The sequence below is a fragment of the Rhipicephalus microplus genome, unplaced genomic scaffold, assembly GCF_043290135.1.
Source record: "Rhipicephalus microplus isolate Deutch F79 unplaced genomic scaffold, USDA_Rmic scaffold_28, whole genome shotgun sequence".
NCBI lineage: Eukaryota > Metazoa > Arthropoda > Arachnida > Ixodida > Ixodidae > Rhipicephalus > Rhipicephalus microplus.
In genome coordinates, this window is record NW_027464601.1 from 3,116,486 (window position 1) to 3,260,664 (window position 144,179).

The window sequence follows — 144,179 nt, forward strand, 5'->3', positions numbered from 1 at the left end:
GCGGTGAGGAGAGTACACTTAGTGGGCGGGAAACTTCCGGTTTGGGAGCTGTTCATCCACCTAGGCGGCAATTAGCTCAGAGCCTCCACGAGGCATTATCCAACTGCACTTAGGAGGAGGAGGAAACACGCTTCTGTATATTGTACTGTGCCATCGCGACTCCCGCTCCGAACCGTGTTTCTTGGGTTATCACTAACCTCTTCAAGGAGATTCCACGGGTGTAAGTGAGACAGTGAATCTAAGAGAACTCTCAGCCGACAAAAGTAGGATGGGAGTGGTACGTTGCTGGGATACAAATGAGAACAAATGTCTCTTTCGGGAAAGCAGTAGAGCGGGATATACTTAATTGGTTCGGTGGGAGCAAGAACATTCCTGCGGTGGTGGCGGTGGCTGTGCACACGTCAAGCATATTTCTCGATCAGATTCCCGTGCGCTGATCTTTCCACAATGCCTTGAGACAAGCTTTCTTTAATGAAGAGTACACAAAAAATAGGGTTTGGTCAAGCGTCTCAGTGTTGAACTATTTCCTCATGTAACAATATTACTTCAGTATTGTGACTACTACTATATATAGTAGACAAAGTGAGACCATCAGCGATGTATTCCGTAGTCGGAAATAAAAGCCTGAAAAGAGGAGGATGCAGTTGGAACCCCTTGCAGAAGCGCGACTTTTTCGGAACTGGCTCTCCGAAGGCATACTTCGAAAAGAAGAACAGCAAGAAGTAAAAGAGCTACTGTGCTTCGTTTCCGTGACACTCTCAACTGTAAGATTTACTTTTCTTTTTCAAATACTGTTGTTCCCACAGAGGTTTGCAAAGTGTGTTTCCTTTTTTCTATAGGTAACAATACAGATTAATAACGAATGAGATTTATTATGTAAGTACGATCTATGTTCGTTATTTTCGAAAAGCTATGTACTACCACGTCTGAATTTTAAACGTCTAGCGGCAGGTAAAACAATAGGCACGTGATGAAACACTCATTCATAGCCACGGCAGTAATTATTGATCATGGTGTTCGACGTCAGACCCGGTAGTCGCGGGAGCGAATCCCGACACTGGCGGCTGCGTTTTCGATAGAGGACAAAATACTCGAAGCCCGTGCGCTCAAGTTTAGGCGTACGTTAAGGAACCCCAGGTGTCTAGTACCCCGAGCCCTCCGCCACTGCATCTCTTATAATGAGATCGTGGTTTTTGGACGCCACATTATCACGCCATTACATGACATTTTACCCTGGTGAGTGGTGGGCCAATTACGGGGGCACTGCAAAACTAAATGCAGTGTTTGCGATATTGGAAGCAGTGCTATAGCTGGTTAGGTGGAGAAAGCTTGCGGAAAGGAGTGAGATAGGAGGAATACATCGACTGAGAAAAAAAAATGAATAGTTCCTTGCAGTTGTTTTAAACGAGTGCATCAAGGACCACGTAAGTTTTTTTTTACGTTTACGCCACTTGGTGCTTATTTAGAATATAAAAAAATGTACGCGTTTGTGTGAGGCACACTCCATGAGGGACACTGTGAGGGACACTAGCCTTTGTGTGAGGGACACTCCGGCCCCAAAACGATTTTTACCTGACGAAGGGACGCAGTCGACAAATATCGGCGTACCGGTTGGGGGGGGGGGGGGAAGGATCCATGTTTGCGTAGCACCTCGGCTCATACATCTGTTTGTAAAGCCACTTCCTTACCTCAATCAATCGTTCTATGAACACTTCGACCTTCCCTTGTCCTGGGAGGAGAGACTATGACCAGAGTGATGTTTGTGGTTCGCCGCGGGGAGCAAGAAGAATCAACATGGGTGGGCGCAGAGACAGCAATAGATTGCTGCAACAATGTGACAGCCACATTTGTTAGCTAGGATTCAGAAAGTTTAATATGAGAAACAGTTGCTTCAAGTGCCAGGTGCTATATGTATTGATAAGACGGTGTTAGCCATAGGCGAACACTGTGAGAACTTTCTACGAGAGATAATGAACATAGATATGCCAACACAAAACTAGATTACAGCAATGGCTATGGAAAAGTTTATATATATATATATATATATATATATATATATATATATATATATATATATATATATATATATATATATATATATATATATATATATATATATATATATATATATATATATATATATACGGAAGCGAAAAAGCACGACTAACGAGGAAACACTTTTATTAATCACATACGTTTCGGCTGGTGGGCCAGCCTTCGTCAGTGTGACCAATATATATATATATATATATATATATTGTAGAGAAGCCGCCGAACACTGAAATGGGTCGAACTCTCAAGTGCTTTCTAGTGGGTCTGCCCAAAAAGAACGCCGCTCGCGGGGAGATTCCGTGCTTGGCTGTTACTGTCGCCATTGTGTAGACTCGCTGTGTGCCGCCTATAAACGCCATAACGAATTGGTGGAGAGTGCTACGATTCCCTTCGATGCCCTTGGAACTACGCTCACGTACCCTGCAATCTACCATGTCCCACGACGCCTTGCAGCAAACGCCTTCTCTCATGCCACCCCCTTGTCCCGGTGTTCCCAGGATCCGCGATCCACTCATCTTCACGGGCGCCGATGGCACTGACGTGGAGGACTGGCTCGCCATTTACGAGCGCGTGAGCGTCCCCAACAAATAGGACGAGGACGGCAAGTTGACAAACTTGGTATTCTACCTTGCGGGCATTGCAAGTTTGTGGTACACCAACCACGCGTCCGAGTTCGCAACCTGGTCCGATTTCAAGACAGCTATCACCAACGTTTTTGGCCGCCCTGCCGTTCGCAAGCTGCAAGCCGGGCAGCGCTTACGCGAACGCGCTCAGCAGGCCGGTGAATCATTCACCAGTTACATTGAAGATGTCCTGGACCTGTGCAAGAAATCCAACGACAGCATGTCCGAATCAGACAAGATCCGGAACGTCATAAAGGGCATTGACGATGATGCCTTCACGATGCTGCTAGCCAAAAACCCAGGCACAGTAGCTGAGGTCATCACGCTGTGCCAGAGCTACGAGAAGCTCCGCCGGCAGCGTTCGATGACCCGTCGCTCTACACCACGAGAAGCAGGGCTTGCTGGCTTGGAGGCGAGATGTGATCAGGTGGCGCTGCTGGCAGACTTAAAGTCCTTCATCCGTGAGGAAATCGCGCACCAGTTCTCTCTCCTTCCCTTGGCCCACCCACCGGCTGTTCAACAGTCGGCAACTACTATTCTTCCACTCATCCGCCGAGCGATTGAGCAGGAAATAGCGGAGGTCATGCCTTTGTACCACCCACAACTACTTCCGGCCCCTGCGCCCCCAAGTTACGCCCAAGTGGTCGCAAAGCCCCCTCCTGTCGTTCAAGCGCCTGCACCACTGACTTACGCCGAAGCTGCCGCACGACCTCCGTCCTTTGCAGCGGGTATGCCGGCTGCGTATGTTGGCGCAACCCGTCAGCCTCATTTTCAGCCCACCATGCAGCCTTTCCAGCCACCGTTCCGGGCGAGACCCACCCCGGCACACCGATGGCGCACACCCGACAACCGGCCCATCTACTTTGCTTGCGGTTACGCCGGTCACGTAGCCCGTTATTGCTCTCGACTACAGCCGGCTCCCATTTCTTCTCCTGTTGCTGGCCACCTTAGCCGTTCGTATAACGACGAACTGCCGTCTGTGCCACTGTCGTTTCGCCCAGGTCCGTCTGCTCGAAGGTAGCCGTCTCCACGACGTCGGTCTCTGTGCCCCATGCGGCCAAGTTCTTCTGCTCATGAGCGGTAAAACTAGTCGTCGCAGTCCCAGAGGCAAGGACTGCGACGCTATCCCATTGTGAAAGCCTTCAGAGCCGCCCATCTAATGTCATTGACGTGCTTATGGACGGTGTTCATGCATCTGCTCTTATTGACACTGGAGCTGCGGTATCAGTTATGAGCAAAAACCTTTCCCGCTTGCTTCGAAAAGTGACCACGCCGATTTCTGTACTGTCCCTTCGTACCGCTAGCTCACATCGTATTAATCCTACAGCAGGCTGCACAGCTCGCGTTGTCGTTCAGGACGTTCTGTATGTCGCCCAATTCATCATCATTCCTGCATGCTCTCATGACGTCATCCTGGGATGGAATTTTTTCTCCCGCAACGACGCCGTCATTCATTGTGCCGCCGCCGAAATTGAACTCTCGCCCTTCTCGCATTTGACGCCAGAAGACGGTCCCTCGACACTGAGCAAGATTCTTGTGAAAGACGATACTATAGTGCCTCCAAGCTTGACGATGGGCCTATCGGTATACTGCACCGGTCTCTCCGACATAGTTGCACTCGTTTCGCCATCCTACCGTGCTTCCAGAAGGAAAGGGTTGCTAGTACCTTTCGCGACCGTGCAAATCACCCAGGGCAACGCCGCTATTTTCGTGACCAACCCATTCCCGTACACTGTTACCTTGGTTCGAGGGGAATGTCTCGGCAGAGTGGAACCAGTCGACGACGCACAAGTCCTGGACGTACCCGAAGACTCGCGTTGTCCCGATTCGCGTACCATCAGTGCTGTTTGTACTTCTGACCCATCATCTCCTGATGTATTTGGCACATACATTGATGACGACCTAACGTCAGTACAGCGTTCCCAGCTTCTAGATCTGTTGCAAGAATACCGTTCTTCTTTCGATGTCGGGCGAGGTTCTCTCGGTCGCGCGTCCACTGTTACGCATCGTATCGACACTGGTGCCCACCCAACAATAAGGCAACGTCCATACCGCGTGTCGCCTGCTGAACGCCGGGAAATTAACGAGCAGGTTGACGATATGCTCCGACGCGACGTCATTCGGCCCTCGGAGTCCATGGGCGTCTCCTGTTGTTCTTGTTGCGAAGAAAGATGGTTGTGTGCGGTTCTGTGTGGACTACGGACGGCTCAATAAGATCACTCGCAAGAGTGTTTACCGACTGCCGCGCATCGACGACGCAATTGACAGCCTTGACGGAGCCCAAATTTTTTCTTTTCTCGATCTGCGCTCGGGTTACTGGCAAGTACCCCTGGCTGATGACGCTCGACCGAAAACTGCCTTCATCACACACGACGGCTTGTACGAAATCAACGTCATGCCGTTTGGTCTGTGTAATGCACCTGCTACATTTGAGCGCATGATGGACACCGTTCTGCGCAACTTGAAATGGCACACGTGCTTGTGTGATCTCGATGACGTTGTTGTCTTCGCTCCAGATTTCTTCACCCATCTACAACGTCTAAAAGAAGTTTTCGCACGTGTGAGCAATGCTGGCTTGCAACTAAATCTGAAGAAGTGCCGCTTTGCAGCACGCCAACTCACCATCCTAGGGTACGTCGTGTCCAAGGACGGCATTCTTCCTGACCCAGCCAAGCTTCGGGCCGTGGCCGAATTCCCAAAACCTGCGTCCGTCAAAGAACTGCGTAGTTTCGTGGGCCTGTGCTCATACTTCCGACGCTTCATACGAAACTTCGCCATGTTTATATCACCGCTGACGAAGCTCCTTGGAAGTAACGGGCCCCTCAATTCGTGGTCATCAGAGCGCGACAACGCGTTCTTGAAGCTCCGCCATTGGTTGACGTCTCCTTCCAGTCTCCGCCACTACGACCCTACGGCCCCAACAGAGGTGCACATGGACGCCAGTGGTGTAGGCCTCGGCGCTGTCCTGGCGCAGCGCAAACCCGGATTCTCTGATTATGTTGTGGCATATGCAAGCCGTTCGCTCACGAGAGCCGAGATAAACTACACCGTCACGGTAAAAGAGTGCCTGGCGATCGTCTGGGCTCTTACAAAGTTTCGACCTTACTTGTATGGTCGCCCATTCGATGTCGTCACCGACCATCATGCACTATGCTGGCTGTCATCATTGAAGCATCCCTCAGGCCGCCTCGCCCGTTGGGCTCTTCGCTTACAAGACTACGACATCCGCGTGCTCTACCGCAACGGACGCCAGCATGCTGACGCCGACGCCCTCTCGCGCTCCCCTCGGCCTGAAGCTAGCGTGCTCTGCTCAGTATCCTCGGTTGCTGTTTCTGCCATTGATGTTGACATCATCGCTACCGAACAGCGAAAGAATAATTGGATCGCCCAACTGATCGACTTGCTCTCTGATCCGTCCGCAACGCCATCCACGCGTGCCTTGCGTCATCGAGCTCACCATTTCGCCATTCGTGACTGCCTCCTACACCGACGCAATTACGACGCCGATGGCCGGCAGTGGCTACTCGTGATACCCCGCAGTCTGCGGTCGGAGATATGTGAATCCTTCCATTCTGATCCACAGTGCGCGCACTCTGGGGTATTCAAAACCTACCATCGCATTAGACAATGCTACTTCTGGCACGGGATGTACCGCTACGTCCAGCAGTTCGTTCGCTCCTGTCTCGCTTGCCAACGCCGCAAACCGTCCGCACACATGTCACCAGCCGGTCTGCAACCGTTACCGTGCCCTGACCGTCCGTTTGGGCGCATAGGTATCGATTTGTATAGACCACTCTCTCTGACGTCCACTGGCAACCGCTGGGTCATCGTCGCCGTAGATCATTTAACGCGATACGCCAAAACCGCCGCTCTCCCTGCGGCTACTGCGCGTGATGTTGCGTCCTTCCTACTACATCGATTCATACTGCACCACGGTCCACCCCCGGGACTTCTCGGTGATCGAGGCCGTGTCTTCTTGTCAGAAGTCGTCGATGCCATTCTCACTGAGTGCCATTCTGTCCACCGCAAAACTACTGCTTACCACCCGCATACGAATGACCTGACCGAACGCTTTAACCGCACGCTCGGCGGCATGCTGTCGATGTACTTCGCCGCCCACCACACGAATTGGGATACCATACTGCCCTTCGTCAACTACGCCTACAACACCGCCCCTCAGAGCACGACTGGTTTTTCACCATTCTTTTTGCTGTACGGAAGGCATCCGTCACACACCATCGACAAGATACTCCCGTACACGCCGGATCCATCCGAGTGTACACCTATTTCCGAGACCGCCAGGCTTGTGAAGGGTGTCGCGAGCTTGCGAAGACTTTTACGACGCATGAGCAAGAGCGGCAGAAGAGTATTTGTGATGGCTGTGATGGCTCCGCCACTTCTGAGCCCACGTTCCTTCCTGATTCCCTTGTATGGCTCTCAATCCCGACCTCTGTAGCTGGCCTTTCTTCCAAACTACTCCCGAAATATGCAGGTCCCTACCGTGTGATCGAGCGCACATATCCGGTCAACTATCTTATCGAGCCAATTGAACAATCTTCGGACATGCGCCGCCGCGGGCGCGACGTAGTCAACGTGGAGCGCCTGAAGGCTTACTATGACCCGCTCGTAGTGACAAGCTGTTAGGTCGCCAGGCGGCTCCCTCTTCGACCCCGGGGTAATTGTAGAGAAGCCGCCGAACACTGAAATGGGTCGAACTCTCAAGTGCTTTCTAGTGGGTCTGCCCAAAAAGAACGATGCTCGCGGGGAGACTCCATGCTTGGCTGTTACTGTCGCCATTGTGTAGACTAGCTGCGTGCCGGCTAATAAACGCCATAACAATATATATATATATATATATATATATATATATATATATATATATATATATATATATATATATATATATATATATAATACGAATCTTGGTAGTCTTGATTGCGACAGTGTATATTTGAGGAAAGACCTCACAAACCGACCGGCCAGAGCCAGTACACCAATGACGATGACGATGATGATGCCACAGAGTGGCTATGAGGACAAAAAGACAAGCGGATGACTGTGATTATAAGCATACGGGGATGAGAACGATGTAACAAACGCCCCTGGTATATATATATGACGAAGGGCACGTATGCCCTGACGAAGGCCGGTCTCCGGCCGTAACGTTGGCAATAAAGCATCGTTTTTCGTTTGCTCCTTCGCTTCATCTGGTGACCTATATATATATTGCTACGATACTGAGGATGCGCGTGGAAGAAGAGGAGAACGAGGTTGGCACGAGCAGTGATCGGCCAGATCCCTGGACTCTCGCATTGATCATCTCCTGTAAATAAAGGCATCCATCGCATCGTAACAAGATTGGTGGAGGTGCTGGGTATTTGCCAATAACCAGATCTCAAATCCACGGATGAGAAGTACGATGCCGAATGTAAACAATCGATGACATCATCAATCCTGGGAAGCGGGTAGACATCCTTTTTAGTAACAGAGTTGAGCCGTCTGTAATCCACGCAGAATCGCCATGTACCATCCTTCTTTCGGACAAGAATCACAGGGGCAGCCCAAGGGCTACACGACTCTTGAATAACCCTTTTCTTTAACATCTCTTCTACCTGTTGAGTAATGACCTTGCGCTCCGCAGATGAGACACGGTATGGTTTCTGCCGGATAGGGTGAGCGGATCCTGTGTCAATCCCATGGCGAGTACGCCACTCGGGTACACTTACTTGCTCTTCTTTCTGCGCAAAGTCAAATATAGTAGCGTGCTTCGCAAGGACTTTGACCAAAGCTTGACGTTTTTCTGATGTTAGTGACTTGTTTACCATACTCAGAAAGTTGGCTTCTGTATGGTACGTTGCACAAATAGGATCTACTCTCTCGTCACTTAAAGATGCAATGAAACTAGTCACATTTTGTTCGAAGCGGGCGAGTCGCATTCCGCCGGGTAGCATAACAGGTTCATTTGAATAGTTCGACACCCATAAGGCCGATCGCCCATCACTGATCGACAGAACACAATGTGGAATGAGCACATTTTTTTTTGGCGCAATTAAGAGGAATGGGCTCCACAAGAACATCAAACTTTCCGGCGTCCGAGGCAGAGGCGTCAACGCGTACGGTCTTCATCGAGTTGGGCGGCAAGACAACATCCTCAATGACGGCGATAGATCCTTGACAACACCTAGGATCGTCAGTAAATGCCGATAGCATAATCTCGTCAGCACCGCAATCTACAGTAGCCCCGCACTCGCGTAGAAAATCGATGCCCAAGATGATGTCATGGGTGGAGCTGGTCAGGACGGCGAATTCAGCCTCGAAGACCTTGTCACCCAAAGTGACACTAACAACACACACACCGATCGGGCACAATGTCTCCCCGCTCACTGCACGAAATGATGCACAACTGTCCCAGCGAAACATCACTTTATGTCCTAGCCGATGAGGAAATTGTAGACATCCTCAGCAACCCCTTTGAGAAGATGCCCTACCTTGTCGTCTTCTTTCATGCGTGGGTCTACAGACTTGCACAATTTTAGGATCTCTTCAATGTACGTTGTGCATGTTTCACCGGGGACTTGAGCACGCTGCATCAAAGTTTGCTCAGCGCGCTTCTTCTTCATCAACACGACTTCAGAACACGACTTTGAAGTCTGCTACAAGAGCGGTCGTCGTCATGCCGACGCTGATTGCCTTTCACGACTTCCCCTTCCGACAACCGAGTGTGACGCTGACAACTTTGATGAATATTTGGCTGTAGTGGATACTCCGTTCCCCGACCTAACAACTTTTCGAGCAGAGCAACGCAATGACAACAGTCTCGCTTCTTTCTTTATTTCCGGAACGAACGGTCAACGTGGTTTCGTCGTAAAGGATGGCGTTCTCTACAAAAAGAATTATTCCGGCGTAGGCCCTCGCCTACTTCTAGTTGTGCCTACAAGTCTTCGACAACACGTACTTCGAGCAATGCACGACGACCCAACATCTGGCCATATGGGTTTTTCTAGGACATTTTATCGCACGCAAGAACGCTTCTTCTGGCCTAAGATGCGTAAAAGTGTGACTGCATACGTTGCGAGCTGTGAGCAATGTCAACGCCACAAGCGTCCTACAACTCCGCCAGCCGGACTACTTCATCCCATAGCACCCCCGAGTTCACCATTTGACGTCGTAGGTGTCGACCTGCTCGGCCCTTTTCCGCGATCAACGAACGGCAACCGATGGATTATTGTGGGCGTTGACCACCTCACACGTTACGCCGAAACTGCGGCGATTCCTGCGGCAACGGCCACTCAAGTTTCACAGTTCATGCTGTCACACGTTATATTACGCCATGGATCCCCCCGTGTCATCATCAGTGATCGCGGGCGGCAATTTGTTGCCGATGTAGTTGAAGACCTCCTTCGTCTTGCTTCGTGCCATTTTCGTCACACTACCCCGTATCACCCGCAGGCTAATGGTTTGACGGAACGAACAAATAGGACTCTCGTCAACATGATTTCCATGTATGTTGATTCTGGACACAAAACATGGGACGCGATTTTGCCATTTATAACTTTCGCCTACAACACTGCACAGCACGAAACAACGAGATACAGTCCATTTTATCTGCTTTACGCACGCCAACCCCGCACAGCTCTTGACACTATTCTTCCTTTTTCCGAGACTGATCAACCTACTCTCGCCGAAACCATTTGCCGCGCAGAAGAGGCCCGGCGCATCGCCTGTCTTCGAACTTTCGTCTCACAGAAACGCTCCAAAAACCGTTACGACAGAAGTCACCGGCACGTATGGTTTGAGAAAGGGGATTTGGTGTGGCTTTGGACGCCGCTTCGCAAGCGCGGCCTCTGCCAAAAGTTTCTGGCCAACTACACCGGTCCGTTTGTTGTCTTGGAACGTCTAAGCGATGTCACGTACGTGATATCTCAGCTGTTGTCAACTGGCCGCCGCTCAAGCAAGACCAACGTCGTTCATGTTGCCCGTTTAAAACGCTATCATCATCGCAACGAAGCCTAACTCGCCCGGTGGGCATCGTCTGCAAAGGGGGAATTGCTACGATACTGAGGATGCGCGTGGAAGAAGAGGAGAACGAGGTTGGCACGAGCAGTGATCGGCCAGATCCCTGGACTCTCGCATTGATCATCTCCTGTAAATAAAGGCATCCATCGCATCGTAACAAGATATATATATATATATATATATATATATATAAATATATATATATGGTGGCGCTGACTGACACTCCCCCGTTTAAATTCACACATATACCCAATAATGTGGCTGGGGGCAGCTCAGAAGTGGAACATCGAACGCGTTATTCAAAGATCGCAGGTTCGGTTCTTTCCTACGGCAAGTTATATTTTCACCCACTTTTCTTTCTTCACATTTACAATACAATTCGGTAGAATAACTTCCCTTAAACTTGTCTTGGCATTATTCTCTGTTAGATTTCATTACCTATGTGTCCAAAACGCAGAAAAACGAGCCTTTAAGTACACTTAAACTCAAATTGAATTTGTAGCTCTCCCAACAATCTGTTCTATTGAATAAAGCGCTACAGATATTTCGTTCAATCAGCTTTAAAAAATGTAGCAGGTTGGTCTCAAGGAATCGATAAAACAATACTTTTTGCGTTGTCATCGTGTCTTGTTTTTTTTTCGTTTAGTTTAAAAAAAGCAAAACGGCCTATACAGCCATCACCAGGCAATCAAATTGTTCATCTTGAAACATTCATAATTCAGGACAGTTACAGCCAAGAGCCCAGGGGATCTGCAAAGTACAATTTTAGAAAAACTAATAAATACGTCTTTATAGAACACGCATTCGGCTGATGGAGAGTGCACTACATCCTTCTATAATAATAAATACCACGCCAATAAAGAGAAAGGAAGATAGATTAAACAAAAAAATAAAGAATGAAAAAGAGGCCAATTCAGGATCGTGGACAGCTCAAGGGAAATAAAATAACTTTTGGTTTTCAAGTTCTTTCTAGGTGAGGTAAAGCAAAGACAGGCAGCTTGGGCGCAGTATTGGAAAAATGTATGGTTCTACTCATGAACTTGGGACACGCGTGTCTCACGCGTGTCCCAAGAGACGCACATCACACATGAGACACGCATTCTTTCCAATATGCCAGCGTAAATGAGCTTATATATATATATATATATATATATATATATATATATATATATATATATATATATATATATATAATCTTTAAATTCATAGAGACCGGCAAATGTAATAAACACTGTTTTTCCTTGGTCCCGTTCATCTACTTCAACAATCTGCCAATATCCGCTATGAAGATCCATGGGCGAGAAGTAACGGGCGTGTCGCAGAAGATCTAAGAAGTCGTCAATGCGAGGAAGAGGGTATACGTCTTTTTTTGTTATCTTGTTCAGTTTGCGGTGGTCGACGCAGAATCGTAGTGAACAATCTTTTGTAGTTAACCATCTTAAGTATACACTTGTTTCCCTTATTTCATTTAACGAGGGTCTCGTACTGGCAGACTTGGTGCCTCTAGGTTGCATACGGGGGACTATTGGTCAGCTGCCATTTAGTAATAAGTTCACGTGCTACGTGACGCCAAACAGGCTCATAAAGACTATGACAAACTCGCCGCCTTGGCTACTAGTGGCGCTAACTGACACTCCCACGTTTAAATCGACATAGATGCCCAATAAAGTGGCTGGGGCGATAGCTGTCGTGGTAGCTCAGTGGTAGAGCATCAAACGCGTTATTCGAAGGTTGGATCCTGCCCACGGCAAGTTATTTTTTCACCCACTTTTCTTTCTTCCTATTTACATTACAATTGGCCTAATAACTTCCCCTATACCTTCCTTCGCATTATTGTCTGTTAGATCTCATTAATATTGTGTAAAACACGAAAAACGAGCCCTTAAGTACACACTTGTTTCCCATATATATATATATAGCACCTGGCACTGAAAGAAACTTTTTCTGATATTAAGCTTTCTGAATGCCAGCTAACAAATGCGGCTGCCACTCCGTGGCAGCAATCCATTGCTGTCTCTCTGCGCCCACCCCCATTGAATCTGCTAGCTCCCCGCGACGACCCCCAAACACGAATCTGCTCAACTTCTATATATATATATATATATATATATATATATATATATATATATATATATATATATATATATATATATATATATATATATATATATATATATATAAAAATATATATATATATATATATATATATATATATATATATATATATATATATATATATATATATATATATATATATATATATCATTTTAAGCAACGAAAATAGGCTGGAAATTCCGATGAGGAAGTTGCTCGTCGGTTTGCAAAGCGTCCGATTTGAGAGTTTTGAGCTGTATATCAGATAAATTTTAATGGTTTCTTGCTAACTGCAAATGCATGACAATCCCGCTCGCGTGCCAGTGCGCACGATGAGTCTAGTGCTGCCTAACATTCTGTATACGAACACTCATAGCATTGCCTGATTGTGCTCTCCCGGCAGGGCCGCAACGATGGTGGTGGCTTTGCGACGAACACATCTCGCTATCGACTACAAAATTGATAACCGCTGTGGCTGCTTCCCAATCTAAAGAACCAGTGCGAAGGAAGCGTATCGTTCATACGCGGAACGTTATGGACCACCAGAATCACGGTGGACATAGGCGTGCCAGTAGATTTTTCACGTGGTATTATTTTGTATTTCGCGGGCATTTGTAGTTGGCAGGAATACACTAATATATAACAAATATAAAGTTCAAAACTGTCGAATTGGACGTTCTGCAAAGCGATCTACAACTTTCTAATGGAAAAAAAAGGACTGGAAGCTTTCCAAAATAATATCGCTACTAAAGAAACAGGGAATCGAATTTACTCTGGATAACATAGGGCCTACTTCATTATCGTCTGACCTGCTTGAACTTGTAGAGAGAATCTTGAATGCCCGTTTAATGAACTATATCAATCAACAAACAGTATTAAACCCCAGTCAAATTGGCTTTCGATCAAAATACTCCATTTGGGGTGCACATGTGGATTTGGAAAGTTGCATACAGCTAGCTCGGCATCGGCGCCAAGGCTGTGCACTAGTGAATCTTGACATTTGAGGACTGGTTGGTCGACTTCGAGCACGTGGCTGCCTTGAACGAATGGAACGACACGGCCAAACTACGACGTGTGTACTTCTACTTGAAGTGTGGAGCACCTGCCTAGTACCTGAATCATGACGAACAGACGATGTCGTGGCCTGAATTCTGCGGCCGGCTGCTGTATACTTACACAAGTGCTGATCACCACGAACGAGCAAAACAAGCGATCTAGGCCCGTATCCAGATGCCCAATGAAACTGTCATGACCTTTGTCAAAGATATGACGCGCCTGTTCCAACGGGATAATCCGAGAATGACAGAAGAAAAGAAGTTGCATCAGCTGATGCAGAAAGTTAAGGAGCAACTTATCGATGGCCTTATATGGAGCCCCCCGAAAACGGTCGCCGACTTTTTGTTCGTGGCCTTCACGATGGAAAAGATGCTTCAGCATCGATCCACCCTGTATGAGCGGCAAGTGAACAACACGTCTGCTGCTCAAGTTGTCATGGCTATAGGGAGCGACACCGAGTGTCTGCGCAACCTTATCCGCTGTATAGTACGCGAGGAGCTGCAAAAGGCTGCCACATCACCACTGCCTGCGGTGAGTTTCGTTGCAAGCATAGTCAAAAAAGAGCTGCACCAGGCCCTTCGTGATTCTCTGAGCCTGGATAACACCACAACACCGTACGACCTACGCGGAAGCCTTTAAGCGCCCTGCGTCCTCTTCCCCCGCTGTTCGTTCAGGTACCTCCTACGGTTTCACTTAAGTCGGCGAAGCCGCTCTGGTACTACCAGAACACACGCACGCCGCCACCTTTTGTTTACGCCTATCCTGCACGTCTTGCCGGGCAACCAGCACATTATCTTGACGACGGACGCGCTTCGTCTCGGAAATCTGATGTTTAGCGCACTCCTCATAGCCGACCTCTATTTTTCCACTGTGGTCAAGCGGACCATTTGTACCTCCAGTGCCCACGCCAGCGCCTCGGGCTGCGAGGCTTTTCTGTATATACAGCGCCACCTCGTTATAGCGAGCGACTTCAGGACATTGAGGACTTCCTGGCTTAGCAGCGCATGCCACCACCTTCTGCACGGCAGTCGCACTCACCGTCGCCGAGGCGCTTTTCATCTCCGACCCAGCGACACGCTGGCGCGTGGTCCCCCTGTCCACGCCGGGAAAACTAACGAAAGCGACCTTTGGAGGCGAGGTCGCTGGCAGTCGACGTGCTGAAGACCTCCGATTGAAGCTAACAGGCAAGGGTGTAGATTCGACTGAACGGTGTGCGCGGCTTTCTCTGCATATACCAGTGCTGATCAACGGCTATGCAGTTAGTACTTTAGTGGACACTGGAGCTGACTATTCAATGCTAAGCGGGAAATTGACCACGCGGCTAGAAAAGGTAATCATGCCCTGAAATGGCTCTTTGATTCGATTAACTGGTGGCCACACCGTCTCTCTCCGCTTGGAACTTGCAGGAGTAGAGTTCGGGTCTGCGGTTTTACTTTCGTATAAAATTTCCTTGTCTTCCGTGAATGTTCACACGACCGCCATTCTTGGTGTTGACTTCCTGCAGGAGTATGGAGATGTCATTGATCTTCAAGAGCATCGCATCACCTTCTCCGCCGACCGAGCAATCGACAAACAGGAGGACCAGCAGCGTGATCACATTCTTCGTGTTTCTGCTGTAAGCATAACGCTCCCTCCAAGAGCCAGTGTTATAGTCGAAGTCACATGCTGTGGATTGCGAAATGGTGAAGCGATTGCGAAAAGTAGTTTTGAACACTTTGTGACTCAAGGTGTTTGCGTGGCTAGGAGTATCATAAACCTCCGTGATAGCCGATCGCAACTGCTGGTTACAAATTTCAGTAACGAACAACGACACCTTATTCGTGGCACTTTGTTAGCGTTTGCAGATGAATTAGGAACCGTTCTCAACTGTTTTACGTCGCTCGCAGTGGAGGCCGTCGATACGTCTTTAAAAATAGCGACATTAATTCTGACCTCTCACCAGAAAACCAAACAGCACTGCAAAAACTCTTGCTTGAATTCAAGTCTTGCTTCGCTACTTCCTCTAAGGTGCAACAGACTTCGATCACCAGGCGCAGAGCAATCACTCACAACGACGTCCGCCCAGTACACCCGCAGCATTACGGCGTGTCAACGAAGGAACGAGAAGCCATCCGTACACAAGTTCGAGAAATGCTTGACGATGGGATCATCAAGCCTTCCAACAGCACGTGGTCCTCTTCGGTTTTCCTAGTCAAAGCGAAAGACGGAACGCTACGCTTTTGCTTTGATTACTGGAAGCTGAACAGCGTGACTAAAAAGAACGTGTACCCGCTGCCACGCATCGACGACTCGTTAGACAGATTATGCCGCGCCCACTATTTTAAAGACGACAGTCTTTCTTGGGGACCTATGGCGCAAACGTTTTGGTCTGTCTGTCTGTCTGTCTGTCTGTCTGCCTGTCTGTCTGTTCGTTTGTCTGTTTGTCTACTCCTAAAAGCATAGCGTATTTGAAACGACTGACCTCATCCGCAGCGCCCACCTATGTTGCTTAAGATTCAGAGTTAATACTCGTGCAATTGTCGATTAAAAAGCAATCATGACGGGTGTCTTGGGCACCATAACAACACGCATATATTTTGCATGTGCGCCTTTTACTAGAAAAGGCATGCATAAGTAATATTAGGGACCGTAGCGCTTATGACGCTGTGCTGACCATCCAACGCTTGCACGGAAAGGCGAATGTTTCCAACGCTTTGCTAAAACGACACGGTGGTGGCACCTACCCTTCGCCTTGCGTTTTGCACCTTACCACCTCTGAGGCGGGCGCGCACACCCGTGTCAGAGCCACGCACTTTGTTTTTTGAAAAAAAAACTGCCATATGGCCCCCATGTATCACGTGTGAAGGGAGTTTATGCGCTCGTTTGCCTCCGCTGCACGCTCAAGGCACTCTAACGCAGCGCCTTCAGAATACCATTCACGGATTTTTTTGAGCAGAACATAAAATAAATGTTTCGTTGACTCTCTTCACACGCAATACTATCGTCTTTCGACGACATTTGCATAATAAATGCAGATACGGGGCCAATGTTTTTTTCTCTTTAGACTTAAAAAGCGGTTACTGGCAGATTGGGGTTGATGAGCGAGACCGCGAGAAAACGGCCTTTGTTACTCCCGACGGCCACAATGAATTTCGAATTCTACCTTTTGGTTTGTGTTGAGAGCCAGACATTTTTCAGCGAATGATAGACACTGTGCTTACTGATCTGAAGTGGCAGACTTCTCTCGTATACCATGATGATGTGGTCGTTTTTTCTGAAACATTTCAGCAACGTCTTCATCACCTCACGAGTGTGTTAGAGGCTACTCTATCAGCAGACCTTGCACTCAAACCGAAGAAGTGTCACTTTGGTTATAAAGAGCTTAAGTTCTTTGGCCATGTAGTGAACACGGAAGGAGTCCGACCTGATCTCGACAAACTTGCCACTGTATCCGCGTTTCCGCCTCCTACAGACAAAAAGACTCATTGGCGCTTCCTGAGCTTTTGTGCCTATACTATCGACGATTTATTGGAGGGTTTTCGAAAATAGCGGAACTCTTTACCAGCCTTACACGAAGCGACACACCGTTTGCAGGGTCTACCGAACAACAGGCTGCTTTTGCCGAACTACGACAGCGGGTGCAGTCAGCCCCCGTACTTGCGCATTTTGACAATGATGCTGACACAGAGGTGCACACTGACGCCAGTAACACCGGCCACGGCGCAGTGCTCGTCCAGCATCAACACGGCAAAGAACGAATCATAGCCTACGCCAGCAGCTCACTGTCCCATTCCGAGGTGAAGTACACGACCACAGAGAAACAGTGTCTCGCAGTAGTATTGGCGATCACCAAGTTTCGCCCGTACCTATATGGTCATCCATTCAAAGTGGTGACGGACCACCATGCCCTTTGGTTCATATGGGATCCCTCAGGACGACTGGCCCGATGGAGCTTGCTTCTACAGGAATTTGATGGGAAATCGTCTATAAGTCGGGACGGAAGCACGAAGACGCTGATACACTGCCGCATGCACGCATACATTCAGTCAATCAGGAAGAAGTGGTCAATGATGGTTTTCCGCGAACTCTTAGCTCACCGGACTTGAGCAGGCGACAGCGACAGGATGAAGAGATTCGACCGCTCATCGGCTGTTCGACCGCTCATCGACGAAAATAGGTACAAAATGTTTTGAGAAGGTGGCTTTTGCGCTCTTTTCTTTCACTTCCCTTTCAACCCAAAAGCGCTGTGCCGTGTTCCTTCATAAATTACATTATTGAGAGTTCATAATTTTCCCCTCCATCCTCTCTGATCACAAAAGTGACCAGTGCTGAAATACCATTATCTTACCTGGTATATTACTTTTCACTTGTTCGGATATTTGACCAGCGATAAGTCTCGACGTTGTTTCGAAGGAAATCTAGACATGCAACGAGCTAATTGTTTGCGGCCAAGTCGACTGCCTTTGTCGGGACACGTTTTTTTGCTAATTTGGTGGAAATCATTACATGCAGCAAGGCAAGAGACCTTGGACAGATAGAGAAAAACCTAACAGAGTAATTAGTTCGTGTCTTCTCTCTCGCTACCTGTCATGTTGCGCACTTCAGGGTAATGCCGCTGTCAATGGTTAAAAAGTACTATAGCAGCTGATCGAGTTCTGCTAAGAGGGTCCCCGATTGTCTAAAGCGGAACATAACAATGGCAAATTGATTTGCGTCATAGAGAGATACTCTGCTTTTGGTTACTAAAATGAATTTTTAAACCAAAGTCTATTTTTTTATTAACAAGACTTCCAGTACAGATGGAAGGTGCATGAACAAAATTCGTGTATTCAGCTTGACTAGATTTGTGACCTTAACAGTAATTGCCAACCTGTATAACAATATGCTTAAATATTGAACACGTATACAGCCACGGGTGATATCTTGTTTATTCAGATTAAAATAATATGTTGAAAACGACATATTCGACCAACGCAATGTGTAAAAGATATGCCATGTAGAGTAGCTATGCTCTAAACTAAGCTCGCCGGTTGCTTTCATTTTACGCAATTTCTTGCTCATGACTGTACGTTGGCAAATGAAACAACTTCTTCGAACGCACATATTTTGTGTAAGGTTACGTTTATTTTTATGCAGTAAAAAACAAATTGAAATGTATAATGGCTCAGAAGAAAAAGAACTAGAAACAAGTTCAGCCAAATCACTTCTCCATCAATGATAAACGAAGTCTCATTTAAAACATACATACATACATACATACATACGTACATACATACATACATACATACATGTAGTGTTCCTACTTAAAATAACGGAACAGCATTAAAGCTTCAGTATGGAACTGGCGTCCATCTTAATCTGCTTTATTTTTCACTTCATCCTCCTCTTCTTTCCTGCCCCGGCCCTCGCGCTTCTTCATCTTCTGTCCAAAGGCTCATACCGCTTCACCCTTCCCGCTTTCTTTTAATTACCCCTCCTGGGGTAATACTTGAAGACATTCCCAATTGAAGCACATTCAACAGATCCACGTTCACCAGTGTACCAGACAGTCTTCAAAATTCCGTTCTGGGTGGCTGTCTTGGTCACAAAGTAAGGCCCATAAAATTTGGCACTGGAATCTCTTATTCCTTTTCTCACTAGTACGAGGTCGGTGACTTGAATGTCTGGCATGTCTGCTCGATGCCTCTTGTCGAAATTCTTTTTCATTCGTTTTCGGTACCTCTCCTCCTGTGATTTTTGTTGCCTCTCCTCGACAATCTTGAGGTTTTCCAAGAGTCCCAACTCACGGTCTGCCTGCAGAATAGGGGTCTCTCCTGTAGAAGCGTACTGTGGACTGCACCCCAAGCCACTGGTGTAGGATCGGTTATGATGTTTTACGGCTGCTTCTAAAGAACATTTCCATCCCCCAGGAAAACTATCGTACATCTTGATGTATTGTTTCACGTCCCGTATGGCACGTTCTGCAAGCCCATTCGCCGCAGGATGGTATGGCGCACAGAACTTGATCGATACATTGTGATCTCGAGCCCATCTTACTAGCTTTTCACTCTTGAACGCGGGGCCGTTATCGCATACGATTGTCCGCGTAGTTCTAAACATGTCCCTTTCGAGAAGGGTTATGACGCTATTTGCATCTTCTTTTCCTGCTCGTGCCGCGACCATCCTGGTGCATTCATCTATGGCCAGCAGAAAAGCTTGCGTTTTTCTGACTCCTTCCCGTTTCTTGTTAAGTTCGGCGAAATCCAGGTGAACTACTTCAAAAGGCACGTTCGAGTGGCAAGGTAGTATCATGGTGTCCGTAGGCTGTTTATACTTGACTTTGTGTACTTGACACACATGGCATGAACGAACGTACTGACTAACGTCTTTCTTCATGTGAGGCCACGTAAACCTCTTGACCAACTTGTTGTAGGTACGCCAAAAGCCGTCGTGTCCTCCAGATTCTGGGCTATCGTGGTACAAGTAAAGCACTTTGGAAACAAGAGTTGGTGGGACTTGATACCGACCTTCCGTAAAAACCAGTTGTTCTGAGCCTTCCCACAGCTTCACTTCATTGATTTCTTCAGATTTTTCTGTGTTGTTTTGTACCATCAATCTTGATAGAGCATCTGCATCGGTTAAAAGCGGTCCTGGTCGGTGCGAGATGGTAAAGTCAAATTGCTGCAAGTAATTCACCCATCTGGCGATACGCCCTTTAGTTTGGGTCATATTCAAGAGATGAGTGAGTGCCTGGTGATCGGTGAACAAAGTGAACTTCGTACCTTCCAGGTACGTGCGGAAGTAGTCAACGGCCTTCAGAACCGCCAGTGCTTCTTTTTCCGTAGTAGTGTAGTTTGTTTCAGACGGCTTGAAAGTGTAACTGTAGTAACCGACTACGTGTCGCTTTTCTCGGCCAGATGCTTCAATACATTTTTGATACAACACTGCACCAGTCCCATAATGTGAGGCGTCAGTGTTCAATTCAAAGGGTAAAGTGAAATCTGGTATACGCAGAACGGGGTCAGAAGAAATTCTGTGCACCAAGTCACGGTAGACTCTCTCACATTCGTCACTCCATTCAAAGGGAACTTCTTTCTGCGTTAAGCGCGTGAGGCATCTAGTTTTGACAGCAAAGTCCTTTATGAAAGATCGGAAATGTCCTGCCAATCCCAAAAACACACGCAGTGAATGGACGTCATATGGTTTCTTCAACTGGGAGATCTTCTCGACGGACTCTTGTTTTGTGCTTTTGGTGTTCCCATCGAAGACTCTTCCAAGAAACACCACTTTTTGTTGAAAGAATACACTCTTCTTAAAATTAACCTTGAGATGTGCCAAGCTCAAGGCGTTTAACACCTGAGACAGATGGTCCTGATGCTCAGCCTCTGTTTTGGAGAAGACTATAATGTCGTCTATGTACACATTACAAAAAACACCAAGGAATGGCTTTAGGACGTCGTTCATGATCTTCTGGAACTACGCTGGCGAGTTTTTCCAACCGAAAGGGAGCCGGTTGTATTCGTAGAGATCGAATGGCGTGATAAAAGCGGTGTACATTTTTGTTTCTTCGGTTAGTGGGATCTGCCAGAAACCTTTGCATAAATCGATGCGGGAAAAATGTCGGCAACCCCCGGTCTCATCTATAATTGTGTCGATCTTCGGCATAGGAAATGGTATGAGTTCTGTCTGACGATTGAGAACCCTGTAGTCGGTGCATAATCTGAAGGTTCCGTCTTCTTTCGGTGCGATCGTTATGGGAGAAGCGAAGGGTGATACCGAAGGTCGTATGATATCAGCATCTAGCATCTCCTGCAACTCTTTCTTGAGCCACATCTTTCGCTCCCTTGACATATTGTAAGGTGCTTTCCGGATGACGGTCTTGTCAGCGAGTTCGAAAGGAACCTTGTGGGACTTCATCGCCTGAGGATAGCTTCCTATGCATACAAGTTCAGGGTAGGTCGTTGCGATATCCGCCGCGCACTTGACAACTCGTAGATTATCTTGTCTACCTTGATTTGTCTCGTTCCTTGCTACTCCTTCTACTAGAACCACATCGTCCCAGTACACGTTGATCTTTAGTTTCTTTATATCTGGTCTTGATAGCAAAAAGTCGTACGTTACCCCCTCTATCACCAACACTTCGCTCTCTATTTGCTGACCCTGGAACTCGATGTTTACCAAGGCCCACTGATCATGCAACGTTACTTTTCCATCATAGCCTTGTACTCGTAGAATTCTTCCACTATGCAAGCGATTTGCATCCACCAGCTTGGCATTTATAATGGACACAGAAGCACCGCTGTCTACCAGAGCCATCATATGTTTGTTTCCTACTTTGACGGGAATGTGAAGTAGGCTAGAGCAACTTAAATAAACAGTCTCATTTGGAGTCATCGGGTGGGACTGATCACCCTCGTTTATTAGTTTTTTTCTGTCGAATACTCCTGAGCTTCAGTGTCGATATTATTCACTCGACCTCTTGGAACACGCCAGGGCAAGTTATCTGTGCGAGTTGCGAGGTGGCTCGGTTCTCGCTGAGCGCGGCTTGACCAGTCCGATTTACTCCGACTGAAACAGCTGCTTGACTCGGCGGTTATGCTTGTTTCCGAAGCTGATGGTATGTTCTGAAGACACGCGAGGAGGTCATCTAGAGTCTTTGGTGACAGTATTTGCACTTGCTTCAACACGTTAGTGTGCAATCCATGCATTATTAAGGCAACTACGGCCGTAGATGGAAGCAAAGGCTCCGCCAGCTTTAAAAGACGGCGTTTCTCAAAGAAGTACTCGACAAGGCAGCTTTGCTCAGACTTGAAATTAAGCGCCGTGTTCCATCTTTCTACTGGATTGCTTCGGAATGCAGTCAAAAACTTTTTCCTCCACTGGCTCCAAGAGTCGTCACTGTCTTCCAGAATGCATGTTTCATACCACTTTCGCGCAACACCTCTCAAGTAAACGCGCATGTTGGTGATTTTAGCCTCATCAGAGAGCCACTTGTTTTTTCCAGCGGCATATTCGTAGAAATCAAGCCAACTTTCTGGATTTGAAGACACACCGTCGAAAGCATCAGGTTCTACGAAATTAGGTGTCGGTCTCTCAGCATTCAGAGAGCTTATAAGAGATGTCATTATTTGGTTTTGTTGAAGCATCTGTTCCTGTTGCAGCTGAAAAGCTTTCAAAACGAGGCTCACCTCTTCCGTCGAAGATCGTGATCCTGAGTGTTTTCGACGCGCTGGTTCAAGAACTAGGTCGTTGAAGGTCGCCACACGCAAGTTCACTTTCACAGCACCTTTCCGTCGTAGTTCAGTAGTGTCTACGGCTGCCTTTTCCACAACCAGGTTTACGAGTTCTTCCGAGCTGAGCTCACGAGGTAGGTCTACCGCTGCTTCGTCTTGAACTTGGTACTTCGAAAAGATGATCTCCTCGGAGGTCTCGTCTATGAAGAACGTCACCCACATGATGGCTTCGATGGCCGGCTGCGCCAAAATAATGTAGTGTTCCTACTTAAAATAACGGAACAGCATTAAAGCTTCAGTATGGAACTGGCGTCCATCTTAATCTGCTTTATTTTTCACTTCATCCTCCTCTTCTTTCCTGCCCCGGCCCTCGCGCTTCTTCATCTTCTGTCCAAAGGCTCATACCGCTTCAATACATACATACATACATACATACATACATACATACATACATACATACATACATACATACATACATACATACATACATACATACATACATACATACATACATACATACGTACGTACGTACGTACGTACGTACGTACATACATACATACATACATACATACATACATACATACATACATACATACATACATACATACATACATACATACATACATACATACGTACGTACGTACATACATACATACATACATACATACATACATACATACATACATACATACATACATACATACATACATACACTGAGATGTAAATATTAAGATGAATGGCTATAAAAACACTTTTAATACACCCAGTTTGAATATACAGAAAGTAACTTACGATCGAAATCCAGCAGCGCTGTTATGTCTGAACTCGGTGTTTTTCGAACCATCTTGGAAAAGCTTGATGCATAGTTTCTGCTGCTGCCTAGTGACAAGCAGTTTTTATAAGAAACACAAGAATAAAGCCCTTGACATTGTCATGCTAAAGGAAAAGGCTGTGCATCAATATTTCGTACATGTCTGCAATTTTACTGTGTTTATTTACATAGCTTGGCTCATTCACAACACACTAACAACGCATGTTTGGACACTTGGGCTGAAAGTCGGCACAGCGCAAAGAGATTCTAGACAATGTATAAATAATACAATTCTAAGCTACTAAGCTTCTCGGTGCAAATAGTGTTTATGGTTACAGCTATAAAGACCATTTCGTTTCCCAAAAACAATCCTCAAGATGACTTCAAAGTTTGCACATCAACACAGTTCCCATAGAGCTGACTGTTAGTGAGCTTGAAAAAAATTCAGTAAACTGGTAGGCAAAAGCTGTACACTAATTATGTGAGGTGATGCTTCAGTGCACTGTATGTATGTATTGCTGCTGGCCTAAACTGCGATGTTGCTCAGCACATAGGTGTAAAATCACAACTAATACTAGGCCACTGCAAAGTAATTATGTGTCATTTGTATGAAACAGGGACCACAATAAAAGAACATAAAAACATTTACCTTCCCGCAGTTCAAAAAATGTAAATATATTTTCATAGAAGTTTCAACGCTCATCTGAGAGAAGTATTAATGGTTCTAAACGCATTGTTACTTTCGCTAACAAACTATTTTAAGTTGCCAGCTTCAATATTAGAGTATACCAGCACCTTTTTAGGGCTAAACAATTGTACAGGCGCCTAGAAAAAGATAAGTAAGTGCATGCTATAGGTACCCACAAATTAAAATAAATACTTTTATTTCTAGTCTGAGTAAAGCTGCGTAGATTATAAGTAACTTGCACAGTACCCAATTATATTATGAACAAACCTATCCGAGCAAAGTATACTTAAAAAAGTAACACTTACCAGAAGAAACATAGAAGTAGACTGTCGAAGGACGGACAGGCAGTGGGGTAACAATACCTAAGCACTGAAATTTGCTGTTAGATATACTAGGAGTAGTGATGATCCTCTTCCTTCCAAACAAAATAATCCACATAGATTCACTTCCCAGAGCTTATGCACACATGACATCATTGGGGCTATACAAATCAGTGTATACTGAAGGATTATATCGACTGAGTACAAGATTACCGCACTCATGGCTTTACTTCTTGTACTACAATGAACGCAAACACAGTTACTATTGCCGACCATGGATGCTGTGATTTATGACAGTGAAAAGCAGAGACAACCAGGCACTTTGAATAACGTGCATGCTAAAAACTTCAGCTCAAGATTAGTTGCCCGCTAACATTACATCAGCCTTCAAATTAGTGTCATCGTTTAGTATTTTCTATGCAAAATTTAAATATTCGGAATGCATGTAAAGGAACTGCTGAATAATGCACTGTAAGAAGTTAAACGGCAGGTGCACAGAATGTTACTACGTATACCATTCAAAGTGCTCCTGACATCACAATGTGATCTCTCTACTGTCATATACTTTGAGCAGGAAAACAGTCACTTGCGGTCCCTTTCTACTTGTTGGTCTTCTGTGTTCTGTTCTTGATACACTGTACATGACAGCTGGAACTTAGAAAAATACAGATCAATGTTACAACCACGCTACATGCAAAAGTGTACAGTTGTTAAATATGTGCTAATATTTACAGATGTCGTATCTTTAGAAGCCGATTACAACCCTAGACGCAAACTGTGAAGACTGAAAACATACTTTATCTTGACACAAGAGCAAAACTACAATGTTATAGATGAAGGCATGAAAGGTCTGTCACATGAAGTAAGCCAATAAAGTTTCTTTTATTTAGACTTTACACTAGGTGTGAGAAGCAGACCACAAATAAGTTCACTAAGACAAACAAGCTAGACTGCATTACAACACAACAGCTAATGTTCATAACTTAAGGCTGTCTAACATAGCCAGCTCAACATACCGCGTATAAGAGCTAATGGGCAGTCTAGAAGACACAAAGCACTTGAATTTTATGAGTGTGCTTGTTGCTGACATCTATTATTATAAAAAAGACAACCTTTCAAAAACACTCTTGATCAGGGGAAATAATCATACGCAACAAACACAACGGGCTGCTACAGGTGCCACCAACACTCACCATTATTGCTTATATCAGTGTCTTGCCGGATGGATATGTTGTGTCCTGCACAGAACACCAAAGGAGCACTCCATGACTTGGCTTGCATGTGTGCTGGCAGCATCGCACTGCTGCTGTAGTAGGCTAGCCACGGACAGAGGGATGAGAAGCCATGGCTTTGAAACACACTGAACGTCACCGTCAGATATCAGCAACGCACACTCACGTCAGGTACAATTTGTAGAAAAAAATATATCACTACGTAATCGAGGTGAACAAGTTCGGCTGAAACACAACATGCCACAGCACTGAGCCAGAAAAAGCTATATCAAGTAAAAGATGCAGCTACTGGCGCAATGTCGCTTGAGGCTTGTTCAATAGGTCTTTCTCCTTGCAAGTTGTGAACAGCCAGGCAATTTACAGCCACTTGCTATTTCCTTGCAGAACACTTGATCCATAGAGCGAGTCACAAGCTCGAGAGCTCAATAAGAAATCAAAGTATTCGTGCTCGTTCAAAAGCACGAGCTTTTGAGCCTCAGATGATGGGAGTTTCATTTATAATCTGCAGGCTTTCAACTTTAAACATTTTCAATTATCTCGCAATTTAGTTCTTTTAATGTTCATTAAGATTACGTGTGGGAATAATACAGGTATCTACTCTAAGCAACCATGCTTGGGTTTTCAATTTGTGCACAGTAAGTGGTGTTCACTTAATCGTTTGTATTCAAGAAAAACTAACCTTGAAGCCAGACGTTAGGCAGTTTTGTGCCCTCGAAGCTCGCAAGCAGATCGCAGTTCTTCCAGATGAGGCTGCCATGCATGCTTCCAGGCCACATCCATGTCCGCTGAATGATAATAGTCCCAGCAGTGACATAGACTTGCACAGTTAGGGAGCACATGTCCTTCCTCTTTTTGTACAGGTGCTCCAAGTCATGATGAGGCTTGCTGAACCTCTCTTAGGATTTTCTCTCAGCCACGCTGTTTTTACGCAAAATCTTGCTTCGTGAATCCACTTACGAGCACTTTTCGGTGACGTGAGCAAATGTAGCAACTGCATCACCATCGCTGACATGTTCCCGGGTAGTCACAGCGCGCTTTCTTGCAGCGGTCGAATTGACAACAATGGTTTCTTACGAAGTTTGTTTCGTTTCGTAAATCGACTTACGCAACAAAGTTTCTCTTGCGCAAAAATGTTTGCGTAAGTGAGTTTTGCGAATCCGGCCCCTGTTACTGTGGTCAGAATGCAATGCTAGCGACGCCATAGTTCACAAGTGACACATCCTCTTCTTCTTTTTGGAGAAGACACGTCTGAGTCGATTTCTGAGAACGAGGCAGTATTTACACTCATACAGTGCAAGGCTACCGTTACCCTGATTCATCAAATATTAGTATAGTTTTTTTTCTTTTGGAGAAATTGCTTGCCACCAGCACAGAAGAAATATCATCTGATTCTATTGGTAGAGGGTGCTTTATGAACTGCAATTCGTTCCCAATACCTGCAGGTCGGGAGGCCTATACGCACTTCGATCATGCCATGCGGAGGCGCATGCGCCTTACGACGCATGAAACAAAAGCGCACACGCCCATCACACGCCCGTCGTGCCGTCTCGCTACTGATAAGTAAAGCACGCTAATGTTCCTGAGCTCTGAGGATTGATTGATTGATTGATATGTGGAGTTTAACGTACAAAAACCACCATATGATTACGAGAGACGCCTTAGTGGAGGGCTCCGGAAATTTCGACCACCTGGGGTTCTTTAACGTGCACCCAAATCTGAGTACACGGGCCTACAACATTTCCGCCTCCAACAGAAATGAAGCCGCCGCAGCCGAGATTCGAACCCGCGACGTGCGGGACAGCAGCCGAGTACCTTAGCCACTAGACCACCGCGGCGGGGTGAGCTCTGAGGACAGCTGGCTCTTCATGGTTTGTATAAATGGCTCGTCGTTAACATGTTCGACAAGGGTCGTCTTGTGGCTAAGTGGATAGGCACTCATTTTTATAATGTTAATATTTAATTTACAACGTCATTTTGATACAAAAATAGGTCGTAGGAGAGGGGGTGAACCACGGCAAAAGCACTTCTTGCTTTAAAAAAATAGAAAAGCCGCCATGTAGGACAATATAAGCGTAGGTTGAGTGTATTCTGTGCCGTAAAAATGGTTCACAGAATAACAATCTCCTTATATAAAAGTTCCTCAGCTGCAATGCTCGTTAGATATTATATATAGAAAGACAAAAAAGAAGAGAAAAAACGATGCGCAAAATCACACAAGCGCCTGTTTTTTCCACGAGGTGCATGTGTGCTCATGTCAGTTGACGCCAAAACTCGTTAACGTTCCTCTTTTTTTATGTTTACTCACGCAAGGACCACAGGACGAAATGAGTGCACTTTGTTTTCTGAAAAGCATTAGCACTGAGAAACATCCCCACGAATCTTCCTCGTTTTACGCGGTCACATATCTAAGCGTGTGCACGTTCACTCTTCTGGCCCTATCAAAAAGCTGCACGGTGCGGAACTTTTCGCTCAACAAAAAAACAGTTTCACTCAATAAATAGAATATAACACAGTCAGCTTGCGAGCCTATGATTCGCATAAGATTGATTCCCTGAGTACGTTGGATCAGCCGAATCTTTTACAGCAAAAACTGTTATGAGATGACAACTCGGGTTTCGTGCAGCGCCATAGTTGTCCACCACCACTGCCACACCGGTGTCCATAACCACATCATGTGAAATCAGAAAAAAACCCTAGTACCATGGACACAGTGGGGCTTGAGCCCAGGTCTGCTGCACGCTAGCCCAGTATTCTACAATGAGCGACGCCGGTTCTTTGAACTTGCTGGCAAACTTGCCTTAGGCAGGCTTGATGTCCAAAAAGTAATGGCAATAATACGGCCTATAAGGTGTATAAAACAGCGAAAGAACAAACTGTCATCACACAATGCGAATAGCGTTACAAGTGGGTCGTTCAATGCTCGAACTTAATAAAAAAGCTTGGTTTTGCTCAGCTGTTGACTGTAATGCATACCCACGTCAAGCATTATTCCTTATCATCGTCAGCCACTGCATGAACAATAGGCACGAAATTCCTCGCAATAGTTTAGCGGATACCACGCTTCTCAGAAGAATGACCAAAAATAGCGCAACGAATGCCAACCGACGACCCTAAAATCTTTATTATTACTACTGTAGTGGGTATTAATGTCGTAGGGGTACTTGCAGCAGTTACCCAATTAGTTTTTAGAAAATGCTCTGAAAGACCGCTCTTCCAGCTTTCGCTGTCACTGAGCTGCGCCTTCCGCGCAGGCCTAGCATGTCTTACAGACAGCGTCTTCATTTGTAGTATTGGGAAGGTGTCTTAACTATATAGTTGTTGACAGTGATTTCAAGTTATAGGTTTCTTTTCAACGAATTCCCAAAATACGCTCACTGTATATACTACAGTTCTGAATAGATGAACATTACTGTTTATTTCCTATAGTAACTTTTGCCATTAACTACTAGTAGATAGAGTATAACTCTGCTCAAACAGCCCTTGAATGACCCGCAGTCCGTGTTTTAGGTGACATTTTTGAACGCTATTTACACGTTTTAACATCACGTCAATCACTAGCGTGAGGTAATTAGGCGAAACAGATAGTGGTGAAACATTATCTTGCTTATGTTATCATAGCTGCGCAATGAAATCCGGTAGAGAATTTCACCGAGAGTGCATCATGCAGCCAATACGAGAAAAAAAATCACCACAGAAAATTATTCTTGTAGAAGGAAATACAAGGCTGAAGTACATAAAGAAAGGCAAAATCTCAATGTAGAAGAAGATAGAAAGCAAAAAAAGGTGACCTGGATGCCTGGTATCATGAATGAAACGATCGTTCTCAGTTTTCGACTTTACATTTATTGGCTGTGCCGATTTAGTCGAGGAACTAAGCTCAAAGAATGACAAGAAGGCGGGGCCGCTTCGAACAAAGGTGATGAGGCCAAACATAATTCTTAACAAAGGGCTCCCTCGGAGGGGAGCGGCCTGCGTCCCATTGTCTGCCGCGGCTATTCGGAACGTTTGAACACGTTTCGAACTATTCAGAGCCATGGTGACAACCCTTCCCAAAGTTTTATCATCACCCTCTCCCTCTTCGGTGGGCGAAGCTTCAGCACTTGTGGGGGCTTCAATCGTGTTTTTTTTTCTCAATACGTGGATTGGAGCAACTCCTCACGGAGTAACAGCCTGCACGCCGGTCTTCCGCTATAATAAGCACGTGTGCACCATGTGTGCTGACGTCATCTCGGTGCGTTTACCTACGTTTACCGACACCGGGTAGTCGCTCTTTAAAACCTTCCCGTTTATCCGATCACGATCAGGCACCCGGGATTTCCTTCCTAAGTTCTTTTAACAACGAAGCTGTTCTAGCTCAGTGGAAATTTTTTGCCGCGAACGAAACCTAGCATCCTCTTAGTCTCTCTTCATCCTCTTAGTCTTCTTCAGCAGTCCCAGAACTCTCAGGCAATAGTTATTCTCGCAGCTAGTCGAATAAACTTGATGAGCTGATTATCATAAAAATTTTTCCCGGAATAATACAGTTTACTTCACTTTCCACATAATGTCTTCTCTGCCTTGAAAAGCAGCCTTCTTTTCACTCCTCGTGAGGGAAGGACGGTCGGTCGTTTGGAGGGAGCACATAAACGGTAACGACCAAAGAAAGCGGAGACGCCCTTTGAAGCGTGTATCCGAGATCTTCAAAAGGAATTGATTCATGCATCACTTTGGGGTGGATGCGGCTACTACGGCACAGACATAAGCCTAAAGGCAAACAAGCCGTCACCAGCCGTCCCGTCTGCATGCTTCGTTGGTCACGATCATCAAACATCGTTTACGTATACTTCTTGGAGCATAGAAAAGAAGGGCGGCGCTAAAACTTGCACTCTTTTTATTTTTTGGCTGTGTATTGCGGAAACACTTATTCGCTAAGGCGTACTCTCAGAGCGTATGTGCAGATGTAATGATTGGTGCCACATCACTGGTGGTGGAACTCTTGCTAACAGACTTGGGAACAAAAAAAGAAACACAAAACCTAATATTCCCTATTTGAAAAGCTATCAGCCGGTACTTCCCCTCATTTTTTTTTATCTAAGAACGAATAACGAATATATTTGTTGAAGGGCTCAATTTTTTGTTATGCATAACCGAACGAATCCCACAGACAATTAGGCAAAGAAATTCGTAAGCTGTATTATTTATTACTTCTTGCAGAGGAGTGCTGTCACATAATTGTGGTTTGTCGTTTTTTTTTTTGTAATATATATCTAACGGGTGCGAAGTTGGTTTGCTTGAGGGCGATGGTTGATTTTGTGGTGGTGCTTTTAGTGCACGCATCTTTATTTTTAGCGTGTAGCGCCCTCGTTCGGGCGGCGCGCAAACCGGAGAGCGCGCGATGGCGACAGAAGAAAATAAAGGAGGCGCTAGGCCGTGGCACGTGAAGCCACGGCTCACGTTCCGGGGCTGGCATCGGTTATCGTTCTGGCGTGTCTCTCTTTCGCTCCTGTGGCATAAGCCTACAAGTGGTGACCCGGACGAAGAGAATGCCTGACTCGAATGCACCCTCAACCGGACAAGCCTCACGTCCGCAGGACCTCTCGGCCGTGCAACTGCGTCTCCCATCTTTCTGGCCACAGGACCCGCAAGTTTTGTTTCATCAGGTCGAGGCGCAATTCTCCCTGTACCACATCACCTCGGAAACGACACGCTACTACCACGTAGCCTCCGTCCTTCCTCCTGACGTTGCCAGCGAGCTCTCCGACGTCCTCTCCAACCCCTCGGACACTACGCCATATCAGCACCTTAAAACCAAGGTGCTGGAACGATTCATGCCTTCGGAACGCGTCCGCCTACAGCAGCTCCTTGCAGAGGGGGACCTTGGCGACAGGCGCCCCTCCCAACTACTGCGCCGAATGTGACAGCTTCTTGGGAAACACGACGTCTCTGCCCACTCAGCGTTGCTTCGCGAGCTCTTCCTCCAACGCCTTTCTCAGCCAATCCGCCTCGTCCTCGCGGCGGCCGGCGACGTCAATCTCGACCGCCTGGCGGAGCTTGCCGATCAGGTTCTTGAAGCGACCTCCCCATCTGTCAACGCTGTCTTACCACCAGCAGACACAGCGATTCCGCGCCTTGAGGCCCGCATCGACGAACTCGCCGCCTCCATTGCCGCACTCCGGAGCCCCCTGCAGGAGACTAGTTCGCCTCGTTCCGGTCGTCGAGCTCTTCCACGCACACGAGATGCTCGGAGTCCCAGCCCTCCACCCCTCTGCTGGTACCACCGGCGTTTCCGACACCGAGCCACGAAGTGTACACCCCCATGTTCGTGGCAGGGAAACGCCTGCCGGGATCACTGACGGCGGCGTGTGATCTCCCTTCACGTCCCAGCCGCCTTTTCATGGTCACGGACCAGCTATCGGGCGCCAGGTTCCTTATAGATACGGGCGCGGAAATTAGCGTTGTGCCCCCGACTAAGGCTGATCGTTCAAAGTCACAGGGGCAAGTGCTTCGTGCTGCCAACGCCTCGTCTATAGCAACGTATGGGCTCCGATCTCTCACCCTCGACTTCGGCCTTCGCTGCATTTTCCGGTGGGTTTTCGTCATCGCAGACGTGGTTCAACCGATCATCGGCTCGGACTTCCTATCATACTTCGATTTGGACGTCAGCGTGCGGCGGCGCCGCCTCATAGATGGTAATACTCGTCTCTCCATCTCGGGAGTCCTGTCCGACATCGCTCCGATGGCCATCCGCATGCTGATACCTTCCTCACCGTTCGAAAAAATCTTGGCGAGTTTCCCGGAGTTAACTAAACCGTGCAACTTCACTCAGCCGCCTAAACATACGGTGACACACCACATCGTCACCCGGGGTCCACCGGCAGCCGCTTGACGACGCCGCCTGTTCGGAGACCGCCTAGCTATTGCTAAACGGGAGTTTGACCACATGCTGCAGCTCGGCATTATCCGCCCGTTGTCAAGCGCTTGGGCTTCCCCGCTGCATTTGGCGCCAAAGCGTGATCCTGGTGACTGGCGTCCTTGTGGGGACTATCGAGCGTTGAACGCCAAGACTGTCCACGACAGCTATCCTCTACCTCACATCCATGATTTTACATCGCGCCTCGACGGCTGCACATTTTTCAGCAAAGTGGACCTTGTTAAGGCATACCACCAGATTCCTGTCGAGCCCGCCGACATACCTAAGACCGCCATCACGACGCCCTTTGGGTTGTTTGAATACGTGCGGATGCCTTTTGGACTCCGCAATACGGCTCAAACTTTCCAGCGGTTCATTTCTGAGGTCACACGGGGTCTTCCTACTGTGTTTGCGTACCTTGACGATGTCCTCATCGCCAGCCGCACACCTGAAGATCATGAGCACCATCTACGCGCTCTGTTCCAACGTCTTCAGCAGTACGGCCTCGTTGTGAACGCCTCTAAGTGTACTTTCGGCGCATCTGAGCTCGAGTTCTTGGGCCATCACATATCATCCAAAGGAATACGCCCTCTCGGGTCCCAAGTTAAAGCAATTCAGGATTATCCTCAGCCTACAACCCTGCGCCAATTACGCCAATGCCTGGGGCTTGTGAATTTTTCCAGGCGCTTCATACCACACTGTGCCGAACTGCTACGACCACTCACCGACCTCCTTCGGTCGACCGCCGGCCCGTCCTCCGCCATTCCTTGGTCGTCAGAGGCCCAGGCCGCCTTTGCTGCTGCTAAGCAAGCGGTCGCTAACGCCGTTCTTCTCATTCATCCACGCAGCAACGCCCCCACTCGGTTGATGGTGGACGCATCCAGCGTGGCCGTCGGAGCCGTCTTACAGCAGTGCATTAACTCCGAGTGGAGACCCTTGTCGTTTTACTCTCGGAAGCTACTTCCTGCTGAGACCCACTACAGCGTCTTTGGCCGGGAATTACTAGCCATCTACGCTGCAATACAGCACTTTCGGCATTTCCTGGAAGGATGCTCGTTTTACGTGCTGACTGACCATAAGCCACTGTCGTATGTTGTCCGCGCTAACTCATCCAAGTACGTGCCCCGTGAACTCCGCCATCTGGCTTATATATCGGAGTTCACGACTGACATCCGCCACGTGAAAGGAGCTGACAACACCGCCGCAGATGCCCTTTCTCGTATAGCTGCGGTTGACTCTCCACCGCCAACCATCGACTGGGCCTCATTCTCCTCGGCACAGCAGGATGATAGAGAGCTTGCCGCTTTTCGGGAGAACCCCCGTTCTCTCCGACTACGCCTGGTGCCTCATCCATTATCATCTGAGCGCTTGTGGTGCGATGTCTCAGCTGACCTTCCCCGCCCTTTCGTTCCCGCTTCATTACGACGCACCGTTTTCCACTCCTTACACGACATCTGTCACCCTGGCATTCGGGCTACTCAACGTCTTCTCACCCAGCGCTATGTCTGGCCCGGAATCAACGGTGATGTGCGCGCTTGGACGCGCATGTGCCTGCCCTGCCAGATGACAAATGTCTCCCGTCATACTAAGACGCCGCCCCAACCTTTCCTTCCACCCGGCCGTCGTTTCGACCAGGTTCATCTAGACATTGTGGGCCTTCTACCAGTGTCTCAGGGGTACCGTTATATATTGACCATGGTCGATCGCTTCACACGCTGGCCAGAGGCTGTTCCAATTCAAGATATCACAGCCGAGACAGTTGCCCGCGTTTTCATTTCTACGTGGGTATCCCGTTTTGGCTGTCCTGGCACCGTGACAACAGACCGTGGACGTCAGTTTGAATCCTCGCTGTTTACTTGCCTTAATCGCATCCTCGGAGCCAGACATTGCCGTACCCCGGCTTATCATCCCTGCGCCAACGGCATGGTGGAACGCCTTCACCGACAACTGAAGACCGCCTTGACTACCCGCCTCAATAGAGCCACCTGGGTTGATGCCTTACCACTGGTGCACTTAGGTTTACGAGCTGTCATCCGGGCAGACCGGCAGTGCTCAACAGCAGAGCTGGTGTATGGCACTTCTCTACGGCTTCCGGGAGACTTCTTCACGTCAACGAAGCTACCAGACCAGCCACAGCAATTCCTACAACGCCTCCTCGACTGCGTTCAAGACCTCCGGCCCACTCCACCCAGACCTTCCGAACACAAGACCATATTCGCCCACCCTGATCTGGCCACTGCAGCACATGTTTTCGTGCGCCACGACGCGGTCAGACCACCTTTGACACCAGCCTACGACGAACCATTCCGCGTCCTTCACCGCACCCCCAAAACTGCCACTCTACTTCAGAACGGCCGTGAAGAGACAGTCAGCTTGGAACGACTCAAGCCGGCGTACCTGGAGACCTCCCTAGAAAGCCTCTCATCTACGACTGATCTTCCGTTGGAATACCACAAACGGCATGTCACATTCCGACTTCCAGTCTACACGGGGGGCCCTGTAGCACCCTCGTTCGGGCAGCGCGCAAACCGGAGAGCGCGCGATGGTGACAGGAGAAAATAAAGGAGACGCTAGGCCATGGCACGTGAAGCCACGGCTCACGTTCCGGGGCTGGCATCGGTTATCGTTCAGGCGTGTCTCTCTTTCGCTCCTGTGGCATAAGCCTACAAGCGTAACAAAGACGCACGACATAAGATATGTGATTGTTCTTCTTGTGTTTCCCTTTAAGCACCTGAGTCAAGACGTTACACACTCCCAACTAACTCGCCCAGCAACAAGTTCTTACAGCACCCAATCACATTTTCTGCTTGAGAGACCACTGATTGAGGCGAAACTCAGAGTAGTGGTTTTCGCGGGAGCCCAGCTGGCCATGTGACACTTGCACTGCCAAGGCAAGGACATCATGCTTTGCATTTCCTTGTAAGTCTGCCCCTCTTTCCATTGAAAATATCTGCCAGGAGAGATCATTCGCAAGGAACGGCCGCCAAAAAAAAAACGCCAGGCCTGCGCGGAACGCCCCGCGTTCACAGCGTAAGCGTGAAGAAGAGCGGCCTTTCAGAGCCTTTCAGAGCACACTGCTGGGTACCCATTACACCATAAGCAGTAATGATATTTGTGCAGTAGGCCAGCGTTCACTACGCTATCCTTCGTCATCATTTGGAGAAGCGTGGTATTCGCTGTTCCCTTGTTAGCAATTTAGTGAAATTTTCATGCAGTGGCTGACGACGATAAAAAATTAAGCCGAAAGGGAGTATTTGCCACAATTTATAGGTGATAAAGAACAAGTTTTGTAATGAAGCTTTGGAGGACTCACTTGTTACGTAATTCGCATTGTGCGACACCTGGCTGTTCCTTTGACGTTATAAAACACTTCATTATTCATAATAACGCGGTTCCTTTCCCGACATCAAGCGTACCTAAGGCCAGTTTAGAAACGAGCTCCACGCGCTGGCGTGCAACATGGTTCAGTGGTAGAATACTTAGCTGGCACGCAGGGGACTCAGGCTCGAATGTCATTGTGTCATAAGTGTTTTTATTTAATGCGCTATATTTTTTGGGGGGGCAGGTTACGGACCCCGGCGGTGGTGACGGTGGTGGCGGACAGCTATGGCGCCACGCGTGACCCGTGTTCTGATCTCATAAGTTTTCGCTGTAAACCTCGTGACGAAGGGAGCAGTTGGTTTTTCGCATGAAAACCAAAAACACATTTCCCGTGCACGGGTGTGACATGCCCTTTAAACAATGATTTTAAATATGTTATAGGTCGTATTATCTGTTATCATATTATTATGTTTAAAATATTATATTATTACTCATGTACGCATTGGCATTCCGTATGCGATTCTTGTGTGCCTGCAAGCAGCTATCCCACCAGTCATCTCCCCTTCAAAACTTTTCTCAGTACTCCTTTGACATTAACCAACACTCACTGATAATAGCCAATTTAAAAAAAGAACTTTTCCATACGTGGGTTGTGACCTTTACGATGAAATAATTCATGCTTGAGTAGCTGATGATAGCTATACTTTATGGTGCTCCTTTAGCGGTTTAATAAAGAGCCGAAACCTTAGTACCGGATTGGCGGACACCTTCCTTCCCGTGTTCCCAGTATTGACCTGCGAATCCAAGTAGCATCTCCTTGACTAACGTGACTGATAGACCCGTTATTGTCGAGCACTTGTTTAAGTCAGTAATAGCCACGTAACATTTCTTACCAGTCAGTAATTATTTGTCACCTTAACTAAATTGCAATGAAACATACAGAGTTCTTCCACACTCTACTACTTATTTTAGTAGTAGATGTTTCAGGGTCGAGCCTCTCGTGCGCACGCTGTCTCATGTCCCAAAGTCACTTAATATGAGGAATATTACGTGCCAAAACAACAATTTGACTGAGAGCACGCCGCAGTAGTTCATTGGCTGGCTTTCTAATTTGTTATGCTCACACTACAACGTTCGCTTCAGAAGTTTCTACGATATGGTGTGGTTTAACACGCGCTGATATCGCTCAGTACACACGGCTGTAACATTTTACTTCGATCGAATACACAACCGTCATGACCAGAACAAAAACCGTGACCTTAAGTTTAGCAGGCTAGCGCGGTAAGCGCTGCTGTCCCTCCGAGGAGGACGTGTGCTATAGTACCACCACCTATAGGTACAGGTCTAACACTTGGCTAGCAATGCTCAAATTCAAAGTAAAATAAACAGGGTCTGAAATTGTATCATAGACAGGAATGACCAATACAAAAGCACAATTTATCTAAAACGTAAAAAAAAACTCTGCGGAATAATGCGACAGACATTTACATTCTGCAATGTAGGGCACTCGTGCTTCAGCTGCTGCACGGTCATCGAGGCTGTGACAAACGCCGAGAAAATAGCTGGGTAACCTGTGTCACTTGCTTAGCATCCAGCATCAAAAGGCATGTAAACGACTATCTGCTGCCATGTTCCTTGACGTAAAAGGAGCATACGACAACGTTCTTCATGACGCCATCCTCGAAGCCATTGAGTCAGTAGGCCAAGGCGGACAACTGTATTGTTGGACACGCAGTTATGTACAAGGGCGGACCTTATTTGTGAACACTGCTGATGGTCCAACCTCCCAACACCCAACGCATCGTGGAGTTCCGCAAGGTGGCGTCTTGAGTCCAACCCTCTTCAACCTCGTTATCATTGGCCTTGTAGAACGACTACCAAGTGTGGTCAAGTTATCTATGTACGCTGACGCCTTCTGCGTCTGGGCATCTGGCGTGACAAGACCTCAGGTACGCGCAAGACTTCAGAAAGCTGTGACGTTGGTATCAGTGTACCTCAAGGAACAGGGTCTGAAAATTTTGCCAGCGAAATGCGCATTGATTGCTTTTAGTCGAAAGCCAATGAGACCTTACGCTATATCTATTGACGGCCAAGTCATACCATATGTGAGGACTCACAGATTTCTAGGCGTATTCATTGATAAAGACCTCTGCTGGGGCCCACATGTGGCCCACTTGAAGAAGAGGCTGACAGAAATTGCTAACTTATTCAAGTATCTTGGAGGAAAAACCTGGGGGACTTCAGTGGATGCATTTATTCAGTTGTAGAAGACGCTTTTTCTTGGCTATTTGCGCTACAGTTTGCCTGTGTTGACCAATACTTGTAGATCCACCATTCGGACTCTCGAAAGCATTCAGACTATGGCTCTGCGAGTTTGTCTGGGGCTACCGCAATGTTCATCAACAGCTGAGACAATAGAGATCGCTAACGACTACCCGCTCAAGACGCATATTATAATGGAAGTGCTCAGAGCACACGTCAGGTATCTTACTCGCGCCCCTGCCCATCATCTAGCTTCACTGCCAGAAGACCGACCTCGTGCCTCATTTTGCCAGACAGACTTGTCATATCACATACGCATTACTACGGGATATACAACTCCATCCAGAATTTCAACTCCCCCATGGAGTATGACCTATGCACATTTGAACTCACGATTCCAGGCATAGGGTCAAAAGCCCAGCTCTCGTCTCCAGCGCTAAAACGGCTTTCTCTTCTCTTGTTATATGAGAAGTACAGTGACCATACTCATCTACATACTGACGCTTCAACTAAAGTAGATAAGTCTGCAGGGTCGGTGATCTTTCCTGCAAAAGCGACAACGGTGAAGTTTCGGTTATCGCACCAGATATCATCAACAGCTGCGGAACGTGCTGCTCTACGTAGCACAGTTAAAGTCATTAAACACCAAGAATCCAAGAAATGGAGCGTGTTCACTGACTCTAAGGCAGCACTACAGTGTTTGATATTCGCCTTGCGCCGGGGACCTCATGAACAACTAGTGCTGGAAATTAGAGAGCTGTTCCACCACCTGTTCGACGAAGGACATAGAATCACGTTTCGGTGGCTTCCAAGTCACTGCGGCATATTGGGCAACGAGCATGTCGATGCAGCTGCTCGATCAGCACACGAAGATGGTGAAGAAGAATCTATACCATTTTCAAGGACTGATGCTGCATTGACAATACAAAAAATCGCTAATGCAGAGTTAAAATAGCTGTGGAACGCCGAGTGCTTACGGCACATCGACTGCATAGACTGGACACGTCTCGTCGACTCTGGCCTCCATCTGGACTCTCTCGACTCGAGAAAACGGTGCTTTGCCGACTATGGCTTGGTGTCACCATCACCAAAGCTTTCGCCTCCCGAATCGGCATGGAAGACAGTGCTGCTTGCGGTCATTGCGGCAGCGATGAAACTATAGAACACGTTCTCTGTCACTGCCCTCGTTACAGCGTGCAAAGACGGCAACTAGCTGCTGCGTTAGCTCGCCTTGACGATAGACCTTTGTCTGAACAATCATTGCTTGAAAGGCGACATGATTTGTGTACTCACAGAAAATCAGTGAAGCCCTTACTGAACTTTTTTGTGGCAGTGGCCTATTGTACAGACTATAGCAACCCAGCCCCCCTCCCCTTTTTTGCGCGCGTTTATTTCCCTCTTCGCTTTCTTTCCTATCTTTCTTCCCCATTGCCCCTTCCACTAGTGCAGAGTAGCAAACCGGGTGCTCCATTTTCTGGTTAACCTCCCTGCCTTTCCCTCATTTTATTCTCTCTCTCTTAGCTGCTACATATATGTAAGGATCTGTCTAGTTGAAACATAAAAATCTTTGTTCACTGCAATGGTATTATCGTCTAGTTGTCTGCGTACTGTTAATAAACGCCCGAAATGCTCACTAGTGATTTTCCACAAGACCAAACTAAGCAGAACACTAAACAGATCGAGCACAAAGAAGCACCACTAAACAGTGCGAGCGCAACAAGACCCTCAAGACATCCTGATCCAACACCTCAGGACTAAATTGATTAACTGGGCCCCTTGCTGAGGTGAGTTTGAGGCATTGCTGTGCAGCGGTGAATGCCACAAATGATGCGAGATATTTAGTCTTCGCAAACACTTCGGGCATACATGCCTCTATTGCGCGTCCACAAGCTTCCGGTTCAGATAAACAAAATTATGATTCGTGAGCTGGACCCCATCATTGGTTGTAACCGCAAGTAACATTTTTCTTTGATTCTTGTCATACGGGCCCCAACAAAACAGAACTACACAAATGTAAAACTCCATAAAAACGTTCAATGTCAATGATGTTGAACCTTGTCAAACGGGACGTATTCATGCTTTGAGACATGGGAAACAAGAAGTCGATCGGGAGCTGCAGTTTGTACTGCAAAGTCATCAACTTTTTATATTGCTAGTATTTAATGAGAACTCAGTGATAAACATGAGAGTCCGGCTATTGCGTAAGAGGGATCGCTGTGAAGCTATAAATTAGTGAAATAATTTTCTCCGGCAGTGATGGGTTTCGAGCGTGAGCCCGAATGTTCAAAAGACGAATGCCTGAAGCATTGGAACAAACGCCCATGCATTCTGATGGTGACTATATTTGAAACATCACAATGCGTAATAGTACCCTTAGAAAATAAATACAACAGTATGGCCCTTTCAAGATGGGTTTGTTCAAATATTTGGTGATGGCGTATTGAAGGCCCTTTCTATGGCTTTATGGTGCCCCAGTGGCACCATGAGTTCTTTGTGCAATGCATCTTAACATACATCCACCTTGACGTATTGCCGCCACGTGGGGCTTTTAAAGAAATACAGAGAAAGTAAAAGCGTGACAACTAGTGAAATCTACCCACCATAGTTTTCTTCTATCCTACTTGGACGCTTTTATGCAGCTTGAACGAAATCCTCTGTTCAGCCCATGCATCGCCAAGGTCGTCATTTTTTACCTTCATATTTTTTATATTCCCTATGCTCCACTTGCCAAAACACGAACTCTCTAGTTGCTCGATCTTTGTGCTTCGAAAACACAAAACAATAGGAACAGACACTAGTTTGCTTGGCAGTTCGCAGGAATTTAAAAACTATTTACCAATAGGGAGAGAATTTGTCTCACTTGAAAAGCAACATCGCATGACGAGGCTGCCGTCCCCATCGTACCGCTCCCAAGTTTCCACGAGCCGGCAGCATATCGCTTTCACGTGATCCACGAGCCGGTGCAGCCTGTGCGAAAGGCGGAAATTGATCAGGAGTTAGCCTTCTTGTTAAGACGAAAGGTAGGTGTCCTTTCCATTATTCCCGCAGGACGAAAGGCTTTATGCCCACTTACAGGCCATTTATCTGCTTTCTGGATGCGATAAGTTCTTTCCTGTCAGTACCCTGAAAGAATTTTATTAGTGGCTCAAGGGTCCCCACAAGGTACAACGCCTGAGGCTCCGCTGTTGAACGCACTAACCTGGCTACCACTTCATTTATGGCCTCCGATTAGCCGCAATGGTCGCAACGGGGTCCGTTCGTTTTCCTTATCTTCCACAATGCTGCCGACCCCAACTACGCGGTGTCTTAATGTGCCCAAAGTATAGTGGAAGGTTGTTCCTTTTCCCCTACATCTGTCTGTTGCCTACATCTGTTTTCTTTTTTTCTTACAGAGTCGATTGTGGCCCTTGGTGCAATATTCTACAGCGCAGCTAAACATACCAGAAATGTCTTTGTAATCAAAGGGATGGCATAATGTGGATAGCGATGTTCTCCAGAAAGCGAAGGAAATAGAAATATCACAATGGCCGCTGATACTTACAGCATCTTGCAACCTTAAAGGTGAGCTCAGTGAGTGTCATAATTGTTATGCCCGCAACTGGTCAATTGACTGGAGACGTCAAGATAGTTGAATGTTTGTATAAAAACATCTAGTCACAGTTTCGATTTTCGTTTCAGCAAACTTGTACCAACATTGTTATGAGAAGCCACTGAATGCGTAGAAGTATAAAGCAGGCTAGATTACAGACAGTTTTACGTTGACCTGTGCAAATCATTCATGTGTGTAGGTATCTGTGAAACTCGGATTAGTCGAATAATCTCTAATTTTTGCATGCATCGTTATACGCAAGAGCAAAATGTAGGTATAACAACAATACTGTTTTTTTAAATACAAAATACTTTAAGCATGATTGCTTAACGCACAACTTTGTTTTCAGGTTAACAATGTGAACTTGCTTTTTGAATGCAAGGTAGTTGTGCCATAAGCATATGACATGGGCCATGATATCAAAATTTAATGGGCTATTTTTCAAGAGGTTGAATATACGAGATTTGCTTGTCGTAAAAAAAGATATCCATTTTGTATCCCAAACTTAATTCTGGGACCCCTAGTCACCCTGCTGTGCATAATAAGGTTACCGAACAGACAGGGGTGGCCTGTTGCTACCTTACTAAAATGTTGCCCCTTAAAGTGTGACGTGGTCTGGGTGGTTCTGTAGTAGAGTGCGTGGTTTTGATAAAGGGTGCTACTAAAATGGGGTAATTTCCGGAATCTAAATGTAGGTAAGACAACAACTCTGTTTCTTAAAATACAAAATACCATAAGCATAATTGCGGAACGCACAATTTTGTTTTCATGTTAACAATGCCATCTTGATATCTGAATATAGTATTATTAGGCAAATTCTAAACATCAATTTCAAACGTGTTTGAAATCACTGCAATATCAGTTCAAGATATATACTAATCTGTATGATCGGAACGGCAAAAAGGAATTATTGCACCTTTTGGGTTTTTAACGTTTGCTTTATTCTTCTTTGTTAGGATTACGTATCACCTGAAAGACCTTATATTTCATATCCTCAATTCTCAGTCAATCCCACTGATTGGGCGATAGCCATACTGCATGATGGTTCAGCGAACTGGGAGCGCGGGGATAAAGACAGGCACAAAGCAAAGAGGCACACAGTACGAGTGCTCAACTAACTAACTGCAGTTGTTAGTTGAGCGCTCGTGCTGTGAGCATTCTCTTCGCTTTGTGTCTGTGTTTTCCCTCGCGCTCCCAGTTCGCTGAACCATCAAGAATTACCAACTAGCCCACCTTTCCATCCTATTGAAAAGCCATACTGCAGGAATAATCACCATCATCATTCATTCGTAGAATTCGCTTCATATTACTATATTAACTGATATACAAACAGAAATTTTGAGGCCCATTAACTTGGTTGTATGAACATAACTGCAAACTGCATCAAAGGCATTCCTGTGGCTGTAGTCCAGAACCGAAGCACCAAAGGAGAGTATATTCTCAATGGTGAAGGTCAACACAAGTTTAGCGAATGGGATGGCAAGGAGACGTTTTCCTAACAGTCTGTAATGGCGACATGACAAAACGTAATGCTCTGATGATTTACATTTCTGAACAAAAGCTGCATAGGGGAGAAATTCCCAGACTAGCCTTGTGTGAATACAGATTTAAAGGGGGCACGCGGTAAAGTAGTCTTGTTAGCATGACCTCCAGTTTTCTAGTATGACACCAGTAGGTTTTACATCGATATTTCAAACGTTTAAATTCAGTTCATGGTGGTACTTTCTCTATGGCATCAGCCCCGAGTGAAAATTTCCGATATCTTATCGCAGTTATACTGGCCAGTACTGGAAGGACTGAAACTAATGGCCTATTCGATACCGCTCAAGCTAACGAGTGGCGATTGCCACTCTTCGTAATTGTCGTTTTTGTTTACGTTGACCCTATAAAGGGAGTTTTATTTATTGATTGAAAATATAATATAGCCTGTGGTGATCTCTCACCAGCTTCAGTCATGCTCCAATGATATATGATGCACAACACTTTTTGTCTTTGAATTCCCCCGTTTCAGTTTGAATAAGTTTGGGGTTTACGCATTAAGGATGTCGTGCAGCTTTCAGAGAACAATTTCACGGCAGGCAGCTCAGAGTGCCGCGTCTTGATAATGCGTTAATTGCAGTGGCAATCTTCGCGGCGCTCTACTCTAAGAGATACAGGGTGAGTAGATGCATCGATACCGAGAGGACCGAATACATAAGGAGGGATCGGTCGAATGGTATTATTATCAAAATTTTGTAATATGGTAAAGAAAAATTTCCAAGATTCTGTGTACTTTCCTAATCGATGTTATTGTATCACTGCGATGACAGACACGCGAAAAAAATGTTATATTTTTGCTAAATATTACTCGCACTGTGCTCTGTTTTAGCGCAAATGTTAGCACTTTCTTCGTCTGAGCCACAGTGATTGCATTGGGCTCTAGCTTGAGCATCTTGTCAGCCACGTACGAGTTGAAGCATCGCCGTGAAATGGAGCTTCAGCATGTCAGAATTGGCGCCCAGACTTCAGTCATTGTGGAAATCAGTATATGGGGTATGGGAAAGGCGTTCTTTAGGACTGAAAGCGATAAGTGACAACACACTTTTCCTAGAATAAATTTCTTGACTGCGCCCCACTGTCACAGAACGAGCCCTAAAAATGGGCGCGCCGCCAAATTCTTGCGATAACGCGTGGAAGAGACGCCGCGAGGTCAAAAGAAAAAAAAAGAAAACAAACATCCAAGGCTCCCCGGGCGCGCGCTCTCCTCTCGGAAGCGTGGCTTCGCCGACGAACCTCCTCACCCCACATCGGCGGCCGAGCAAGCACTCGAAATTTCTAGAAGGAAAGGGGCGTGGTCATGCCGAGTTGAGTCATCCGACGCGGAGGGCATTCGAACCGTCTCGCCCTCTTCCCAGCCTTCGCTGCGTATCGCGCCGACGAAATGACGAGAACCTTCTGGAATCTCGCGCAGAAGGTATTTAATCGAGCGGCCGAGACGAGAGAGCAGGAGAAGACGGAAGTTAGCGCCAGAGCGCGTAGGGATTCCGCCGTGTAGTCGGTGAAGGTATTGTCCGTATGGACAAAGCAGGAGAAGACGGAAGTTAGCGCCAGAGCGCGTAGGGATTCCGCCGTGTAGTCAGCGAAGGTTTTGTCTGTAGAGACAAAGCAGGAGAAGAAGATGATTTCCACCTGAGGAGTGGCGACTCGAGCTACAGGCAAGAGTGTGTGTTTAACGACGCAACGCCGTACGATGGCCCATTCAAAGTTTTGGGACGTACTAACGAAACCATCGCAATCGACGTGCGGGGGAAACGAGAAGTCGTCGCCGTTGACCGCGCCAAGCCTGCTCATATTGAGGTTTCCATTCAAGCAGCCTCTCACGTACGATTTCAGTGCTAACCATTGGACTGTGACCTTTCACTATTCAGCCCGTAACTGCTGTCCTTCTTTAAAAGCTCCGCAATCTAGGGGGGGAGCCTTTGTAGCGGAAGCTGCTCAGCACAACCGCATTCTTTTCTATCCCGTCTGCAGCCGGCCGTCGACAGCGCGCCTACTCGCAGCGCCAGCGCCTCCTCCTCCGTGTTCGGGGAACAACGTGTTGTCGGGGCCGGCTCCGGGGATTAGCACCGGCGGCATGCTACGTCTGCTGGCTCGGGGGCCCCCTTTTCCTCTTTCTTGTAGAAGAACGCGGGGGTGCCTCCTTCTCTCCCTCGTCGAGGGGTACTCTCGTCACTCGCACGGAGTGGAAATAAACAGTCTTGCCCTAGAACTCCAAACCAGCTTCACGTCTCCTTTCTCGCTGCCTCCGGCAGCCGACATTCCGGGCCGCTACAACCGCTATCGATCGAAGACGCGTGGCAACAGCTGCGTGTGTGAAGCCGACGTGTTTCCGGCGAAGAAGTTTGAAGCTTGGAGAGTGGCCAATTGAAGACGCGAGGTTTCCTGGAAGAGAAATTTCGGCGGGTTTTCCTGGAAGAGAAACTTCGAGGGCAGCGGAACGACAACAACGCTGGACTTTGAGTGAGTGATTCTCGGAAGAGTATCATCCAGACTCTTGTTCCAAGAACTTTGGACTGAATAGGTTTCCTGTCTCTTAAGTCTTTAAGTGTCTTGGTTGTTCAATGCATGCGGCTGCATTGTAGTGCGTATTGTTGTCTGTGTCCGTTGTTTCGAGTGTGTCTGATTGTACTGTGTAGTACGTTGTTTGTCTGGTGATATAGTGTACTCAACTACTGTGGAGAGTGCATACTTGTGTGTTGTTTTGATCTGCAATTATTGAGAACATAATTTCGTTTGTTTATCAACTCTCAGCTCTGACTTGTTCTTTGGGCCACAGCCGGCGTCCGCTGGCGCGCCAAATAGGACCACTTCTAAATTGTCCACGCTTTCGTGGTGCGGTTCGGGGGCCGATACCTCGGCCCTTAGAATTAGCCCGGCGATCGCCTCCCTAATTAACGGGACCTGTGTGACAATTAATCTGGCATCCGCGACACAGGACCTTTTGGTGCACAGTGTGTCCAAAGTAGAGAGAAAGAGCCTCGAGTTGTTGATAGTGCTATCAGAACAATTTTGTGTGTTGCTCTGTGTTCTCGTTAACAAGTGCAGTGGAGTGTTCCGATAGACTGATTTAGGCAGATACTTTTTGCACGCGGCAAGGTCTTATTTGCGAGATACAATGGATCTCGAAAAGTTAGTCGCTCTTGGTGAAAAGATGGGTCTTTCTGGCGTCGAACTACGGAAGTGGGTCACCCAGAAAGAAAAAGAAGAAAAAGAGAGGGCCAAAGAAGAAAAGGTAGCTGAGCTGGAAAAAGAAAAATTGGCGGTCGAAAGAGCTAAAGCGGAAAAAGAAGCTGAGTTGGAGAGAGAGAAGTAGGCAGCTGAGAGAGCCAAGGAAGAAAAAGCAGCTGAGTTGGAACGAGAGAGGTTGGCAGCTGAAAGGGCGAGAGAAGAAAGAGAAGCAAAGGAGCGACAGCTGAGAGAAGAAAGAGAAGCAAAGGAGCGACAGCTGAAAGAGGAAAAAGAGGCAAAGGAGCGACAGCTGAAGGAAGAAAGAGAGCAGCAATTGAAGTTGGAGCTGGAGAGAGAGAAGTTGGCAGCCGAAAGGGCGAGAGAAGAAAGAGAAGCGGAGATGGCTGAAAGGGAACGGCCGCGGCAGCACGAGATGGAACTCGAGCGGCTCCGTTTGCAACAGCGAAGTGAAACTCCCGTCCAAGCTAGAGTTGAAAGCAGCGAACGGGAAGATCATGGCTTCCGCCTAAACCCAAGCAAGCTGCTCGTCGCGTTTGATGAAAGGAAGGACGGCCTTGACGCGTACCTTCACAGATTTGAGACGATTGCAAGGTGCCAGAATTGGTCGGAACATCAATGGGCAACTGCTTTGAGCACCTGCTTGAGTGGTGAAGTGCTCAGTGTGTACAGTAGACTGACGCCGACCGATGCAGCCAACTACGCAAAGGTGAAAGCTGCTTTGCTGAAGCGATTTAGATTTACTGTGGAAGGATTCCGGGACAGATTTCAGACAGGAAAGCCAGCTGATGGTGAGACGGCTACGCAGTACGCCGCCCGACTTAGCCATTATTTCGACAGATGGATTGAACTTTCAGGGACAGCGCAGGAGTACGATGAGCATAGAGAGCTCCTAATTAGAGAACAATTTCTTACTAGTTGCCACCCAAGCCTGTCGCTGTTCTTGAAAGAGAGGAAGGCTGACTCACTTGAAGACATGCTTCAATTGGCTGATCAATTCTTGGAAGCGCAAGGTGGCACTAATTTGGCCAAGGTCAAGAAAGATTGTCCCGAGGAGTCGAAGAAATTGGCTCCCGAAGAAAAGAAGCGTGCACCAGAGAGCATTCCGGGATATTTTCTGTGTAACCGACTGGGTCATCGCGCGAAAAACTGTCGAACGATCTTTACGAGCCCTACGGTTGTAAAATGTTTCAAGTGTGGTCAGACTGGGCACAAAGCAGACGCGTGTCGAAACGGAGCGAGTCAAACTCACCAGGTGTCCTGTGTGCTAGCAGCACCGACATCCGATGATAAGGCCGTCACAGATGGATTCGTAGAGTTGAAAAATGGGGAGAAAATTCCTATTGTGGGTGCTGTAATGGCACAACAGCCAACCGGTGTTACAAAGGGAATGCCAACGCTGCCTGGAAAAGTTGCGGGCAAAAAGGTTACGGTGTGTCGCGAGGCTAGTCAACCCACAAGCTCTCGTGTAGGTTCTTGTGTATACAAACCGATGAGAAAACCCACATCGGTAAGGAGAACACGAGACCGTTTATGCACACAAGAAAAACAACTAAATATATTTTCAATAAACTAGATAAAGAGAAAGGAATAAGAGGAAAAAGAAACAAAGCACACAAATTCGAGGAGAAATTAACCTAATGACCGCGAAATGCTAAGGATGGGTAAGTTCCACAATAGCAAAAGCGACTGTCACCGTTCGGTCGCGGCACTCTTGAAGACGACGAGGGTTGATGCGATGGGGTGCAGACAAGGTAGATCAGAGGTCCAAGCGTTGCTCGGGTTGAAGGTAGCTCCGGGCGCACCAAGGTCAGTGACCTCTCAGCGTTCGTCCTCCGACGCTGGGACGTAGCCCTGGAAACGAGACGAGCCTGGCCAAAGCCAGACGACGAGCAGCCTGGCCAACGCCAGACGACGAGTGGCCTGGCCAACGCCAGACGATAGATGATGCTCGGGTGCCCGACCAGGTGGGAGCCCGCAGCAGCCTTGCCTCAGGAACTCGGCCGCCACCCCCGCGCCCTGGTAGCCTGCTTGCCTCCGTCGCGTCCCGGCCACGTCTGCCCCGTTCTTCGTTCGGGCTTCTTCCCAACCAGCGTGGGGGCCTCTCATTGGTCCGAACTTCACGCGCCTCGTCTGCCCATCATCTTCCTCACCGAATACATCGCGAAAGCGCGCGTCCACGCCATCGGTCGTCGTCGTCTTCTTTCCTATGCCGGTGCACTCGCGCACATTTTAAACCGAACACTGGTTGCACTCGCGCACTTCACGAAACGCGCACTTCACTTATCACACGGTGTTAAGAGATACCGGTAGCTCCACTGTTATCGTGCGGAGAAATTTGGTACGGGAAAGTGAGTTAACAGGCAAAACAAAACCGGTTCGCCTAATTGACCGTACGTTTCGGATGCTTCCCGAAGCAGAAATTGAGGTTGAAACCCTGTACTTCAGCGGGAAGGTTACTGCTTTATGCATGACGACCCCCCTGTACGACCCTGTCATCGGAAACATTGACGGGGCACGAGGACCGAATGATCCGGAGTGTTTGGGAGAAGACCCTAAGATAGAGCCCTCGCCAACCCAGCGACCGCGAGATACCGTAGAGGAGCATCCCGTGACGGATCTCACTAGAGCCCAAGGTGAAGCCGCGGCGCAAGAGACAGTGAATGAGAAGATGATCGAGTTGAATGAGTTCACGTGCTGGGCAGCTGGACGTACGTCGGCACGACCCCAACCGACCGACAGTGTGAAGGTGACGGAGTCGGCCAGCCAGGCCCGATGCCGTGGCATGAACAAGCTGGTAAATAAACAGACAGGACCCAGTGAACGTTATGACCCGTTAGCAGTGTCGGAAGTGACAACGATGGCTGAGACGCCACCTCAGATACCGTCGTTGGAAAGGGTTCGCCGAGAAGGAACGAGGAAAAACAAGAAGAGATCGAGCGAGCACCGCAAGAAAGGACGCAAGCGCAGCTCTAAATACACAGGATAGGTGCTGAGGTGGAATCGGAATGTGTTTGGCAGGGCTGAGTGACATATGTTGTGTTAATGTTCTTGTTATCCTGTGTCACAAGTGTATGTCGAGCGAGTAAAAGTGTTCTGTGCGATGATGTGATGTATAGTGTTGTATAATTGTTGTAAAGACAGAACTTTGTACGTTTGTATTGTTTGGATTGTGTGATGAAGTGTTGTAGTCATCTACCTGTGGCTATATTTCATGTGTTGTGAAATTGAACTACATTGTACGATTGTAGTGAGCAATCTATTGTGAATGTGAAGTGTCATGAGTGACGGTTTGTGTTACAGTCTTTCAGAGTGTGTGGTGACTGCTCGCGCTCGTTTGTGTGGTTCTGAATATTATGAGATGATATTGTTAAAGTGGGGGGCAGTGTCACAGAATGAGCGATAAAAATGGGTGCGCCGCCAAATTCTTGCGATAACGCGCGGAAGAGACGCCGCGAGGTCAAAAGAAAAAAAAGAAAACGAACATCCAAGGCTCCCAGGCGCACGCTCTCCTTTCGGAAGCGTGGCTTCGCGGACGAACCTCCTCACCCCACATCGGCGGCCGAGCAAGCACTCGAAATTTCTAGAAGGAAAGTGGCGTGGTCATGCCGAGTTGAGTCATCCGACGCGGAGGGCATTCGAACCGTCTCGCCCTCTTCCCAGCCTTCACTGCGTATCGCGCCGACGAAATGACGAGAACCTTCTGGAATCTCGCACAGAAGGTATTTAATCGAGCGGCCGAGACGAGCGAGCAGGAGAAGACGGAAGTTAGCGCCAGAGCGCGTAGGGATTCCTCCGTGTAGTCGGCGAAGGTTTTGTCCGTAGGGACAAAGCAGGAGAAGACGGAAGTTAGCGCCAGAGCGCGTAGGGATTCCGCCGTGTAGTCGGCGAAGGTTTTGTCCGTAGAGACAAAGCAGGAGAAGAAGATGATTTCCACCTGAGGAGTGACGACTCGAGCTACAGGCAAGAGTGTGTGTTTACCGCTATTGAGCAAAGACGCGTGGCAACAGCTGCGTGTGTGAAGCCGACGTGTTTCCGGCGAAGAAGTTTGAAGCTTGGAGAGTGGCCATTTGAAGACGCGAGGTTTCCTGGAAGAGAAACTTCGGCGGGTTTTCCTAGAAGAGAAACTTCGAGGGCAGCGGAACGACAACAACGCTGGACTTTGAGTGAGTGATTCTCGGAAGAGTATCATCCAGACTCTTGTTCCAAGAACTTTGGACTGAATAGGTTTCCTGTCTCTTAAGTCTTTAAGTGTCTTGGTTGTTCAATGCATGTGACTGCATTGTATTGCGTATTGTTGTCTGTGTCCGTTGTTTCGAGTGTGGCTGATTGTACTGTGTAGTACGTTGTTTGTCTGGTGATATATTGTACTCAACTATCGTGGAGAGTGCATACTTGTGTGTTGTTTTGATCTGCAATTATTGAGAATATAATTTCGTTTGTTTATCAACTCTCGGCTCTGACTTGTTCTTTGGGCCACAGCCGGCGTTCGCTGGCGCGCCAAATAGGACCACTTCTAAATTGTCCACGCTTTCGTGGTGCGGTTCGGGGGGCCGATACCTCGGCCCTTGGAATTAGCCCGGCGATCACCTCCCTAATTAGCGGGACCTGTGTGACAACCACTAGCTAACGTTAGTTTGAAAACCGCTGTTCTATGGCACTGTCACTTGTATTCATTTGATGTTTTGAACAATTAGTTTAAAATTCGGCTAAGTAACTACTCTAGAGAATAAATCATTTGGCGAAAATAGAGATCCGTGACCTTAAGTGACCTAATTCGTAAACGCGAAGGTTAGAGGAGCTGAGAGAGAGAGCCTCAGCGATGAAGTGATGTTTAACCACCTGTGCTACCATAACTGCACATTGTGTTTTCCGACTCCCGACTCCGCCGCAACACCGGTACCGCTGTTCCTTTCCCCTCCTCCACATCTCCCTTTGACCACCTGTCCGTTTGCAGTCTTCAAGTCATCCGTCCTTCCCCATTCACCCGCGATAAACTAGTTCATACGTGCCTTTCCTTATTACCTCATTTTTACTTCGCCTTCACACCGCTTCCTGTAGTGTAGGCAGTCACCATGCATAGCGAACACTTTCGCCGTCACTTTCACCCTCATCGCCAGGCGTTTGATTTGTCCACCGCTTAACCTATGTCGCGCTAAAAAGCAATAAAAAAATTACGGCATATTCACGGGGTGAATGATGATGAATGGGCAAAGCTCCGGAGGGATTCATCGGTAAACTGTGAATCTTCCGTGTAATTCGCCCAATCGATCATCATGTAAAGACGTGAGAAACGCTTTGTGTGTATATACACAAATCAACTTTTATTTGTTCTTAGACGATGGATGGCTTGCGATGTCCCTTGCCTCGCGCGCTCGCACATCGGGATTCTGTCTGCGAGCGCGCGCTGCTGCCGCCTTGCGCTCTCTCCGCTGTGCAGCCTTATCCATCCGGCGACTCCGAGCGCGCGCCAACAGCGAACGGATTTTATTACAACGCTCCCCCTAGCATACGTCGCCGCACTAAATCGAACGATTGCCTTCAACCAATGACACGCGCCATATGTGACATCATTCCTATTTTATAAGATCTCGCGTCTTTCATCAACTACAAGTACCGCTTTCTAGTTTATGACATCTTGCATCTTTTCATCATCAGCTACAAGTACCACCATCTAGTAAACACTACAAGAACTAAACGAGAGATGGCTACATACAGGAGACGGTACCGCCATCTAGTGAACACTGCAAGAACTAAACTAGAGGTGGCTACATACAGGGGACGGTACCGCCATCTAGTGAACACTGGAAGAACTAAACTAGAGGTGGCTACATACAGGCTACAGGGGACGCACAGCCCACGCCCTAAGGAGCTTCGCCCCTAAAAAACTACCCAAACACAGGACGAGGGTGACACGAGTGCGGGTGCTGACTGCCAACTCTAAATTTATTGATGATACCAAGAATATACAGATACACAATAAAACTGGAAAAGAGAAGGTTCGAATGTAATTTTTGAACATGACGTCAAAGAGCGCATTTTTCTTCGAACAGACCGAGCAACGAAACACCTATTAAACGTTCACCTCTTCAGTAAATAGCAATAGCCTCGAATATTGCCGGTGCGTGCCATTGTGATAGTGGGAGGCATCCCAATGCTTTTGCAATCTAGCAAAAACGCAAGGATTGTATAAGCGTTCTGTCACTTGATCAGATTGAAACATAAGTCCGCTGTTCGACCTCACTTTCACCCTTATAAGTAGTAGTAGTTTATAATAGTACTATAATTGCTGAAATGATGCTTAATTCTGCAGCCCCGTAGGGAGCAAACAGCCGCGTCAAGGAAAGGAGAGGAACGAATTGGGAGCAGAACTAAAGCGTATGAGAGCGTACTTCCGACGACGCAAAATGCAACTAGGAAGCGACACAGGTGATGTGCGCATTTTATTGAATCAATCTTTGAACTATGGTCGGCAGACGTCATTGTGTTCCGGCTACTGTCGCATTGGGAATCTTTTCAAAGTTGAATCCCTAGCTGGATAAGCAGTTTGATCGTTTTAGAGGGTAACGTTTTATAAAACGACCATTTTTTGCAGTGCAGTGCAACGTCCTCGGTGTGGTCTCGCCAACATTTAGGCGGCCCGGTTTTATGAAAGAAGTAGCGGAAGGTTGCCCACGACGCGCTCCTCTGGCCGCTCACTTACAAACCCAAACGGTCCTAAATACTTTAGCCCAGATTTGCCGCGAAAAAACATACGACTCCATGGTTGTAGGAAGTGATTCCCACGAAATCTGGAACTATCAAAGACGCACTATGAATGTGGTGACGAATACTGAGCTGTTTGCAGCACAAAGCCCTAATTTTCTTCCGGCTTCATATGACCAAAGGGGCCTGATTATTTATCCCTTCGTGGTCACTGTTTGCCGCAAAAATGTATTTATGAACCTCAGCTCCTTCATTGCGGAGTCCACCCACCCTGCTACCCCTCTATCTTCCTACAAGGCGTAAAACCTAGGCTATGTATGAAACAGGCGACCGTAGCAAGCTCTCCGAACGGATGGTTAAAAGGCAAACTGGAAACGTGCGCCAGAGGTGGTTGCAGATGAGGCGGTGATGCTGAACTGCCGCTCGAGAATGTCTCGCCGATACCAGGTGTAGGCACCGGAGAGCACACTGATGCCGTCCCCACGCTTACGCTGCACTGCCTGCAACACCACTTCCTCGGTTCACCGTTGTCGCTTGCATTCAACTAGGAACATTGACGAATCTTCGGTGCACAGTTGCTGCTTGCGCATCGCTACCCAGACGTCTTCTTCCTCCGAGTGTGCTGCATCGACCCGACGAACATGAATTCTCTCACGGATCAGCTGTCTGCGCTGTTCTTAGAAACTGATAACGGGGTAGAGTTAAAGAGATAATTTCACAGAAATACCAGTATCGGGGGCAGCATCACTGTCACTGTCATTCTTTGTTAGCAAAAAAATAACCATCTTATGCGTAACCGAAAAATCGAGAGTCATGCAAATAAAATAATTAGTACAAACTCCTCGGTTAGAGTGGATATCAAACGAGGTTCATTTAGGTGGTAAGCGAATGTTCTACTACACGGTGACGCCTCTGCTCATAAATGCGGTGCAAATAACTTCATCTACATTGGAAATGCTGTGAAAGTAGCGCGTGCTTTACAAACACAGGCGTCCTCTATACATGCTTCCCACTACAACATAAAATATTGCAGTAATATTGCGTGATAGAAGGACCTATTGCTGTCGGGTGCCCGAAAATGTGATTATCATAATGACTTCATGGATTGCATCTGGTAAGCCGCAACAAAAGACGCACACGCTACTGTACTGTTCTCTTAAGGCCCAGTAGTGGGTGCATAGCAAGATCAAAAAGGTTTCAGGCACTAAGTGTTTCAACTACGCACTAATAACAGAATATGGCTATCGCGTTCAAGCTTTAAAGGCGAAGCTTTAGGATCCTAAATGCGAAGCATTTCTTAGCGAACTTCGGCAACTTTGAGCATGTCTATCTATCCATCTAGCCGCTTACGCTCGAGTGCTCTCGTGGTCACCCCCTTAACTTGGCGGGAACCAAAATGAGCATGGAAGGGTAAGATGGTTTGGCGAATAAGACGCGCTGGTCAGGACATGAATCATGTCACAATCCCGTCGCGTTCATCGTCAAACCCTACCCGCCAGACAGTGACACATACCCAAGGGGGGTATGTGTCGCTGGTATGCGGGTATGTACCACAGGCGATTGACATTATCTACCCAGGAACGACGACAACACACACGGGCAATTTTAACGCACGAGCGTTTAAATATCCGGCATCGGTAACGTCGACCCGAGGAATGCAAAAATAATTGTCAGGGTCCCAACTGGAATCGAACCCAAGCGTTTTGCGTGGCAATGAAGCATTTTACGATAGAGCTAAGCCAGGTCTCGTAATTACTTTTCAAACAGACGCTAATCTTCGCGAAACGTCAATAGTGGTTGCAGCGCTGCCTACTCAATTTTTTAAACATTAGATATATACACCTTTGATACAGCCGTTTTGTTGGGTTAACCTCAATTGTGGTTAGTTGCCATGCGCTGAAATTGATTAATGTGGCAGCGTCCAGGGTCAGCATCCTCGCGTGCATCAGCGCTTCATTTCACCTTTTGGTGTTGCTAATGCGCATGTTCCGGTTGGCATCGTCGCGCAAGTGCGACCAACTGGCTATATAAACATCTGCATATGTCACTGCGTGCAACATTTGTACATAAACTAAGCGTCATTTCATGAGGTGTTCCTCAATAAAAATATTGCAACATGGTCACCTTCCCTCCGCAAGATTCGCATAACGTTAATTCCCGTGTTCGTGGAATCTGCCGATTTTGTCTTTATTTTTTGTTGTTTGGGGGCTCCTGCAATTATCGACCTCAATGTGTGCATGCTGTGTGTTGAAGCTACTGCGCTCGTGCTTGTCCATTACTGCAAAGCGTAGAAAAAGTACGAAGTTAGACAAATTGGTTATATTGGACCACGTATTGGAGACATATTGGATCACGTAGCTCAACAAATTGCGACAAGACGGACGCTCTGCATACGGAATGAAATTCTTCCTCAAGGTTTTATACTGCTCTATTCTGAGTTTAGACTGCTTGGGCAATGACTCTCGTTTCAAGATTAGGACAGCAAGTATGGTGCGGAGGGAAGAAAACAGCCTGACCAATTTCAGCGCATCATTCGTGAGTAACAAGAGGCATCGGGGTTCATGATTTAGCTCGTCTGAGAATTGACACCAAACCAAGACAAAGACGAGATGGGAAAGGCAAGAAGATCGTTCACAAACTAGAGCTCCTAGAGTTGTCACCGAAGGTGACTGAGACCCTCTCACTTGGAGAAATGTTTGCACTCTAGCCGAGGCTTCCTACACCTGAAAGTCTCTCATAAACCTGTAAGAATGTTTTGTAAAACACCAGACTAGGAACAAGATTGATGTGATTCACGATTTGTTGACGGGCTCCTCCGCTGAAAGCAACACACGTTCAGGTTGCCGGTGAGAAACGTGCAAGCCTACCTCAGAAGCGACGTCCTTGTTTTGCGTCCCTCCGACAGGGAAGGAGAGTTTGCCATTGTTTTTTTAAAACTTTTCAATTGTAAAGTAACCGAAGATTTTTCATGCGTATTGAAATGCAAGAATAATGTAAATTCGAAAATCCAATCCAAGGCTAAAAAGCTGTTTGAAGCGTTAACGTCGCAGAACTTCATAGCAGCATCGCAAGTAGCAAAAGTGATTTTGAATAACCGTTTCGTGCAATAATTTCACAAAATTACACATGCCTAAGATGCGTCACCTTGTTATTGCAAAATAAGCTTCGTTATTAACGGTATTTCACCCGTTTTTTTGTGAAAATTTTCGTCCAGCTCAGGATTTCACGTAATGCCTTTCTAAGCATGGCAGGTGTGCGTATTCAGTTGATGTAAAAGACTTGTATTACTCGCTACACTATGAACCACTTCATTGTGTTGTAAAATTCATTGCGAGCTTGGTAGCATAGCGCTTCAAAACAGTGGTGCTTTGCCGTCTTGTCTTTTAGAACTTTGATTTGTTTATTTCAGAGGTATCTTTATTCATTCGGGCGGCGGATAGCCGCGCCCCACCTGTTCAAAAGGAGCGCCTATGCATCGGGTCATGTATAGCTACAATCTTAATGGACTTTGCTTAGATGCGGAGCATTTAGCGGGTATGTCACGCGTATTTGTCACGCTTCAAGTGTCCGCACTAACACTATGCATGTGTGACTTCTCTCCCTCGAACAGTGGCACGTTACTCTATCAACCTCTCTCCAACGACCTGCTTGCGCTAGCTATCTCATTACGCACGCTCGTCCCCTGCCCTCTCTTTCATCTCCTACACACTCCCTCTCCTACCGCGCAACGCTCAGTGTAGCGCTGGTGTTACCCTCGCACCGTCTCTATTTGCAACGCGATCGGAGTTCTTGACTCGCACCTAGTCGTTGTCGTTGTTCCATTGCCGACGTTTGCGTTTGGCTTCCCTGGCTCACGCCTTGTCGGTGTTCCAGGCGCTACGTTGCCTTTCGCGAAACCGATCGGATTTGCTTACCCGCAACGTGGGCAACGGCCGGGAAAGGTACGCCCACACTAGCTGGAAGCATACCCCGGTGGCGTTCCGTACGTCGGCGTGATTGAGCGGCGATTCGCGGCGCGCTCTCCACATTGCCGGAGCAGCGGGACCGCGGCCGGGCTAGACGACGGCGCACGAGCGTGTGCAGCGCGCCTACCCACGGCCTCTTCTTGCCGACAGATGGAGAGATGTGGCGCGGGTTAGGAGATGATGCTGACGGGAGGAGTGGGCTGGAGCGTTGGGAGCGGGGGAGAGGGTGAAGCAATGAAGATGACACACGGTGTGCGGCGACAGGCTAGGGAGAGAGGACGTCATTTGCGCGCACTGCGAGAGAAGGCGTGGACTATTGGCACCGTCCCGGTGCGGAGAGAAAACGTTACACAGGCTAGTGAAATAGCTGCTTCGCATCTAAAAAATCACAACATTTCGCTGGATTGAATGATGATGAGTAAGACGAAGCGTCCGTCTGTGCTTCTGACCATGTGACCATCCACACATGCGTCCGTCTGTGTCACCGTCCGTCCGTCGATCTAGTTAACACCCCAAGTACCGCCATCTAGCGTCTATTCATCATAATGTAAAGGGGTTTATTGAAGGAACTGAGCAAGCGGTTGGTAGCTTGAAAGGAACGCAGGCGGACCCAGATGACGGAGCTTGATCGCCAATCTCGTGCCTTTTTTTGTGTGTGTTGATGATAGTTGAGCAGATGGTATCAACGTCTTTCTTATTCACTATAATATATTCATAATATACAAGTACCGACATTCATCGGACATTTGAAGGACTGAACGAGAGGTGGGTACTACTACAAACACGGGACGAACATCCCAAGGCGTGTAAAGAGTCACCACTAAAATTTTATCATCTCCCTGATTGATACTGTGGGGTGATACGGAGCATCACGGGAGTTTCCAACAGCGTTCACGCGATGCGTGGTAACAAACCAAGTTGCTAACGTAATAACACTCAAGGTTCACCGCAACGGTGACAATGCAAACCAGTAAACACCACTGTTAAAAGCACCGTTGAAACTCGCCGCGCTTCTCTGCATCACAACATGGTAGCCTTCGGGGAGATGGTGTAATTTTTTACCCAAGCTTGGCAGAACCGCTTACGGTGACCAAAGTCGCAAAAAAATCATGCGCTGTTTTAGATTTTTTTCATGACGCTTACATTCTTCTTGACTATGACTCCATTTTATGGGCCCTATACATCCTGTGTTCAACGAAGAAGTGGTATTCACACCTTAATTTAGCATACGAGTTGCTAACAAATAACGCACTCAAATTTTCAGACATATCCTTGACTTTTCACCAAGACCTTACCTGTTGGGCGTACCAGCTAAAGAGCAACAAACCTCTTCTTCCCTAATTCTCCGCTCACGCGAAACTTCCCAAATGTGGTAGTGTATGTTGTGTTCTCGCAGTGTTTTACAAACGTTTCCCCACATCTAATGGCCTCTAAGTTTTCAAGAACAAGCAACGGGACATTCGGATGCTGGCCACTCCTCTCATAATACAGGTTTCAGTCACGGAAAATTTTATCAAGATGTTTCGATTCTCAGAATAAGCCCTTCCACCTGATGAGTGAGTAAGTCCTCAGAGCCTTGCTAAATTTCCGTGTGCACATGGAGCCTGACACAACTAGAGGAAGGTTGGGGGGCAGGCCGATGTAAAGTTTTTTTTTTTTTTCTTCCCCGAAAAAGCTGCACGTTTGAAATGCAAAACGAGGTTGTTCAAAGCTACACCAAAATCCGGTCCATCACGTATGCCGCAGATGTAATCTATCAGATACCACTTTTATAATTCAAGCAGCAATAGGAGGAACAACTGACCAGTGTACTAATTATTGGCTACGAGGTCATGCTTCTAACGCCAAACATTTTCGCAATGGTTTCTCGGCTTTTCGCTGCAGCACGCGTGGCTGCGAACCGCTTTTGTATGCCGCTGTTGTCAATAAAAAAAAAGGAAGTAGTCGACACAAAAAATTGTCGAACCAGATAGGATTTGTAGATTAGGGCTGAGCGACGTCAGCATTCCTTTGCTCAGGCGTATTAAAATTAATCGACTTTGCTGAGAATGTAAGATTGTCATGCATTGTAGTTGGAGGCTGCTTGAATGATATGTTTGTTTTTTGCATTGCGGAATATATATTCGCACGCTATTCGGAAAAAATCTTGTTGAAAGTAAGCGCTAGTTTTCGTCTTTTCTTTTGTCATGGGTCAGTTTTTTTGTTCTGCGTGATTACTTAGGCGAAGGGGTGATTTACGTTTGTGAGGGTGCAGTAAATGACATGCATGCATGCGTGCATGGGTACAAGGCAGAGGATCGCGTCACTGTAGGAGCTCCCAATGACACGCGCACTTGGTTGTGACGTAGAGAATTACGCATTTGATAGCGTGGCGATTAAGACCGTTATCACTTCTAGTGTTGAAAGGTTTTTGATTTCGCCTAGGCAATTACAGCTCTCGCTGTAAAACTGAAAAAAAAATAAACTGCAGGAATTAGCCACAGGTGCCGCATTCACTTTCAGCGACAATACGTGACGTGACATCCCGGTTGTCCATGAGTGAATCGATCTGTCGCGCATCTTTTCTGAGCCTTGAAATGTGCAAGCAACAAAAGGTCAATATAGTGTTATTTTAAACTCGAATACGGTCACTGGAAGTAAATTTTGTTGTTGGAATTCAGCGGGTACATTGCGAATGTGCATTGCCCGAAAGCACGAGTGCCGCTACTGTGCCACCAAGGTAAACTTGTTAATGCACGTTTGCAGAGCGACTGCGGAGAAGCATCATTCTGCAGTTGGACATCGCAATGTTCACTAATAGACAAAAACGCATGCACATAAGCTCATTGATACGTGGAGTTTATTGTCCCAAACCACCATATATTTTCAGGGACGCCGTAGTGGAGGGCTCTGGAAATTTCGATCACCTTGGTTATTTAACGTGCAACCAAATCTGAGCACACAGGCCTACAGCATTTTCGCCTCCACCAAAAATGCAGCCGCCACTGCCAGTATTCAATCCTTCGACCTACAGGTCAACAGCCGAGTACCTCAGCAACTAGACCACCGTGGTGAGGCTGGGCACAGAGGCTCACAAGCACACTATGCGCATGTTACTCGGCATTGCGGGTGTTCATTAATATGCCCTGTTAAAAATTATGTGGTTATCCCGAAGCAAGTGGTTGATAACATCGACAAAATGCTTGTTTTGAGTAAATATACCTCAAGGTTCGATTGGCCGGGAATGCAACATTTATAACTTTCTCAGATTTCTCATAGCTCTGAAAAGCAAGGAAAGTGGTTGTAACGTTTAGCAAGAACTATATTTAACTTTAGTAGAAGCCCTAATAATGACGAATACGGGAAAAACAAGCGACCAATCGATGTGCACCACGAGTGGTGTGGGGCAAATTACCACAGCGGTTTTGTAGCTCTGGCTGCATTGATATTTTCTCAATTGTAGTGCAGCACTTTCTTGGCGAACTCCATTGTACATCATTTGCTTCTCATTCAAGCGACAGAAAAGGTAATACGCATGTTCTCTGAAGTATTTCTTTACATTGAAAGTTAATTATACTTTGAACCAGTCGCACTCCTACATTTAGCCTGCTGAGCCGCGCAGCAATGACATTGCATCTGCATGCTGGTAGTACGTGAAAAGCCGTCCAAAATAAGTACAGTTAAATCCCTTATAATAAAGAGCAAAGGCTGACAAATACCATTCAGACCTCTAGCGTGCAACGTCCGTCCTGTAAACAATGGTAAAAACTGTCTACAAGTGGATAGGTTATGACTGAGAACTAGAAATGGCAGCTTTGGCAATGTGCCCCTTTTGATGGATTTGAAAACATGGGTAACTGAAGCAGCCGATCTAAACAGCCCCGCCGCGGTGGTCTAGTGGCTAAGGTACTCGGCTGCTGACCCGCAGGGCGCGGGTTCGAATCCCGGCTGCGGCGGCTGCATTTCCGATGGAGGCGGAAATGTTGTAGGCCCGTGTGCTCAGATTTGGGTGCACGTTAAAGAACCCCAGGTGGTCTAAATTTCCGGAGCCCTCCACTACGGCGTCTCTCATAATCATATAGTGGTTTTGGGACGTTAAACCCCATATATCAATCAATCAATCGATCTAAACAGCAATAAACTAAGCCTACGCATTGAAGACATAAGCGTTAGATGCGCACCGCGTATCCAAAATATTCCAGCGCAAATATTTTCTGTAAACCGATACTTTACGTCTCCATTACATTACTGCGTGGAAACATTCGGCACAAATTGACAGTTCTTTGATGGCATCTTCCACTTCATTACCTCATCGAGTTCTATCATCTGCAACATTCGATGCACTCAAGAGCTCACTTGATCGCTTTTATACGTAGCAGCTGTGCGATACCCAGACGTGAGAAGGTTGTAACTATCGCCCGCTTAGCCTATACCTTATTGAATCATTCAAAGCGCAAGAGCGTTGGAACACAGGGTCCTCAACAGTTGAAGCCTATAGGCTGAGACAGATGGAGGGCTGCGAAAATACGGCCCGATTTCACCAGCGAGAAGGTGACCAATTTTCTCATTCACTTCGTGCTTCCCATCCGGTACTCCGCCCAGCGCACCTCCACACATTACTCCCACCCGTTTTTCGGCATAATCTATTTTCTGGCCTCTTTATTGTTTTTAAAACTTTTCGTTTAGCTCAACACCATTGCTGTAACCATAAGTGGAACCCCCACCCTTATGATGACGCGTATGTAGCCCACCTTCTTAGTTTGTGTGCTACGAGCAAATATTATTTCTGCAACAGCTTAGTTTTATTGCTGTCTATTACAAAGCTCTTCGGTAAGCTCTTTATATTGGAGATTGTAGCAAGCAAAGTCCTGCTATTCTGTGCGTACAAACGTTTGCTTAATTACTACCTTTGTTTCCATTCTATATCTCGTTAAATTTTCATTTATAACGCACGTTTTGCCATTTTTTTACCAAAGAACAGAGAGCACAGACAATAAGCCACAACACATCAAAAGGGTCTTTTCCAACGGAAATATAAACGTGAAGTCGCTTGCACTCAATTTTTTGACACTACGAACGAGATGCTGCCGTATAAGTTGGTGTTCCTGTGTACTTGTAGATTCCCAGACACAAGTTAACTGATGCAGTATTTACAGCATTTTAAAGAGGATGTCACACCTACGAAACTGCATAAAAGTTGGGCACATTGTCTTCTGACACCGTACAATACAACGATAGGGATGATTAATTACGAACATTTATAATATGCAACCAAATCTGAAGTGCTTCAGGCGTTTTTTTTTAAGAAACACATGTAAATAGGTGAATCGATGCAATGCAAGCTTAAATGAGAGTGACTGGCAGTACGCTAAAAAATCGTGTTTCTGTTCTGAGTATTATACAGTTTCATTTAGAAAACTCACTATCAGCTCTTTCAGTTTTCATATTGCTTATCTGCAACAGAACTTCTAGATTTATTTTATGCGAACAAGCATATACCACTCGTTGGCGAAGGGACGACGACAGAGCGCTAGAGCGGGCAAAAAAATGTAAGGGCACCTGCCAATTCGGAGTTGTATGTCGTCTTTAAATCACTAGCTCTACTTATGCACAACATAGACTGTGTTACGTATGGAAAAAAGAGTTTCACCCAGTGACGATAAAATGCGTCAGTGAAAAGGGACAACGTCGCAAATCAAAGGTGCTTCTGTTCTAACCACTTTTCTGAAGAATAATCAAAGCAGTTCTCAAACGCAAGCTCTTTGCTATGGTGCGCAGAAGACGCAATATTAAAGAAATATGAACTCCACAAGCGCTAGTGAACTTTTCGCCCTTGAGCCCTTTTCAATCTCATCCAACATTTTCTTCAATACAACCTGTGTGCTTTGGTTTTATCCAGATGACCCATGCGTTTATGTGTGAGTAGCTGAACGTACAGTTGGTGTATTGAATCTACTAGTGCAATCTATATTTACGTAAAGTCATCAATAGCAGTGCTAATGGTAGCAAGGCAAACACAAACTACACCCCTCAAAGATAAAGACGCGGCATACACAAGTTATGAATATTAAATCATTTATGCTTTCGGAATGAAGTCGTTGATATCTGAAAGAAGATATACAATGCGCAATCTATCCGGCAGAAACTTTCGATAGCAGTACAAGTGTTCTTTCACCGATATCAAACGCCCAGTGGGCTTACTTTTTCGAGCAACCTAGCAAAAAGTGACGTCACAAATAAAATGAAGATTGGTGTCGGTGAAATAAAGGTAATACTTTGAACGTGACTTTGATTGGCTTTAACAGAATATTCCTGCCGGAATGACTGAGAAAATTCACATAAAGGTTTACATCTGAACTGTTGCTGCGTTTAAACTTGTGTGATATTATCTTATTCTGCGCCTATATCTAATTTGGCACCTATAGCATGTTAATCAGAGTGCTCAATGATGCAGTGCATTGTAGGTGTTCTGTAGTTTTGCGTGGTAATGCAAACTGTGGCAGTAATTTTCTTAGAAAACCTCTATAAAAACACCCAATGTTTTTTTTTCATTAAGGGGCTACCTTGTCGTCCTCGTTACCTTGCCAAAATGGGGCTAATCTCAAGCTTTTCGATCTAGTAACCCCAGTTGTAAGCGCTATAGAAAGGGCACGTGTAGTTAGAACTAGCAAAACAGTGGCGTTAAGAAGACAGTACAGCGCACACTGTTGTACAGGGCATCTAGGTGTCTCGCTGCCTACAGTTCTTTTTTTTGTAAATCATTGCCGATTTTTTTAAAGCTACGTTCACCTTCTTTTTTCCTTCGGATCAGGGAACATCACAGATTCAGTGGCCTGGCTTATTCACAGCATATATAGCAGCCAAATCCTAATTCTTTAGAGCATGGGCGGGCGCTCTGTTTTGCACATATAAGGTTATGTATGCCAACTTTTAGCTTATGCGAATTTGGCTTTAATACTAGCTATCCAATATAGGTTAATACCAACAACTGAAAATTTCAAGTATATATGGGGTTCATTACCAGTCTTTATATATATGGTTCATTACATCTCAGATGATGCTGAAAAGTTTGGGTAGGTATATGAGACTGTGAGAACTAGTTTTCAGGCGTTATGTGTCACAAAAAGTTTGTGTTGCCTACATGGCACATCATACTGTGGGCACCCAACAGAAAGCGCGTCCCGCAAAATAGATAATATATTATTACTGGTCAGAGCAACTACTACAAAACAACTTCTTGCCTTGATCTCAAGGCACTACCTTTAATGACTATGATGGTTTATTCATTTTTGTTACAACTTTCTCTGTTTTTCGCCTTGGCGAAAAATTGTGATTGGCTGCATGTTTAGCGTTTTTTCTCGAGTAATGCATTCACACTTTGTGTTCTAGAGGTTTTTGTCTTAAATGACTAATAATCTTCAACAGCGAATAAAGCATGAACGTTGCCAGAATAGTATAACAAAGTTGGGCTAAACCCTATTTTGATATTTATTGCGGTCTAACTTTCGAAGTGTAGCCATCAAAGCAATATTACGTCTTATAAATTATAGCATAGTATGCTTTATTAGTAAGACATCCAGAAAACTCCAAAGAGGAGTTCTTAAGGGAGAAAATTGGCAGATCCCACGTACAGTGGGAATCGAAGATATACGAATAACTAATGATGAAGGTTGATACGTCACTTTAACATCAGCACTATTTTACGAGGTGCATGAACGTAGTGCACAGTAAAACCAAGCAGAAATGTCATGCGCACCCACGTATCTAGATAAGATATTAGTGCGTTGTTTATTGTCGCTAATGACGGCACCAATACCAACACCAGCAGTGATAGGCTTATAAGCTGTGTATCAGGCTAGCGAACCAGCCGCAATTGCACCATGAGCGCTACATGTAAATGATCCCACACATGACATGCATTTCGGGATTCACATGTTATAACCTGTATTTCATGTTCGCATTATAAGGACGTCGCTCGACGCCTACCAAGGTGTATATCAAGCTAGCGAACCGCCACTATGCGCACTATGTGTGTGGCATGTAAATTGTGCAGTAAATGACTTCTATATTATCATAATTATTATGTTTGCGCCTGGAATTTCGTGTAATAAAGTCACGTAATACAAAATTTCGTATATGTGAAGCTAGCGAAGCGGCCGCGAGCGTGCTGTGAGCGCAGCATGTAGTCCTGTTTTACATGACACGCATGTCATGGTTATCATGTTAGGACGTGTCATTTACCTTAGTCATCTATTCACGTCACGTTAACACCAGATTTGGCATATGTGAAGCTAGTGAAATGATGGCGAGCGCGCTATGAGCGCAGTCTGTAGTCATGTTTTACATGACAAGCATGTTAAAAATATTATGTTTTAACGTCTCATTTACCTTCGTCGTCTATTCGCCTCACGTAATACCAAATTTGGCATATGTGAAGCTAGCGGAATGGCTGCGAGCACGCTATGAGCGCAGCATACTGTCATGTTTTACATGCCATGCATATCATAGTTTCTACGTTAGGGCCTGTCACTTATCTTCGTCATGCCGCCTTGTCATAACATACAAGAGCAGCAAGACCATGATATGTAAATACTGACATTTATGACGTATATGCGATGATTTTCTTGTTATGACTAATCACTCATGCGCATAATACAACCATGTTATACCATATCACTTTCGTTATAGATATTATTATAGAAATGGCCAGGAAAGCTAAAGGATGTAGGCGGCTAGATAGATAGAGGGGTAGGTACAGTCAAAGTCGCTGAAGTTCGCTAATAAATGATTCGCATTAAAAAAATTTCTGTCTGCACAGCCACAATGAATAAAAAGCCTGCCTGCTCCTGACCGTCACTGCATAGAACGTCAGCGTAAGCTTTCAGCGGGTGCTCTTCGGCAGCGTATAATGCATGTCCTACAACTGCTTGTCAGTTGTTTTATCAATACTGTGGTATAAAACGCCTAAAAGAGGCAGTAGATCTTATTTTAAAGAACGGTATCTCTGCCCCTTCGACCATCAAATGGCAGGTTCTATTCATCCACTTCTTATTCCCATGGGGCAGCATTGTAATGCAGTCGATAGCTGCAAGAAGGTGCTGGGGCTTTGTGATAGGGTTTTGACAATTTCTGGCCATGGTCTTAATGATAAATAAGGATGTAATTGAAGTATACACATACAGAAGAAGAAGGAGGGATGCCTTAGAGTTCCATCGGTTTCTCTTTACGAAAAGGCTATCTATACAATTTAACTGTGCTGTGTGATACCTTATTTATTTGGCTGCATGATAGTTTCCTCGTGCGGAGCGCCCTCATTTTCCACATTGAGTAAAACATGTATGATGTATACGCTGGTGTGCACAAAGTAAACTTGTTAAAAAATTTGGCAGCCTACTTCAATTCTAGTGCTTCGCTTTCCTTGCTCTCAGAAGCACCTCGATTATTTGCTTAAGCTAGGTATGTACCAACTCCTTCAAATTTACACTTTGCCCAGAAATGCAATACATGGTAAGTGGGGTGAAATAGATCATTTAAGGTAACTGAAGTTTGTACTGATAGCTATCCTGCAAAATTTGTGTATCATAGGTATACAACAAATTGGGTATGAGTCGTTATCACCACACAGCAACAACCTATCGGTGAGTATGATGACAGGCAGTATGCTAAAGCTGCGAATATGAGGATTGTGACGAAGCAGGGAAAGCGAGAGCAGACGACGGAGTGGCCGATCGCTGGAAGGCGAGAAAAACGAAGGAGCTCGGGCTGCAGAGAAGATTAAGAAGGGCGCGCGCAGGCGAGACAGTTTTTTTTTTGGAACGCCGGCAGAACGGGCGGCAGGTTGTTGGAGAACCCGCATCTACGCGCGAGGTTCGCATACACAGGGCGCCTGTCTTCGAGACAGCGAGCGCCTCACGGTCCTCGCCTGGCAAGACCTGGGACGCGGCCTGCTGCTCTCGGAGAACCCGCACCTACGCGCGAGGTTCCAGATTGTCCACCGCCGTCGAGACGAGCGTCGCAAGGTCCTGGCCTGGCGCGGACGAGCCCTGTCTGGCTACCGGCTACCGAGCGACGGTTCGTTCACTCGGCCCTTAACCCCTGCTGCTGCTACGTCGTTGCCACACCGGACATCTACCCGACGACGATTACGTCATCACAGGGACTCAACCAGCCCACAGCCTCCTGGTCCCCAAGCACCGCCACGTGAGACAATTGACTAGTAGTGTACGCTGCCGCTTTATGTATTTCGTGTGTGTATGCTGTCAAATACAATTGTAGTGTGGTTTGTTAACGTCAGATACCGTCTCCTCCATCCGCAACGCGTCACACGCTCTGCGGCGCGACGAACCTCACCAACAAACATCACATCTGGCGTCCGCGCGACAGGACCGCTCTTATCCTATAAAAGAGCAGCGCGTCGCTTATGCGGGTCTGACGGTTGACGATGGAGACGGACAAGCTCACAGCAATTGGAAAGGAACTGGGGTTGAGCGGTCCAGGGCTAAAGCAGTGGATCGATGAGGAGCGCGTACGTGAACGAGAAGCGCGGGAAGTACGTTTAGCCGAACGCAATGCGGCAAAAGAAGCTGATGCCGAGGCACTGGCGAGGCTACAAGCAGAAAAGGAGGTTCTCGAACTAAGGTTGAAGCTCCGAGAGTTAGATGCGACAACGGGTAGCGTGACTACAGGTCAATCAGTAGAGGGTCCGCACATGGGTTCTCCTCAAAGCTACGAAAGTCCGCACAAACTCATACCGCCCTTCAACGAAGTTCGCGACGAGCTGGACGCGTACATCCAGCGCTTTGAACGCGTCGCCAGGAGCCAGGATTGGCCGCAAGACAAGTGGGCCCTTTCACTGAGCCTTTGTTTGACAGGTGAAGCGCTAAGTGTTGTTGGCAGAATGGCACCTGACCATGCCATGGATTACGCAACGTTAAAGAAAACGTTGTTGCAGCGCTTCCGGTTTACAGAGGAGGGCTACCGCACTAAGTTTCGGTCGGCGAAGCCTGAGGACTGCGAAACGGGTCGACAGTTCGCTGGGCGATTACTAGGTTATTTCGACCATTGGCAAGAGATGGCCAAGACCGAACGGACGTACGAAGCTCTACGAGACGTTATTGTTTCAGAGCAATTCATCACGCAGTGCCACGAGAAGCTGGCAATCTTCCTGCGGGAAAGGGATTGCCGAGGAATTGAAAAGCTAGTAGAAGCTACTGATCATTATATGGAGGCGCAGGGTTTCGTCAACCTTGGTAAAGGTAAGGACGACAAGGACCATAAAAAGCCACCAGATCGAGCGCAGGCCGCACTACGGAAAGAGGAAAAGGACAAACCACATTGTTTGCTTTGTGGAAAGCGCGGTCATAAGGCCTCAGATTGCTGGGCAAATACTAAAGGGCCAAGGACAAAACCAGCCTTCTGCGGAAAATGTAGACGTAGTGGGCATAGCAAAGAGGACTGCCCTAACAAGGGAAGCGGTAAAGCCTCGTGCCTGAAAGAGCAAGCAGAAGGTCCGAAAGCATCAAACCAGGAGACACAGGCTTCCCGGCAAGGTACTGATTGCTCGAAACGTACGAGAATCAAGTGGGAGGACAAGTCTATGCCTACGGCCGAAGGCGTCCTTGAAAACCAGCCCGTTACGGTCTTACGGGATACAGGATGCGACTCGGTTATTGTGAGAAGGTCCCTTGTACCAGTCAGCAATCTGACGGGGAAAGTTTCCTCTGTGTGTCTTCTTGATCGAAGGGTACTGAAACTGCCGGAGGCAGATGTGCGAATTATTTCACCCTTTTTCTCAGGCAAGACTCGCGCGATCTGCATGGATGACCCACTGTATGACGTCGTTCTGGGAAACGTCCAAGGGGTCCGTGACGCCTCCGATCCTGATCAAGATTGGAAAAGACACCTACGTCCAGCTAGTCCGATGAAAATATCATCTAGGGTGGGAGCGGACGACGGATCGCTGACTGGATCTTATACTACAGATGCATTCACTTCGGTTGCGAGGCAATCAAAGGAAAACGAAGTCGCCGCGACAGTCGGACGGAGTTCTCGTCGCCTGCCGGTACCAACAATAAGTCCCCTAGATATGAGTGCACGTGACTTGCAGAAAAGTCAGAGGGATGACGCTAGCTTACAGAAATGCTTTGAGGCCGTCGATAAACCCATCCAGACCAGGTTTGCCGAGATTCTTTTCTTCACAAAAGAAGAAATTCTATACAGGAGGTACAAGCTCAGATCGAAGAGAGAAACTGAACAACTTGTTGTACCTACAGCCCTCCGCCATTGTGTAATGCAAATGGCTCATGAAGGAATTCTTGCGGGCCATCAGGGTATAAAACGCACAACAGACCGTATCCTCGAGGAGTTCTATTGGCCAGGGGTACTTTCTGACATCACACGATTTGTGAAATCGTGCGACACGTGCCAGAGAACTTTCCCAAAACACTTAGTTGGGCGAGTACCGTTGGGTAAAACCCCCGTCATTGATACACCGTTTAAGAGAGTGGCCATTGACATTGTGGGACCATTATCTCCCAAGTCAGAAAAAGGGAATAGATACGTTTTGACAATGGTGGACATGGCAACGCGGTATCCTGATGCGGTGGCGCTGCCAAGCATTGAAACAGAAAGGATCGCTGAAGCACTGTTGGAGATGTTCTCGCGAGTGGGGGTACCTCAGGAAATCATCAGCGACCGAGGCACGTCTTTTACGTCCCACCTAATGCGCGAATTCAGCAGGCTTCTATCCTTCACACAGTTGCCGACGACACCATATCATCCCATGGCAAATGGTCTTGTCGAGAGGTTCAATGGCACACTTAAACGAATGATAAGACGAATGTGTCAAGAGTGCCCGAAAAGTTGGGACCGGTACTTAGCGCCTTTACTTTTCGCCTATAGAGAAGTTCCGCAGTCAAGTTTGGGCTTCGCCCCGTTTGACTTACTGTATGGCCGTTACGTCAGAGGGCCCATGTCAATATTGAAAGAGATGTGGACTGGTAATCATCTAGATGATGAGACGAAGACCTCGTACGGCTATGTAGTTGACCTGCGGAGACGTCTTGAAAACACTTGTCGTCTAGCCAAGGAGGAGCTGCAGAAAGCCAAACTTGTGCAGAAGAAGCACTATGACATGAAGACTAGACCACGGCGTTTAGCTGTTGGAGACAAGGTGCTGCTGCTACTCCCGTCGGACAACAACAAACTGATTCTAACATGGAAAGGGCCTTTCACAGTTCTAGAGAGGAAGAATGACGTGGATTACGTTATTGATTTAGGAACGCGAACATCTCTGTTTCACGTCAACCTCCTCAAAAAATATCAAGAACGACCATCGGTACCACAGCCAACAAAAGAAGCGTCAGTCGCGTGTCTGGCTGATGATACTGAGCACGACGATCTACCATGCGTACCTTTTCAGCAAAAAGAATCTGCTGCCGATGTGAACATATCGGAAGCACTCTCTACTAAACAGCGCACGCAGATCGCTAGAATACTGCATACCTACGAGAATGTATTCACCGACATTCCCGGCAGAACACATCTCACCCAGTGCAAGTTGAATGTCGCAACGGATACACCAGTGAACATACGGCCGTATCCACTACCGTTTGCTACCAAAGAGGCAGTTCAACAAGAAATTAGAGACATGCTGAAGCAAGGCATCATCGAGCCATCTGAGTCTCCCTACCAGTCGCCGATAGTAGTTGTCAAGAAAAAAAGACGGGACAATACGTCTATGCATTGACTTCCGGCAACTCAACAAGATACTGCTGAACGACAATGAGCCCATACCTCGAGTTGATGTTATTTTTGGACAACTGGGGAAGGCACGATATTTTTCTAAGTTCGACTTTGCTAAAGGGTATTGGCAAGTCCCGATGCATGAAGAGTCCAAAGCAATGACAGCGTTTTCTACATCAGCAGGCCTTTATCAGTTTCGTTTCATGCCGTTTGGCATTAAAACCGCCCCAGCTGTCTTCAACCGTCTAATGAGGAAGGTGGTAGCAGATATACCCCATATTTACTTTTACTTCGACGATGTGCTCGTTGCAACCGAGACGTGGACAGAACACGTGGCCACACTTGAAGCCTTTCTTCAACGAGTTAGCGAATCCGGGTTGACGATTCGACCAACGAAAAGTGAGATTGGTCAGCGGTCAGTAAAGTTCCTCGGTCATCACGTCGAAAATGGCATCATCAAACCCCAGATCGAAACCCTTGATAAAATATGGGCAGCCAAGCGCCCACAGACGAAAAAAGAAGTACGCTCTTTCCTTGGACTTACGGGCTATTACAGAGATTTCGTCCACAAGTACTCCGAGATAGCAGGACCATTAACTGAACTGACTAAAAAGAGAGCCCCTAACAAAGTAATTTGGGGAGTGCAGGAACAGAAAGCCTTCGATGCACTCAAGACCATGCTGTCTACACAACCTGTCTTGAGAGCACCCGATTTCGCTCAGCCTTTTGTACTTCGCACCGACGCCTCGTCAACAAGCGTAGGTGCCATACTTATGCAGCGGCATGGTGCTATGCTACACCCAGTGTCGTACGCTAGCCGACGACTGCAACCACGAGAAACTGCCTATTCGACAATCGAGCGCGAAGCCCTGGCACTCACGTGGGCCATCCAGAAATTTCATATTTACTTGTTCGGGCGAACGTTCATACTACAAAGCGACCACAAGCCTCTCGTTTACATCAACTCCGCCAAACACATCAACAGCCGTGTTCTACGTTGGAGCCTCATACTCATGGAGTACGACTTCAGCGTTGAATATATAAAAGGCAGTGAGAATGTAGGAGCAGACTATATGAGCCGGTTGCCAAGCGCATGAACATCATCGCTACACGGCTTGAGGATTTCGCAGTGTCGGGTATAATTGATGGAATTTTTTTTTTCGGTGCACATTACTTACCGTGACGGACCAACTTTCATCTCGTCTTGCGAGTACCTTTGAGAGTGTCGGGTGTGCGGGGCCCTGAACACTGGTGACAACTTTTGTGTCTCTTATGTGTGCCGAGTGTGCGGGGCTCGGAAGTGTAGTGCAGTGCTCCGAGTGCGCGTGTACTACGGTGTCCCAAGGGATCCAGTGGCAGCTGCAAGTTCTTCACAGCGAAGAACCTTCTTAAGTGGGGGGGGTAATGTGACGAAGCAGGGAAAGCGAGAGCAGACGACGGAGTGGCCGATCGCTGGAAGGCGAGAAAAACGAAGGAGCTCGGGCTGCAGAGAAGATTAAGAAGGGCGCGCGCAGGCGAGACAGTTTTTTTTTTGGAACGCCGGCAGAACGGGCGGCAGGTTGTTGGAGAACCCGCATCTACGCGCGAGGTTCGCATACACAGGGCGCCTGTCTTCGAGACAGCGAGCGCCTCACGGTCCTCGCCTGGCAAGACCTGGGACGCGGCCTGCTGCTCTCGGAGAACCCGCACCTACGCGCGAGGTTCCAGATTGTCCACCGCCGTCGAGACGAGCGTCGCAAGGTCCTGGCCTGGCGCGGACGAGCCCTGTCTGGCTACCGGCTACCGAGCGACGGTTCGTTCACTCGGCCCTTAACCCCTGCTGCTGCTACGTCGTTGCCACACCGGACATCTACCCGACGACGATTACGTCATCACAGGGACTCAACCAGCCCACAGCCTCCTGGTCCCCAAGCACCGCCACGTGAGACAATTGACTAGTAGTGTACGCTGCCGCTTTATGTATTTCGTGTGTGTATGCTGTCAAATACAATTGTAGTGTGGTTTGTTAACGTCAGATACCGTCTCCTCCATCCGCAACGCGTCACACGCTCTGCGGCGCGACGAACCTCACCAACAAACATCACAAGGATGTTCTTGTTTCCGTATTTCTTACTACACAAGTTGCATCGTGAATATTTAGTGTTCTTTGTATTCCCCGAAGCTCACCTAGTGGTGTCTCCTCTACGTTCCTGACTGCGACTCACCTTTTTCGATACGTGCGTCTTAAGCTAGGCACAGATTTGTCATAAAACCGGTGAGAGCTTTGCGAGATCTCCCGAATATATACACAAAGTTGCGTGCATTTCTTCGAGTACAGTCTTTTACTTTTCTGCGAGGTAGAAGTGACATTTAGTCCCCGTGGAAAACTTGCGCTTCGGGAGCCGTTTGATTACGTAGACGTAAATCAGCCCTAAGCCTCCACCAGGCTCTGTTCAGTCGCACTAGGGAGAAAGAAATAAACGTAGCCGTATTCCTCTGCGCCATTCTCATTACGGAGCATGCTCGTCGAGATTCCGGAAACATCTCTCTGCTAGTTGTGCGATTGTAAGTCAGGCAGAGAAAGTATGCATGCAAACACTCAGCCGACGAATGTGGAAGAAGAGTGATACAATGCTGATATCCGAAATGAGGACAAAATGCTCTTGGGGCAGAACATTTTGCTGTGGGTTCTGCTTTTTTGGTTTTCTAGGAGCAAGAACATTCCTGCGGTGTTGGCGAGACCTGTGGAAAGTCCGGGCATCCCTCTTCGGTCAGTACCCCGATGTTGTTTGCACATAGTGTTGCCAACAAATTGTCTCATCGTTGATAGTTCTGTACAAATAGCACCTGTGGTTAACAGTTAAACTTTTTGTATTGGGCATGTTACTGCATGCGCCTTATCTCAAGCGCACTAGTCGGGTTACGGGAGCCGTGTATTCCGCATTGAAAAAGCCCGAGTTTGAAAAGAAAAGAAGGGAGGTATATTTCGTTTTGGTGTTATTTCAATCATTCGTGAAAGTTGCATTTTTTTACTGTTTATACAGAAGCATAGTCTCCAAGCAACAGCATTTGGCTGTGGAGCTGATGTGGTCACGTAAACGTGATGTAGTCAATAAAGTTCAGTTTTCTACTAATTTATTTCACAAGTGTGTCATGGGTAGATTTTTTTTTTCGCTTGGAGAAATTAACGGGTCGTCATTTTGTCCCACTCTTGTGTTTAGTAAATTTCGAACCATCTTGTTTGTTTAGCGACAGGTGAATTATGAGCTACTTGGCCAAGTAAATAACAGTTTAGATTTTCAAAACAGAGAGATCTAGCACAACAAATTATACATTATGAGCATTTGGGTGCACGTTAAAGAACCCCAGGTGGTCTAAATTTCCGGAGCCCTCCACTACGGCGTCTCTCATAATCATATAGTGGTTTTGGGACGTTAAACCCCACATATCAATCAATCAATACATTATGAGCTCAGAAGTAATGCCGCATGTAAGGTTACCCGATCACGTGCTGATTTTTGTGCTAGGGCTAGTTCAATATATGGAACCAGACTTTCCAGAATATCACAACGTGCCTTCCGGTTAGAAAATCTAATCGCATGACGCAAGCAAGCAATAGATTGTTTCTAAGGCTGATAATATGCACAGTCAAAGAAGGAAAAAATAGAATGAAATAGTTTACCGACGCCCCCCCCCCCTCCTGAAAAAATCACAGCATATTCGCGGAGTGCATGATGATGAGTGGGGCTAAGCATCCGTCAGTCCATCCGCGCTTCCGTCCGTCTTTTAGTGCTTGCTTCCTTCCGTCCATCCTTGCATCCCTCTGTGCGTACAGCCGTGCGTCTATCCATCTGTCCATGCGCCTGCGTCCATCCGTACGCGAGTCCGTTCGTGCATCTGTCCGTGTGTTCGTTCATCCATGCGTTCGTCCGCCCGTGCGTCCATGAATCTGGCTGTCTCTCTGTCCGTGCGTCTGTCCAGCCATCCGTTATTCTAGTGCCCACTCCAAGTACCATCGTCTCGCATCCACTTTCCGAAGTGCTGCTACTCTCCAATCGGCAGCTGCGTGCGCTCTACCTGAGTGCGCGGAAAACGAGTGCCTCCCTTAGTGCCATAGATAGTCGTTATACATGGCGTATCGTTGGTGTGGCATGGATTAGGCAGGGTGGCGGACGCGTTCAAGACGCTTGCGCTCGGCTTCCTTGGCTCGCGTCTCGTCGGTTTTACGAGCGCGGCGTCTGCATTCTCGAACGTTATCGGACGCATGGACGCATGCACGGACGGTTGGGCGGATTGACGCTTCGCCCCACTCATCCACATTCACTCCATGGATATGCTGTTATTTTTTTTCTGAGCAAGGTGGTTTCGGTGTTCTTGCAAGGTGTTCTTTTTTCTGTGCAAGGTGTTATTGGTGTTGTTCGCATCGCATTGTACCATACATTTCCAATATTGCACGCGTGTGTGGAACCTTACTTAATGTTTCATTCGTGGTTACGTGTCTGCTCTTTCCAAATAAGTGAAGGGTAGATAAAGTTAGATAGTTGTATACGTAAATTAAACAAATGCCGTTATTGAGAGGTAAATTATTAACAACTCGTCAAAGAGTCTGTAATATGTGACAGTTACAAAAGTGATAAGCAGCTGTAAGCTTCTATTCACCATTTCTCCTTCTGGCTGTGGTGTCTGATATGTACCATTAGCATGCCGGGAGAAAGTCACCCAAGCGTCTCTCAGAGAATGGCTTTAGAAAGACGGAGCGCACAACGCTCTTTCACCTCCACGCAGGCTGTATGTGTGGCCAGTGACACGCTTCTATGCTCCGCTACCCGCGATGTAATGAAAGTTAAGCTACAAGAATTTTTCTAAAATTTCGCGGATTTTATGTGTTATCACATGGGTGCGAGGAAATGCTGACAGAGTTCATAAACCAATGTTAAACTCAGCATTTCTTTATTTGCTACATTTACAAAGTGTCTTGTTTCTTTCAATTTTCAGGCATTGATTTTTTATGACGATGTTGAATCAAATAGGGCGCCGTAAACATTGATTCCTGATACTACGTAGGACACTGTCACAGTACACAGACATTCATTACATTATTATGGACCAAACTTATTCTGAAGCGATACAGGAAACGCCATACTCCGAATCATAGAAGGTGACCCTAAAGTTGCATATATCAAGCGATAACCCATAATGTGTCAAGGGGGGCCCCGGGGTTGAATCGGTTCACGCACTCCATTTTCCCGGCAAAAAGAATCAAAAGGTCGGGGACTTCAAAATGAACAGGAGAACGAGTAGTAAAACAAGAAACGAGGAGCCAGTTCAGTTTGGCATAGCGGAACGAGCTCACTACTAAGCGAGTGGCTCATCGACAAAAACTGATCGAGTTCCGCAGGCTTGTCCCGGAGTGTTTTAGCGGAGATGTGGACTTCAAGAACTAAAGGTCGAGCGATCCCTCAATCCCCACCGCTGTGACTGCAACAGGGGAGGAACAGCAAAATAAATATTGTCTCTCAGGCGCCTTAGCTAACGGCTCTAGTCCTTACTTTGAATGCCACTCCGGCCTCGAAAACGATTTTATCCTGCTGATCGCACCCTATTCTCATATATGGGTGTTACCGATGGGGAGGTCACCATGCCAGAGTCGAGAGCTTGACTCATACATCTGTTTCTACTACCCTTGTGCTGCCCCCATCAAGTGTTTTACGAGCTGTCCGACCTTTTCTTGCCCTGGGGGACGAGCAGTTGAGTGTAACCGTGTTCGTGGGTCATCGCAAGGACCACACTGAGTCAACAAGGGCGTGAGCAGGAATGTCTATAGAATGGCATGCCAGAATGACAGGCGCATTTGTTATCTGATTCAAATAGCACCTTACATTAGAAAGCATGCTTGCAAGTGTCCAGGAAGATTGTAAAATAATAAAGAAAGATGTTTCCTATGGGTGAAAATTAGACAAAGGCTTCGGTTGTATGAAAAGAGATAACACGCTACATACGCACCGAAAATTACTTCGACACTTTGCGCAGATGCACTTGTAGACACCTAATCTGAATCACCTCGGAAAGTTTGGATGCGTTTCTTGCGTTTCTCTGCGCCAACTGCACATGCTCACTGGCCCACGGCAATCAGGTTCTGAATGAAATCATGTTGTTATGAACAATAAACAATAAGCGTCACCACTATGTGTTATCATATATATATATAAATAAATATATATATATATATATATATTTATATATATAAATATATATATATATATATATATATATATATATTTATATATATAAATATATATATATATATTGTGAGGAGGTTTATTAGCTGTTAATGACAGCGACGAGACAGCGTCAAGAACCGTCCAGCGATCGGCACAGCAACGAACCGAAGCACGAGCCGAGAGAGACAGGCGTTGGCGATGCTGCTCGCTGCAGGCACATCTTCTTCTTCACAATCGCCCCCGCTGAAAAAGGAGCCATCCTGGCGACTTAAGAAGTTTCAGGCAAAGGCTCATGGTATGATTTCAGTCGGGAAACATGGACGATGTCACGTGCACGCCGGCGCATGTCGTCCGATCGGAAAACTGGTTCAATTAAAAAATTAACCGGAGAGGTTTTCTCCAAAATGGTGTAAGGCCCCTCGTACCGGGGGACAAGTTTCGAGGAGAGTCCCGGTGTTTGGTATGGGATGGCAAGCCAAACAAGAGACCCTGGGGCATAGTTGGGATCCGGAAGAGAGGTGCTACGGGTTTCTTTCTGGCGTTGTTGTTCTTCCGAGGTGAACGCACGGGCGAGCTGGCGGCACTCTTCGGCTTGTCTAGCAGCATCGGAGATAGGTGGACACTCGGAAGCATCAGGACGGTAAGGAAGTAGGGTATCAATTGTATGGGAAGGCTCACGTCCGTAAAGAAGAAAGAAAGGTGAGAATCCCGTGATGGTTTGTATTGCGGTGTTATATGCGAACGTGACGTATGGGAGAACACGGTCCCAGTTGCTGTGATCAGATGCCACGTACATTGAGAGCATATCACCTAGCGTGCGGTTGAACCGTTCTGTTAGTCCGTTAGTCTGCGGGTGGTATGCTGTCGTTTTCCGATGAATGACGTGGCATTCCGAAAGCAGAGTTTCGACGACCTCGGAAAGAAAAGCGCGGCCTCTGTCACTAAGGAGCTCTCGAGGTGCACCATGTCGAAGGATAAAGCGTTGCAAAATGAAAGAGGCGACATCCTGAGCTGTAGCGCTCGGCAAGGCGGCTGTTTCGGCGTAGCGTGTCAGGTGGTCGACCGCCACTATAATCCACCGATTACCATGTGGTGTCAATGGAAGGGGACCGTAGAGGTCAACGCCGACGCGATCAAATGGCTTGGCAGGGCATGGAAGTGGCTGCAATGCGCCAGTCGCACGTGGCAGTGTTGATTTACGTCGCTGGCAGTCAGGACAGCACTGCACGAATTTACGTACAAAATTGTACATGCCGCGCCAGTAATAGCGATGGCGAAGGCGTTCATATGTTTTGAACACTCCGGCGTGGCCACATTGCGGATCGTCGTGAAGGGAGGCGCATACTTGCGATCGTAAAGTGCGTGGAATGACCAGCAACCACCGGCGGCCATCGGGAGCGTAGTTGCGTCGATGAAGAAGTTGATCGCGGATGGCGAAATGGAAAGCTTGACGTCGGAGGGATCTAGATACTGGAAGGTTGGGCGTGCAAGATAAATATTCGATAAGAGAGGCGATCCACGGGTCACGACGTTGTTCGGTGGCAATCGAGTCAAGATTTAGCGATGACAAGGTCTGGAGGCCAGTGTTTCCGCACGTTTGATCTGGTGGTAAAGGTGAGCGGGACAGGGCATCAGCGTCAGAGTGTTTGCGTCCGCAGCGGTATACGACGCGAATGTTGTACTCCTGGATGCGGAGTGCCCATCGCGCAAGGCGGCCAGAAGGGTCTTTCAATGTGGAGAGCCAGCAAAGCGCGTGGTGATCAGTTACTAGATCGAATGGGCGGCCGTATAAGTACGGCCGGAACTTTCCAAGCGCCCACACCAGAGCCAAACACTCTTTTTCTGTCACGCTGTAATTAGTTTCGGCTTTCGTCAGAGTGCGGCTAGCGTAGGCTACAACGTATTCTGAATAGCCGGGCTTTCGTTGAGCGAGGACCGCGCCTAGCCCGACGCCGCTGGCGTCGGTGTGCACTTCGGTAGGAGCCGTCGGGTCGAAGTGGCGAAGAATAGGTGGGGAAGTGAGCAGCCGGCGCAGAGTAGTGAAGGCAACGTCACCCGCAGGGGACCAGGAGGTGAGGTTCACGTCACCGCGAAGAAGCTGGGTTAACGGTGACATGATAGATGCAAAATTGCGAACAAAGCGCCGGAAATAGGAGCATAAGCCTACAAAACTGCGAAGTTCTTTCATGGTCGTCGGCTTGGGAAATTCTGCGACTGCTCGAAGTTTTGCTGGGTCTGGTAATACGCCGTGTTTGGACACGATGTGGCCTAGGATGACGAGCTCGCGTGCAGCGAAGCGGCATTTTTTTAGGTTAAGCTGCAGGCCAGCGTTGGCCAGACAACTCAAAACGTGCCTGAGGCGAAGGAGGTGCGTAGGAAAGTCATGGGAGAAAACCACGACATCGTCGAGGTAACAGAGGCACATATTCCATTTGAGGCCCCGTAGCGTATTATCCATAAGACGTTCAAACGTGGCAGGCGCGTTACAAAGTCCAAAGGGCATGACGTTAAATTCATATAGTCCGTCTGGTGTAATAAATGCCGTTTTTTGGCGATCGGCTTCTGCCATTGGGACCTGCCAGTAGCCAGACCGCAAATCTAGCGACGAGAAAAATTCCGCTCCGTGGAGGGTGTCAATGGCGTCATCAATGCGTGGCAAAGGATAGACGTCCTTGCGGGTTATCTTATTCAAACGACGATAGTCCACGCAAAATCGGATAGATCCGTCTTTCTTACGCACCAGGACGACGGGCGACGCCCAGGGACTGTGAGATGGTCGAATGACGTCTCTACGAAGCATATCTTCGACTTGATCGTTGATGACGCAGCGCTCTTCAGCGGAGACACGGTATGGTCTTTGACGCAGTGGCTGGTGTAGGCCGGTGTCAACATGATGTTTGACTTGTGATGTGCGGCCCAGTTGAGGTTGCGACACATCGAACGAACTCCTGAACTCATGGAGAAGATCCAGCAGGTCGGCATGTTCGGTGGGAGTGAGAGTGTCGGCGATGGCGCTTGAAAACGTATCATTGGACGACTCCCCGAGTGCCGACAGTGCTTTTGGGTGGTCGCAGTATTCGTCCGGGACATCAAACAAAAATGAAGGGTCGAGATCCTGCACGCGGCCGAGACATTCCCCCGCAAGCAATGTGACAGGTGTGGAAAGCGGATTCCTTACGAACATGTTGCTTCTTCCGGCGGCAAGGTCAATTGTTGCGAAAGGCAGCGGCAAAGCTCGACGACATTTGAAGATATCGGAAGGCATAAAAAGAACTGTAGCGTCACTGTAGGCGTTGCATGAAACGGGAACAAGGGCGAAATTGCCAGGCGGAATATCGGTATCTTCATGAACGAGCAACTTCGGCGGCTGATGAGGAGCGTCCAGTAATGGGAAATCACACAAGGGCGAAAACTCAACTTCAGCGCGTGCGCAGTCAATGACGGCATTATGGCGAGATAGGAAGTCCCACCCGAGGATGACGTCATGCGAACAGACAGGAAGAACAATAAACTCCACGATGTAAAGAATGCCTTCGATGGAGACTCTTGCAGTGCAGGCTGCGAGAGGCGTTACTTGCTGTGCGCTTGCGGTGTGAAGTGACAGTCCTGAAAGCGGCGTCGTTACTTTGCGTAATAAACGGCAGAGATTAGCGGCAATAACAGAAACAGCGGCGCCAGTGTCCACAAGGGCGAAAGTACAATAACCTTCAACAGTTACTGCGACCACGTTAGCAGGAGAGGAGCGAGGGCTTAGACAGTTCGAAAACGGCGCAGTTCTTGCCTCTTGAACTGCGTTGCTTAGTTTTCCTGGTCGGAGGGTCCGGGCCGGCGACGCATGGGGGAGGGCGATCGCCGACGAGGAGAGGGTGCACGTTGCGGCTGGAAGTCAAGGTGGTCAGTAGGCGCATAGCGAGGTGGCGAGACCGGCCCGTATTGGACGAAAGGTTGGCTGCCGGGATGCGACGACCGGGCATAGTTGCCGAACGTCTGAGGTCGACGGCGGCAGTAGCGAGCAACGTGTCCGGGAGTGAAGCAAGCGTAGCAAATTGGTCGGTTATCGGGCGTCCTCCAGGGATTGGCGACTGGTGCTGCCGCCCAAGGTGCAGTATAAGCAGCCGGGTGTGCGGGCTGTGAGCGCGTGGTGTAGGGTGCTTGCGGGAGCCTACGTACAGCGTCTGCATATGTGAGCGGCGCGGCTACGGGCTGCATCTCTTGCGAAAAGGCGACAGGCGGAGCCACAGGCTGCGTTGCATAGGTTAGGGGCGCGGCCACAGGCTGAACGGCTGGCGGATAGGCGACAGGAGGGCCTACCGGCTGAGCAGCACGCTGGCAGAGGGCAAGGCTGGATAGAGGCGGCTCGTGGTGCGCAACAGGAACAGCTTGGGCAACCTCCTCCGAAATAGCAGTGCGAAGCGGGGCAGGTAGACGGGTGGTGGTCTCGTGAGTGAAGGGCACAAGGGAAAGTTGGCGGGCGACTTCCTCACGGACGAAGGCTCGAACTTGCTGAAGCAGTGGTGAATTGTCCGGCAGGGTGTCAAAACTGGACAGTGACTCACCACCATGCTGAGGCTGCCGAGTCAGAGTGCGTTGTTTCTTCAACTCGTCGTAGCTCTGACACAAGCTGACGACTTCGGAAACCGTGCTTGGATTTCTTGCCAAGAGCATCTGAAATGCGCCGTCGTCGATGCCCTTCAGGATGTTTTTGACCTTGTCAGATTCGGGCATGGTGTCATTCACACGTCGACAAAGGTCAACGACGTCCTCAATATAACTGGTAAAGGTCTCGCCAGTCTGCTGAGAACGGACGCGCAAGCGCTGTTCTGCCCTCTGCTTGCGGACAGCCGGCCGACCGAACACTTCAGCACATGACGTCTTGAAGACGCTCCATGTGGGGATGTTGTGTTTGTGGTTATTAAACCACAATTCGGCGACGCCAGTGAGATAAAATATCACGTGGCCCAGCTTGTCGGCTTCATCCCACTTATTGTTGGCGCTCACCAGTTCGTAGTGCTCGAGCCAGTCTTCGACGTCGGTCCCATCCGCACCGCTGAAGACCTTCGGCTCCCGTAGTTTAGGATGGCCAGGGCAGTTGAACTGGAGCGATGGCGTCGATGTAGTGGCGTTGGCAGTCATGACAGGTGGTAGCGTGCGGCTTCGCAGCTCCAGGGTGTAGCAACGGGGATTAACAGCACCTTCCACCAAATGTGAGGAGGTTTATTAGCTGTTAATGACAGCGACGAGACAGCGTCAAGAACCGTCCAGCGATCGGCACAGCAACGAACCGAAGCACGAGCCGAGAGAGACAGGCGTTGGCGATGCTGCTCGCTGCAGGCACATCTTCTTCTTCACAATATATATATATATATATATATATATATATATATATATATATATATATATATATATATATATATATATATATATATATATATATATATATATATATAACGAAAATTTTTGGTGTCTTCTGGGCACAGCCATCACCAAAGCTTTAGACTTGTTTTCGGTGTTTCTTTAGAATAGTACTTTTTGCGTTCTTGCGATATTGATTCGAAAGCGATTCCTGAATTTTAGAGTATATAGGGGGACGGAACTCATCAGCTGCTCCCCGCTGCGGTTGCCTAGTGGTTAAGGTACTCTGCCGCAGACCCGCAGGTCGCGGAATCGAATCCCGGGAGTGGCACCTGCATTTTCGATGGAGGGGGAAGTACTGTAGAACCACGTGCTCAGATTTGTGTGCACGTTAAAGAGCCCCAGGTGGTCAAAATCTGCGGAGCCCTTCACTACGACGTTTCATATAATCATATTGTGGTTTCGGGACGCTAAACCACACTTATGTATCAATCATTAGTTTGAGCTCATAAACATTTCCAGTGGTAGCGTATTGTATCACGTTACGTATGCTTCAGTGATCGTTTTAGCATCAAACAACACGTCCGTAGATGCATGGGTCAGGGAATCAGCAAAAACGGTCATAGAACGCTTCGATGACAGCAAGATACAGACCAGTCATTTTGTGACTTGGCAACTTAACACAAATGCTATTTTTTATTCAAATAATTATGAGCGTTCCAATTTATTTTGTTGCGCGCATGTTGTCTTTCCGTTCATTTGGCACTTAAAAATATGTTTAAAGCAGCTGGCTGGTGGGTTATTGTCTTGGGCAGCACGAGCATATCTTCCGCTTTATGCATTGCAAAAATAATTGCAGCGCAAATCTTTTTACGAGAGCCCCTGTGGTTTCTTGCAGGCTCTATTGGCACTGCCTGCTTATGTTATGGTCTGGGCTGAGGATTTGTTTTTCCTATCCCACAATAAGCGAACGTATGTAGATCCCTGCAAACATAATATAATGCGATGCTCAGCAAAAGTGTCATCAAATTATACACTGGACCTTGGACTTATTCATTTATCTACATGAACTAAAATATTTGCAGAAATTTACGTTAACTAGCACTAAATAAATGCGATCAATTTTAATATAGTCATGCGAAACCGCCCATCGCCATTACGTTATAGTGATGACTGAAATATAAACTATTTTACAGTCTGTTGTATACAGGTCAAGATATTCAAGATGGCTGTCGAATTTAATTCTGCATCAGCCTATTTGTCCGCGCCTGCTTTCTTCATCCTCCTAACATTTCATCTTTTCGTAACACAGTGAAAGACCAAGTCAGTTGCGAATAAAAAAAAAACGAAGTTCCATAAAGTTGGCTGATGGGCTCTGTAGCTCATACTGGATATGTTACGCTTTTTTCTTACTTTTCTTTTACTACTGTATCCTAAAGCTAAATACTCAGCAAAAAATGTTTAAAGACCACACAAAGTTTTAAAAACCTCCCCAAAGCCCTGACCTATAATGAATTTGTATACCATAGCGATTCTAAGCGCTTCTGTGCTTCAGTATCGATCCGTAGTATCACTAATCTCAATTGATGCGCTTCTCTTGTTTTAAACTGGTGCGCAGACGCTCGTCATCGCTTTTGCCTATGTTCCTATTTTTCGCAGCGTATACACGATGCATCTACCACTCGTTTCATTATAGATGCAGTTGCGACGTTGGCGAGTATGCGTGGAAGATTCATACGCATGGGCGTCTATGGGAACTTGCTGTTGATAGAAATGAACTTTCAGCCACTGCCTTTCTATACAGCGTCATTATTTGCAATCAAAGGAGCCGTAGACGACCTTCTGGTACTCATGCGCAAATACGCATTCGTTCGTTTTGTCTGTTATACGGAAGCACACCCTCAAGATCGTGTAGCTTGGTTCATGATTAACCTTTTTCGCAAGTATTTTTACGGTGCGTATATCTTAGCTGCTAAAAGTAATGTTAAGCACACGGATACAAGTGGCTTGCGACACTCGCTATCTGCGAATTAAAATCTCATTCATTTCATTTCAGCACTCCTACGATGACAAAGAAATACCATGCAGTACCAAGTGGCACAGCGATAGATAGACAAAAAGCGCCTTTCGTTCCCACCTTGCTCTCTTCTGTCTTATCAAATACGTTAATTGAATGGCGATCTCGATGAAGGTATTTTTTGCGTGATTTGTGGCTTACAGCTGATTGCTTCTACAAAGGAATATATCACAATTTGTAACACCTCAGAACATGTTTTTATAGAGAGCAATTTTATTGCATACTTTCAATCCTTAGATGCATAGCTTTAAAAACGCAGCAATATACTATGTTTAAGCGTAATGATGCAGTCAGTATAGAAACATTGATTGCGAAATAATTCAAATGCTGGCCGTAGTCCCAGGGATTCGGCAAGCCTTCTTGCTCTTCTTCATGTACCATGCGCACTCGTTCACGTATTTATACATTAGCAACCCTTGTTTTACAATAATTGTTCACGCATGTTTTAAATAAAATATCCACTTCGTGAACAAATCATTTACAAGAAGGGCTGCTTACGAACATGCTTCTGTCATCCACGTATGTTTATATGGAAATACTCTTTAGCTAGGGTGTCTTCAAGGGATCTTTGGCCTTGAACGAACCATTGGAAATAGCGAGAAAACAGGACGGGAAACACAACGGAGTGCTGACGAACTAGAGCAACAAATATAGCGCTATTCTCCGGCCCCGTCTTTCTGCTGCAAAAGAGAAGAAAATAATGAATCTCTTGAAGGCTATGACAAGAAGTTCACTACACTCCGATTACACAGTGGTAATCAGTAACAGTGTTTATTGTCGAATCGTTTGAAAAGGTGCTTCCGGAACAAGCACATGTCCCTAGAGATTAGGAGCCGCTTCTACCAGTGTTGCGATATATCTTTTTTTCTCTAGCGCAATAAACACTATGCAAAACTGTTAATTCATTTTCCTGAGATTGGTGCCAATTTCACAAAGAGTGAGGCATTCATTAATCGCCAAATGTAGCATGATTAAAAGTGCCATACTATTGGTCTTGTGAACACGCCTTCCAGTGATACTGGGTGCCAAAAATTAGGTAGTAAAAAGTACCTTGGAAATCAATGCGTCACTCCACAGTTCAATATTACGGTTCGCAGAATTATGTCCAGTTGTTTGCGTAATTTTATGTTTTCCTCTGATGCGCTGAATTTTTATCTCCAAGCCCCTTCGTTAGGATTATCTTTAGCGGTTACCTGCAGTATTGCTTCTTTGAGAGAAGGCTGCCGATTATCACTGAAGATAATGTCAGTTGAAGCTACATGTAAACAAAAGCTTTTCATAAAATTATACCCACACTTCCGTAGCATATGGGACTCTATGACTGCTATCAATGAATATTACAGCAACAAGCTAAATATCGCCAGTAACGTGTGGGCGATATCACCGAATCGTTCTGATAACCAGTCAACGAATGTGGATATTTCGCACACGTCCTCAACGTTCTCACGCATTACGTTAATTTCAGTCTTTTTTCTGACCTCGTTCCACTTTTTACAGCAAAAGTTGTCGTGAGATCACAACACGGGTCACGCGCGGCACCGTAGTTGTGCGCCGCCACCACCGGCGCCGCTTCCACCGGTGTTCGTAACCACTATCGCACTAAATGAGAAAAAGTCGCAGCATATACACGGAGTGAATGATGATGGGTGGGGTGAAGCGCTGGAGGGTTGTATATACAAACACTGTATACGTTTATACAAGAAATTCTAATATTCATAAGTGATAGATATACGTCGCTTCCGTTCCCCTTGTTCATAACGACTTTATGGTCGGTGAAGTGGTGGATCAGTGATGGGGCATAGTGGGATGTTTGCAAGGAAGAAGTAGGGGGCAGTTTGCAAAGGCGGAACTATTGATGGTCACATACATACATACATACATACATACATACATACATACATACATACATACATACATACATACATACATACATACATACATACATACACACATACATACATACATACATACATACATACATACATACATACATACATACATACATACATACATACATACATACATACATACATACATACATACATACATACTTACTTACTTACATACATACATACATACATACATACATACATACATACATACATACATACATACATACATACATACATACATACATACATACATACATACATACATACATACATACATACATACATACATACATACATACAGGATTGATGTCGGAAGAGAAATCGCGTCAATATGAGCAATGGTCCTTTTTAGAATAGCGAAGGAACAACCAGGCGTCACACAATGCGAATAGCGTAACGAGTGTGTCGTCCGATCCTCCAACTCATTACAACAGCTTGTTCTTGATCACCTATTAACTGTGGCGCGTATACATAGGCACAAGGGATGGACAGACCCACGCTTTTGGGAGCTTTGCCCCTAAAAAAATTTTGAAACACAGAGGACCCAGTAGGGTTCAAACCTTGATAAGCTGCGTGCTAGCCCAGCACTCTACAACTGAGCCACGTCGTTTTTTTTTATATTGGTGGCTGGGACTTGATTGCGAAATTTCCTTAGGCAGGATTGATGTCGGAAGAGAAATTGCGTAATAATGAGCAATAAAGCTTTTTAGAATAGCGAAGGAACAACCAGGCGTCACACAATGCGAATAGCGTAACGAGTGTGTCGTCCGATCCTCCAACTCATTACAACAGCTTGTTCTTGATCACCTATTAACTGTGGCGCGTACCCTCTTTCTGCCTAGTTCCTCATCGTTGTAAATCGCTGCATGAACCATTGACAAAAAATTTCCTTGCAAGTGTTTAGCGGATACCATGCTTTTCAAAAGATTTATGAAGGATAGCATAGTGAATGCCGGCCCACTGCGCATAAATTATAAATATGAATGGCGTAGTGGGCACCCACCATGTGTGTATTAAGCAGTTAGCGAAAGAGTGTTTGCAAAAGCCTCTGAAAGGATGTTCTTTCTGTTTTCGATGTCACTGTGCTGCACGTTCCGCGCAGGCCTGCTGGTTTTTTTTTTTTTTTTCTGCGGCCACGATAAGAAAAACGTCTTTTGCATATGTAGTGGTAGCCCATAACAAAAGAAATATTCAGTTACAAAACCTACTTGTAGAAACCAGCCCACCTGATAATATTCAAATGAAATTTTCTATCAGCTGAATTGCAAGCCAGAATTGTGAGCAGGCTTACCGAAACGCGCGGTCACGCGCAGACCTCTCCGCCATATATACCGTCGCTTGCAACTCCATCTTACCAGTACTCCACCCTGCTGTTTGAACAGGGTACGTCACATTTCCATGTCTGCGGTGTTTTATTTTATTTTATTGGTGGATGGGCGAGCAACAACGCGCCGAGCAACTCTCCACCGCAACCGGCCGGAGGAAAACCATTTATAACGGGGCCGACGCATCATGACGTCACCGGGGCAAGACGCATGTCTCCATCCTATCGGTATATGCACTGCTCCTGCTTGGCGCAACAAATTCGAATGCACCCACTCTCATTATGTCGCCCCTCCCCTTAATCCCCTTTTCTCGCCTTTGCTACTCGACTAAAACCAAGGCTTTCCACAAGACTGCCCTATGGCAACCTCATATTCAGTCGTTCGCCCGACTGCGTATGAGTTTCAATTGAAAGACGCGTTACCAAGCCTCCATATCTCGGTGCTCTACAAATAGTTGACGCCTACTTCGTTCGCTGTATTTTTCAAGTCACCAAAAAATGCCTGCTTCGTGTTGTGTGAAAGGAGAGTACATGGGCCATCAACCTAAATCCCTATGAAATAATTGGGAATCTATTAGAGTGGAAGAAGACACAACTTGCCGCTGCCACATACTGACCCTGCCGCCTTTCAATAACACGTCCAATTTTCTACTAATTAAGCTACACCTTATAAAAGAGCGAGTAAAAAGGGTGTCTTTTTGTCCCACAAAAATAATCGTCATCTATACTGCGTTCCATTCTTGCGCTATCACCCCGTGCCTGGTACATTCCGGTCACGATCGACATGCCCATTATCAGGGTTACATTGCATTCTCGATAAGAAAGTGGCCAGCACCGAGTTTTCAAGAAAGGAAGCGCACGCAAGCCTGATGACGATTATTGTTGTAGGACAAAAAGACACCCTTTTACTCGATATTTTTTGGAGTGTACGGCAGCCTTTGTCCTTCTGTACAGCTTATCCATGCGCTTATGACTGGTAGTGTTTGCCAACACTTCCATTACGTAATTTTGTCTCTTGAGGCCCCGCTTATACAGTGCATGACATAGCCAGTGGTGCCAGACGGGGCTGGTGCCTCCCCCCTCCCCTGCAGCCTTTTCACCATAGCAAAGAGCGCACAAAATGACTCTCGACCACATAGGCTTGCCCAGCCCGCACTTCAAGTTAAGGTGTTGCCCTATGCCCTCCACCAAAAAAAAAAACATATATACCTATGATCCTGCCTTATTGAACAGCTTCATAGCTTATGAGGTCCAACAGCATACCTTATGAACTTCTGGATATATTTGGCTGTGGAATTTTCACGTCGAATTTTTTCGTGTATTGTTTCCGAACCATCAACACTCTTACAAAAACCTGCACAATTCTTCCCGAGAGTAACTCAAGTTTACACGTGCAAGTGTAACGGTAATAAATGCCTCACAGAGGTGATATTGTGAATAACGCCAGACCATTGACTACTCTCTCTGATGACGTGCTTCAGTCGGTGCATGTGCCAGAAAACGCAAGTAAATTAGTAAAGGGTGTCTCAAGGTACAATAAAAAGGAGGGGGGGGGGGGGGGGAGGGTAGGCCTCCAAAATGTGAATAGGCCAGTCCTTAGCCTGGCTGATCATTGATGCCATAGTCAGAGCCCACTCACCGTCCATCGGAATTCGTCTGGCACCCGTGTTTACGACCCGTAAGGACACGTGCTGCTGCATGGTGTCACTGCGAGTTGCGTTTCGGATTATCCTGCACTTACATTCGGCAGCGGGCCACTCGAAGGGCTTCCCAAGGGCGTTGGTTTGGAGATGAAGGCTCTGCTGGGAAACATCGAGTCATCAAGATTATCTTGTCACTGGTATGGCGGCTTTAATACGCGTAAGAAGCCTTTCTTCCTAGTACAAGTCGCAGCTTTGCATACCGCAGTGTGTATCTTTTTCTGCGAGCATGAGGAACACCTAATATGGATTTCAGAAACAATGACCCAAATGCGCGAAATACACATATTTTCAATCAGTTTCCGTAATTGTATTATCGTTGATATTGCGGTTACTTTTCGAGGCCCTCCTTTGTTTGCTTAATTGTAAGTGATTCAACTTACTACAGCTTAGTGTGGCAACTGCTGTTTTGTACAAACACAGCTGTGGACTCTTGTAAAGTTGCGTCTTCAGAGAGCAGGTTTTACGCACAGCTGTCATTCAACAGTTTATTGATGAAAAATTGATAATATTGTTTTATTTATTGATAATAATATTGTTTTATTATTAGCGCCACCAAATAAACTTTAGAAAACTTAAACGCTGGGTCCATAGGCGTGCTTCTGTGGGCGCAGGTAATGCAGCTGGACCACACCAGCAGAAATTTGAGGGAGGGATCACTGACTGGGAAGTGTATTCGGCTTGATGTAGGGGTTAGAAAATTATTTACGGAAGTCCTGAAAAGAGGCTCCGGCACATGTCAGGCTCTTGGGGTGGAACTGGAGGTGAAACCCGGTGGCAAAGTCATAGGCTTGCTGAACAGTGCGAAGTAGATTGATCACGTAATAACTGATTCATGTAGTCTCCCGTTCAGCCGACGCATTTAAGACACAACGCTGCTATTCCGCTTTTATGGTGAAGTGTTGGGGCCAGTTCATGAAATAAACCTTTGAAAACCATTAGCTGGGTTAACGTCAGCAGGTTTCACAAAACCGGCTATCAGCAGAGTATTTGATAAATATTATGAATAGTTAAGAGTGTGCAGCCATCACCCGAACAACCCGAACAAGGCCGAAAAGCGCTGTGCAGTTGTGCCTGCATTCATCATTTTTATACTGTAAGAAACAGGTATAATTGATGCATTTTTGAGTGCTCCCATGAAGGTACAATACTTGTGCCAGGTTGCTATCGAGATTTAATTATGAAAGAAGGAAATTGTAGCCGTGGTTTGAAAGACGTCTCGAACTTCATAAAAGGCCAAAAAGGCATTGTTTATTAAGTACCGCAAAACTTCTGGAAATATGTACATTGTTAAAACAGGTCGCTTCATGTACACACTTCTGATCTGGAGTCAGACGCGCTACCAGTGCGTCACCGGGTCACGACTCATGTACACACTTCTGAAAAAGCATGACGGTTCTCTGGGTAAATAAACCTTTTTCACACAGGTCTAATTTCTGCAAATTATGTCATTGTAACCTTTTTTTTGACACACACATTTTGTTTGCTTATAACAACAAACATACTTGTGAGGTCACGAAAATATTTCATATAAGGAAGTGTTTAAAAAAATGTGTGAGTCTATCATCGGTTTTGCTTCCTGTTAAAAAAAATGTCTGTTTACAATTTTGATTCCAGCTTGTATTCTGCGCATACCCCTCATGACTTTCTCCGCACATGTCTTGTGATGAATACTTGTACCTGAATGTTTAGTCTAAAAAAATACCATATATTTGTAAGTCATCACTTTCTTGCAACTACCTTCTGTGTGCCCCCATCTCTTGCGCATGCTACTGAAGACATTTAAACATCAATTTAGGCAAACTTGCCTTGATATCTGTTGTAGTGCATTTCAGATAAAGTTCCCGACGCTCTCTATCAATTCAAGTACTGTATCAGTCGATATCTTGTTCACTTCGCTGGGTATTTAGGTGAGCGCCAACCTAAGAGCCACATTGTAGCTCTAATGCGTGTAAGCCAGCGTACCCTTGCGCACGTGTAAACCTGCCCCACTCATGCCCATGGCGGCCAGTGTGGAAAACTCTTTAGCCAGCTGTTATCACGTAGCGCGTGTAATAAAACGTGTAACACCTAACTAGTTGCTCAATTAAAAGGTACAGAATTTTTTATTCGGTTATTTGATCTAAGAAGCGTTAACAGTGTGCATTATCACTTTATCATTTCAACCTGTACTTGGTATTGCTCTCTCAAAATGTCGGTATTGATCGCAAGGGAAGAACAATATATATAACGCAAAAGTTCTGTGTGCAGGTAACAAATGCAGTTCACTTAACCAGATTCCTTCTATCCACTGATTCATTTTAGAAATCACAACGAAGAATGGATGCAACCAGGAAGGGCTTGCTTGTTGGTACTGTTTCATTGTTACATAACAGCACCACTACGGGGACAATGACAAAAAAGGCGACGAAACAGGCACTTTTCGTTGCGGCACCTCTATCATTTAAAAATGAAGTAACAAAGACCCAGTGATAGATGTTAACGGAACAAATCATTAGCCGCTGTGCGCTTGCCTTCTTCGCTGTGACTCGTTCAGTAAGCCCATAACAAAAACTTTGAATAAACAAACTCTCCTTGCCACCTTACTGCTCTGGCAATACTGTTTCTGTGTACTGCCACTTTAGCGCGTTTGGTTTAACTATGAGCACTTACAGAAATGAGTACTCTACCTAAGTAGTTTCAGTATCAATCAGAGTGGCAGACCTTTGCATTTATATGCTAGTGAGTTGAAATACCTTTCCAGTGACCATGCTTTTCTATCAAATTTAAAATAAAAAATGACCTTATTTCTGGTGCATATTCTGCTAAACTGCACGAACATTCATAAAATTCATCTGCTGAAGATGTCAATTTAACTCTGTAGGAGGCACGCCACGGCATAAATTATTGTGCATCGCCGCATTTATGGTTGTACCATCTCAATGGTATTTAACTACTGCGAAACAGCACTAGGACGCTAAGTTTGGACCATCATATTCTCTCCTTATGCGTGCCCTTTGCTTGAAGAGTCCTGAGTACAAGTGTCATTACGAAGAGGCGTGATAAAATCACTGAGCTGCTTTATTGCTTGGACAGAAGCAAAGCAACAGTTCGTTTGATTTACCACAAACGATAATTTTATATATGAAAATCTGCTGCCGCCGGTATAGAAAAGAAACTTACCCAGTTTTGTTGGTACGAGTGTGCTCTCAACTGCTATTTGTTTTGCATACCTTGAACTCCTTTGCACCGCGCTGAATACTCATAAGCAACTCGACGTCGGCCGATTGGTTATAGTGCGGGAACGCAACGCGGCTGCGCAAATGGAATTAAAAGCCAAGAGGCAGAGCGAGATTGCTAAAGTTCATGCACTGCATTTCACCATCAAACCAGCGCGGGCCGTGAAATTGGAGTGCGCCTCCAGAGAACTCAGAAGGTACACCTCAGCAGGAGGGCTTGGTTGGCCAGCACATTAGTTATGTGCTGAATACAAAAAAAAAAAGGTACAGCGTTGAAAGCACAACAAAGGCGTAATTGAATTTCAAGTAGGTCTTCGTCGGATCAGAACACCACTGATGCCGGAAGCACACCATTACATTTCTCCACTGCTTCCGCACATCTTGCCGCAATCTATTTTCGATGCAGCGTCGTGCGCTGTTCAGAGGAATACAAGCAGGGCTCAGCGTAACCGAGGAAGGGGTGCCCGAATTCAATAGGCTTCCCGCAATGCATAGCGAAGCTTGTATGCGGTATGAAAGCAAAAACGGTTCATAGGTGATCTCTTCGAAGTGAAGCAAATGTGTAACGTTGCGAAAATTTCTTCGAAGCGAAATCGTGACGTTCAAACTTAGTGGTTTCGAGGTCTTTCCAATTAAATTTATCAACATCAATAGACACCTCTGTGATTGCACCTTGAAACCTCCCGCACTCTGCAGATCGCTCCTTGTTTTACATGTGTATTTAGCGGGAAATTAAATAAAAAGCCTTAGTGACAGCATCTGCGGATCAAATTCACGGCAAAGGCAACGGCAAGGCGATATCCGCATATTGTATTGATGATATGAGGAAGAAGGGAGGAAATTGCAGTGATGTGTAATCAGCAAACACCCATAACCAACGCTAAATATCTTTGATGCCACAGTGTATAGGTGTAATCAATATGCCTTACCCGAGGTCGCTGAGCTCCTGGTTTCTGCTAGACGAATGCCACAGATTCGAACATAAAGAAAAGACGAGCGGTCATTTCATGCCCGCACAGAACAACTCATGGTTCTTAATATGTCGGGTCCTGGTATGGCACCAACGTACAGTTTTTTTTTTTATAACTAATGGATTAGGTAGACTAAGCGTTGTCTAAAGTGCCAGGCAAACAGAAAAGATGGCTTCTTTGTCATATAAAAAACATACATATTACGCAACTGGACTAGCATACATCATTTCACGGCCTTGCGGCAACAAAAGCGTTAGTCAAACTGGGCGCTAGTGCGACGTGCCACTACGAAAGCATGGAGGCACTGCCTTGTCACATTTCGTCGTTCATTTTAATCTTGCGAATGTGTCCTAATTAGGCGCACAGCCAGTATTTTTTTTCATGGCGGGGGAAGGGGCACCTTTTTTTATTTCAGAGAGATCACCCCTTTGAAATCACCATTTTGTGCTCTCTATGCAATGGCGAAAAAATTGGAAGGGGCACGGGCCCGGCTTGCCACCCCATGGCTACGCCCAGGTTCAAATCTCGACGAAACTAGCGTGAAATACTAGTGTGCCGATATGCGTATACGGGAAATGGCAGTAGAAATGTGCGTACGATTAAGCTACAAATGCATTGGTCATCCGTATAACGCATTGGTCATCCGTCTGTGAGGTGAAGATTACCATCGCACGTTAAAGAACCTCAGGTGGTCGAAATTTCCGGAGCCCTCCACTACGGCGTTTCTCATAATCATATGATGGTTTTGGGACGCTGAACCACACATATAATCATAATAAGATTACCATCAGTTTGGAGGCTAGAGATGCTTCATGTTAGGTGCCACAAGATACTACGTGCGCTGAAGGGCCCCTAATCATGACCGAGTTCAAAGGCCACAGAAGATTTATTTTTTCCGCGATTACTATCTATCCAATGGAAGCGCTATCTCCACCTCAACGCTTATTTTTTCATGAAACACGGGGAATTTTAGTACGAAGCATTGAGCCAGTAAAGGTTTCCCGATTATTAAATATACAGGCTGCTTGTTCCCCTTACGCAGTTGCAAACGCAAAAAAAAACAAAGTTAAATCAATTTACCGTGCACAATAGGCATGCAATACAAGGCAGAAAATACTTGCAAACTACATGGCAAAACAAGGTAGATGACCGCTGACTACAGACATCTTTCGTATACCGACCATCAGCAGCTTATTTCAGCCTTACGTTTCATCTACGCTGAAATTCATGATAAAAGAGACCTGTGCGCAGAGACGTGAAGCGCATAACAGTACATTCTAACAGAATAAGTTGTTTGTCAGATAGCTTGAGTCGTGATGCACGCACACAGTTCCTCCTCCCTCGAATCATCGGACCTGCTTCACTGGCTATAGACGCGCCTGTTCTTCCTTCATCTGAACAACTCTATGTTAGACTGGAACTGCGGGGGCACCCACACGTGCTAAAATGTTCTGCTAGAAAAGTTTCTTAACTATTACGATCATTAGTAGCATACCCTCAATTGTTTCGTACCAGCTGTTGCTACACAAGTAGGTATAATGCTTTCATGTCAATAACAATATGCGTTAGAAGTCAGCACTTGTCTAATGCATCAATTTTTGTACACGCCAGGTGCTTTCGCGCTGTTTATTAGAACAATGAACAACCATATAGGCCAGTCTTAGTATTCTACTAACGTATTTTTTTACGTATCTCTTGGTGTGTGGGGCAAAAACAAATCATACTGCGCGTAAACACGATAGCCTCACGGTGAAGAATCCCACCCAACACTTAAGTTTTTATGATGCAATAATAATGAACTTTACCCGCCCATCGTTTAGCTTAATATTTACATGTAGGTTGTGAGGATTCATCTTTATTACACCGTAAAAAAAGACAGTTCACTCTTTCTCTCGTTCTGAGAATTTTCTGAGCACTATAAAATTTAAAGTAACGCAGTGGATTATGTTACTCCTTATGACATTTACAAGGCAAACTACACTTAAGTAAAGCATGTCAGGAATCTTAAATTTCTCGAAAACTCTGAATACGTGCGCTCAAGTGAAGCAGTGGCAATATGCTCGGCTACTGGTCCGAACGACTCGGGTTAGGCCAATAGGCCGCGGCGGTCACAATTCGACAGAAGCGAGATGCTAGAGTTTCGGTGACTGTGCGATGTCAGTGCACTCTAAAGATCACGATATGATCGAAATTTACAGAGCGCTCCACTGCGGCGTCTTTCTTAATGTTATGGTGAGTTTGCAGCGTAAAACCCTACATAATATTATCAGAACTTCGAATGTGGAAGCGATTAGTAACTAACTTGGTGACTCAAATCATCATAACTCCATTTGAGAATATATTTCAAATACTTAGAAATAATTCAAAACACCAAATTTACTGAAATGAGCAAGACATTGGAGCCAAACAATCGTCTCGGGAGTGCGAAGGCGTTACACAGGAAACATTCCTACAACGTCAAGCTGCTTCGCTTGTGTTTTGAGACTTCGATGCCAATTCGAGAATCACTAGCCCTTTTTCTAGAGCCCTGTACCGACAAAGAATATGCGTAGTTGTTCCTGATGCTTCTTTCATGCTTTGATCGCTAACCTCTCAACTACCGTGTGCTCCTAAGGAAGTATTTTTTGTAAACAGCAAGTTATTTGAAAACATTCGGTTTTAAACGAGTCGGTTCTGTTAGCATTAAATTCGTTTTCATTCAGCTTCGTAAACAACTATCAGCACACTTCTGTTAAGATTTATGGTTAAGGCATCAAAGTAGGCCCTTGCGAATATATTTCCATGATTTATTCTGTCTTTCCAAGTGACCACAGTGACTTTTATATGGACACTTTGCTACAGTGTCACGTTTTATGTGTGTTATGCTAAAGAAGTAAATATTTTTTCGTACAAAATGCGGTAGCGCAATTTAAGTGTATCAGGAATATGTATTGAATTTACACGATTCTCAAAAGGGCATACTAAAATGAAAAAAATCATATGCCGATGCCACGGCTCTGCAAAAAATGTGCGACCACTGGACTGTGTTTCAGTTTGCACAGCTAAAGAATACATCGCGTACAAGATTCGCCAAGGGGATACAAGTGGTTTTTTGTGCGCATTGCTAACTTGTAGGAATCACTCCTACGTATAAAATTAGAGAAAAACCTTGGATACTGCATATTTTCCCTCTTCCTTTGCCCCGTTTCCTGCGACGTTGTGAGATAAAAAGCTGGCAAATAATTATTTGAGGCACTGTATATCAGCGCCATGATAATTTCAATGAAAGGCAGTTGTATATTACATATATTTCGAACATCATATTTATGTATGTATTCAGTTAGGACTTGGGACTTAGTCACTCTAGGGTAATAAAGTACACAACCTTCATAGATATTGGCTTAGTGTCCACTTCGAATCATAAATAAGACAGAATATAAATAGCCCTGTGAAATAAGCGGAATTAGGAATAACTAATTGGACTACCCCACAAGACACGCTGAAGAACGTATCATACTGACACCTTGACGTAACTCTGAAAAAAATTGTTTTTATTCCTCTTCTGTCTCTGCTGAACAGTTACGCTCTCACTGATTTGTTTTTATTTACCTGTAATTGCAAAGAACTTCACGCTAAGTACTTAAATAACGAGGCTTTAGCTTAAGCTTTTCTTATATGTAGAGTCGCGCTCATTGGGTGTTGCGAGGTCCTGAATATGGTAAAAGTGACCCCAATACTGAACAATAAAACCGGCAAATATTACATTTGTTGAAACGGTACCGCTAATTCGGATAGTATAATTGACCATTTTTTCTATGTATAGGTACAGCTTTGCATCTTTGTCGCCATTTCGAATACACACAGTGTGCTGCAACTGACATTATCACCAGCGTAAGCACTGTTGATTCGCGTATGCTTTGGTGATACTTGTGTAGGTATGCAATCCTTACGTTCTGAATTATGTAATACCTACAACTGCCTCTCTGCTGTCCCTGTTTTTCGGCTCGTAAAGCTGGCCTTAAACACATTTTACATACAACCGCTCCATCTGTGCTGGTCAGCTGGGAAGTCAACCAAATTGAATTATTGTGGGCGAATGGTGGTGCGAAAACCCACGCGAATGATGATAAGGCCTGGGGTCTTGTTGCCCAAAGTCACCATATGTTTATGAAAGACGCCGTAGTGGAGCGCTCCGGAAATTTTGACCATCTGGTATTCTTTGGCGTGCACTGACAGCATGCAGTAGACGGATACCGTTTCTCCTGTTTCGAAGTGTCACCGCCACGGCTGGGATCCAACCCGCGACCATTGTGTCAGCAACCAAGTGCCGTAGCATATGTTTCACCAAGGTGCACAAAAAGCAATGGTTACTTTAAGACGTATTCATTTCGTGAACTAAAAAAATAGAATGATTAGCGACAGCTTCGCAGAAAGAATGTCTCATCTAAGCTCGACAAGCACACTTTCGCAAAACACACTTGATTTGTTTAGCGAAAAGTTGAGAACACCGTCAGTGTCAGCATCTGCCGACATCAATTCTAACTTTATTACAGTGTATTGGACGCATACCATTATAAAGATAGCAACCGGAGTGAGTGATAAAGAATTTTTGAGCTTCTGAGAAGCTCCCCTCCTGAGAAGAACTCCGCGGGCTGCTCCCACGTCTAGACAAGCAAACAGCCTCACCGCTGCATCAGGGATCTCTGGACAGCATGGAGGTGTGGGCCAAACGTGCACATATTACGCACTGGCCACAAGATTTGGCCTAATCTATCTTCTAGCCATTTCTTACTTGCCACTGAAGCGGACATTGTTATGTTTAGATATGTCTGTAGCTTTCGCGGTCACATGAAAATAGCGTGCCTTTGGTTGCACTAATGGGTCACATTGCGTTCTAGACTAGTTTTTCATTGTTTTCACCACTTGGTTCCCTTGGAGTTAATTATGCCTTCCACTACATCAGGTTAAGGCTAATTTATGGGGCGCGTAAAAATCGAACCTCATCGTTTATGTTAGGAGAATAATAAATTACGTTCGTTCTTTTTTGCTGAAACAATAAATAATGAATAAATATATTGGTACAGAAAGACGAAACAAGAAACACACAGAGTCCCGCTATTTTTCACCAGGCCAAAAGGATTCCTTACGTCTCTAACTTTTAATCAACGATAGTGTATTTTCATCAGAGAAAGCAAGTATTTCTGATCTATTACACAAGTTCCTTTCCAGTGCCACTAGGAAAGTAACTTTCTTGCCTCCATTTCATTTTTAGTGCGAAGATTTAAAGCTGGTAAGTTCGTTTGTTCAGCTCCGGTGCCACTTAGTTTAAATCACAGAGAGCAAAAAAAAACAACCATTTTTTTGCTGTTCTCTCGCATTGCATTCACCTAAAAAAAGATGCGTATTTTATAAGAGCCACCTGAGTCCGTTTCACAGGGCAGCATCTTCTTTTAGATACCGTTGGTCAGCTAGAGTGAAAGCGTTTCCTAAAAAAAAAAACAAATGGCTTACAAATGATTTTTTTCCTGCGACGCAAAAATCACCCAGCCGAGCCACTTGGACTTCGTTTCATTGCTTTTTATTTTTTAAAATATATTCGCCGTACTATTTATTATCACCACTTTCTGTGCAAACACGAGTTATTCTCCTCTAAACAGCCGCTTGACACACCGCTGCAAAGGTTGCCGCACTCTTACGTCACATCTTATGTTCCACTAGTCTTACGTTCAACGCGCACAATTGTCTCAAACTAATAAAGGACATACATACTATGTGCCGACTCAGTGCCATTTGGAGTGTTGTGTGGAGACCATTCATTGCGTTAACAAAACAATCAACTCATCTTAGAAATCAATTCTGAATGCTCATTTTCTTTAGAAAGCTAATTATCACGACTTTTTCTTTAATAAATACATGAATAGAAAAATACAAAAACTAAAAGATTTTCAAAAGTTTGATTCAATAAATTTCTCTCAGAATTCGGCTCTGTCGAGATTTCATAGATATTTTTTGGTATCTTTATCCATTTGACTGTGTCGAGTTTCCTTAAACGGGCTCTGGCATGTCCCCTGTCTTAAAACGTATTGATAAAAATTGTGCAAAAAAAAACAGAGTTTCGCGAGTGGAACGCGGCAGAACAATTGAATTCTAACCAGCAGTAATTGTTGAATTTATACATATCCTTTGGGCACAACGTAAAATAGGAAAGTATATGGCGATATTGTGGCTACGTGCATTCACTGTACTGTCTGTCTGTGTTTCTACAGCTAACGTGTACATCTTGGCGATGTTCGCCAAAGGGTAAAAACCATTTTCTTTGTGCGTATTTTTTTTTCTAGAACTGCTCTTTGTATAAAATTGGATAGAGTACTACAGTCTTGCAAGATTTACTAGTCCCTCAGCCACTGTTGCGCGCGACGCCATGAAATGAAATAGCCGGCAAATATATATATGAGGCAGCGTGTACCGAATGAGCATCATAATGTGAAAGGTACCCATATGTTATAAATGTTACATATGTTAGAAAGATTTAGGCACACATAATTTATAAATATTGCCTCAGAGTCCTCTTTAAAAGTGAAACAGAGGATATTGGTAACCTTTGCAAATTAAAACTTTCTTGTCACTTTCCTTTACCAATCGATAATAATGTAGACGAGGTAGTAGACTCAGCCGACGCTTATTATGCCACTGACAAGAGCTGGTTCGGAAAGCTCTATGGAATTACCACTTGTCTTTGTTTGTGTGTCTGTTTTTGCGTGCGTCTTAGTTGGAGCATGTTTACCTTTCTTTGATTTATGGAAAGCTGTGAAAAAGCACTCGTCACAAATTACCCAAGAAATAGTAGAAGCACATTGTATTTGCAAAAGTCATAAAGACCCAAGAAATTACTAGGGTAGCGCTACACATTTGTGTCAGCCTGTAGACTCCTTCTCTCCCCAGTGCTTGGTAGCCTTAAAGGAATCATCACATGGTCACCCAACAATTGACGTCTTTCAGAAAAAAACGAAGGTAGAGGTTCAACTATGCTTGTACACGTGTGAAAACTACACTGTAAGAAATCATTTCTGGCCAAACAAGCCGTAGAAGTCATCGACTCTAAACTGCGCCCAAAGCTGGTGACCGCCATGTTGCCATGACGCAAGTGACGTCACAATCCGAGGAAACAGTGTCATCGTCTGCTACCAAAGAGCACCTTCCGCACGTGGTCAGTGTAGCGAGTGTTCCTTGCCGCGTGGTGCACACGTGTCAGTGGGCTGCAAGAGATGCGATGTGTTGCCGGTAGCATCATCATATGCGGTGACGACGTCGTGTACGTTGCGCATTTTGACTTCGACTCCATCGTCACCAGCTGAAACGACGAAGGAAGTGTAGAAGACGGTGTATGAAGTAAGATGCCAATGGCCTCGCCGTTGTGGCAGACGTTGCGCACGGCTTTTCACAATGATAAGTAGCTTCAGGCCCCTAACTAGAGGGGGGGTTGAGGGGGTTCTGACCCTCCCCGTAATTTTTTTGATGCTTTAACTTTTCCGGTGATACTAAAATATTCACACGCCTTCACAGCGACCACCAGCTGCTAAAGTTACACTGCAACTTTCCTGGCATTGCTTCCCTCTTCTTCCTTTCTTCAAACCTACCCTTTTACCAGAGCACCTCAGCGCTCCCTCCCCCGCACGCGCACCTGCCCTATTTGAACAGCTTTGCACTTCGCCCTCGCGTTCCTTCGAGTCTTTTTTTTTTTCGTCTTTCACACCGTAGCAGCTCCTTTATTGATTCCAGATGCTTTCCTTGTGCATTGCCGCTGGAGAAGTTATCCGTCTGTGCGGACCGCACGTGTCGGCTTTGGGTTCCTACGAAAAGCGCGTCTACTTCTGTGAAGGTAAACAGTTCGACAGCAACGGCAACACCAACACGACGTGCGCAAATTTGCCAAGGAACGAAATCCCTAAGCGGAAAAACTCAGCGGCGCATTCCGAGGACGCAGGCTGCAGGGCAAACATTTCTCAAACTGTAGTCCTTGCCACCGAAACGAATCATCGAAGATGACATCTACTAAAAGACTGGCATATCCAAGCAACTTCGAACAACCTTAACCACACGCAAGAAAATCCATTTCTTCTGTACACAGAAGGTATATGCGCCTCCCTACAAAGCGCACAAAGCGAGGATACAGCCGGCACACAATCCGGCACCAGCGGTCAACTTTCACAGGAAAAAAAAAAACGCCGCCAAGCTGGGCTGCGCGCGGGAGTTTAGAGGCTGACGTCACAGCCTACAAAGTGCATTTTTGGGGGGTCATGGCTATTTAATTAGCGCAGCCCAGAGAGAATTATGCAGGCGCCCAGGGAGCCTTCTGTGAAAAGGTGACTTTTTCACAGAAACGGAGCAACACCTCCTTACTGGACATTACCACGGGAGTGCAAATGTCTCGGCAGTGCATTCTTGGGGGTTCACGTATGTTAAAGGGAGTATGCAGTGCCCATGGAGTCTTCTGTGAAAAGGCCTTTAAGTAGCGTTAATCCAGTTTGCTGCAGCTGGAGTACAATAATGGGCCTGCATGCACACCAGCTGTAGCGGCGTTCAGAAAACACATGCGCCACGCGGGAGCCGGCGCATTCCTCACACTTCTACATTCTAGCCAATGTAAAGTGGATAAGAGAGGAAGAAAACATCGCCCGCCGTTCACGCCAGGCAGTCGAAGCAGTCGCAAACGTCTTTTTGGAGCCACTGGCCACGTCTGTGTGCGTGCACAAGATTGCGGCAGCAAAATGAAAAGACACTCTGCAACAACGAAGCAAAGGAGTCTTGCGTCTTACTTCAAGAAAGTTCAAACCGATGAAGCGGACGGAGAAGAACCGCCTCCTTCGAAGGATAAAACTTCACCCTCCTCAGCACTGGTGGAAAGCCAAGCGCGTCCGAACTTCTGTAGCGACTCAGGAGAATGCACCGGTTTATATGAATCACCTGAGAACGAACTCAAGCAGGACACCCTTGCGCCACCGGGAAATGATGGTGGCCGCAGTGCAACTCCAAGTGATCTTTGTTCTACAGTCAACGCTGGGCAAAGTGACGCCTTTACCACTGGGCAATGCCCAAGGAAGGTGAGTGGCATGGCACCTACACATTCTGGTTCGCCTCCCCTCTGTGCGACGAGTGCGAATATTTTCGACTTGGGACTGTTTGTCTCAAAAAGCAATAATGTAAATGATCCAGAGACAATGGAGAAGCTGCTGCTCAATCCGTGGACCGCTCCGGCTAACTATGATTATCCAGCCACAAGGAAAAGGAATCTGAAGTTCCAACCTCACTGGGTAGATTGTTACCCAAGGCTTGTTTATTCAGAGAAGCTTCAAGGAGCATTATGCAAATATTGCGTAGTCTTCGCAAGGGAGTGTGCAGGAAAAGCGGAGCACCAGTGCTTGGTCTGTTTTGTAACTAAGAAGTTCACCAATTACAAGAAAGCCATGGACGCCTTTAAGAGCCACGCATCCTGCAGTTATCTTGCCATGTCAACAACGCTATCGGAGAACTTTTTAGCAGTCCGGTCTCGCTCACAGCATGACATCTTAACACAACTTGACCACGGCTTTAAAAAGCAGGGGGAAGAAAACCGCAAGAACTTGCTGCCAATAATAGAAACAATACTTTTGGCAGGCAAGAAGTGTGGCAGGCAAGAAGTGCCGCTTCGCGGCACAGACGACTCTGGTCCAATAAATATGTCTGAAGTGCTGCCATTCAAAAATGATGGAAATTTCCGTGCACTGCTTAGGATGAGAGAAAAATGTGGAGATACCGCCTTGAGAACTTACATGGAAACATCTCCGGCGAATGCGCTGTACACGAGCCCGAAAATTCAAAATGAGTTGATCACCCTCTGTGGTAAAATCATACAAAGAAAGATAGTGGAAAACGTCTACTCAGGTTCGTGTTTTTCTGTTCTAGCTGACGAGGCCAAAGATATCTCTCGCACCACCCACATTTCTCTATGTGTAAGGTACGTTGGACACGACACGTCGGGAGTGCCCACTCTTAAAGAAGATTTTGTAGATTTCGTTCCCGTGTACGATCTCACTGGCAAGGCGCTGGCGAGCACAATCCTGAACAGCCTTAGAGGTCATGGCTTTGACCTGAACCTACTTTGCGGGCAAGGATACGACGGCGCGGCATCAATGAGCGGCCACCTTAACGGTGTTCAAGTCTTCATTCGTCAAACAGCGCCCAAAGCATTGTACGTGCATTGTAGCGCCCACTCGTTGAACCTTGCTCTGCTTCACACATGCAAACTCCCCAGCATCCGCAACTGTTTGGGAACTGTATTCTCAACCTGTACGTTTGTGAGAGCTTCGCCACAGAGGACGAACCAACTGCGAGACAAAGTAGAAGATTTAACACAAGAAAAAAGAAATCAGTTCTCTCCTTTTGCCAAACAAGGTGGGTAGAGTCACGATGCAGTTCAGCGTTTTCTTGAACTGTACTTGCCTATTGTACAATTCCTCGAATATTTGGAAGAAGAGGCCGCGTCATCTGATACTTCATCAAAAGCTTCTCAACTGCTCAATGCCATTACGAAGCCCGAGTTTGTCGTTTCGCTTCAGATCTGTAGCGACCTCTTCTCTTTGACACTGCCACTTTGCAAGTTTCTTCAAAAAATTAAGTGTGACTTGGCTCAAGCGTGCGATCACGTAAAGAATGTTATATAAAGACGTTCTTTCCACAAAAAGGGCTAGTGCGAAAACGGAATTTATTAAGATTTTTCTGAAGTCGCTTTCTTTGCTGAAGATCACAAATGTTGAGATGGCTCTACCACGCATCACTGGAAGGCAGATGCGAAGAAGCAACGTACCTTCTGCTACTCCCGAAGAGTATTACCGGAGGAATGTGTATTTTCCTTTGCTGGCTGACTTCTAAAATTAATTAAGAGACCGGTTTGATGTCCATTAGAAGGTCGTGGTTGGCCTTAACATGCTGCTGCTGAAATTCTGGGCCTCGGCTACCCTTTCTGATAGTGATGATACAGTGCAGTTTTACCTTGGCAACATTCCTTCGGCTAATGTAATCGAAGCAGAGTTCACACTGTGGGTGAACAAATGCTGCCAGATCGAAGAAAAGAATCGCCCAGCTTGTGCTTTACAGGCCTTAGAGATGTGCAACCGCGACTTTTTTCCGAACATCCACAGCCTAGTTTCTATCCTGGCGACATTACCCGTGTCGACGTCGACCCCGGAACGGACTTTTTCCACACTGAGAAGGCTGAAGAGCTACCTTCGAAATCATATGAACAACGACAGATTGACCGGACTAGCACTGCTCAACATCCATCTGGAACTTCAAGTGACCCCAGAACAAGTCCTCACAAAATTTTGCATGTTGCCGAGAAGGAAAAACTTCCTCGTTTAAACTCCCCTTCATGTTTCAAGAGTCAATTAAAAGCTAAACCCAGCTATCCCAAGCTTCAACCCTTCTATCCTTTCGCAATTACGAGGAAACTATCCAGCAAGCAGAATGTGCGAATGGTAACAAGAAGATCGGAATGTCGGGCGACTTGTTTGTTTGCTTGCATACATGCTGTCACGGACTGCCATTTTTGCGACCCGGCTTTAGCGGCAAATTAACGGGCGCCGCACTCACCTGCTGACCGGTGGAACCGTTCGCTCATCAAAAGACTGGCCTTTAGTGCAGGGAAGTACTGAATGGGGTGTTCTTCTTCAAACGTTAGTCGCCGATGTTTGATCCTTTGTACCTACGGCGGCGTCGGCAGGGTCGTCAAAGGCCGCGATGCACCCCAAACTAGCTGTATACTGCAAGACGCACCGACTGAAACTAAGGAGACTGATCATTCCCACGGGCAAAACTGCTTGTGGACAAGCCGTATGAGAGAACCCCAACAGGTTGTCACTCTCGCTCAGTTGAGGACCCTCTCCTAATTAAAAATGGACGTGGTCAATATATTTTTAGGGTGGAGTTTCTAACAATCAAACGTGCATGATTGGACCCATGTAGAGGTCTCTTTTCCCCCAGGACAAGAATCAGGGGACACTGAGGTCAATTTAAGAGCAGGATTTCACCTTGCTAAGCAGTCTAGTTGCTGACCAACATGGTGTAGAAGGAGATCAAGAAGTATCCCTTAAGTGGTTGTGGCTCCGTGTCGGCTGGCTACCTAAACTTAGCCATTCGTCTAGTTGTGACGCGAAATTAACGTCTGTAACGTACTTGAATCTGTACTTGAATCTCGAGTAAGCTCAACCTGCCCGAGATCGGCTTCAAGCACTAGCCTCCCGGAAACACCAGCGCTGCAACACCGCCGACATCGCAGTTGTGCCAGAACTCTGACTTCTCGCACCCGATCGTCGTAGACTAAACGCTGCCGGTCATCACAGGTATCCCTTCACCTGTTTATACCTTCGGACTTTCTCATCTGTAGACTTAATGTTGGTTAGTTTTGTGTAGTTTGTAATACTTCTCTCTTGTAAGCTGATTTATTGATTTTATATGTACTTTGTTAGTTGGTATTAGGTGTTGTACTAGATTCCTCTGCAATATTCCTAGATTCCTCTGCAGTGTTGCAATATCACTAGAGTTTTGTTTTTCCCCACATACATCTCTGATCTCTTCACTGTCTCTGCTTACGTACGGAACGACCTAACCTGCTGCCATTCCCGTCGCCGACTTCGCGCTGGCGACGCTATATTGGCAGCTTGTAATACATACATACCGTTTTTGTACCGCAGTTACATTGTGTTACTTCATCAGGAGCCATTGGTCGTGGTGTCCCCGGCTTTGGTGGTGCTATTGTCCAAACTTATTTCTTGCTTTATCCAGAATTTGAGGTTGACATACCAATTTCTTTATTTGGGTACAAATAATTTAAAAAGTACCATCGAATTATTACAAGTAAGCGATGTACTTGTTTTATTCACGAAAATAAGCCGGTATAAATCTTAAAAAATGGCAGCCGTACTACACGCAACCCCCCCCCCCCCCGAAAAAAAATTCCTGGGTACGGCCCTGAGTAGCTTTATTTCAAGCGTGTCGGGTTGAAAAGCGAGCGTGGAATACGGGGGTCCGTCGACGCTGTATTCGCGAGCAAGTGTTACTTGTCGCCGTGGAACTGGCAAAGCGTGCAGATTTTTGTTGGCTATGTGCATGCACGACTTTCGGTGCTGAACATAATAAGTGGTCCAAGCAATGCTGCGCGTTTGGACCGTTGTTTTTTTTTTTCATCAGTTCTTGCGTGCGGCACATGTAAACCCAAGTCGAAGTGAACGGCATGTCAGTGCCGCACTAGGGTTATTCACAATATACATTTTGGACGAATCTTTTCTCAAACTCGGTCGAATGCATTCGGTTCCGGAAGAAAATAACAAGTGTGACGCTAAATCATGGCACTACCTGTGACGAATTTCAATAAATATTTATCTGTAGTGGCAAATAGCACATGCATTGCACATTCACAGGACCCTTTTTGACCTCCGAATTCGCTTGTTACAAGTACCAGCGCTACGTGGGTGAGCGGTGGAATTGTTTCAATCCCTGGAAGTCATTTAGTTCCAGTGGCAAGTTGAACGACACAGAAAAAGTTCGACTGCAAGCGCAGCTGATCACGGAACACAATCGTCCTCCGGAATGCAGACCATGCAGCAGCTCGTCCAGCAAGCGGTTAATGACGTCACAGCTAGCGATAGTGCCAGTGTTGCCTGACCCTCAGGCCACTCGTTCATTTATAAAAACATTCGATTATAAACTAACGGTGGACCGAATTGACTCAAATTTCGCCATCTTGTCCGTGAACGTACAAGGATCAACCCAAGCAACACAGATTATGGTTGAAAATTGGGTGTCATGACCCAATCAATAGAGCAGTCGCCATCTTGTCTCTCCTCAGTAGCGTGTTTTGTTTTTCTTCCATGACAACATCAAGTTACCCTCCTATGTGCACCGAAAGAGGGTATGCCTGTGTCTGTAGTTTCTTGCTGGGCGCTCTAGGGACGCTGCTGCAGCTGCTGAGCGAGGAGGCAGAGACACATAGGCATGGTTGGCGCTACTTTAGCTTTTATAGGGCCTTTAGGTGCCCATAGACGTTCGCGCCGCTTAGCGACAATGAGAGCGTCCTCTTAAGAATGATCAGCAGGCGGACACTTTCTTGTTCGGTTATGCTAGTTTCAGTGTTCACGCGTTAGCAAGCAACGAACATGCTACTGAGCTCGTTACCTGCATCCGTGAACAAAATCGTACACTCCATGACGCGATAAATGTGATTCGTTCTTGCGGCACGCAAAGTTTACGGGAAAGTGTGCGGCAACTCGCGATTTCGATGATACCCTTCAGGGTACAGACGTCAGCTTCGCGATGTTTTCGGTAGCCACGTAGGTTAGGTAAATGCTAACGTGTGACCTATTTAGTCCAAAGTCACTTTTTCTACATGTATATTGCATCTGTCAGTATTTTTGTAGCCCATGAATCCAATATCATTGTACTCGGAAAGTCGCGTGAGCTCGCGATTATCTAAAATGGGCCAGCGTTATGCCACTTCATAATGGAATAATTGGAAGCGCAAACCAACGGCACACAAGGTTTGCGCTTCCAATTATTCCATTATGAATTTGTACCAACTAGCCCGTCTGTCAACCCTACTGCTACCCACTTGTTTTATTGCGTGTCTTGATTGATGACAGCACAGCCAGCCATCAACAAGCGATTTGCTTGTTGACTGGCTGGCGGAATGTTCTCCACGCCCAGATAAACGTGGCGACGCGTTGTTGTTGGTGTTGTCAAGTTGTCCGACGGAGGGAATTCATCAGATTGCTTTAGTAGTATAATGAAGGAATGATGACAACAAAAGAGAACAGCAAGCATCATCGCAGAGTAAGGCACCACGAGATCGGCGCTCGAGCTCCTCCATCTCCCTCGTCCTGTCGCTATCTCCAATCTCCCACCTGCCCGTTTGGTTCGCCCAATAAACCTCTTTACATTTGGTGGATCGTGCTGGGTAACCACACCGCCTACAACCTGGTACTCCGATCTCGCTTCCTGCCGTCGACCATGCAAGTTGACGCTACCCAACAAACAATACCTCTCGCGGCCGCTACTTGCCCCGGCCCGGTTCATCAGCGAGACCCCCAGATCTTTTCCGGCACCGAAGACCAGGACGTCGACGACTGGCTGTCGTCATACGAGAAAATCAGTGGACCCAACAGGTGGGATGACGCTGCTAAGTTAGGCACTGTCAATTTTTATCTCACTGACGTAGCCAAGCTGTGGTATACGAACCATGAAACCGAGTTCGCGAATTGGTCCGCCTTCAAGGAGGCAATATGTGCCGTTTTTGGTCGTCCTGCCTTACGGAAGCTACGCGCCGAACAACGTCTGCGCACACGGTCACAGGAGCCAGGTGAAACTTTCACATCATATATAGAAGATGTGATTGATCTCTGCTGGCGCGTCGATGCTTCCATGAGCGAGAGTGCGAAGATACAGCACATTATGAAGGGCGTCGACGATGACGTTTTCCAGATGCTTCTCGCGAAGTCTCCAAGCACTGTGGCAGAAGTAGTGACTTCGTGCCAAAGCTCTGATGAATTGCGGAGGCAACGAGCTCAGACGCGATGCTCATTTCGGACAATCGAACCAGTGACCGCACTAGACGCTATGACTGACCAGACAAACCTTCTCGCACAAATGAAAGACTTCGTGCGAGAGGAAGTGGCTCGGCAGCTTTCTCTGCTGCCTTTTGCTCAACGCCAGAAGCTCTCGCACCAACAGCCACTGCGACACCCACCACCATTGGCTCCCATGCTCCGACATGTGGTCCAGGAGCAGATTTCCGAGGCTATGCCAGTGCCCTTGCAGCAGCCCCCCGTCACCGCGCCTCTTACTTACGCTGAGGCACTAAAGCGGCAGCAGTGACACCACCCCCCGTCGTTCCAGGGACTGCCGTATACCTCAGCCCCGACTCAGCCGTCCACCGCCTGGGTTCCTCCCGTTGCCACCACAGCCTCGACTCACCCGTCTGCCGCAAGGACTGGTCTCCTCGTCGCCAACACTTGGAGAACGCGCGATAACCGGCCCATCTGTTTTGTGTGCGGCGGCCCTGGCCATATCGCCCGTTACTGCCGTAGTCGCGTGCCGGGATACACAGACACCCTGACACAGAACAGCTTCATGCACCTTTCTCCATGCCGTCTGGAAAATTCTGACCCTCAGTCAAGCTCGTCTTCACGGGAATGTCCGCGTACTATGTCTGGTCACTCACCTTCACCCCGTCGTCGCTCCCTGTCACCCATGCGTCGTCGGCCAGCTCCTGAACACGAGGGAAACTAACCGCCACAGTTCAGAAGGCAAGAACTGCGCTGTCGAAATGCTCAAGTCCTCGGACATTGCCGTCGAATATTGTCGAAGTTTTTGTAGAAGGTACTCAAGCATATGCTCTAGTGGATACTGGTGCGGCCGTTTCCGTGATACACGCTAAACTTTGCCGCAAGCTCCGAAAAGTGACGACGCCTTTTAATATGATGTCCTTGCAAACAGCGAATGGGGACCCGGTTCAGCCTGTAGCCGCCTGTACTGTCCGACTGATGATCGCGAAGGACCACTAAACTGTTGAGTTTATTGTCCTGTCGTCATGCTCACAAGACATCATACTTGGATGGGATTTTTTATCGCGTAACCATGCCGTTATTGATTGTGCAAGATCGGAGCTTGAACTTTTCCCGTTTTACGATCAACCAACCAGCCGCATTCAGTCCGCCGTACACAAACTCGACGTCAAAGAAGGCACTGAAATTTCTCCGACAGCAGCTGTGTTGCTCCCCGTGTTCTGTGACAGCATTAGGAACGAAGCTGCATTCTTTGAGCCATCAAGCCTCTTCCTTAGTCGAAGATCACTTCTTCTGCCTTATTCAACCCTCTCTATTTCTGAAGGAAACAGTGCTCTTTGCCTCATCAATCCCCTTCCGTATCCCGTTGAACTGTTTCAAGGTGAATCATTTGGACACGTGCATGTCATTGATAAAGAACAAATTTTTACCATGCCGCGAGATTGTTCCGGTGACTACGACTCCATCAGTGCCCTCAACCCTTCCAATATACCACCTTGCGAGCTTTTCGATTCATCGATTGCCGACGGACTATCGCCATCTGAACGCTCTGAGCTCCTTCAGCTGCTCTACCAGTTTCGTGAATCCTTTGACGTTACTCAACCTAGCCTTGGCGTAACTCCCAGTTTTTTCCACTGCATCGACACAGGTTCCAACGCGCCAGTACGACAGCGACCATATTGTGTTTCCGCCACGGAACGTCAGGTTATCACCGAACACGTTGACGATATGCTATAGCGTGACGTTATCCGACCTTCGCAAAGTCCATGGGCATCACCTGTCGTTCTTGTTAAGAAGAAGGATGGTACAATTCGCTTCTGCGTTGATTACAGGCGCTTAAAGAAGATCACTCGCAAAGACGTATACCCTTTGCCCAGGATTGATGACGCTCTTGATTGCTTACAAGGTGCCGAGTTTTTTTCGTCGTTAGATTTGCGTTCGGGGTATTGGCAGGTGCCCTTAGCAGATGGTGATCGTCCAAAAACAGCATTCGTGACACAGGACGGGCTATATGAGTTCAATGTCATGCCCTTCGGCCTCTGCAATGCGCCGGCCATATTCGAGCGCATGATGGACTCGGTTCTGCGGGGTTTGAAACGGAACATATGCCTCTGCTACCTCGACGATATCGTCGTCTTTGCACCCGATTTCGCAACACACCTTGTACGCCTGAAACATGTCCTCACGTGTCTGAAGAATGCGCAGCTCCAACTGAATCTCAAGAAATGCCACTACGCTGCTCGGACGCTCACCATTCTCGGTCACGTCGTATCAAAGGATAGTGTTCTTCCCGACCCGGCTAAACTACGCGCTGTTGCTGAATTCCCCAAACCAACGACTGTAAAACAGTTACGCAGCTTCCTAGGATTGTGCTCCTACTTTCGTTGGTTTGTGCGCAACTTTGCCGCCATAACTACCCCTTTGACTCAACTTTTAAGCAGTGCCAACGACATCTCATCATGGTCTTCCGAATGTGATCACGCATTTAACACTCTTTACCGTCTCCTCACATCACCGCCTATATTGCGCCACTATGATCCCACGGCTGCAACTGAAATCCATACAGACGCCAGCGGTGTCGGTCTTGGTGCAGTTCTCGCTCAACGCAAGCCTGGATCCCCTGAGTATGTCGTCGCCTACGCCAGCAGAACGCTCAACAAGGCTGAGGTAAACTACAGTCTAACCGAAAAAGAGTGCTTAGCCATACTTTGGGCAATTGTGAAATTTCGCCCATACTTCTATGGCCGCACCTTTGTTGTAGTTACAGACCATCATGCCTTATGTTGGTTGTCGTCGCTGAAGGATCCATCAGGTCGCCTTGCTCGTTGAGCTCTGCGACTTCAAGAGTATGACATCCGCGTCGTGTACCGTTCCGGCCGCCAACATGCCGATGCTGATGCGCTCTCGCGATCACCACTGTCGACTGAGGCTGCCTCTATGTCTTCTATGGAACACGCGCTGTCAGCTCTTGACATCGACACAATGACCTCTGCACAGCGTGACGATCCATGGATAACTTCGCTTCTGGACGTCTTATCTGGGGTACCGACACTTCCCATCACTCGAGCAATGCGACGCCAGGCTTCGCACTTCACCATTCGAGGTGGCCTCTTGTAACGGCGCAGTTACTCACCAGACGGCAGGAAGTGGCTGCTCGTTATTCCCCGAAAGCTGCGCTCTACCATCTGTGCATCATTTCACTCCGACCCGCAATGCGCTCACGCCGGTGTCTTCAAGACCTACGAGCGTTTAAGGAAGCGGTACTACTGGCGTGGGATGTTTACTTTTGTTCGACAGTTTATTCGCGGCTGCCGCGAGTGTCAGCGACGACGAAAACAGCCACCGAATGCAGGAGCAGCTCCACTACAGCCGCTTGCGTGCCCTGACCGCCCATTCGATCGCGTCGGAATCGACCTTTATGGACCACTGCCATTGACCACAGCAGGTAACCGGTGGGCTATCGTTGCTGTAGATCACCTGACACGGTACGCCGAAACCGCTGCTCTTCCTACGGCGACCGCTCAGTACGTCGCATCTTTCATCCTTCATCGGTTTGTGTTGCGTCACGGCCCTCCTCGCGAGCTCCTCAGTGACCGGGGCCGTGTATTTCTATCTGACGTAATCCAAGCACTTCTCCGTCAGTGCCATATTGTACACCGGATGAGTACTGCTTACCACCCTCAGACGAATGGCCTGACTGAGCGGTTTAATCAGACCCTGTGTGACATGCTCGCGACGCATGTGGCATCTGACCAAACAAACTGGGACCTGGTTCTTCCGTTTGCGAACTACGCGTACAACACCGCTACCCAAGTCACCACCGGCTTTTCTCCATTCTACCTTCTATACGGACGTCAACCATTGCACGCAATTGACACTTTGCTGCCATACGCACCAGATGTAGCTGAGTGCACGACCGTGTCTGAAGCCGCCCGTCACGCCGAAGAATGCCGCCAACTAGCGAAGCAGTTTACTACGGCTGACCAGCAACGCCAGAAAAAGGCCCACGATGACGACCACCCTCCTGCCGCCAAGTTCGCCCCTGGAACCCTTGTATGGCTGTATGTACCACCCTGTGCACCTGGTTTGTCTACCAAGCTACTTTCAAATTACCATGGCCCATACCGCGTGGTAGAGCGCACATCGCCCGTCAATTACGCCATTGAACCGCTTACGCCACCCGGTGACAATCGTCGGCGTGGACACGATATTGTTCACGTGGACCGCTTGAAGCCGTACTTCAACCCGCTCGTTCCTACTTGTTAGATCGCCAGGATGGCTTGATCTTTCTCGACGGGGGCAATTATAATGAAGGAATGATGACAACAAAAGGAAACAGCAAGCATCATCGCAGAGTAAGGCACCACGAGATCGGCGCTCGAGCTCCTCCATCTTCCTCGTCCTGTCGCTATCTCCAATCTCCCACCTGCCCGTTTGGTTCGCCCAATAAACCTCTTTACAGTAGTGATGTTGATAGAAACCATCTTGACGACGAAGATTTTTCGCTGGATGTAGAAAGTCTGTGAACGAACCGAGAGTGATCTTGACGGCGAACAATAAGCTAATACCTCACGAGGAGTGTGTTCCGCTACACGTCCCGTCTTGCGTTAATGATTTTTCACGTTCGTAAGTTGCTTTGTATTGAATCCTTCGGCGAACCTAAAGTAGAAGAGTAGTGTTCTTTGGGTATTGTATGTAGCGTAATTACTGTGGATATTACCGAGCGCCTCATGCCAACAACATGCACGTTCGAGCTCGATCAGCGAAGCGAAATCCTCACAGCAAAAAAAAAAAACGCGGAAAACAGCTGCAATCCACGCATCTGTGCTAACTTCTCCTGTATTAGAGGTACCTCTTGAATGGCGCTGTTGTTTGACAAATTTTAATATTTCCAAGTAGCGAAAATCATGTGTGTATTCTTCACAATATTCCTGTCTCGATCGAGCTAATCGCACCTGCAACGTCTGAGGGCAGTGAATGAGGGACGGCTTCATTCTGAGCGCAACTGTGACACAAGCGCTACCTAATGCGAAGTAGAATGTGTGTGTTCCGTTGAAGATGCCACTCCGCGTTCCTGACCACGCAAGTAATGACAACGGCGGGATATGTTTGCAAACCGTTCGCGTATAACATTCCCGTGCAGCAGCGATGAGGCTACTCGCTATCGGCCTACTATATACTGCGGCAAATCCGTCCGGCAGCTCGATAAATTCGACCTCGGAGTGTCATTCAGTTCATACGTCCATTCAAGTTTAGCATTTTCTGTAGCGTGCACAGCGTTTCGCCAAGCATCGTTCGTGCACGGTAACGGAGCTAAACTACAACCTTTCACCCCACGGCAAATATCCCGGTGCTGAGATTCCACAGTTTCGGAAAGCATTTCGGTCTCATATACATTTCAGTGCCGCTCATGACTTTGTTCGCCTAAAAGTGACACAGCCCGTACATCTGCATGTCTTATCTGTTCCTATGCAAACAAACGAGTTGACCATCCTCCGGGCGTCGTCTTAAATCGCACAGCATGCCACCTATGGTTAGTGGGCATTACGAATAGCACAAGCTTGAATCACATGTGCCAGTGGTTCTACGTTGGCTTTTTCGAAACACGAGGCTGTAGCCCAATTTTTTATAGCGTATTTCCTTATTCAGGCAAATCGTGTATGAAACGTTGGTCTATGACGTTGCAATGATGTTCTATCATCGTGGCGTTATAGTAGAGTGTTTATGTATGCTTGCGCGAGTCAAAGTATTTCATGAATTTCGCGAATAAAGCTCAGTTGGAGGTCAACGCTCTTTCCCCTTGTGTCAGTCTGCTCAGCCGATTTTTTTTTACTTTCCCGTATTGTACTATACAAGTTCAAGTAAGATTAACAAACTCGTCCTATCCCCAACACTTGTGAACAATTCTGGTTTACCAACTGTCTTCCGGGGGCAAGATTTAGTACATATAATAGTGTGGAACGCTCGCTTATCAAAATATGTGACAAACAATGTTCTAGAGGCATGAGCAACCAGTAGTATTTCAGGTATTATTCTAAACACTTCAAGTCAAGCACTTGTTTCCGGCTTCCTCAATACTAAGAAAATACGTTTACGTTTGCAAAATAAGACTGGCGCGAAATCTACGCTGTGGTTCCAGTAAAGACCTCTGTTGGATAGTCATCACTTGAGGGATGTGCTTTTATAGTATAACAATAGGTAACTATAGCAATTGGTAACTATAGCAACTCTAGCAATGGGTAATGTTAATTAGTTTAACTTGTTAGTTCAAAGCACAGGCAGTTTTTCTGTGCTCTGAAAATTGTGCTTACAATAAACTCCCTTGCGGGAGTTTATTGTAAGCACAATTTTTTTTCCTCCGCGGCCTCTCAGATGCGGTTCGGCAGCATGCCGAAAAGCCAGGCCACACAAACGTTGAAGTAAGGTTGTCCCTACCAGAAAAAAAAAAACAGAAAGGTGCGGCTGGCCTTCAATTCTGTGTCTCTTCAATGTTCCGAACGTCGCAGCGCAAAGCAAATTTTACACAGAGTCGCTGGTTAAGTGATGCTGTTCTCAGATTTTATACATCTAGTCAACAAATATTATTGCAGTTCGTTTGCAAGCTCGTCGTATTGATGCTCCAAGAACGAATTCCCCTGAATCGGCTATGGCCTGTGTGCAAGTTTAGTCAGCGACCCCCCTTGCTATCAAAAGTTCGTCCTTGATAGTGTGCGCGCTTTCTTGTATTTGTGTGTGTTTTCGGGTTCGTGTACGTGTATTACCAGAACACCAGAGAGCGGTGGGACAAGTGTGAGCAACGTGATATCATGGAGGTTCGCTTTTCACGAGCCACTGCTGGTTGCCCCATAGCGGTGGCCGCAAAACGATTCCGCCCATTCATCCATCAGCATTTCCCCCGTGTGTTCATGGCTTATAATGACGCGTGTTGTGGGTGCGTGCGGCGAGCAGCGCTGACTAAGACGCTAACCGTCTATCAAACCGGCATCACATGCGTGCTGCATTTCCGCACCGAAGTTGGTTGTCTGATATATGAATAGGTGCTATTCAAATAAATGACCCCCCCCCTTTTTTTTTCTCTTTCTGGATCTATGGCGGGCATATATACAACGCGGTCTATGCGACGAATGAGATCATCTTTCATTCAGCTTTTACCAGAAGCAGCCGCCCATCAATTCGCGGTTTGTGATGATCACAACAAATTCCTAAAAATACTGCCGCAACACCGTCACGTTTTCGTATACGTGCGTCAGGAAACTTTATATATCACAAAGACAAGATGTCCTGGGCGTTAAGCCTACTAGTCACGTTCCACGAAGGTCGAAGAATATTACAGCGAGGCATTCCCGCTTGGGTATTGTCGAGAAGACAGCCGGGTCTACACACAAAAAGTCAGTCCCAAGCAGTAGATCTTGGCAACCAAACGTGAGGGTTCGAGCTCCCGATGGTGACTCAGCCAAGGCACCCTTTTCAAAATTGGCTTTATAGAGAGAGTGAGTGTGGTGGGACGGAAAGGAGGAAATGCCGTTAAGTATCGTCGCACGGGTGAAAATACAGGGTTCGTGTGCGACATACCGCCCTACCCAAGTGTTCACCGATGTGGTTAACCGCTGTGTGGGGAGCACGCGAAAACTCATCGTTTGTTGTTGTAGAATAGGAAGGGGGGGGGGGGCTAGAGGCACAGCTTGTGTACATGTCCGCCGATTTCAGGGCGTGTCAAATTAGGGAGGCGCGCGTGCCGCGCTGGAGTATACGCAGAGGGGATCAGATGACGCTTGCCCGTAAATAAAACATCGCTGGAATTAGCTTTCTCTTTTTTTTTTTCATGGCGGGTCAAAACTGTGCGTGTCGCGGCTCGGGCGGCGGTCTTGGCGATAAATAAGGCTGGCGACCACGGTTGTGTAGGTGCGTAGATTGACTGCCGTACTATGCCGACCGTAATTCAACCCAAGAGCTGCCTATCGGACAAGTTGGATGTGCATTCGATTCGTCATTCGGTTCGCCTTACTCAGCCCCCGTCTTCCCATAGTGTTACACAACACTGTGCCGTATGATGTAACATTGCGTCACAGTAATGGTTTGAGAGCAGTGAATTCTGTTCTCAAAACCAGCTTTCAAATTATATACAGTGTACACACAACGTTTTGTTATTTATATATTGATACAGTATATACTCAATTTTTTATTACCTACAAATAGGGCGGATAATCATTGTCTTGAATAGCTCCACGAACAACAAAAAGGGGCTTTGACTTAATTTATTTTAGTACTAGATATGACTGCGGAACGTTCACCTTGCAGTAAAAACAGCCTTCATTGCTGTCCGTAGAGTACAAAGCCAAAAGTTTTTGACGGCGAGCACGCGCTGCAGTCACTTTGCGAGTCGTCCGTTCCACTGTACCTTGTTCCGTGGTTATAATAGCAGGGTGGCAGCATCGAAGTGCACTGAGTGAAGACCGGCGAAAGAGAAAGGAAGCACGCCAAGAGCGAGCCCTACAATATAGGCGCAGCCCTCTAGCGGTCTTCTACCAAACTAGAGCACGCGCCGAGAGGAGAGCGAGTGCCACCGTCCCATCTAGAGGGCACCATTCAAATTAAACGAGAACAAAGACGCGCATCTAGTGGGAGCGGCGAGTACGATCGTGCCTACAACTTCGCGATGGGTGAGACGCCTCGATCCTAAAGAGCTTCGCCCCTAAAATTGCTGCTCGCCAACAGGGGCGACATGAAGTTCGTTGCTTTTCCGTACAAATAAGTGGTGGTGTTCTATAGCGGTTTAGCAGAATGTGAGTGTGGGACATTAGTCTAAGTTCTGAGGACAATCAGTGATGCTCTTCTGCCTGTCTTACCGATTTTCTTGATTCCACTGTCACCGCGAACTTCTACATGTACAACAAAGGTCTGTTTATTGTTGAGCATGGGCGAGTGTCTTCGGGTGGATGCATGCACGTAAAGGGTGCTAGAGCTCGCAAACAGCAAAATACAGTGCACAAGTTTTCTTATGCTGGTGTGTTGTAAACATTCAACTGTTTCAGTAAGTGCATGTTTTACCTTCGTGTTATAACCAATTTCTGGGGTGGAGGGATTGACCATGTTTTTTCGTTATTCTGGCCGATGTACACACCTCTGGCACATCTTTAAAAAGTACTTGTACGAGAACCGTGTTCAGTCGCACTGTAAATACGTGTAAGCCTTCCACAAGTGCAGGCTATATTCACTTCGTAAAGTAATACGAAAGTGGCTCTTGTCCTGAGGACTATCGCCAGTCACATGTTCTCTGATCACTTATGCGGAACATTCTTCTTTACCAGGCACCCTTGACCCGTCTCTCTACGTTCTACACTAAAAATTTTTTTCCTGTGCTCTGTATATGAAGATTCATGATGAAAACCAGCGGCCTCGAGGATCGTGTCACAGGAGAGCAACAAAAGAATATGTAGGACCAGTTGCACAAGAACAAAAAGCTCCGACCGACGCAAGCACCACTCCGACTACTTTGGCCGATGCCGCTATCATGAGCAGAAACCCTGGAAATCGCCGTCTGCGTGGAGTATAACTAAGGCAACAGAACACCGCGCACTAAGGAGGGAGAATAGAAGTAATGCCGCGAGAGCGGCCTATGGCGTTGCTTCTCTTTGTCCGCAGCGCACACGTTGTGGTCCTTGCTACTTCTTGAATGAAGCAGTGGCGAAGCAACAAATAATGCCCAAACTCACTGTAGATATATAAGAGCTGGAGCGGTTTCCACTGGGTGGGTTGCTTGCGATAAATCAAGGCATTGTTTCCTTCCTGGAAGCCATACTCACTTAATTGGTGGGATCATTCTCTTTCCGACGGAACCTGCACCTTGGCGTCAGCCTGCGCTGAGTATCCAAAGGCTCTTGCGCAATGTTGCTGTTCAATGTCTGACATTTGGGATTGGTTGCAACATTATAATGGGAAGAGACACGTATTGTAGAGAAATGCAGAAAACGCAAAAGCGTAAATTTCAAACTAAACCATGATTGCCTGCCCCTATACCATATAATTAGTGTGCCAAATAAAGTTTAGTATGCCATGTGCTTGTCTATTGGTATATAAGACGTGAAGCAGCTGTTTGACAAGCCTGTGTAACGCTGTTCCTCCGTACAACACCACTGAGCATGCTCGAGTGTCACGCCAGCCCAGGAAGACACCCGCAATACTGTCACTCCCGCCCCGCCGCGGTGGTCTAGTGGCTAAGGTACTCGGCTGCTGACCCGCAGGGCGCGGGTTCGAATCCCGGCAGCGGCGGCTGCATTTCCGATGGAGGCGGAAATGTTGTAGGCCCGCGTGCTAAGATTTGGGTGCACGTTAAAGAACCCCAGGTGGTCTAAATTTCCGGAGCCCTCCACTACGGCGTCTCTCATAATCATATAGTGGTTTTGGGACGTTAAACCCCACATATCAATCAATCAATACTGTCACTCCCCTCCTTCTCACTCGCCTCGCAAGTTGACGCCGGCAGGGTCTGCTGGAAAAAAACAGTCTGCACGCGCTGCACAACTGTTAACTGGTACGGGATTCCTCATTCGGAACCCAGATCAGGGCATCTTTAGTAGATTTGCGCTTGATGACCACGGCGTCAACTTCACTGCCAGTGTAAGCGTTAGCGCCCGCTGATTTGCCTCTACAAATGCTTCCCTTCGGTGAGAGATGGTACAAGTCTTTTCATTTTTCGTTTTGAGGAAGACTTCAGTATGCTCCTGATTGCAAATTGATATACGTAGATGCAAGCGATGCACGCCTTCATATGTTGTGTACTTTTCTCTTGTGCCTCGAGATTGGTAGGCGTGTAGGCACATTGGCGTTTCTAGGCCTGGCTGTAGGAGCAGGTGCACGCACTCTTATTTTACATGTAGCCTCTTCTTTGCTGAATAATGCATTCTCGTGTTGGGTATTGCTAAATTAGAAGTACATAAGATCGTATAAATAATTTTTTTTCGTGTAAAACAGGTTACAGAGAGTTAAGTTTCGTCTGTCCACCGGAATGCTAAGCTCGATAATAGAAGAAATTCATAATAGCATAATCATAAAACAATGTCGTGTCACGTAGGCATGAGAAAATTAAAGAAACAAATAGGTTGTTTTACAACGATGAGAACATTCTGCACACTAATATACCATGTCTCTCACAGTGCAATTTCATTTTAAGCGCCCTTATTTTTTGCACTAATCCAAGTATCTCGCAAACATATTGCAGTTGTAAGAAGACGTAACGCTAAGTAAAAAGTTTAATGATGCTTCACATGTGAGCACTGAAATAAAAGATGCAAATAAAACATCACAATATTGCAACCCAATCATTCTTCACAAGGTTGGGTGTGGTAACCTCGAAGCTTTTCTGACCCACTGTACGTTAATCTTATTAGCTTATGATACGTTTATGATAGAAGAGTGATGCTTTCTAGTAATGTGTAACGAACTGAAGCATGTGTAACCGCCTATTTCAGACTAATAAATATAAGCGCATACTGTGCCATTCTACCAGGTGGGATAAGCACAATGCACAAGCACTAGCTGCCGAATTCCAGAGCTTTCAGGAATATTAGACCTACTCGCACTGTATTCTATGAAATTATCCGGGGAGCCACGTAACAGCAACGGGCATCGAGTGGCGTAATTTTCCCACTGCACTTTCATCCATGTCGCTTCTCTCTATTAATAGTGGAGGTTGTCTTTTGTACACATGTCGATACGTCAAGGTCCAACTCATTACATAAAAGTCGGAGTTGTCTATCTCACTACAACAAAATAACTATTGGTAACTAGCTGTGTTACAATGATCCATGGGGAATAAATTGACACCGCGAAAGCCTTGATAATTGTTTTCTTCAGCACCCGTATGTTGCGAGCGTTCACGCGTCCCAGTAACAGGCTTATGATAATACCAACCGCTTTCCGTCTAGTATGACAGTTTGCAAGTTTTTTCTTTGAAACATAACTGTGTCTGCATTTAAGATCATAGGCAAAGATGCGGCCGAATAATGAAGCAAGCTAAACACGTAAAAATTCAAAACATGAACACATAGGCTTCACAACAGTCTGATTGACAACCCGATTCACGTTATTTTGCTACATCTATGGATACTAATGACTCTGTTGCTACATTGTGGTTTGTTTGCCACCCTACAATACTCTTGCAAGTACAACTCGCACAGGTTGTGCGCGTAAACACGCCTGTCACTCTTTTTAATATCTTGGTGTAGGCGATAGGAGGGAAATTATTAGTTTTTATGCACATCACAAAGAAAACAACACACTAGCACGGACGTATGGAGAGAGGCATTATGCATTGCTAAATCAAATAAACAAATATTTAGACTTTTTCTTTGTGAGGAACGCCTCATTTAAATATATGCACTCCTACTTGAAGGTTACCGTTTTTACATTAAAAGGGGCAACATTTCATTATATTATGCATTGAATGTAGCAACGTCACGTCGTTGACGAGCTAGATTCGTGGCTGTAAACTGGATATTTTCGCCGCGAGCGCAATAGTATCTTCAGTGTCACCAGGAGACCTAATTTGCGGGGTCGTTGCGAAACTGAACTGAAAACTGGCTGGCGTGTTTCAGAGCAAACGGGCCACCACGTCTACGGTTTTCTAACTTTCACGAGAAATAAAAAGTATTACGGACATCACAGTCTTTCAAAGAGCTTCTTATCATGGACGTTCCACTGTGGGTTTTTGTCGGACCAATTTCTCATTTAAATGCAATGGAATTGCCCGAGGCGGGCGGCTTCTTACATCTGCACTCCGACACCTCCGCCTATCGGCCTCCATTCAGGAACTGTTTCTTCTGCAGCCACTAAAGAGTGTCTTTCTAACAGGCTATATTGTACGCGTCGAACGCCCCTGCTCCGTAGATAAATTCCCAATGCTCGACTCCGCATGCCTTTATCAGTGGAAAGAACTTTTTTCTTCTTCTCAGCAGATATAAAATTACAGGCATGCACGCTCATGAATGAACCAAGTTCGCAGTTGTGGTGCCTTATCGCCCCTTCTTTTCACTGCTTGGCTGAGGTCGCCGTTCGGGGCGGAAAATCACTATAAAGAATTCCCGGTTTACGCTCCATTACCGATTTTTCTGTGTTACTAATGAGTTACATGCGTGTTACTTCTCCCTTCCAAGATATATTTTTTTGTTTTTCTTTATCTAAAGGCCAGCTAAGTTAATCGGGGTTGTGTCTCTGCAGGCCATTAGCACTTACTTAGAGATAAGAAAGCTCTCACGAGGGAATCAATGCGAAAAGATGGCGAGAGGGGAACTCTGAACGACCAAGTCTGTTCGTAATATAACGAGAAGGGAAGCAATATGACACAACAACATAAATAAAAATTATGAGCGGGCTTCTTTTAGCGTTCTGCTTTATAGGTTCATATGTTGGCGCTGCTCTGGTAAACGTATCGTTAGAAGTGTGGGACAAATGACGTAGAGTTTAGTTAAACGAGCAATGTATGCAAGAGGAATACGGGAGCCTGCGCAAACTTAAGTACTGTCTCCAACGTTCTTTGATTATCATGGAAGTTGCGGCAGGATTCTGCGCAACCACAGCTGGCAATAGGACAGGTTAAATGAAAAGAAGTGAAGGAGCCTCAACTCTATCTATTTTTTCAATTGTTTTTATGCAGATAAACTTTCGCAAAGAAATGTGAAGAGCAATCGAAATACATCTATGTCGTCCATATTAGGAAAGTTGTCAAAGTCGTACGTTCTTCATCCAAGTATATTTTTGTTCTCGTTCTTTCATTGTAACTTTATAGAACACAAACATGGCAAACATTTGTTTTCAATCATGTTTCTCTGCATACTGCTGTCGGTAACCTGTAGGAGAGTAGATTAATCACATAATTGTGTTAACTCGAAGTAATTTTTAGAAAAGTAACAGTTCCTATGGAAACGTGCGCATAATCGCGATTCTACGCTATAGAACTGTGCCGGTGGTGAGCAGGAAAATTGGCATAGTTTGAATAGAACAGGTCACTCCTATATTTGCAGCACAACTACAAAGTTTTTCTTCAGCATGCTATTTACATAAAGTATAATCATAGCATGAAAATTCTCTTGAACAAAAGTCGCATGGCCCTGAAAATGGCAGAAGAAGCGTAATTCTGAATGTATGTTCAGCCTCACGATAGAAGACGTCAATGCCTGTATTTTGTATGGTGTGTCAACCATGTGGTTTATTTCCAAGTGGCTTTTAACCAAGTACTGCAAGCTGGAACACTCGTTTTCTGCTGGCCGCAAGGAGCGATCCTTGGGCACGCATAAAGTAATGCCGTATTGTTTCGGTTCTTCGGAGGAAATACGAAGGCTATTCGCAGGAGGCTTAAAGGAGATATGCAGACAACGGAGGCCCAAAAAACAGTTACGTGCACCGTCTTCGTCGTCAGAAAATGACTAATGTTACGTCAGAAGCTGAGAGAGTCCCGTACTGGTGATGTAGAGGGTCGTGGTTGGTGTACATACATGCGTGATTTGCAAAACTCGCGACGCGCTGCATTTCGCACTCGCTCGCGCAACTTGCGATTTGGTAACCCATTTGATTATGTTTTTGGCAATATATCCTTTTGATATTTTGTAGAAGATGTTTGTTTGCCCCCCCAAAATTAATCTCATTACCTATATCGCCTTTACAGTTTCTAAGTGCCACCTTCAGGCCTGACGCGTTGAACACTTCTGAGACGACTGTATACGATGCGATCATCACGTGGAACAGAACAAGTGAGTTACATTGGGTGATATTTGCTGCGGTGTATACAATGTAGGCGGCGAATGCCGTTCTTGGTAGACCTGCCTTTAGCAAGAACATGGCAGTTTACGTTTCCTATCAAACATGTAGGACCAAATCTAGCGACTTGTATATTCAACGGACGCGTCAATGTTCTACATGTAGCTACATAATGTAGTTACATCATGCAGTTACATGTAGCTACCATCACCTACATGTTATTCACTAAAGCTTTAGTCGTGTAGAATACTTCGATTTCTAATGGAGGTTCCATGAAATGCATTCGTATCTGATGATGCAAGTGATCCATATTGAACGCATCAGCCTCTGCTGAACGGAGACATCAGGGCAATAAAAGCGTTCGCTAATCACATCGTTGAGGGGCTTACGCCTGCGCCTTGCCGCGCACCTTGCGTAAGCCGCAGCAAAATAGATAAAGCGAAAGTTCGATCTTTTGTGTTCTCTCCTTGTCACCCTTGTAATCTAAGCACACCGGCACGCATAAGAGTTTTATAAGGAAGCGCCTACCACTGTCAATTTTTTCATTTGTAGATTTGTACTGCGTTTCTTCGTAGTTAGGTTAGTTACTGCGCTTATTCATTGCCTGCTTTCTGACGGGGCGCTCGGGGAAATCCGATCACGGGAGGCTTACAGAATAAGTGTTTCTTGCAATTTACTTCTTTTTTGGTGTGCCGATTTCCCGAGGTCATTAGGCTTTTCGTACCGAAGGCAGCCCCGTTAGTCTTCGAGCGTGGTTCCCTCCAGTCTATCCCTCTGGAGGTTCAAGCTTTTTCCAACTTTTGCACGCCCCGCCGCGGTGGTCTAGTGGCTAAGGTACTCGGATGCTGACCCGCAGGTCGCGGGTTCAAATCCCGGCTGCAACGGCTGCATTTCCGTAGGAGGCGGAAATGTCGAGGCCCGTGCACATGTGCTCAGATTTGGGTGCACGTTAAAGAACCCCAGGTGGTCAAAATTTCCGGAGCCCTCCACTACGGCGTCTCTCATAATCATATGGTGGTTTTGGGACGTTAAACCCCACAAATCAATCAGTCAACTTTTGCACGCATCAATTGCTTTATTTCCTTTGACGAAAGCACTTCGTCGTGAAGCACGTTGAGAGTAAACTCTTCTTTGTGATAGCGTGAGCACGTGCATGCGTAAACTTTCCACTTGATTTATGTAATTCATTCAACCTCTTCAACTTTATTCCAAGCGAGGATGAACAAAAGAGAAAACTGGGTTGTAGTTAGTTTGAGAGCAGCCGCCTATTTAATTGCAGACGAGGTTTGTGGAATGAATGTAGAACAGTATTTTTGTATATTTCACCAAGAATAATGGATGCTGATGTGTCACCATTTTTCGCGCAATAGTATAAGAGAAGGGTTCCGACGGGTATACGTTGAAGACTATGCTGCATAGTCTTCTGGCTGCAGGTCACGAGTTATCGACCAATAAATCAGGCATTTCGAGTTGCCTAATATACGTCGTTTACTGATTGGTATGCATTTATAAAAAGCCCACAATTTTTCTGAATGATCATAAAACTATTCTCTATGTCATCATAGATAGGCAAGAAAATACTACGTTATTGTCACACAAAATGAGCGGTTAAAAAGTTTGCCAAGTACGTTCAGAACTATTGGAGGTACAGGAATATTTAACGTGCTTTAGTAGCTGTTTCCGGAATCTCATCCTGAAGAGTCACGTCTCTCCATATGAGCTCTACATGTAGAGACAGCCCCGCGTGAGAAGCCAACGTTAGGCGCTTGCCATGACCTTGAAAGCGCTCCATGAAACTCGCTCTTTTTTCGTGGGATTCTGAGCGTGCTTGTGTCCCAAGAGTTTGAGAGAGAATAATGTAGGGAAAGGCAGGGAGGTCTACCAGTACACCGTAGAGCGAGTAACTAAAAGCAGGGGAAAAAAGCGCTGATGAAGACAAGGAGTGAGATAAAAGCATTTATGATTCAAACTATCTGCAAGATAGTCTGAATGTATGCCTAGAATGGGAAGGATTAGGGATAAGAGGTAATGGAGCGTAACTGAGAAACCTACGCTTCGCCGATGACTTTGCATTGCTGAGTAACTCAGGGAATGAAGTGCAGCTCATGATTACTGAATTAGACAAGGAGAGCAGAAAGATAAGTCTTAAAGTTATACTGCAGAAAACTGAGGTGTTGTACAACAACCTCGAAAGGGAACAGCGCTTTGAGACAGGTAATAGTGCGCTTCAAGTAATAAAAGACTACATGTACTTAGAACAGGTAATAACCGCTGAGCCGAACCACACGATTTAAGTAACTAGAAGAGTAAGATTGGGGTGGAGCATTCGGCAAGCACTCTGAAATCATGAATGATAATCTGTCACTAACCATCAAGAGGAAGGTATATAACAGCTGCCTCTTGCCGATACTTACCTTCAGAGCAGAAACCTAGAGGCTTACAAACAGGGTTCAAATTGAATTGAGCGCAACGCAGCGAGCAATAGAAAGGAAAATGACAGATGTAACTTTAAGAGACAAGAAGAGAGCAGAGTGGGTCACGGAACTAACCGGGGTTAAGGATATCATATCTGAAACTAAGAGGAAGAAATGAACATGGGCTGGGCATGTAGCGCGTAGGCAGGATAACCGCTGGTCATTAAGGATAACTGACTGGATTCCCAGAGTAGGTAAGCGGAGAAGGGGGAGACAGCGGAAAGTTAGGTAGGCAGATGAGATTAGGAGGCTTGCGGGTATAAAGTTGCAGCAGCAAGCCCACGACTGAGTTGACAGGCGGAACTTGAGAGAGGCCTTTGTGCTGCGGTGGACGTAGTCAGACTGACTAGCCCAATGCAATCATAGTTTTATAGTACTGTTGAGCGTGGTGCCCGGACCCTGGCGGGGCTGTCTGGCTAGGAGCGCATCTAATACAAGCGCCATGCTTGGGCAAGGGATATTCACGCACGCATTGTCTCTGTTGTTTTTGTGTGTGGAATGGGACACAAGCAATTCATTTACTGTCGCAAAGCAACTTAGTACGCAAGCATTGTTAGAAATGCCTCTACTAAATGTTTACCCCGGCATGCTAAGGCATGCGCATTAAATAACACTAGGTGTTTCGTAGCATTGCGCGCTTGCCACAGTCGATTTAAAGGGTAACACGTGAAAAAAAAAAGGACGATTGCATTCATGCCATTTGTTTCAAAGAGAACACACGATCACCCTGACGATCCGGGCTCACTTGGCGCAGTAGGCAGTCTCTTAGCAAGAACGATTGATTTGGTTTCCGTCAGCACTAGCTCCGCCCAATGCGAAGTATTCCACTGTCAGTTGGAGCGTTCAAAAGTGAATAAAAATACCCGTACTAATGTCCTTCAGTGTGTTGTGCCTAATGAAGGGCATTCTTTGACCTCCTAAAGATAGGACGTGTGGGCTGCTTGCACGTTCCTCTTTATTGTTCTGCCACATATAGCAATGAAACTGGCCTGCTGATTTAATGCCCAATTGTTGTTTTCTGTATTTTGCTCGCCAAGCTTTTTATGTTCGGAGCATGTCCCTGAGCATGTACGCAAGAGGGCCATCTGTGCAATGTAGTGACTATACAACCACTGTCTTTTTAAAGAAGTAGGATGTGCTATGTCACTATGACATCCGCCAATCTGCTATTAAGCGAGGTAACCGCTACACGTCTGTGAGGCAGAATGTGCACTTTGTGTTGCGAAGAAGGCTTGTAGACGGACGGACCCCGAACTGGGAGCTCACGAAGTGGAGGCAGCCTACAGCGGAGGCAAGGGACCTTCGACTTTGGACATGTATCAACATTGTCTTTTCTAACTATTTACTTCAACTCCTTATCCAAGATGCCCTCACCACATCTTCATTTATCAAAAACTTGTAGTCTTCCAAGCAAAACGGGCGACTGAACATTTTAATTAGTAATGTAATATTTGTAATGAACTGCAGCAGCGTACAAGACTGGGTGATTCGGTTAAGCTTTATGATGAAAAACCAGCGCAAAAGACGACACACAAAAGAAAGCGGACACAGGACAAGCGCTTGTTTTCAGCACTTGTCCTGTGCCCTCCTTCTTTTGTGTCATCTTTTGCGCCGGTATTTTACATCATGTAATTCTTGTACTTAAATGTAGCAATATATAAATGATTGCATCTTGTTTATTTACAAGTGCATATACAATCACTGCTAAAACAACGTGCATGTAACGTCTTTATTAGGTGGTAGACGACTTTTACGAAGGATCCATGCGTCTTCTTTCGTTGAGATTCGAGCAAGCTCCTTCATCATCATTCACTTCTTAAATGGCGGCATTTTTTACCTTTTCTCCCTATTCTATTGTATTCATGTTAATTTATATGTAAACTAGAATTATGAAGCTGCTTTTGATAGTTCATGGCATTGATAGTTTAATCTTGTATTCTCAGTAAAGAGTTTTTAGATAGCACGAAGAATATGAACAAAAAGAAAGAAAACGACCCCTCCCTATTGTACAGTATACATTTTTATAGTTTTAGCCTAGAATTTTCAACAACATCGGCGCACATATATGAAATTTTCCATGAGACGCCGATATTAGGTGAGCTAATATATAAATGTATTGTGCGGATGCTCCATCATAAAGAACGCATCTCTGAATTGATTTTAGTACGCTTGCTCGGGATACAACTGCACCAAACCATACATTCAACAAAGCGCACATTGAATCAACGGGATGGTATTACTTTAAAGAATAATCTCAAGAATATACAATAAGCCCCATCAGTCTGTAGTTCATGAAAAGACAGCCCGGCGAAACATAATTATGGGAGGTTACTTGACTAAGTATACAAGTTGAAGTTTGAAGTTTGAAGTTTAATTATTATTAGCAAAGTAACGATACATAAATTGAAGGATGCGTTTTACAGACTAGGGTTCCACAGTACGGAGACTGTAGGGGAACCCAATATAAAAAAAAGCATGGAAAAAATTGTAACGACAAATGGCAAGACGAAATAGTATAAACAGAACAATGTTACATAACAGGGTTTAGAGCAAAACAACGAAACGAATAAAACGTACTAATAGATGCAATCACATCAATACAACCACTGTATCACAAATCAGTAAGAACTACATGGAATAATTTATGATGTTGTCAGATATAAATTCAAAGTTTTTATGCATGTGTGTAGGTTAGCTAAAGACCTTATAGTGGGAGAATAGAGCTCCATAACAAAATGGCTGTGAATGACAATGATTTCATGCCGTAATTAGTGCGAACTCGGGGCAGTAGTGAAACTTCCTTCTACTGCGAAGTTAGTGCGGTCACTGTTATTTAGTAAGTCAGAGTTGATGAGATCAAAAGGTAGCCGACGGTTCATTATATTAAAAACAAGCAAGTACAACGAAATTCGAATAACTTACTAATACAAAGAATATTATATTGTTTAAGCAATGAAATAGTGTTAGAACGACGAGGGCTGGAAAGTGATAATACGAATAGCTTTGATATTTATGTGTTGCATAGATAAGATGTAAGAATAATAGGTATTCCCCTAGGTATTTATGCCATAGTTAAAATGACTATAGATAAATTAAAAACTAGAGTGATAATAATGCATTAGTAGAGAAGTATCACCTAGCTTTATTCTATTCGCGAATACAAAAAAAAAAAATTTTTATAAGTCTAACAGCTGTAGACCAATATAAAGGGTTATGTCTAAGTGTAGACCAAGAAAATAAACGAAATTGCTGGCATATATAGTATTATGACCCAATGTTACAGCAGCAGAAGATAACAAATGTTTTAGAGATGATCTGCAAACCAAAAACTGAGTTCTTGAGGGGTTTACAGTTAGATCATTGCTGTTACACCATAAAGCCACATCATTCTGTATATAATTTAGTTTGTATATTTAAGATGGAACTGTTTTGGCTTTATACGATACTGTGGTGTCGTCAGCGTACAGCACACAATGTGCAGAGCATGTGACATTAGGGAGATCATTTATATAAATAATAAATAGGAGGTGGCCAAGAATGGACCTCGCGGAACACCCTGATTAGTAATCTTAGTGTTAGAGTAAGAGTCACTAGTGAGGACTAAATTTTGTTGGTTAAACAGGTAACTTTTTTTTAAAGTTTAAAGGTGGTTCGGTGATAACACAAGATTCTAACTTATTAAAAAGAATGGAGTGATTGAGCGTGTCGAATGCGTTTATTGAGTCTTGACTTGAATGCGAATTCCACGCCAGCACAAACCATATTTATTCTGTCACCAGCGCTTTAAGGCCATAAGCGTCACTGGCCACAACTTCTTCGCAGCCACATTTAATGGAAACCTGCCCTGCCTTCCCTCTTTTGTTTTTTCTCGTTCTGAGTTGACGCCACCAATCTTCGTTTAAGCTATTTGCCAACTCGGCCAACGTTACACTTTTGAAAAGAATATTTTTCCACGGTGGACCATTTACCCTCCTTTATTTCCATCAATTAAGCACCCCTTTCGCTAACCTGACCGGCACCATATCCCGCCTTTCCTAGATTTTTTTTCTGTCGTTCCTAATTTGGGAATTAATATATGCACAAATTCATTTATAGATTGTTTGCATAGATTGCGGGAATACAAAAGAATGTGTGCATAGAAATGTGTGCATTATTCTATGCACACATTTCAGCCGCGTTGATAACACTCAAAAAACTACGCACACATAGATATGTTCCTATATCTTACATGATTCCAAATTAGAACAAAAAACGATGTATTATCTCGTGGCTCTATCCTATCTCGACGCCGACGTGATTGTACTCAGCAACCAGCTGCAGAATATCTTGACAACTTTGTGCATTAAACCACATCCATCTACGTCTATGCTATTGCCAATTCAAGCATTTACTATCACAACGTAATCAACAAAAAGATAAGTAAATAATAGCCGGCGAAAATTATTCAACCAAAACAAGGCAAAGCAGAAAAACAACTCTCTGAATTCAGGCAAGCTCAGCATGATTCACCAAAACTCAATATTGGTGACAATAAATTACCCATTCACAATGAATATTACACGCACCTTCCCGATTGCGTTAAAGTACAAGAAATTAAGTGCACCAATGAATGTACTTAGGGATGCTTGAAGGGAGGTAACCGCAATAACGTCCTAGGGTGTCTGTCCTTTTTTCTAACGTCAGAAGTACAAAAAAACTTTGAGCCTTTTATGAAGAGCCATTAATGCATCAAGTCCGTCATGAAATTTTAGTTCCACTTGAGCTCATGCCAGGGACGTTTAACCATACCTATCTTCAAGCTCTCGCCAACCTACGGCGTAATTATTACACTAAATGTACATAAAACACTACGTCAAGTACGCTATGCATTTCTCTACTTAATTGCATGTGGTAAGCGTTTGGCTATGTGTTACAAACAACGGGCGCCTCATCAATATTCATCTTCTTTTGGTCTTGACAAAGATAAAGAGAGGAGAAAATTTTACCGGCGTCAGTTTTCTGAATGCTCCTTACCAATTTCTTCTTTCTCTTAGTCCTTTAGTTTCACAGCAAAAGTTCAACCGCAAGTGATGTGTCAACAATGATTACATTTCCGCACAACAGTAAGGGAACTCCCATTCCGCATAATGCCTGAACAAACACCAGAAAAATAAGATCACTGAAGGTCTTACCACGTCGCTTAGCTTCCACGCTTCAATAGGAAAACGAGAACGATGCCTGATGATCGCGACCAACGAAGCGCACAGGCGAGACGGCTCGTTTGCTTCTTGAGTCAAACCGACGAAGGGCTTTCTAAAGGCACTCACCTCAAAAAGCTGCATGAATGGCCTCCCCGGGAAGATTCCGGATACGCTTCAATAGGTGTCTTCGCTTAATTTGGTCCCTACAGCCTATGTCCCCCGTCCAAATGACCGATAGTTGTTTCCTCGCTAAGAGTGAAAATAAAAATGTCCCAGCTACGAGCCTGGTGGCTTTGAGCGTCGCAAATCTTTCCAATGATGTATATAAAACATTCATAAAACTGCTATCTTGTGTTTTCTTGCGCGATAAATTATAATATTTAAGCTATCTAACAATTTTTAATAAAGCTTCTCATGCTTTTTTGTGGAACATAAATCTACGTAATGAACTAGGATAAATAAAAACCGCTGAAACCTTTTGATTCCATAAAGTGTCGACTGAAAGCGAAAATGCTGCAGGCCCGTATGCTCAGATTTGGGTGCACGTTAAAGAACCCCAGGTGGTCAAAATTTTCGCAGCCCTCAATATATGGCGTCTCTCATAACCATATGGTGGTTTTGGAACGTTAACCCCTACAATTTAGGTTTCGACTGAAATGGAACCAGATGAAGCTGCGCAATTTCGATGACCGCGTAAAACAAACTTTATAATTCATTGCGCAGCTTCGTTATAAGCTACATTGCTGCCAAGCTAGTTTTGTTTTGTACCACAGGGTTGGTACTTATGGCTCTTTGCGTGATTTGGGGTAATTTCTGTAAATAAAGTGTACTTACTTTCCCAACATACCTGAAGCCTGATTTAGACAGCCCTTTTATGACAGACACAAGAAAATATGTTTAGGATCAAAATTTAAAAAGATTTCCAAAAAGGTGTTAACATAGCTCAACCCAAACAGAGCATAAACAGGCTGGTCATGCACCTTGCGCATTTCCGGAACCGAGTCGTAATGAGGTAGATAACAAGCGATAACAAAAAAGGCACAATGAAGGAAATGGCGGCTTATCTATGAATAGTAGTTCTTGTATTTCACTCATGTAGTTTAAATTACAAAACACTAGCAAACCAAATGAACTGTAGTCACTGTAGTTGTAATTTGTAGTTGTAATTGTAATTTGTAGCTCTCCCAACAATCTGTTCTATTGAATAAAGCTCTGCAGATATTTCGTTCATTCAGCTTTAAAAAATGTAGCAGGTTGGTCTCAAGGAATTTATTGATAAAACAACTACTTTTTGCGTTGTCATCGTGTCTTGTTTTTTTGTTTAGTTTAAAAAAAGCAAAACGGCCTATACAGACATCACCAGGCAACCAAATTGTTCATCTTGAAACATTCATAATTCAGGACAGTTATAGTCAAGAGCCGAGAGGATGTGCAAAGTAAAATTTCAAGAAAACTAACAAATACGTCTTTATAGAACACGCATTCGGCTGAACGAGAGTGCACTACATCCTTCTATAATAATAAATACTGCGCCAATAAAGAGAAAGGGAGATAGTTGAAACAACAAAATAAAGAATGAAAAACGAGGCCAATTTTACATCGTGGACAGTTCAAAGAAAATGAAATAACTTTTAGTTTTCATGTTTTTACTACGTGAGGTAAAGCAAAGACAGGCCGCATGGACGCAGTAATGGGAAAATTTATGGTTGTAGTCATGGATTTGAGATTGAGAGCCCCATAACATGAGACACGTGTTCTTTCCAATGTGCCGGCGTAAATGCACTTATATATATATATATATATGAGATCTAGCAGACAGTAATGTCAAGGAATGTACAGGGGAAGTTATTAGAACCAATGGGATGTAAATAAGAAGAAAGAAAAGTGGATGAAAAAATAACCGGCCGTGAGCAGGAATCGAACCTACGACCTTCTAATAACGCGTTCGATGCTCTAACCACTGAGCTACCACAGCGACCTTCCCTCCATCCACGTTTTTGGGTTTGTATGTGAATTTAGAAGTAGGAATGACAGTCAGCGCCATCTATAAGCCAAACGACGAGTGTGAAAACACTCTTATGCGCATGTTTGGCGTCACGTAGCACGTGAACTTACTATGAGCAGGCAGCTGAATAATTGGCCCTCTTATACAACCTAAACACACCAAGTCTGCCAGTACGACACCCTCGTTCAATGAAATAAGAGAAAGAAGTGTATACCTAAGGGCTCGTTTTTTCGTGTTTTAACACAATATTAATGAGATCTAACAGACAGTAATGCCAAGGAATGTACAAGGAAGTTATTAGAACCAATGGAATGTAAATAAGAAGAAAGAAAAGTGGACGAAAGAATAACCAGCCATGAGCAGGAATCGAACCTACGACCTTCAAATAACGCGTTCGATGCTCTAACCACTGCGCTACCACAGCGGCCTTCCCTCCATCCACGTTTTTGGGTTTGTATGTGAATTTAGAAGTAGGAGTGACAGTCAGCGCCATCTATAAGCCAAACGACGAGTGTGAAAACACTCTTATGCGCATGTTTGGCGTCACGTAGCACGGGAACTTATTATGAGCAGGCAGCTGAATAATTGGCCCTCTTATACAACCTAAACACACAGTCTGCCAGTACGAGACCCTCGTTCAATGAAATAAGAGAAAGAAGTGTATACCTAAGGGCTCGTTTTTTCGTGTTTTAACACAATATTAATGAGATCTAACAGACAGTAATGCCAAGGAATGTACAGGGAAGTAATTAGAACCAATGGATGTAAATAAGAAAAAAGAAAAGTGGATGACAGAATAACCAGCCGTGAGCAGGAATCGAACCTACGACCATCGAATAACGCGTTCGATGCTCTAACCACTGAGCTACCACAACGGCCTTCCCTCCATCCACGTTTTTGGGTTTGTATGTGAATTTAGAAGTAGGAGTGACAGTCAGAGTCATCTATAAGTCAAACTACGTGGTTAGCTCAGTGGTTAGAGCATCGAAGGCGTTATTCGAAGGTCGTACGTTCGATTCCTGCTCACGGCTGGTTATTTTTTCATCCACTTTTCCTTCTTCTTATTTACATTCCATTGGTTCTAATAACTTCCCCTGTACATTCCTTGGCATTACTGTCTGTTAGATATCATTAATATTGTGTTAAAACACGGAAAAACGAGCCCTTAGGTATACACTTCTTTCTCTTATTTCACTGAACGAGGGTCTCCTACTGGCAGAATTGGTGTGTTTAGGTTGTATAAGAGGGACAATTGATCAGCTGCCCGCTCATAATAAGTTCCCGTGCTACGTGACGCCAAACATGCGCATAAGAGTGTTTTCACACTCGTCGTTTGGCTTATAGATGGCGCTGACTGTCACTACTACTTCTAACTTCACATACAAACCCAAAAACGTGGATGGAGGGAAGGCCGCTGTGGTAGCTCAGTGGTTAGAGCATCAAACGCGTTATTCGAAGTTCGTAGGTTCGATTCCTGCTCACGGCTGGTTGTTTTTCATCCACTTTTCTTTCTTCTTATTTACATTCCATTGGTTCGAATAACTTCCCCTGTACATTCCTTGGCATTACTGTCTGTTAGATCTCATTAATATTGTGTTATAACACGAAAAAACGAGCCCTTAGGTATACACTTCTTTCTCCTATATATATATATATATATATATATATATATATATATATATATATATATATATATACGCATAAATACGGCGGGCTTGTTCAGTAATTGGAGAGCAATTTTTTTTCTTTATTATTTTTTTATAGAAACTCATCTCAACTTTTTGACCAGAATTGATTGTAAAAATAAAAGTGATCTCACTTTCAAGGTCTTGCTACATAAACTTGTACATAGCTGCCTTTATTTTTAACCGAGATAAGGGTATTGCAGGTTTTGTCCCTTGAAAACGTTGAGCAAGAACATTGTGCATGGCTAGCTTTGTGAGTTCCATCTCAAAATATTTTATGTAACCTAGCCCAAACAGCCCATGAAGCTTCAAAACTCCCGCAAGTTAGTTTCTGCATTCGCAAGTATTCTTGAAATCAGTCACTGTACAAGCAGTTACACGCTTCCTAGTCTCCTTAAATTAAACGAGTACCATGGTCATCATGGCTTCTTCTGCATTGAATCTAGCCATTAGTATGTATTAGGCAACACGCTAGGATACAGTGTTTGCTTTAAAGCTCACCATGTGTTATCTCCGACACCTGATGTTATATGGCCTATGTGACAATGCACAGACACTGAGAACATGTTGATAAGAAAAAAGTGTGTAGCGATTGGTGTAGTTGTAGATCGTATGCCGAATCAGCTCCACTATTGGGAAAACTGTGGACGTGCACAGCTCCAAGCGCCCATTCGTGTAGTTCCAAATACTTTATTTACGAAACCTTTGATGACGTCGATCATTGAAATATTCATGTAGGGTTCTCCCGGCGCTAGTATCATCTTTTTATGGCAATCGAAACAGTGTGTGCACGACACGCGGACTACGTTTCACTGCGCATTATCGACGTGTGAGATTCGTATCGTGTGCAGTTTCGGTAGACTGTGTCGTTCTTGAGATACAGCATGAGTGGCGCCGGGGAAGTGCCAATGAGAGGAGCAATAACGCGCTTTGCGAGGTGGTGGCCCACTGCATTGCGTGAATCGGGTGTTACCCGCATGTTTTGAAGCTTCTTTGCGACTTTGAAGAAGCACTGAGAATTACGTTTTAGATATTTCTGTCAATTGCATCGCTTTCAACCTTTGTTTATTTTTGCCTGGTTTATAGATTAGCAAGTCTCCTTTCAGGTCTCTATTCGCCATTTGATTTAGAGTGTCATCACGTCACACGAAATCTGCAAACGAAGGTTAAGCGGGGCTTATAGGGCACCAGACACTTAAATCTTGAACGTAACGAAAGCTGCAGCAAATAAATGCTGCAGAATTCAGGAATAATGTGCGGTGAAACGTTCTCAAAGCAATAATAGCACAAATATATCTCAATATTACTTCTTCAGCATTATATTTTGACCTCCAGAAATGAGTTTCGAATAAATGAAAGTCAGGTATTTATTATTTAGCGCCATCTAAGAATCGGCTGCATGAAGTAATCTTGTGATAATCTATAAATATTTTCATGTGTAAATAAAAGGTGGTACTCTCTTTTAACCTTTTATGAGAACACTGTCGTCGAAAAGTCAGTTTTTACGAGACACTAACCTAATTGGTGCTGTATTTCCCGTTATTTCAATAGCATCACTTAGAATACTACAGCGGAACTTCCCAGTGTTCTCGATAACTCTAAACATTCATCCGAAATTTCAAGCTACTTTTCACGGCCTCTTCCAGCCAGTATTCTCCACGTTTCTTTGCTTCGCATTACCTGGAAATTTTCATTCTTCTTTCTCTAAATTGCAAAATGTCTGTCAAAGGGGCCCTTAAACCCACTTTTAAGTGACCACGTAATGAATTCATTAAATTAGTCTATAGCCTCGTGAATTCACTGCCACAAAAAAAATTAGAATCTCTCAAGTGCGAGCGTAAGAGAGAGAGAGAGAGATAAAGATGCAAGGAAAGGCAGGGAGGTTAACCAGACGCACATTCGGTTTGCTACCCAGCACTAGGGAAGGGATGAAGGGGAGAAAAGAGGTTGCAGAGAGATGAGAAGGTACACACAATCACGAGCACACTCGGGGAGCACACACAGTCTACGAACGGTCGCTCAGGTTTGCTGACTTTAAGTAAAGTAGCCGTGCTTTAGTCGCTTTCTGCGCAACTGAGGCAGATGCCCAAGGTCCTAGTATCTTCTGCACACAAAATGGTCCGGGGTCAAGTTGATTCAAAACCATCCGGAGCTGGCATCGCTGTGTGTCGTAGCAAGCGCAGCTGCACAAGACATGTTCGATGGTCTCTTCAGCTCCACAGTAGTCGCATGTAGGAGTGTCTGCCATACCAATACGAAAGGAGTACAGCTTTGTAAGTGCAACACCTAACCAAAGGCGGCATGACAGTGTCGCATCAGAGCGGGAAAGTTGTGACGGTAGCTTTAGCTTGAGCGAAAGATCCAGTTCACAAAATTGACACCTTTGGAAGCTGGTAGACAACCAGAACGCGTGTGTGAGATCTCGAGCCAGCAGGTAAAGTTGTCTTGCTGCATCATTCCTTGATAGAGGAATCGGGACTACACAGGTTCCTTCATGGGCTGAGCAGGCTGCATCATCGGCTAATTGATTTCCGGTAATACCGATATGTCCAGGCAGCCATTGATATATATTATCATGCCCTCGTGCTATAGCCTCATGATGGCAGTGTCTTATTTCTTGTACCAATTGTTCATGACTCCTCCTACGCATGGCAGACTGCAAATTCTGAAACGCTGCCTTCGAATCACAGAATATGACCCATTTATCTGGACGTTCTTGAACGAGATACTGTAAAGCAGCCCTTATAGCAGCGTAGATGTAGTCATATGCGACAACTTAAACTTGATTGTCATTGCTGCAGTCGAAATTACAGCGGCACCTGATGAGCTGCTGGACGAGACGGACCCATCAGTGTATTTCTGCGTTCGGCCTAAGTACAACTCATGTAGTAATAGCAGAGTTGCTTGCTTCAATGCTACTCTGGAGTGATTGCTTTTCTTTTTGATTCCGGGAATTCCTAGACGTACTTGTGGCTGGTCGAGGCACCACAAAGGACATGCCATTCTCGCAGCTGGCGTATATCCTGATGAAATGCTGTTTAGGTGCTTGGCTATGACGTCTGAAAACCCAGCATGTGGTCTTCTGGAGGGTAGAAGGGCCAAGTGGTGGTCGGGGACACGGCTATCATGTCGAATGTGCGCTCTGAGGCAATCCACAACTCTATATGTCCTGACCGGATGGTCTTTGGCAAGCATGATTGTGGCTTAAGTAGAAGCGCATCGGGGCAGTCCTAGGCAGATACGCAGTGTCTGACTCTGCAAACACTCCAATGAATAAGTATTGGATTTGCAAGTGTTAGTCAGTACCGGCAAGCTGTAGCGCAATAGACCCAGAAATAGGGCCCTGTACAGCTGTAGCATGGAGGCCACAGAAGTTCCCCATGCTTTCCCGCACATGAATTTTATTATATGCACAATAGATAGTAGTCTCTTCTTCAAGTACGCACAATGCAGGCTCCACGAAAGACTTCTGTCAATTATTATGCCCAGGAAACGATGTATCCATGCATATGTGACAATCTGCCCATTGATGTAAACAGGGCATGGCGTCATTGGTTTGCGTGTAAACGCCATCAACGCGCACTTCACAGTTGATATAGTTAGGCCTTGTTTCTGAACGTAGGCTGTTGTGAGGGTTGCTGCCCGCTGTATTCGTGCTCGAACCTGAGGGTGAGTAACTGCAGCACTCCAGAGGCAAATTTCATCCGCGTATATGGATAGGCACACCGACTTTGCCAGAACCTTCACCAGACCAATGAGGGCAACATTGAATAATGTGGGGCTTAAAACACCTCCCTGAGGTACTCCGCAGTAGGTGTAATGTTCAGCAGTTTTACCCTCATATGTTTGCACAAAGAAATCCCTGCCAGATATATAATCTTTTATCCATTGGAACATTCGTCCACCAACGCCCATTGCTGCGAGAGAAGTGAGGATGGCATCGTGAGCTACATTATCATATGCACCCTTCCTGTCAAGAAAGAGTGCCACTGATATGCGCTTGCGACTTTTTTCTTGCTGAACAAATGTCGATAAGTCAAGGACACAGTCAATGGAGGAGCGGCCCCGACGAAAGCCTGCCGTGCAAGAAGGGTATTTGGTGTATCGTTCCAAGTACCACTAGAGACGAAATAGAACCATTCTTTCCATCACTTTTCCGAGGCAGCTTGCGACGGCAATAGGGCGATACGCTGTCAAGTCCAATGGTGATTTTCCCGATTTCAAAAGTGGTATTAATCGACTTATTTTCCATTGTAGGGGAACACTGCCGCTGAGCCAGGAGTTGTTGAAGCATGTTAAAAGTTCTTTTCTGGCTTTTTGTCCAAGGTGTCTCAACGCACTATAAGTAATACCATCAGGACCTGGCGATGGCTTGCGCTTAGAAGCGACTAACGCACCTTCCAGTTCTTCCATGGTGACTCGAATGTCCATTTCTGGTAATCGCGTCTCAGGAACGATCACGGCGTCGATGCTCTCGTTCATAATATTCCCGGCAACTCTCGTGCAAAATTCTTCAGCCAGCTCGAGTTCTGTTTTTTCATGATGGAGTGCCAAAGCTTTAAAAGGGTGCCGTTGTTGCGGAGAGGAGCGAAGACCACGAACTGTTCTCCAGATATATGACAGCGGTTTATGAGGGTCTAGAGAATCGCATATTCTTTCCAGCGTTCGCTCTCCAGCTTGTAAATGCGTCGTTGAATCTTTTTCTGGAGCCGTCTTGCTTCCCTCAGATCGTAAATGGATCTTGTACGTCTGTATCGTCGTTCAGCACGCCTTCGTATAGCTCATAATCTTTCCAGTTCAATGTCAAACTATGTTATTTTAGACAAAAATGGTAATTTACATTTGGACGCTTGCATAGCTTCTGCTATGGTATTTTCCAAGCTGCAGGCAAGGCCTTCTTGGCAAGCGTCCTCAACACGCGATGTAAACATTGACCAGTCAGTGCCATTATAACACCGGAAGAGAAATTTTTTATACCATCGATCTTCATGTAGGTGGGTATGTGATCACTCCCATGAGTCTCGATATCGCAAAACCATTTAACTCTGTGAGAGAAGCACCGTGACACCAATGTCAGGTCAAGGCAACTGCCATACGTGAGACCCCGAAGATATGTTGGGGTACCATCGTTCATGATGGAAAGGTCGTAGTCGGAAGCGAATGTAACAATGTTCCGGCCCCTGGCATTCATCCTAGTGCTCCCCCAAAGCATGTGATGGGCGTTGAAGTCACCGGTGATGATCCAAGGCCCATCGGTCCTCATTAGGATGTCTTTTAATCTGTCGCAGTCAAATCGCGATGACGGAGATATATATCCACCAATAAGCGTGAACAAAACTGCATTCTTCTTTACACGAAGACACGCGTACTGATTGTCGTCATTTGAACTTATTGGGTGCAAAAGATAAGTCAAGTCTGTGCGAATGTAAACAATTACTTTGCTTCGTTCTTCGCAAGCGGCTGAACAAAAAGCTTCATAACTGGACAATCTATTAGGTGTTGATACGTTTGGTTCACATATGACAAGTATAGAGAATTGATTGGCCCGAACGAATTGGCGAAAGTCCGAGATGCGGGACTTCATGCCTCTGGCATTCCACTGAAAAATCGGCGCACTTTTAACTTCAGTGTGGAAGATGAGACTTTTTTGAGCCATTGTGCTTACACGACGTTAGCAAGAACTGGATTCAGTGCATCCAGTATTTTCAGTGCACTCTTAGCAGACGGAGATTGTATGTTGCCCAGTAGCGTGCGAATCGCGGCAATTATTGATTGCACGATTGCAGTCACTTGCCTGTCTTGGTTGGAAAGATCTCGAACCGGGATCACGGACTGGCTGTCATGAAACTCCTTCGGTTCACTTGATGCTGCTTTCCTTTGAAGCGCAGGCCACTCTGTCGCAGTTAGGGTATGCTCACTTGCTTTGTCCTTTACAGCCTTTCCCACAGCATGTGGTCTGGGAGGCAAAGGAGGTGGTACTGATGAGGGATCTGTCAAACGTGTCGAGGAGGTAGCGGGCGTCCTTGAAGACCGACGTCGACGTGAACGACGCCTTCTGACTGTAGCTGCGGCTTCTCGATGAGATGAGTGATCGCGCACCATCTGCTTCAAGATGGCAATTTCCTTCTGAATACGCGGGCAGTTATTCGATGTGGCTTCATGGGATCCATCGCAATTAGAGCCTTTCTTTACAGTTGCGACGCACTTATCCGCTGCATGGGGCTCGGCGCAGCGGTGGCATACCACCGAATTCTCGCAGACACTGCTCACATGTCCAAGTTTCATGCATCTGCGGCACTGGAGAGGCTTTGGAATGAAAGGCCGCACAGCATGTCTGAAGTACCCCACCTTCACATAAGAGGGGAGTGATGTGCTCTTAAACGCAATCTTCACACAGCGAGACTTGCCTTGCCGGGTGACATCAACGATTGGAGTATATGTTGTTGGCCGTACAAGAAATTGCAAGTCATTATTGGAAATAGCCACACCTATGTCGTAGATCACGCCGGTTACTACATCACTTCCCAAGGGAACATGAGAGCGTACCTGGTTGCCGTCCAAGTCAGTTACACTGCGCAGAACGCCCAACGCACTTGCATGCAAAACGTCAACAGCCAGTATATTCTTTCTGGCGTTCACTCTTATGTCTGTGACCTCATTTGGCACGAGCGTTTCCAGAGACCTCGACACAGACTGTCTGTTAAGGCGTTTCATGCTGACGGTAGGAAGTGCAGGCAGAAACAGGATGGTATAGGCGTTCGATTTTGGCGCTTCAATTACAGTTTGAATAGTTGAGGATAAGGATGTCCTCATGTTCCTCCTCTTCGCTTTGCGGCTCAGCACAGGTTGGAAACCGTCATCTGAAAAGTCCTCACTGCTGAGATAGTAAGCATGGGTATCTTCACTGTCGCTGTCACTCGCTTGTCCCATCCGCTTCCTGGAGGCGGCCGCCGCTGACGCCGCTGGTGCCGGCAGGCGCCCGGGGTGGTTAACATCCATCCCCTCCAAGGGAGCAGCGAAAACCGATCAACAGACTTAAATTACCACTGAAATACGCCGGAGTTAGCAGAAGTAGCTCCTATTCAAAACACACTTCTTCGAGCGCAGTCACAAACATTTGTAGCAAGCTGCAATCCTAATCTATTTTTTTTTGTTCTGAAGAAAGCACTGGAAGGTAAGCAGGGAGGGAGGGCCCAGGGAAAGAAAACGCGTCACGCGCACTTCTTCATCTTAAGCACTTTTCTTTTTCTGTTAGTTCGTGACTTTTCAGAGTAATCGCACACGCATGCGGGGACAAGTCGCAGCTTCCCGTGGCGGCCCCAGTAATGACCGTCCGTGCAGTGCTCAAATCAGCCCATGGCTAGCGGTAGACCTTAGACATTGTGATTTTGAGCTGTACTGTTATTTGCCGATAAAAAAAGCAATCGTTAGCTGACTTTGAGAATTTCTTGGAAACTCCCGGCCGTGCGCTGCACTATAATATTTGAGAGGCGTGTTCTCGGGAAGCTCCAATACCGATTGGCTTTGTTTTCTCACCATACTCAAAGAGTGTCCCTTCAATATACAAGTGCACAATCATTGTAGTACCTTCAAACAAGCCCCGAAAAAACAGACCTAAGTCGTTCAATGACGGTGAATAAATTCAGGGCCTTACGTAAAACTCATATAACAGATATAGCATAGTTAACATAGGACTAAGTCATGCAAATATTGAGCAAATATTCAGATATCAGCGCTCAATTCGCTCACAGATCCCATAAGCGTCCACCAGTAATGGCCAAAACAACAAATGCGTTTTCGAAAGAGCGCGAGTGGCATGTAGAAAATATGTCATTGAAGACTTTTGCCGTAACAACTCTCCAAGCGCTAAGGTTTTTATTTTATTTCTTCCAAAAAGTTTACATGACCTCTCTCACAAAAATTAAAAACAAAAGAAGAACACGTTGCAATGAAATCTCCCCTGAGTTAACTTCAAGGTGCCCCGCAGCGGTGGTCTAGTGGCTAAAGTGCTCGGATGCTGACCCGCAGGTTGCGAGATCGAATATCCCCTGCGGCAACTACATTTCTGATGTAGGCAGAAATGCTGTAGGTCCATGTGCTCAGATTTAAGTGCACGATTAAGAACACCAGGTGATCGACATTTCCTGAGCCCTCCACTACGGCGTCTCTCATAATCATATGGTTGTTTTGGGACGTTACACCCAACATATTATTCAGTCAACTTCAAGGTACCTTCATGGTTCACTTAACAGAAAGTCCACGGACCAGAATATTTGCTAGAACAAGGAACCACACTTAGCGGATAAAATATGGAGTGAAACGTGTAACGTGTAATTAATTTTGAGAGTATATTTGTCATTTGAAATGACACCCCGACAGCGCAAAGAAGAGGCAAAGCTGGTCAAAGAGGGTATAGACTTCTATTCACTGTCTGGCAAAGCTTGTTGCTGTGTCACACTGTAGCAACTTTCTTATGTATTTTGCAGCCAAGGCTCCTCTAACCTTCTTTTTCGACTT